General features: G+C 39.1%; 2 protein-coding genes across 2 annotated transcripts; one reads left to right on the top strand and one right to left on the bottom strand.

The window, feature by feature from the left end:
* Window positions 1-4,162: 4,162 nt before the first annotated feature.
* Window positions 4,163-5,009, bottom strand: LOC134378694 (microtubule-associated protein RP/EB family member 1-like). The gene has a single exon (XM_063098002.1). It carries the CDS (start codon window positions 5,007-5,009, stop codon window positions 4,194-4,196), a length of 816 nt encoding a protein of 271 aa, XP_062954072.1. The 3' UTR covers window positions 4,163-4,193.
* A 30,566-nt stretch (window positions 5,010-35,575) lies between these two features.
* Window positions 35,576-101,431, top strand: SEC63 (SEC63 homolog, protein translocation regulator). The gene is made up of 21 exons (XM_063097690.1): window positions 35,576-35,819; window positions 57,638-57,737; window positions 61,802-61,916; window positions 64,197-64,309; window positions 70,700-70,761; window positions 71,322-71,380; window positions 73,089-73,139; window positions 74,494-74,602; window positions 76,638-76,732; window positions 76,833-76,965; window positions 78,660-78,752; window positions 79,399-79,553; window positions 80,821-80,968; window positions 83,838-83,920; window positions 86,333-86,392; window positions 86,597-86,770; window positions 90,115-90,273; window positions 91,943-92,044; window positions 94,349-94,447; window positions 97,525-97,629; window positions 98,584-101,431. The coding sequence occupies exons 1-21, from the start codon at window positions 35,696-35,698 to the stop codon at window positions 98,725-98,727; spliced, it is 2,283 nt and encodes a 760-aa protein (XP_062953760.1). The 5' UTR covers window positions 35,576-35,695; the 3' UTR covers window positions 98,728-101,431.
* The last annotated feature ends 42,748 nt before the right edge of the window (window positions 101,432-144,179 follow it).

Raw genomic sequence — 144,179 nt, 5'->3', positions numbered from 1 at the left:
CAAGCTCTGCAAGCCGGCATGACTGTCAGCCTTTATGGAGGAATCCTGCTTACCCAAGGATCTTAACTTGCCTGTAAAACAGTATTACTCTGGCAGAAAATTGTTCTCCCAGGTCGAAGTCCAAGAGTCAGCAGAGTTATTTGCTTGGAGGATTTTTGTTGTTGTTCCCTTTGTGACACATCTGAACAAGGAAGTGATTTTGGCTGTGTTTTCTCAAAATCTTATTGGCATGGTTCACTTGTTCTGGACAAAATTATTCAGGTGGTGGATTATCCTATCTTTTCCTTTCTGCTTTTCTGTGTCCCTCACCTTCTTTTTAAAATTTTGTCTTATTTTACGGGGTATAGAAAGAACTAGTTCTCATATCATTAGCAACTCTCTCAAAAGTTATGTAGGTGATGGTAGAGATGGTGAAATTCAAAATCTGTCACACATCACACACTACTCTTTCCAGTCTTCGTCTTTGAAATTCTACCCATTTTTCAAGACCCAGCTTAGGTACTCTCTCCCCCATGACTTCCCTAATTTCCCCCACTGATGGAAATCAAGTCTTTTCCTCTCCCACTGTCCCAGCACTTGTACCAAACTTCTCTTGCACGCTCACTACTTACCTGATTGTCACCCCCTTGGGGCACAATCTATACTTTAATCCCTTTCTCTTATGATTCCTTGCCTATAGCAAATGCTCACTACGTATTTGCTGGGTAAATTGAATTTTATTTACTCTTTATTGCTAGCTCTAATCTGTCAATCAGTCTGTAAACATTCTTTTGATCTCTGTTCTGTTTATAAATATCTCTAGAATCTAGTTCTTCTCTGCAGCAGGATTTTATTACCTGTTGCCCAACTACCTGCTTCGGTCTCAGCTTTCTTGAGGGGGACCTTTCCAAGATATAAATATGATCACCAGACTCCTCTGCTTACAACACTTCTACTGTCCTCCCTCCCTCCTTCCCTCCCTCCCTCCCTTCCTTCCTTCCTCCTCCAGATATTTACAGAGCACTTACTGTGTGCCATGTACTGTGTTGGGTGCTGGAAATTCAGCAATGAACAAACATCCAAACATCCCTGGGCTGTGGAGCTGACATTCTAGTGGGGGAGACAAACGATACCTAAGTGTGTAGTGCGTCAGGTGGTGAGAAGTACTACAGGGAAAAGGAAAGCAAGTGAGGGCAGGGAAGACCAGTGCTACTTTAAGTAGGTTGGTTAAGAAAGATTTCTGTGAGGAGGCACACTGAGCAGGTGCTGGGGAAGTGGGGGATTGAACCAAGTGGAGACTTGGGGGAAGAGCTCACCAGGCAGAGGGAATGACAGGGTGAAGAAAGGTCCTGTGGTTAGGAGGGAGCATGCCAGTGTGGTTGGAATGGAGCGAGGACGAGAGGCAGGACGTGGAGGTGGAGGAGAGAATGTCCAACTTTGTGGGCATTGTAAGGACTTCAGATTTTACTCTGCGTGAGATGAGGAGCTTTGAAGGGTTTTCAGCAGAGGAGAGTTTTGATCTAAGTTCAGTTTTTAAAAGATCACTCCAGCTACTGGGTTGAGTAGAATGCTGGGGAGGAGTGGATAGGACAGAAGTGGGGAGAGATGTTCAGAGGCAATTGCAGAAATCCAATGGGAGATGACAGTCACCTGGACCAAAGTGGATCCTGCAGGTTGTGAGAAGTGGCTGGATTCTTTAAAGGTATTCTTTGAAGGTGGAGCATATTCTATGAAGGCCGAGCAAACAGGACATGCTACAGGAATGGATGGAGAGAGAAAGAGGAATCAAGGGTGACTGCAAGCTCTAATATACTGTTATTTATTTATGTTGAGCAACTGGAAGGATGGCTTAGGATGAAGCCTATGTAATTTTCATCCTGGGACTCTATTTGGCCCACCTTTCCAGCGTGGTCACCTGCCTCTCCCTCTCCATACCCGTGCTCCATTCACACCATGCTCCTCCATGTTCCACACTCACATTCTTTCGCACACCTGGGGCTTTGCTTGCAATCAGCCCTCCTTAATGGATTACCAAAGTGTGGTTGTTTGTCCATCAGGCAAACTCCTACTCCTCCTTGAAGACTTCTAAAATGACACTTTCTCTGTGAGGTCTTCATTTTTCTTATATATACACACACCCCTTAGCACATGCTTCCACACCCATGTTTCTTTCCCATGACCCTTTATAAATGCCTCTCACTTAGCTCACTTATTTGTCTGGGTGTCATGCATCTGGGGCCTCCTGAAGAAAGAAATTTCCCTGATGGTAGGACTCTAGCTTATTCAACACTCTAACTCTACCACAATAAGTGGAACATGGTGGGGATTCATTTGTTTATTGAATCAATGAGTGAATGGGAATCATGAGGCGATGTGCCTCTCTCTTAATCCCTTTCCCTTTCTCACATAAAGTTTTGTTTTTTCCCCTTTTCTCTGTAACCACATAAACAATCATGCTACCTGGAAGGGGCTTGACTAGACAAACTGACTTGGTTTGGAAACTCAAGAAGAAAATTTTACTTCCAAAGACTTCTGATCAAGATAGATCAGACAGTCCCCAGCATCAACCTCTCCTACAATCAACCAATTTACGAGTATTAAAAATCAATGACTGCCAAGCTGGGGCTGATGGAGATCAGGAGAAGAGAAGGAGAGACCTATGGAGCTCACGAAGGTGAGAGAAGCCATGATGAGACAAAGAAGAGACTGCTCCAACGAGTTTGAGCCTTGGCAATTTCAAGGCTGGCCCTGGTGAGCACACGGAGCAAGAGCTCGTAAAAGCCACAGCTGTGCCCTTCATATGATGGTGCTTGAAGGCAGCAGGGGAGAAGAGGGCCCTGGTGGCCCCCAGTCCAGCAAGACCACCAACAGGAGTGAGGGGCCGTGGGCAACTGAAAAATGGAGCCCCTCAGAGGCCAGTGAGTCATCACGAGGGACCAGCGCATGGCCCGTCCCATGGGAAGTGTTTGGAGTGCAGTGGGTGGGGGACATGGGCCTCTTGGAGGAACAATGGGGCCCAGAATGGACAGCTGATCTGCTCTCCACAGCACAACTCAGTAGAGACTGGTCAAGAATATAGAACTGCAGGGGGAGCAGTTTGCTGAAAAGACTCAAGCCTAGATAAGAGTTTCCATACAACCCAGGTGTACTGGACCTCACAAGACCCAGAAGTGCTTACAAGGTCAACAATTAAAACCTGAGCTGCACAAAAAGCCTTCCCCAGAGAATCAACAGCAAAACAGCAATTTAGCTCAACAACAGGACTCAAGCACTGGTCCCCACAGGAAGTTCCCCCATTTTAGAAGTAGGCACAGGACAACAATTCCACTGCAGAGTTTAGGTGGTGGAAACAGTGAATAATCTAACATAGAACTGAAAGAAAAAACAAAAAACCCACAGAGCAGAGGCTAAGTTTTGATATTAACCAGTAAAGTTCTAACACCATCAAAGAACACCTATAAAACCTAGAAGGACCAGAAGCCCCCCAGGCTCCCAAGCTGGGGTGGGGGGAAGGCCAAGGGCCTCAGCTATGTCCCCCCAACGTCTGCATCCAGCCCAGCAACAACCACCAGGCCACTGCTGCAAGCACCCTGGGGTCTCAAGTCAGGGTGGGGGGTGGGGCCAAGGGCCTTAACCACAATCGTCTGCATTCCATATCTACCCCAGCCACGACCAAACTGCCGCCGAAAGCCCACTGGACTCCCTTGCCAGAATGAGGGGGGTGCCATGGGCCTCGATCATGTCCCCTCATCTTCCTCCTCCCACCCTATTCCCTTCCCCTTTCCCCCTCCCCCAACTGCTCCACAACATCTTAGAATGTAAAATAATAATTAATAAATAAAAATTTTTAAAAATTTTACTTCCACCTTAAATATGTTTAGAATTATCAAATGGATTTTAGGCTGCTTTAACTATCCCCCAAATCAGGCTACGTGTGTTGTGAGGAATGGCAGACTCCAAGTTCACTACCAGGAAAGTTTTCTCAGAGGTCAAGGAATAGAAAGGCTTATGAACCGGATTTGATTCCTCGAAGCCTATAACTTATTGAATTTATTTAAAACACACAAGGGGACATAGATGGGTGCACTTTAAGAAGAGGTACTTCTTGCTTTTGAAAAGAAACCAGTGAGTCCTCTAAGAGTAATAAAAGGGAGAATTTTACAGCACGTGGTTTGAAGTGAAGAATTCGGATGTTGCTCTGCTGCTCCAGGCTGTTAATACTCTTCTTGTTCCTCCTGTGGGCCCCCTTCATCAGGTATCACAAAGCCTTCGTCTGTGGCATAAAGAACGTCTACAATGCCCTGCAATACAGGGTCATTATCCCCCTCGTTCTCCTGGCAAATCAGTTCAATGTTCCTTAGCTTTCCGCAGTAGAAATCTCTCTCTTTCTCCAAGTCTTGGACGGTGAGTTTCAATACGTTGACCTGTTGCAACAATTCGGCGGCTTCGTCCTCCCTGTTGCCCACACCAGGGTTCTGCTGCACCACCCCGGGGCCAGACTTAGAAACCTTAGACACTGCAGTAGTTCTCTGTGTCGAAATAGGTCTCTGTGGAGCTGCAGTGCCATTGCTGAGAGTTTTCTTTGGTTTACTCAGAGCTGGAGCAACAAGGGAGGGAGCCACTGCAGTTTCCTGACCTTGTCTGGCAGCCACGGGCTCGTAGTCTTTTCCATCATGGTTTGCATTAAAAAACTTCTTGAACCACTGAACGAATTCAAAATTGTCCTGAAACTTTCCCTTTACCAATTTATCTACAGGAATTATTTTGTCAACACCCATCTTATTAAAAGCTGCTTGTAGTATTTTGAAGTTCTGGATGTATTCGTGTTCCAGCTTGGCTTGGAATTTCACTTTCTTCAAGGCAGTGGAGCCAGGGAACAGCGTGTCCATCAGCTGACAGTAGGCAGCCCCTGAGCACAGCTGCTCGATCTTTGTCAGATTCAGCTGCAGAGACTCGTTGACCCAGGCCAGCATGTCATGTCGACTTAGGTTATCGCTGGTGACTGACGTCGAGTGTACGTTCACTGCCATCCTCGGCTCTCGGGGCGGTGGGGGGAACCGAGTCCACCGCCGGCGCCCGGCTCGGCTTCCGTGTTGTGTGGTTCAAACCGCCCGAGCCTCCCGGCCGCCCGCGCGATGACCTCACACGCCCCGCCCTTACGCACTGACGTAAAATCAGAATCCGTTTGTGCAATCGTTACCTGTGCTTACCTAGCATGTCCTGTACACTTCGTCTCTCACAAGACTCTGCTTTGTCTTTATCTACGCTGAACACTCCTTGCGAGTGGTATGGACTGACTGTTTCTCCCTGCCTCGCTCCCCAAATTTCTGTGCTGAAACCCTGACCTCCAGTGTGACGGTGTTTGGGGGTGCGGCCTTTGTGAGGTAATGAGATTTAGATGAGGCTATGAGGGTGGGGCTCCCACAATGAGATTAGTGTCCTGCTAAGAAGAGGAAAAGACACTTGAGCTCTTTCTCTCCGCCATGTGAGGACACAGCAAGAAGGTGGTTGTTTGCAAGCCAGGAAGACGGGACCCTTACCAGGAACCAAATCTGTCAGTACCTTGATCTGGTACTTTCCAGACCCAAGAACTGTGAGAAATAAATGACTGTTGTTTAAGCCACTAATCTGTGATATTGTATTACCATAGCCTAAGTTAAGACAGTGTGTTTTATCCATCTAATGTGTTTTTCTTTCTTCTATAGCCAAATGGCGTATTCTTAAGTAACGTAGCAAACAATACATTATAGCCTGAAAAAAGAGAGGTTCCATAATTCCAGTTTAAGTGTATCTGTGCTCTAATGCAATGTCTAGGGAGGTAATTGTACCCAGCAATTTATGTCTCCTACCATTTACAGTACATTCCCATGGCTGGCTTATTGAAGAATACGTTTACAGGCAAAAGAAGAATGAAAGTCATAAAACCCCCTGGAATCATTAATTGTGTAAATCCATGCTGGCTGCTTAGTAATCATGACAGTTAATTGGAAAATTTTCTTTCCAGTCACTTTAGTAAATCAGAATCCTTCTCCAGCTTACTTATTAAAAGTCTTAAACTATTTCTAAAATGGTATTAAATGGTATTGCTCAGCTGCAGGAAAGGAGGTCCAGGGGCAGTTGTTATTTTTTTTAGATTCATTCTGATATTTTTTATTCCTTTGTTAAAATAAACTTTTCCGAGGTACAATTTGCATACAATAAAATGCATCCATTTTAAGTGTGCAGTTGAATGGATTTTAACAAATGTTTGCATCCATATAAACACCACCACAGTCATGACATAGAGCATTGCCATCGTCACCCAAATTTCTTCATTCCTCATCAGCAATTTGATACAAAAAGGAAAAGTCTCCAAAGTGTCCATTTTTAGAAGATCTTGCTTTCCTTAAAGCCCAACCCTTGCCTCTGTGGGCGAATTGAGACAACTTTGTAGAACATTACTTAACAGATTCTTTCCAATAGGCCCTGTACAATACATATTAGACATATCATTTCAATTATTGCTGTCCATTAGGAGCTTCAGCTTGCCTTCTGCCCTTGTGTTGAGAGCTGACCCAACCACCTTTCTGATGTTATGTCTTCCCACTTCTGAACGCTCAACTATGGCCAGGCAGGGCATGACTACCCTTTAAATGCACCACATTCAATACTCAATACAATGCAACCTCTGTGTATTTGCTCATGTGAAGTCCCAGCCTGGAAGGTCCCTTCTCCAGGGACCAGCCCAAGCCCTGTCTGTCTGAAAAGCCTTTTTCAACCAACCCATACTTTTGGAGGTCCCCTTCTGTCCAGAATGTCTGCTTTATGCACTGCCCCTCATACGTTGTTAGCATTGCTAGTTTAGTGTCTCATGTGTCTGTCTCCTCCACAACTGGACTGTGAACTCAAGGGCTGGGATCTCCCGTCACCCCAGCAGTGTCCAGTGCCCAATGAATAGTCACTGACTGGCTGAGCGTGTGAGACTTTCCCTGGAAGAGTATGTTATATTTGAATAGGGCCCAAACCACTTCTTGACTCACAACAGGTAACTAGATATTTATCCCAATTCTGCTTACAAAATTAAGATCTTCAGAACAAAGACTAAGTTCTTCTGTCCACTCTGTATTTCTTCTCTCCCCATTTCTTAGGAGGCAAACTCTGTTGTTAGATTGATGTATATGCGTCAAGATCTTTATCTATGTAAGATATGTGTGTGTATATGCATATTTATATATATACGTACATGTACTTATAGCAAAAATATGGTATAGAGATGGGATCAAACTATTTACATTGATTTGCACTTGCTTTTTTCACCCAGCAATATTTTCCAGAGACAATAGTTCCTGTCTGCAGGCTCCATTCCCAGCCCAATCCATCCTTGAAGTGGAAAACAGATTTCTCCAAAACACAAACCTGGTCACGGCACTCACCTACTTGAAATCTACAATGGCTGCCCACATGGCACACAGGATGACTTATAAGCCATAGCTACCTTTCTAGCTTCATCTCCTTCTATTGCCTTCTACCTACCTACCTACCCCTAGCCACAGTAGCCATTAAGCATGATGTTCTGCCTTCATGGAATATCCCACCTCCCCTTGCAAGCTCTTGTCTTTCAAGACACAGTTCATAAAAGTTACTGCATCTGCAAGCTTTTTTTGAAAACATTACTCTCTCCTCTGTGCTTCTATGTACTTTGGCACCTGATACACACTATTGCAGCACTTGGCATGTTGCATTGTAATTATTTTTTCTCCTCATCATTTTCCCTACTAGGACTGTCAGCTCCTTGAGGACAGGGGCTATGGTTTATTCATCTTCTTGTACCCCATGCCTAGTAGTCTCTGACTTCATTAGACGGTCAGTTATTGAATGAGTACACTCCTACAGCGAATTTGAAATATTTAACTCTAGTTTCAGCTGACTCCTCTCACCAGCTCTATCCCTGCGTGTTGTCTCAGTGTGTGTCCTGTGTACTCCATCTCAATGCAGATATCAGAATTCCTTTGAGGCCCCCCCCCCAAATTTACTCACACCAAAGCACTAATGAGCAATGCAGATTTAACCCCCAGACCAAAAAAAAGAAAAGAAAAAAAAGGGGGGGGGCACATTCTTCATCCAGTGAAAACACTTTTCCTAGAACTGAATTCTAGGAGAAATTTACTACAAGAAGCTTTATGTGGGGACACTAGTTAACATTACAATGTTTTCAATCTCAGTTCTGAAAATATAGAGAAGCATTATTTAGATAGACATTCCTTATATCACTCTTACATAAAAGCCATGGGAACAATATTTCATTTTAATTCAATGAAGGCTTTCCTGAGGGGAACCAAGGTAATATAGTCTGGATACATTCTTTTCTGATTTATCTAATGAGCCAGATTAATAAGTACATTGCATATATGCTGATACTCTGAGCTGTCATTCCTATGGCAGTCATTACTAGTCAAGCATAGTAGAATTTCCCGCTGAGCCTGGACAAAGACTCCCAGATCTCAACACAGCAAACACCACCCATGATTGAAGTTGGCATATAAGATGAAAAAATAAACCCTCTGCCATCTTGGAACATATTTATAGTTTATTTAATGTCTGAGAGGCTTTTGTTCATGGAGAGAAATGCTCACTACTCTTTGTGCTTTGTTTGATGCCAAATTTATTAATCTTATAAATTTGTTAATAACATTTCCTTATATGATCAACACTCCTTTAAATATTTGTACACTACTTATAAAATTAACCAACTCACACTTAATGAATTTAAATAAGTCAAATTTCCCCAAACATTTAAACATTGACTCAAAATTTCTTTACCAAACTCTTCTAAACATTTAATGAAAATCCCAAGTCTAATCTATCAGAATCTCTTAAATGCTTCGAACACTTTGAAGAGCAGACAAAGCACACATAGAGTATCACAGTAATTACAAAACTGCTTATTTACACTAAAACTGATTAGAAAAGGCTAGAACTCAGGATTTAAATATGTTTCTTTGTGCTTCTCAATCTCCTTTTCGTATCTCCCTAAAGTTACATTTTTGAGTGGGTTTAGTGAACGCTGTGGTGTGCCACCAGATCTTTCTGCGGGACCAAGGCACTCATTCCCTCAGCCACCAAGAGAGTTAGCAGCTAACAGCTCATAGCTGAGTCCCTCCCCGAGTTTCTCTGCCAATGGGAGCTCCAAGATTATGCCTTCTCCCAGGGGACATCCTACATCCAATGACAGGCCCATATGAGGGAACAAAGGCCTGGCCCCTTGGCATCATGTTGAGACATCTCTGAAGGGTCACCCCAGCAATAGCAATCTGAAAGACTGGCTGAGACCTTGTTGTGATTGCATTGCAGTTCAGCTTCCTCCACTGCCTAATCCTGCTTCCCTCCCTGCCTAATCCTGCTTCTCTCACCCCTCATAGATGTTGTTAGCAAGAGCACAACCCAATAAATCTGTATACAGTCTCAGAATCTTAGAGGCTATCTCTTGGGGAACCTGAACTATGACAGTGAGGTCACAGAAATACTACTTAATATTATATTCACACTTTCTTAGGGTTGCACTAATTTTACAAGGACTAAAAGGAATAAAAAACAAAAAGCAAAACAAAAACATTCAGAACAGTTACAACCAGTTACAGATTTCTTTGTTCCTTCTCCACTCCCACTGCTTCACTTGACTTAAAATTTATTTATTTATTTTTTAAATTAAAAAAAGAGCCAAGAGCAGAATTTGGGTTGTTGACTGATTGATTATTGGTTGGGACCTGGGACTTGGTTGTACAGTTCAAAGACGTACACATCAGGCCATGTGAAGTTCGTTAGGCTGGGTTCCTCTTATAATCTGGTCTCCTTTATTTAGTCATGGGACGCTTAAGTTCCTGCCTTTCAAATAGATTCTAATCTTTTGACACTTGGTGTCTCTCTCACAAGACTGACATATTCTTTCAGTTTTGCATTCAAGTCTGGCTGTACCTCACCCGTTGTGCTGGGTCTTTGAACATATTAGAAATTTATGTTTGCCTTATCCATGTCTCATGATAATTAGGAGGGTTACCAGTATCCTCTTCCCTGCGACATTTGGGTAATGTGCTACCTTTGTGCATAGAGTTGACTCCTCTTTTTTGCTAGATACTGCCAGTGACTCCCAGTGCTGATCAGCTCCCAGAGAACGTTTGTCCTGCTTCTACCAGGGCTAATAAGGCCTTTTGTTTCCTGGTTGAACACCTACTTCTTCAGGGATAGATTTACTCATCACTTTCTGCGTTCATTATTTTCTACTTAGTTTTTTTTTTTTAATTAAATCTGTGCTTTCCATACACAATAACTCTTAACCAAAATCAATAAAAGTTAAACCTATCCTATCATACTCACCCTTCTTATTTATTATAACTATTTTTTGCTTCTTTTTAAGAATGCTTCTCCTTTGATTATGATTATAAACTCATGGCTGTACAGGCTCAAAGAGTTCAAAATAACCATCATATTGCTACTAACTACTACTACTACTACCACCAATACCTAAAATTGATATTGCTGTTTTCTGATGCTCACATTGTCACAGACTGGCCAGTAGAAGCCCCTTTTAATTGGCTTCCTTTCCTTTCAGTATTGCCTTTGACATCCTTGCTTTCTGCATAGAACAGTACATACCAGACAAACATGGAGTTCTTTTATAGAATTGGCCACCCTCTAATACATCCTGGTTCCATTTAGGGAGAACACTTCTGGGGAACAAAATTTGAATGCAGGAGCATACAAAAACGTTGGTGGGAAGGCAGGAGGAGTGTTGTAGTATTACTTTTAATGACAGAGTTGGGAAGCTATTTCCTTTTTATGTTATGAGTTCACATTAGTTTTTTGCAATTTAATAATTTATATCCATAGCTTACTATTTTTATTATTATTGGTGTTTTCATTGACCCAGGACACTTATGTAAATCTGAGGGATGCTATTTACATAGTAGATTTGACCATTTATTATGAAAAATTTCTGGCAGATGGAAATAAAGTTCTTATTTCAACAAAATCAGAATTTTATGACAATTTCCCAATAAACATTAAAAAGGTATCTTAAGGAGCACTTTTTCTTATTTGCCCATAGGCAGCCCTATATCACCTACCATAGCTTTCTATTACACTAACAGGAAATAGAGAAAGAGCTTAGAGAACTGAAAGGAATAATGGTTAATAAGTCCCTACAAAGTAACTCTTAAACAACATATATCTCAATAAGTTTTTGGAAAATGCTGAATTTTACCCAGTTTATAGCTGAATTCTCTGATGATTGTTATTGATTTAAAAGTGTGACCTTGTATTATGTTGCAGAAATTCTGAAGCTGGATTAGTTTTCATGTTTAATCTAGTTCTGCATAGATATGAGTCACATGGGGTCTTCAGGTAAAAACATTTTTTTCTCAAGTTTCCTATATAATCTAGACTAAAGTTGTATTTTATTTGGTGGGGATTGGATCTCAAAGATAGTGAGCAGAGTGAAAATTGGAAGAGTCAAAATTAACCTGGAAGATTTTTGCTTCTGTTCATGAAGAATTAAATACTATAGGAATTGTTCTTCTATCATAAATAACTAGGAAACCAGATGAGATATTTGAAACAACAGTGTTTAGACATTGGGCAACAGGAAGTGCAGTACAGTTATCTCTGACCAAAGGGACAGAAACAAGGGAAGATTTATCAGAGCTCCAGCTCATTGTCTGGAGGTACTTTCTAGGCCCTAGAGCAGGAACTAGGAACCAGAACAGAGCCTGAAGATCTCACTGGGTTGAAAGACAGAGATGTGTCTTTCATGACAATTAGGAGGGTCTACTAGAAATCCTCTTCCTTGAGACATTTGGGTAATGTGTTCTCTTGTAGCACAGAATTGTCTCCTCTTTTTCACTGGTAACTTCCAGTGACTCCCAGTGCTGATCAGAGTTTGGGAAATACGAAGTGTAGTGTATCAGAGTTGAGATAGGTACACCAAGAAGTCCAGAGAGCTTCAGAGGAGTATTTTTGAGTCTTTGCTGAGTGCTGAGCTGAGCATATGAGAGAGGAAACCACCCAGGGCCTGGGAATAAACTACTGGAAAATGGGAGGATGACCAATTCCCAAAACTCACACAAGGCTGGGAATAGTTTGTGTTGCCCCAGCCTGAACAGAGAGACCTCATATTAGATAGAGTTCTGAGAAGAGTCTTTCCCTACTAGTGGGGCTAAATTAACTCTAAAATAGTGGCTCCTCTTTAGTGCAGGTCTGCTAACAATTAATTCTTTCAGCTTTTGTCTGTCTGAAAAGTTTTATTTTGCCTTTGTTTTCAGAAAGATGTTTTGCTGCATATAGAATTCTAAGCTGACAGGTTTTTTTCTTTCAGTACTTTGAAGTGTTGCTCCACTGTCTTACTGCTTGCATTGTTTCCAATGAAAAGTCTGCTGTCCACCTTATCTTTGCTCCTTTGTACATGCTGTGGATTGATTGAATTGTGTCCCCCAAAGTTCATATATTAGAAGCTTAATACCCACTGTAACTGTTAAGTGTGGAAAATCCTATTAAGGTAATTGAAAGATGAGGCCTTGAAGAGGTGATTAGATTAGGACCATGCCATAGCGAATGGATTAACAATGATGGTCAGGGGCGTGGTTCTGAGGGCTTTAAAAGGAGAGCACATGAGAGTCTCTCTCTCTCTGCTCCACCATTTTCTGCCATGTGGGACTCCTGTGTTGCTGTAAAGTCATGACCAAAACACTAGATGTGTTCCCCGGACTTTGGACTTCACAGCCTCTGAAACTGTAAGCAACAAATTACCCAGTTCCAAGTATTTTGTTATATGCAACAGAAATGGACTAATAGAGTATATACTGTGTATTGTTTCCTGCCCTGCTTTTAAAATTTTCTCTTTATCACTGATTTTTAGCAATTTGATTATAATGTGCCTTGAAGTAGTTTTCTTCAGGTTTCTTGAGCTTGGGACTTTTTGAGTTCTCTGGACCCATTGGTTTATAGTTTTCATCAAATTTTAAAAAAGTTTTAGCCATTATTTCTCCAAATATTTTTCTTTTTTTTAAATTATTTTTTTTATTTTTTATTTTTTTTAAAAGATGACCGGTAAGGGGATCTTAACCCTTGACTTGGTGTTGTCAGCACCACGCTCACCCACTCAGTGAGCCAACCGGCCATCCCTATATGGGATCCGAACCTGGGGCCTTGGTGTCATCAGCACCACACTCTCCCGAGTGAGCCACAGGCCGGCCCTCTCCAAATATTTTTCTATCTCCCTTCCCCTTTTGGGAAGACTCCAGTTAGGTGTATATTAGGCTGCTTGAAGTTTCTCACATATCACTGATGCTCTGTTCATTTTTTAAATTTAGTTTTTCTCTGTATTTCATCTTAGTTTCTTCAAGTTCACTAATCTGCAATGTCTAATCTCATCCAGTATATTAATTACTCTATTAATCTCATCCCGTGTATATTTTATCTCAGATATTGTAGCTTTAATCTCTAAATTTGGATCTTTTTTTTATATCTTCCATGTCTCTACTTAACCTTGTGAACACATGGCAAATGCAGTTTTAATAACTGCTTTATGTGGTGTTGTAACACCAAGATCAAGAGTTCAGAACCCTGTACTGGCCAGCCACCAAAAAAAAAAAAAAAAGCCTTAATATCCTTGTCTGCTAACTCTAATATCTGTACCAGTTCTGGGTTGGTTTCAACTGACTGATTTTTCTCCTCATAGTGAGGCTTATGTTCCTGCTTCTTTGTACACCTGTAATATTTGATTGGATGACAGACATTGTAAGTTTTACCTTGTTGGGTGATGGATATTTATGAATTTCTATAAATATTCTTCAGCATTATTCTGAGTTGGAATTAAGTAACTTGGAAATGATTTGGTCGTTTGGGGCTTGGCTTTTAAGATATTTTAGAATAAAGTAGAACAATGTTTAAATTAGGGCAAATAATTATTCCCTACTATTGAGGCAAGACCCTTACAAGAATCCAAGAGGACTCTTCCAATGCTTGTTGAATTTTGAAGTTTTCTCTGGCTGATGGGAACAGACCCTATTCTTAGCCCTATGCAAATGCTGAGTACTATTCTCTCATCTTTTCAGATAGTTCTTTCTCCAGATTTGGGTCATTTTTTCACATGCTTGCACTGATAAGCACTCTGTTGAATATTTGAAGGTGATCTCCTCTGCAGATCTTTGGGTTTCTCTCCCTGTGCAGCTCTCTTTTCTCTGGCACTCTGTCCTGTGAACTCTGGCTGCCTTGTCTCCCCAGACTCTCAGTTCTGTCTCCTGAACTCAGGAAGTCCAACAGGGTCCACCTGGGTTCGACATTTCTTTGCTGTTGCCTGGAAACTCTCTCAAGGCAGGAAGCTGGGGCAATAATAAAATTTACCTCATTTGTTACCCATGTCTCAGGGATCATTGTCCTTCATTGACTAATATCCAGTGTCTTGAAAACCATTTTTTTATACATTTACTCTGGTTCTGTTGTTGCCGTTATTGTTTCAGGTAGGAGGGTAAATCCTGTCCCTATTACTCTCTCATGGCTATAAGCAGAAGTCCTAAAGTCTCCTCTAGATTTACCCTGACAAAGCTTAAAAGAAAACATTGAAAGGATCAAAATGACCTTCAAAAAACTTAACAGCATGTCAGAACAAAGTCCAAAACTCTTCAAGAATACAACAAAATCTAGCATCCAACAACATAAAATTCGCAATGTCTGGCATCTAATAAAAATAACCAGGTAGGCAAAGAAGCAGAAAATAATACAGTGCTCTAACCAAGTGAGCTAACCTGCTAGCCTAGAAGCAGAAAATATAACCCACACCTAGGAGAAAAATCAACCAATAGAAACAGATCTGGAAATGACAGAGGTAATGGAATCAGTAGACAAGGAACTTAAAACAGATGTTATAATCTTATAAATATTTGCAAGGATATAAAGGAAAACATGAGCACGCTGAGGAGAGAAATGAGTGATATATAGTTCAGAAAGATCTAGAGACTCGGATTCTAGCATTGATGCTCCCACAGCCTGGCTGCATGACCCTAGGCAACACTACCTCTCCCCTCCCTGGGCTGATGACATCCCCTCTGCTACTCTCTCCTTCCCTTTTCTCAGTCTCTTTCTTATCCCATAAGTTCCACATCCTAAATATCTCTTGAATCCATCCACATGTCTCCATCTCCACGTCCCAATCATCTCTACCCTAGACTATGGCAACAAGTCTCCCAGAGCCATCCCCAACCCTCCCCACCATTTCCCCACAACATAGTCAGAGAGATTTTTCTAAAATGAAAAATGAGTCATACCTCTCTTATGGCTTTTCACTGCCTCCAGGATAAAGTCCACAGTCCATACTGTAGACTAAAGGCCCTTCCTCGTCTGGTCTCGCCCTGCTGCCCCCTTGACCCTCTCCTGGAACCTTTCTTCCCTTCACTCATGGCTCCACTCCTGCCCTTTCACCTTGAAGGTTCCTGCCAAACATTTCCCCCAATGACTTTTCACTCAGTTAATATAAGGTTCTTCATTTAGTTCCCAGCTTAAACGTCACTTCCTCAGGGAAGACTTCCCTGAACACCTGTGTCCCTCCCCATGAATCAGGTGCTGTTCCTGCCATGTGCTCTCATATTTCTCTGACTCAATTGTCACAGCACTTATCTCACAATATTGTATACTTGTTTGTCTCTCCCATCCCAACCTCTATGTTTGTTCCCCTTGGTATCTTGGCACCTAACCTAGTGCCTGGTTCTAAAGGGAAAGAATGAGTATTTATCCTCCATAATTTATTCCAGCTCTGCTCCTTCCATGCCATCCCCAGAGTCTTATAACTGGATTTGTGAACAGCTTCAGATCAGCCTCTCTGCCTGAGGATCTCCTTCCTCTAATCCACCCTGCTCATAGCAGCAAAAACCATTGTCCTCAAGCATCATTTTGATCATATCACTCCCCTTCTTAGAAGTCTACAATTGCTCCAATTGCCTCTTGAATTAAATTAAAACTCCTAATCATGGGCTTCAAGTGTCTCTGCCAATTAGCTGCCTCCCTTCCCCCACACCTAACTGCTGTCATCTTTTCACAGGCCCTTCAGCATGGCTTCCCTGCTGCCCTGCAAATCGGCTCCATGTCCACCTCCCTCCTAAGCCTGCCCCTATGGCACTCTCTCCTCCTTTTTCAGCTTTCTCTCCTCTTCTTTCTTTCTGCCAAATCATATCCTTTCCCCCACTTTAAAAGTATTGCTCAGTAATCATTTCCTTTATGAGTACTTGTGGTTTTGCCCTTTCTATCATAACCTGTTTTCAAGTGTGTAGAATATTTGTGCTTATATGTGTGTTGTTAGTGTCTCAGGCCCTGTGGCTTCTGCTAACTTATTTTTGCTACTGTCTGCCCTACTAGGGTCCAACAACTCTTAGGACAAGGATGTTGTCTTTTCATTGCTTGTCGCTCACTGTGATTCTCAGGCATGCTCTGTGCTTAAGGCCCTTGCTTACCTTTGCAACAGAGATGGAGGGGAGACCTGAAAATGGAAATTCCTAAAGGAAACCTGTTTTCCTTCAGGTTTCCCAGACTGGACTTAGGCTCAATCTGACCAGGTGCAGCCCATCTAAGCAATAGTTTGTCCTCAGCATCCCTGTCATAGGAGAATCTTAGTGTGGAGGTGAAGAAGAGAAATGAAAACAAACACTGTGTCCACCCTGTGCCTGACGGTGTTTGAGGAGCTTTGCATGTGTTATTTCATTGTTGCCTCCCAACAATCTGATGAGTTAGGAATTATCACTCCTGATTTACACAGACACTAGGAATCCAAGAGAATTTGTATAATCTGCCCTTCTCACTGACACAGATCTTTCTTGTTCCAGAAAACATGCTTCTGTTCTCATATTAGGGAAGACATGTTTCTGAACCTGCGAACCCTCTGGCAGAATGCCCCAAGTCTAAACCCAGATAAGAACACATGCTCTCACAATGGTGTATACACCACTTTGGGTCTGAAGACAGTGGTGACCATGCCCATACCACAGGCTCTACGGAGCCTATTCGATTGTCTAACCCTTGTGTGATAAGACTCTTCCTATAAACGATTACTTTTACAATTTTATTTGAAGGTTCCTTTAAGAATTTGATGAAAGCCATGGAATCTCTCCCTAGAAAAATACATAAACACATGAAATTTACATACAACATCAGGGTGTTTCTAGACACTCTTCCCCTTACTTCTATCCATAGGCTTCTCTTGACCCCAGGTCGGGAGCCCCCGGTTTACAGAGAGAACATGTTCTCCTTGAGCCTTCCCCGTTTTACAGAATCCAGGACCTATTACAAGTAAATTTTTGAGAACTCTGTGTCAATATTATTTACTCACATGTTTCACATGATGGGCTGTGTAAATTTTGAGTTATTTAGATATACAAGACCTAGCTTCAAAATGGAGACCGAAGAGAAAACCCAGGGATTGAAAAGAGAGGTTAGAGAAGGCTCTTTGAGAAAATAAATGTAGTGATCCTTCTTTCTGGCTATGCCCCATAATAATCTTTGGTCCCTGCTCTTGGTTTTAATCACAACACCTTTACTTCCATATCTGCTTTCATCATGATTGCAGATAATACTATTATTCTGTTTCAGCTTAATCTTTTGATGCACTGCAACAGAGTCTGCTCTGTTTACAAGGTGAAGTTCCTTTTCAAGCAGTAAACTCATTTTCCTGGAAAACTCTTCCCGTTGTAGTTGAGGAGGAAGGAAAAAAGAAAAAAACTTGCCTTTTGGGAGGCTGTTTGAGACCAAAGAGTGACATCTCTTGGTGAAGAGGTGGAAGGGGCTCCTTATTTGGCCAGTTTTAATAGGGACAGGAAAGAAACCAAGCATCCCTAGGTTAGGAGTGTTCGTGAACCCCTTAAAGTTGTGTGCATGGGGTTGTAAAATGTGCATTTTTTTCCTGAGAAAATGGTCTTGACCTTTCATCATGTTCTCAAAGGGTTCTTTGTTCATGAAAGATTAAGGTCCACTGGATTGGGCCTGTATTTTGTCAAAGTATCTGCAGCAGAATCACTGGGGAACTTATTAAAAACTCAGATTTCTGGGTCCGCACAAGATTTTCTGAACTAAAATCTCTAGGAGTATGGCCTGGGACTCTCAAATTTCCTAGGTGATTTGGTTAAATTTTTTTTTTTTTTTTTTTTGTAATGGAAATGATTAGACAGTTAGACAGCTTCTCCTCACTGGAGCACATGGTTAAATTTTTGAATTAGCCAAAAGGTTCCAAATGTTTAACATCACCTGTTAGAATAAGAGCAACAATTATAGTGCAGGTAAATTACATTTACCCTAATAGGCCTGGGTCCAAATCTTAGCTCAGCTATTTACCACCTTAGCAAATTATGAATCTTACTGATCCTTAATTCCCTCATCTTTAATATGGGGCTAAATAATTTATCTATCTTGAGATAATATTGCCTGATACATAGTAGGAGTCCAAGAAATATCATTTACTGTTCATAACTTCTCTTAAACACCAAATATTCCCCAAACTCTTCAGGTTCTATGTTTGCTTATTTTTTAAAATGCTTTATGAGGCCTTTGTTCCACAAAGGTATTGTTGAACAAAACCAAACAAAACCAAACAGGTTAATCATTTTCTGCAATGACTCACAGCCATGTATAAAGGGGTTTTGTTATGCCATCAAATATGCCTGAACTGTAAGCTATAAACTAAAATTCTTTTGTCTCAACCTAACAGAAAAATTAGCAATATTAGCATTCTGTAGACTGTACCACACTGCAACTCTCTCTGTGAACTCAGCAATTTTAGCAAATGGAAAGCATAAATACCAGTACTTACCAACAAGAATAAAATCTTCCATTACCCTATATGCTTAAGAGTCACATTTTGAGTGAGTTTGAGTGATTGAGAATCTACTCACTAGTATATCTCCAGAAGCAAACAGCAAAAAAGAAGAAATTTCTATTCTTGTAAAACCAGTTGTAAAATCCTGTGTTTGTTATGAACTCCCTCCAGATACCTCCCCCTCCACCACTAGACTGTTTTGAGCAAATTCCTTCCCTCTGGTGATTTTGCAGCTCTATTCTTTTTTTCTTTTTTCTTTTATTTATTGAATCAGAATTGATTATACATATTTTGGGGTTGAACATTGAGATATGTTGATCAAATCAATATTACTTGCATATATATCGTTACAAATCATAATTATACTTTATGCCCCTTGTCCAATCTCTCCCCTTCCCCCATTTCCTCTCCCTCCCCCCCCTCTAATTACCCTAGATTTCTTCTCTCCTTCTGAAAGAATAATGGTTACTCTGTTAATTTGTTGCCTAGATGATCTGTCCAATGCTGAGAGATGTGATCTGGTCCCCCAATATTATCATAGAGCAGATGCTACTTCTGTCACTCTGAAATGGGCTTTGTGGAAAGAGACATCCTCTTCTTTTCTTTGTCTTTGCTGGTGACTCTCCTTGTGTGAATGTACTTCAGTGGTTGGCGGACCATCTGCGTGGTGGTTGTGGCGTCTAGTTGCTTTCGCAGCAGCCGTAGTTATTGTTGAGGCTGCGATGGGCCACCCACATGGAGGTGATGTTTTTGGTATGCTCCTTGGCACTGGTGGTATGCCTGGTTGTGAGGTGTGTCTGGTCCCCTTCTCCATGCCTCTGGTCCCTGGGCAGGCCCCAATGCGCTGGCGCCATGTGCCTGGTTGTGGGAGGAGGGTCCGGTCCCCTTCTCCATGCCTCGCTCTATTCTGCCATGACTACATGTTTCCTATTGTTGGAAAAGCATTTACACAAGGGTTCATTTGTATATACCAAATAACATTTACCTTGGCTCATGATGTTAGCAGAAATTCTAAAGGAAATATAATGTCTAAAAAACAAGCTCTACTAATTCACTTTTACATACAGTAACCAAAGTTTCCATTTGATTACTTAAAGAATCTAAGAATTTGTCTCTGGTGACTTTTTTGAAGTTAGACATTCATTTCAGTTACTGGTGGAAGAAGATGTGTTTGTCTGGAGCATAAGGAATTGTGGCTCTGTGAAGAACTGATATTCAAGAGGTGGAATACAATGGTCTGCTTACCCTAAATTTATCATCTTATCATTCTTAAATCTATTTGCCAAATCTTGAGTAGGATAAGCTCAGGTTTTATATTCCTTGATTGCCATCTGCTGGTGGTCCTCCATACTAGAAAATAAAAATTTCCAGGAAGACAGCATCAACCTGATTATTGCTTGATTTAAGTAGTTCTTGTGGCCCCAGAGAGAATTTTATATATATATATATATATATATATATTTGGTAGGTGGCTGGTATGAGAATGATATTTTTAATGCCCATAATGATACAAGAGACTCAAAAGCAAAGTGAGGGGGGAACTTTAGGTAATGACAATAGCAATGATAGCAGCTAATTTCGTTCACTCAAATATTTAATGAGCATCTACTATGGCCTAGATGACAGGCACACAGAGATGAATGGGGCAGAAAAAAATCTCTGTTTTCATGGAGATTCTTCTATTCTAACGGGGGAGACAGACAGTAGGCAAATTAAGTCAATATGATATTGGGTAGTGGTAAGTGTTATTCAGAAAAATAAAGCAGGGTAGAGGACTAGAAAGTGATGGCAGAAGGAGGGCACTATTTTAGACTGGCCTGAAGAGGCCTTTAGGAGGTGACATTTGCATACAGACCTGAACAAAGTGAGTTTTATTGAGTATATTTCTCTATGCAGGCATTGAGCAAACAACTTCATGCGCAGCACATTATGTAATGTTTTCAGCAACCTATGAGGTAGATACAACTATTATTCCTGTTTTACTGATGAGCAAATTGAAGTAGAGAGAGATGGAGCTGATATTCAAACCAAGGTGTTGTCCTTTCATAGCACTTTATAACTTTTCAAAGCTCTTTCATGCAAATGGAATAATACATGCAGAAATGCTTTGTGGATGATAAAGTACTATGCAGATGTAAGGTACAACTATTTTAGTATAATCTGATTTGACCTTCTTGGCATCCCTGGAAGGGAGATAATGTGTGTAATATTAAATCATTCTGTGGACAAAAACACACACAATTGTGAAGTGCAAAGTAAAGTGACTGCTCCAAGGTTACAAAGTTAGTTAATATTCAGAACTAGAACCTATGTTTTTAGGGAGCATTATTTTAAAGCTTTGTACTATTATCTCTTGAGATGGTAAATTATACCAAGTATTTTTCTTGCAAAGCTTATTTATAACTACACTGATAGAGTTAAAAGTTTAGCATTCATAAATAAGTCTTTATCTCTTCTTCTGGATATTCTATTCCACTCACTCCCTAGGCCTCTTCCTTCTCCTCCCACTTTCCCTCTAACTTTCACAGACACGGACACACCCTCCCATACACACGCCTGGAATTAGGGAGGAGCTGTCCAGACTTCACATTCCTCTTAGTTAACCCAGGGAAACAGGCATTTGTTCTTCTAACAGAATGAGACAGGTCATTAGCTCTCAGGATAGAGCCAGAGTGCAGTTACTGGAAGAAACACACATTTCTTAAGGTGACCAGACAGGTTTTGAAAACCACTCTTTCTGGTGATTAAATGTGCTTAATTTTAAAGGCTGTAGGTCAGAGGGAACTAGCAACATCCTCAAATGTAAGCCCCATTAAGAACAAATGGTACCATTTATTCTTCTCTCCATTCATGGGACCAGAGCTTGGCCCCTCACTGGCCATTGAGGGCCAATGTCAGAGGCTGTGAGACTGTAAGATTTCAGAAACCTCCACAGTGGGGACTAGGTTTGTGAATGGTGCCCTTCACTATGGGCATGGGAATCTCATAGTTGACCAGCAGGGGCCCAGCTCCAGAGTGGAGCAACAGGATGATTTCTATAATGTTCTACCCAGGAGAGCAGGTAGAAGCATCCCATGAGGGACAAAAAACAGAGGGGCCAAGAGCATGTTATATAAACATGGCAAAGTCATCCATATTTAAAAAGAAAAAACCCAGCAATTAGCATCCCCTCTCCAAGGCCCCTCCACCAGCTCTCATTCCTATTCCTTCCCTTCCTGATGGTGCAGTCCGGATGCTGAGCACCTTCACTTCTCCCTGTCTTTCCTTCCCCTTCTAACTCCTACATGCTGGCTTCTCCCCATCCCAACTACCCATTAAAACTACTTTTGATAGGGCCGGCCCGTGGCTCACTTGGGAGAGCGTGGTGCTGATGACACCAAGTCAGGGGTTAAGATCCCCTTATTGGTCATCTTTAAAAAAAAAAACAAAAAACTACTCTTGATAAAGTCATCCATCAGTGGCATTCATTTTCCAAAAAAACTACTAGACCCAAAATACATCTTTGCACAACACTGGATCCTTGTTACGCCCATTTTTTAGAAAGGGGGCAGTGGTCAGATAATTTGGGAAACCTTACTTCCTATAGCTCATCTTAAAGACTTACATGCTTATTAACACATTATGGATTTGGGGGTGTGCTTTAACCCCTTCTCTTTTCCTTATTTTCTCTCCCTGTCTGATTCCAGTTCAGGACTCCTTCATCTGACACCTACAGATGAGGGATGGGCCATAGCAGCTGTAACACTGTATATATGACAGTCACACAATTCTCTTGCTCACTTATTTCTCATGTTCAGTCATTGGAGTTGGGACTCTATACCCAAAGCACCTTGGGCTGCCCTTACCGCTAGTGTTGGAACTCATATTCTCCGCAGGCACTGATGGCCTGAGCAAGTGAACCTGAAATTAAATTTATTTTTGTCTTCCTTACCCCCATCCATTATAATAATGATACAGTCACAGAGTTTTCCAGTAGATTAAAGTACAGATAACTTAGTCTGCTCTTCCAAGCCCTTTATAAAACTGGCTCCATCATTATCATCTTAATCCTATGACTGGGAGACTTTGTTGGGCTGAAACTGAGACTCAGATACTCCTGGAGAGTGGAGCCTGGCCTTGTCTTCACTTTGTAGCTATTTGTCTTCACTGATTTGCATCAGAATTGAGGAGCCCTCTGGATAAAATGCTTGAACCCTGTCCACAATTGGGGTTAAGACATATACAGATGTGTCTGATTGACTGGAGGCCCCAGGTGGAAGCCAGGTTTCCAGGGGAGTGCAGTGGTAGGTAAGAGGAATCCGGTGCAGGGAGCACCAGTGAACACAAAGAATCTAGTGAGTGGACATGAAGATGAGCATCTCTGTCCTGGAGTCAGACTACCTGGATTCAAAACCCACCTCTACTTCTCACCGCTTTTGTGATCCTGGGCATATTTATTAATCTCTCTAAACCTTCTTTCCCTCATGTGGAAAATGGGGGCAGTTACAGTCTCTACTTCATAGGGCTGTTTGAGGGTGAAATGAGCTGAGCTGATGTATGTAAAGTATTCAGCAAATATTCATGTTATCAGCAACAAGCCTTTAGCATCAAAGAGTGGGTAGTGAGCAGTTCTGGATAGAGTGGAGATCTACCCTGGTATCTCCAGTTCACTTGTGTGCTCAGGGATAAAATACCTTTGTGTGTGAGCTGAGGGTTTTGTGACCTTCGAGAATCCTTTCTGCAGACTGACTCCTCTACTGGCTCTTCCATTTCTTCAGAGAACACACTATTGCCATCACCAAATTCTAGACAAGCAACATAGGTAATACTAGGGTATATTCTTTTTGCAAGAGCAGTGACATGGTTTTCAACAATCAAGATGCAAAGGCTCTGGCATTTAGGCAGGGGCAACAGAGGTGGCAAGGGCAAGGCCAATGGCCTCTCTGGATTGTTGTAGTCTGAGCCTGCAGGATTGTAACCTAATCAGCCATGGCAGAGAGCAATGAGAAATTCCAATATGGGCACACAAGGGTGCCCACTCTCCCACTCCCATTATTTGCACAACTTCTGCAAGAAGTTGGATGTCCTACAGCCTGACAAGCAGGGATGGAAAGCCATCAAGACTGGAAGAATAAAAAAATAAAAGAAGAAATAAAAAGATTGTATGAATGAACCTACATCTGGTGAAGCCCTTGACATCTGGGCTGCATTTATACAGTAGTAGCAATCATTTATTGAGGACCTACTGTTGCCAGTCTCCAGGCTGGGTGCCTTTCATTCACTCATTTACTAAGGTACAAAACTTTATAAAGTAGGAAAACTTATTCCCATTTTCCAGATGAAATTAAGTCATTTGCATAGGTCACATAGGTAGTAAGCAGTAGAGCCACATTCTGAAATTTAATCTAATTTGGAAGCCCATGCTCTTACCCTCTGTGCTACCTGGTTTTCCCTCTATCTAGCCATACCTTTCAGTGTTATTGAACACACGCTTTAGTTTGACTTTCTCAGATCTATCTCATCAGCTTGGTCTACAGTTCTCTCACTTGTTTTCTCAAATACTGTTTTGTTTTGGGGTTTTTTTTGGCAGCTAGCTGGTACAGGGATCTGAACCCTTGACCTTGGTGTTATGAACACTGTGCTCCAACCAACTGAGCTAACCAGTCAGCTCTCACATGCTGTCTTTTATGCTGTTCAATAGGCTTTGTAGCATCCTTCCTACCTGACATCACCATCCCCTTTATCTTAGCACGTTTCCCATAGCCACATACTCTTGCTGCTTTTATCTATTGACACTAGATTTGGGGGAGGATCCGCAGTTTTGCTAATCAAAGTGTATTTCATGGTCCAGTAGCATAAGTATCACTGGGAGCTTGTTAGAAATGCAAAAATCACAGATCCCACCTGTAAGGCTACATGACTACCCAATTGTATCATTAGGGGTAGGGCTCCGACTCTTCAAACCCATTGTACAGACTGGGTCACCAGACCCCTTACACACAGATCCACTCTAGGTAATTGGGAAGGATCACGGGAGCCATTGGCAGATGTCACGAGCTCAGTCCTCAGCAGTAGCCGTGGCAGCTTACAGCAGAAGCTTGCAGCAGCACTGGCGGCAACAGCTGGCAGCAACAGCCTGCAGCAGCAGTAGTGGCCTCCCTGTGGCCCCCCGGGGATATCCCAGGGGTGAGGGGCACTGTGGATCAGACCCACTCATCCTTTATGCCTAAGTCCATAACCCAGGACACCTGGGTGCACATGGGCAACTACATCAGACCATAACCAAGGAACACATGGGTGCACGTGCATATTTACATCAAATGCTCAGCAAGATTCAGAACACCTGAGGGGCCCTGGCCATTTTCCTATATTTTCCCTACTCCACCCTAGATCTGAATCAGAACGTTCATTTTAATAATATCCCCAGGGGATTCTTATACATAGGAAAGTTTGAGAAGCACTGTTTTATAGCTTTGAGTGGAACCCTTGAAGCCACCAAATTTTGGGGTAGTTTCTGATCCCTTGTAGAGCTTTCAAAAGCTGATAGGCTGCTGGCCTCAGTAGGACAACAGTGCTCAAGGTCACCTGACGAGAACTCCCCTGCCTCTCCAACATGTAAGCCCCCAGCACTTAAGCAGGATATAGGTTGTCATGGTGATAGGAGGCAGTTACAGTGGAACAAGTGAAAGATGCTTCAACATTAAGAGGGGCTTAACTTATATAAATGATTGCACTGGTTCTAAATTCAGCTGCCAACTGGAATCACCTGGATGAGACTCTGATATAATTGGTATAGAGAATGACCTAGTTATTGGAAATTTTTTAAGTTCCCCGTGTGATTCTTATATCCAGTAAAGTTTGAGGGCCATTGAAGTATTGTGAACACCTTCTTATTTCGGTTAATACAATTCTGGGAGCTATGTTGTATTCAAAGATAGCTTAAAACAGTGTTTCCCATACTCCTTTGATTTTTAAGACTCACCTGGGGTATTCGCTAAAAGTACAACTACCAAGCTTCATCCCCCAACTCACTGCCTGGGAAACAGCAAGGGCCCGGGAGTTGTCATTTCAACCAGAACCCAGGTGCTCTCCTCCTCTTTGTAGGGGAGGTTTGGGAAATACTGCTTTTAAAGACCAGTGGATTAGTAGCTCCAAAACCTGCAGTGGTTTTCTGCTTTGGTCATCTTCCTGTTTCCGGAAGGGCACCTGATCCTCACTCATCAGGAACTAAATGGTTTTAAAAGGACAGAAAAATGGTCTCAGCTTTCTGAAGGGAAATGTTATCTTATCAAATGTTCGGGCTGGCTGTAATCTAGAGCCTCACTGAGCTCTTGGCACATGGTCTCAATGTTTAAGTTTATGAATAATGGTTAATTCACTGAAAAGGAGCACTGGGGTGGCTAGAAGAAGGAAGCAGCAAGCAGGCTGTCTCCCTGAAGTCCTTACTTTTGACCTCCTGCACATACACAAATTACATTTATGCAACCAGTACAATATACTTTGTTTCAGTGAACTTGACATATGACAGATTAACTAGGAAGTAATTATTCACTGTGCAAAAGGATTATTGATTTACAAAATGATTTACTAGAGCAATTGGAATCCCACACCAACAGCATCAGCATCACCTAGGAACTTATAAGAAATGCAGATTTTGACCTGGAGGGCCTAAATCGAGAACTCTGGGGGTTGGACCCAGCAATCTGCGTTTTAACAAGCCTTCCAGGTGATTTTGCTGCAACTAAAGTTTGAGAACTACTGCATTAGAGGAGTTCTTTAAGTGAGAAGCTTCCCAACTGATAATACAAGGAATGTTCAAGAACGCACATTATCTAAGGTAGTCTTAACTGTATTTTATGATTGAGCACCCATATGCACCTTCAGACAGCTTCCAGACTATAGTTGAGCATTTCTTTAATAAAGCATTTCATATATTAATATGTATAATTTATTTATATTTAATATAAATAGATATATAGAATGAGATATAAAAATATGACAGTATATTGCACATGGTGAGGGTATTCTTTTATGCCACTTTTTTCAGTAATATACTGAGCCATAACGTAAAATACATTTCTTGTTACGAATAATGGTCAAAAAAAGTTTGAAAAGTACAGCTGTATATGGTACTGGGTTTGGTTGCATCTTCTCATCCACCAGAACAGGGAATGACATGTAAATAGGCATCCAGAAAGGCTAATTATAAGGGTAAAATCAGTAGTCCTTGCTAAGGAAGAACATTCCTTAGGTTCTAAAAAGACTTACTTCTGTGATCCTGACTCAGAGTCAGGCAGTGAACGTGAGTCCCAGGTTGGTTGTTGTCTGCTTTTTTCCCTAGAGTGTCTGGTTTTGGTGAGAGGAGATGCAGGCACTTGGCACACCAATGAGACATCCATGCCCATGAATATGGGTAATACTATGCTTAACAACAGATAAGAGTCATTCATTCAGCATTTACCTACCAAAGAAATGAGCAAGCACCACCCAAGTGAGAACGAATAGATGCTATATTCAGAGCCTGCTAAAGCAAGGGATTCTGCCACCATCATTTGTGGTTTGGCAGAGACTCAAAGCCAGGCAGGGAAAGTGGGGAAACTGTAGAGAGGAAAAAGGAAGGCTTTTGGTGTGCTCTGATTGGAGGTCGCTGGTATGGAGAAACTAGAGGCAGGCTAACTAGAAGTGGGGCATCCTTCGTGATTGGTCCTGTGAGCGTATTTGGCTGGTTGACTCTGATCTGGAAGTGGGGGCAAAAAATTGGGAAGCTGGTAACCACTAACCAAGTCTTGATGTTCTAGGCCCATTGCTACAGAGGTCATGATCTGATTTCCTGGACTGACTGCTATAAGGGTCGTGGGTCAGAGTTCTATTGTCATATAGGTCTGGCCATTGTTTCACTACCTACCAAAGCAAGGTGACTTAACCTATAGGATAGGGCAAGTCTATTCATTTATTTAACACTTATGATCTCTTGCCAACTTGTCCAGTGAATCAGAAATTCAAATGAGGGCTGAGACTAGTCAATTTGTAGGTCAAAGTGTCCCTCCTCTCCCTATCTGATTTGTTAGTGTTAGCAGGCATGTGCTTACTACATTAGTGTTATCAATGTGCTTTTGGTGGACTGGGAATTCTTGTTGAGCTGAAACTTCTTGGCTGGTTATCGAACAGATCTGTGGGGGATGCTTTGAGTCTGTGCTAATCTGAGGTTAGTCATGACAGTTGGAAACCCTGTAGTGATTACAGCTACTCACTCCCCTGGAGTTAGGGGGATGTATTTATGTTGTTTACAGTTACTTCTGCATATAGTTGTTGCCACTTTCAACTCACCCAGCCTTGATTCATGATGTCAATGTATCCCATGGGGCCTGGCACCTGAAATATTTAGGCAGTGGAGGAGAAACATCATTTGAAATGTACCAATCAGGCTGGCTGGTTAGCTCAGTTGGTTAGAGTGCCCCTTGTAACACCAAGGTCAAGAGTTCAGATCCCCATACCAGCCAGCTGCCAAAAAGAAAACAAACAAGAAATGTACGAATCAGAAACTACTCTGTGAAAATTCTCCCACTTTCATACTAAAATTGTAAGTAGAGGTTTTGGTTCTCTTGGTTGAACTTTGTCAAAAAGGAAAATCTCTCTTTGTACAAATGTACTCAATATGTAGGTACACAATAATAAATGTCCCCTATTAACAAAAATTTTCTGATAGAAATCATGCAAAATAGAATTTTCAGAATTCTTCTGTTTGTAGAGTACAAACATGTGGCACTTACAATATATTATAAATAAAGATGAATGTTTATACCTAGTTTTGTAATTTTATATTCTTTTTCTTAATGAGGTCTCCCAATTTTATACACTTCAGGATCCACAAATATGTACTTTTTAACAAGATGTTTGATGTTTTTTCTAAGTTTAAGTTTTAATGTCTATTAAGAATTTTTTTTCTTGAAATTGCCTATAGCAAACTCTTCCGTTATTTATGACCACTCCCCCAAGTTATATTTTGATCTGGGTGGAAAATTTTATTAAGTGCTTGTTGAGCTAGGGCTGGGTCTGGAGCTCACAGACCCCTCAAACCCATTCACAGACTGGGTCACAAACCCTTCACACACCAGACTGGGTCCCCAGACCCCTCACATTCCAGGCTGGGTCACCAGACCCCTCACATGCAGGTCTCTGAGGTAGGTAACCGGCAAAAAGTTCCTTGGAGCCATAGGTTTGAGAGCATGGCCACACAGGGCAGATGCCCGAGGAGGCAGTCAACACCAGCAAAGTGGCGGTGCCACACAGGCTCACTAACTCCACCCATGCACAACTTATTTACAAAGAATGTGCTGCACCACCCCCAACCAGACCTAAGGTGATGGGTCCTGATTCAACTATTCTATTTTCCCAATGATCCACCCTTTCAGGGTCTCTCGCCATACAATCTATGCATTCAGAATCTTCCGTGATGTTCCCTTAGCAAGGATAGACGACCCTTACATTCACATATTACACATTCCATCCCAGTCCCAGAAGTCTTTAGCTTGTTGCAGCACCAACTCAAAAGTCCAAAATCTCATGAGACTAAAGGCAAAACTCTTTTCAGCCGTGAACCTGTAAAGAGTCAAAAACAAGTTTATCTACTTCCAAGATACAGTGGGACAGACATTGGGTATATATTCCCATTCCAGAAGGGAGGAATAGAAAGGAACAACAGGCCCCAAACAAATCCAAAACCCAAACAGGGCAAACATTAAGTACACTGGGGCATCTGGACCCCTAAAGTGTTAGGCAACCTCGCTCCTACAGCTCCACCAAGTGCAGCCCATTGAGCGCCCTGGTGCCTGCAGCTTTTCCAGGCTGGCACTGCACATTGCCATCAGCCCCACAGTTCTGGGTTCCTGGTGGCAGTCCCACCACTTTGGCTCCACTAGACATTTCCTCAGTGGGGGGTTCTCTCTGGAGGCTCTGACCCCACTTTTCTGCTCCACATTGCTCCGTAGATGACCTCCGTAGCAGCTCCACCCCTGCAGCAGGTCTCCGCCTGAGTCCCCCGGCTTTTTCATACATCTTCCGAAATCTAGGTGGAGTCTGCCTGCAAACTTAACACAATGTGAATGCCACCAAGGTTTTTGGCTTTTGCTCTTTGGAGGTGCTGAGGCAGGATTGCTCCATCCAGAGTGGCTGGGATGCAGGGAGCAGTTTGCCACGGGCAGCAGTGCCCGGGGTCTGTCCTCCAGAGAAACTCATTTCTCCTAGGCCTCTGTGATGGGAGGGGCACTCTCACAAACTTCTGAAATGCCCTCAGGGCCTTTTCATTGTCTTGGCTATTAGCATCTAGCTGCCCCATCCCTGGCTCCTGAATTACTTGAATCAGCTCGGCTTACACCAGCTATTCACTCACAGTCTTGGGCAGTTTTGCAGTGTTCACCCACAGTTTGAACAACTGCATTCACTCAGTCACTCTTTTCTCAGGTTTATATGGCACCCGTTTGAGCCATCTCCTTTCTCGGGTTTATACGGCACCTGGCCAGCCATTGGGTTTAAGTGGCACCCAGTGAGCCATCTGCCTTTGGACAAACGTGACCTGCATTTACTACATTGTCTCCAGAGCAGGTTACACCATCCACCCCTAGGTCCCATAGCTGCAGCAGCCGGGGACTCTCCCTGTTTCTGCTGCTTTACTGTCTCCCCAAGTCAACCAGTTATGCCTGGATATACGGGACCTAGGTGGTGAACTGGGTCACCTGTAGATCGCCCACTGGTTGTCCGTCTGGTCCCACAGGCTGCTTGTGCTTCATTTTCTGATGCACAACAGGTCATGCTTGGAGATGCACGGTTTCCCCAACTCACCACTGGGTTCGTCATCTTCCCTGGTGTGAGAGGCAGGAGTGGCCAGTCACTGCACATCATCCTCCAGGACAATCATCCTTGCTTCCAACAACTCTGCTTTCTTCTTCAAATCTTGATCAGTTTGCAGCATAGTGAGCAGGAGCCAGGCTCTGGTCAGCAAAAAAGTGGCCACTGGGCACCACATGCTCAAGGATAGCCATATTTCATCCTTCTTCCAAGGGCTTTCGGCTCCTGTATCTGTTCAGAATCCTGTTGCAGACTACACCAATTGTCAAGCTCTTTTACCTGCTTGTAATCCTGCTGACTGGGCCAATTGTTGAGCTAGGGCTGGGTCTGGAGCTCACAGACCCTTCAAACCCGTTCATGGACTGGGTCACAAACCCTTCACACACCAGACTGGGTCACCAGATGCCTCACATGCAGGTCTCTGAGCCAGGTAACCAGCAAAAAGATCCTTGGAGCCGTAGGTTCAAGAGCATGGCCATGTGGGGTGGACGCCCAGGGCAGTCAATGCCAGCAAAGGGGTGGTGCTATGCAGGCACACTAACTCCACCCACACACAACTAATTTACAAAGAATGTGCTACACCACCCCCAAGCAGATCTAAGGTGATGGAGCCTGATTAAATTATTCTATTTTCCCAACAGTTCTATTTTATGGCTTAATGTACAACATCAATCTTTATATTTTCATTAAGCAATTTACATGCATTGGTGTCTTAGCCCATCTGTGTTGCTATACTAAAATATCTGAGACTCTGTAATTCATAAAAAATAGAAATTTATTTCTCACAGTACTGGAGGTTGGGAAGTCGAAGATCAAGGTGTTAGCAGGTTCAGTGTCCGGTGAGGGGCACAGTCTCCGCTTCCAAGATGGCACCTTGTTGCTGCATGCTCCAGAAGGGAGGAACATTGTGTCCTCACATGGTGGAAGGCAGAATGGCAAGACAAACAAACACTGAATGCTGCATAAAGCCTCTTTTATAAGGGCTTTAATCCCATTCATGAGGGAGGAGCCCTCCTGGCCTAATCACCTCTTTTTTTTTTTTTTTTTGGTGGCTGGCCAGGATGGGGATCCAAACTCATGACTTTGGTGTTACAATACCATGCTCTAAGCAACTGAGCTAACTGGCCATCCTTTCAGAACTGTTTACCTCTTAAAGGCCCACCTCCTTTTTTTTTTTTTGTCTTTTTCGTGACCGGTACTCAGCCAGTGAGCCCACTGGCCATTCCATAGGATCTGAACCCGCAGCGGGAGCGTCGCTGCACTCCCAGCGCCGCACTCACCCGAGTGCGCCATGGGGTCCGCCCAAAGGCCCACCTCTTAATACTATGGCATTGGCAGTTCAGTTTTAGCACCTGAATTTTGGAGGGGATGCATTCAAACCACAGCAATTGGTAATAAAATTAATTCATAAAAGAATGACCTGAGTTTGTTGACACATTGTTGACAACTGGCTTTAGGACAATAAATTCTCAGCTTTGTAATCCCAAAAGTAGGGACAGAAAAAAACAAAATCAACAAGTCCAACATACTCATGAAAAGAGAGAAAAACTATAAGCCTATTCCCAATATTAGAGGACAACCACAGTCCTCAATTCCTCTTTTAGAACTGTTGAGCATAAACTAGTCTTTCTGTCTTTCCAACTCATACTTCCCTTCACATTCTCTCCAAATATGAGATTGTGGTTTCCTTGGGTTCTAGGGGCATTACAGGTTAGGAAGTGAAAGGATTGCAATGATTTAGTACCTTTTAGCTAGTCAAAATTCCAACATGTAGGTCATGATTTAGAATTTCAACTGAAATAATGTTGTGGAAGATTTTTGTAAATCATAAGTATTGTACAAACATTGCTTTGTTGATGTTACTGTTGTCATTATGATAGGGGACAACTTTTCATCCCTATTAAGGACAAATAAAATAGAATTGGTTAATCTGTATGAGAAGAAATTTAGTCTCGTAACGGAAGAAAATCTTCCCTCCAAAACAGCTTAAGGGGTTTAACGTTAGGGATGATTTGCTCGGCTTTTGTAGTTAAGGTTATGATCTATTATAGTGTAGGGGACAGGAAAGAAGACTGGAAATAATTGCATGTACCTACTTAATAATTTGGTTCCTTCCAGTCTCTGCAGCTAACTGTATTAAGCAGAAAATTGAATAATGTTGATAGCTACACAAGTGAACTTTGGTATGTATAAATGGAAGTCAATACCAGTACAAGGATGACTTACAATGAAGATCCACTCAAAGGAAAAAGCAAATTATTAAAAGGAACCTAAAAATAGTCATGCTTTCTACACTTGACAGCAAATATCTACCTAGCAACAAAAATGAAATTGATTAGAAATATCTACCTGACAACACAAATGAAATTAATTAAGATATTCATTCATAGACATATAGAGACAATACTAAAATGCCCTTTAACTTGTGCTGTTAGACTAAAGACAAGATGTGTTTGTAACTCTGTTTCTTCCATATTCATTTACTATATTAAATATGTCACTAAAATGATCTCTTAATAGAAACAACGTGTTAGGTTAACATCACTATGAATTAGAAATGGTGATGAAATTAATTAAAGATATGATTTAGATTTGGTTTGGAGAATATCTGTGTTCAGTAATGTCAAGTTTTAGGATAAAATGTATACTTCGGAAAATAGAGGATATATTGTCAAATCTTCATTATGCTTTGGTAAAATATTACTCATATTTTAGATTGGTCTGAGTTTAGCAAACTAATGAAATTTGTTCAAATTGTTATTTCGTGGTAAAGTTTGGTTCAAGCCACTCTTATGCATGACTCCACAGCTGCAGTGAAAAGATTACTCCTGCAAAAAGAAAGTCAGAAGGGGAGTATTTATCATCAATAATTTATATTGCCACAAGGTTATAAAACTGATGTATTATCTTCACACAAATGTTGAGTAAAACATAATTGGAGTAATAAAAAAACCCAGTTCAACATTATTAAAACCTGGGAAGACTTAATAACAAAGTCAACATAACCAAAGGAACTTCAGGATCCTTACCCACTTCAGATGAGCTAAGTTTGTGACTGATTTGTTTCTGCAGGAGAGCAAATTGTTCGTTCTGGGAATAATAGCCTTGGGTGATCACAATGCTGTGTTGACTTCATAGTCCAATCTTCCCTTTACTTTCCTGTTTTATTTTTCCCCCCTTTAATATAGTCTGTGGAAACTTTACACAGAAAAAGGTGAGGGGGGAAATGCAGAGAAAGTGATTCTCAGAAATTTCCTTTCAAAGTGGGTAGGTAGGAAATTTGAAAGGGAAGGGAGAATACATGTGAACATAATCTATCATGAAGGAAAGCATTACTGATTATGATAAATACTAGTTTTGAAAACATGACATAAAAGAGGACGTGCTACCAGATTTCTCCTCCGACAATGGAAGGCAGATTGAAAAGCACTTAGTTAATAGAATATAAAGTCTTAAAATGAGTCTCTAAAAATATAGTGTTATATTTGTTTTTTTCTTTTTATTAAGTTTATTTATTTATTAATATTACTTTTTTTTTTTTTTTTTACATTCTATGATGTCGTGCAGCAGTTGGGGAGGAGGGGGAGAGGGGAAAGGGGAAGGAATTAGAGTGGGAGAAGGAGGAACGAGTAGGGGTGGGGTTGAGGCCTGTGGCACCCCCCTTTTAGTGTTATATTTGGTATTTGCATATTACATATTTGTTCCTTTGAAAAGCCCTCTCACAATTATTCCCTTTAATCTTCACAACCACCCTGTGAGGTGGCTCAGGGTGGGCTATTCTTTTGACCCACAGAGGGGTGATGGAGACGCCGGGACAGGACCCAGCCAAGCTGCCGCCGGGCCGTGGGGTCAGTCTGAGATCAGGGCACAAGCCCTGCTCCCAGCTCAGCCGACAGCAGCCACTGGGATCCCACAGCCAGGGAAGGCAGAGGCTCCCGAGAGCAAGAGCTCCCCCCGCCGTCTCTGAAGCGCAGATTCCTGCCCACAGCCTGCGGGGACAGTCCCAGCTGCTCTCAGGGAAATGCTGAGGTCCACGGCAATGTGGTTGGTGGTCACGGGCACCGCTCTGTGGCGTCACAGTGATCTGGGTTTCAACTCCCAGACCTTCCCTTACTGTGCGTGACCTTGGGCAATCGCTCTGAGCCTCAGTTTCTCTGTAGAGCGGCCATGCTTTGCTTTATGGAATCCTCGGGTTACCCGAGGATTAAACGATACAAAGCAATAAAGGTCTTAGTTTACCGCCTGAGTCGTAGAAAGCGCTATTGAACTGGTGGCTGTAAATATTAGGATGGGTAGGGCACCCTCTGTACGGGCTTGGGTGATCCCCATCTGCAAAATGGGCGCAGCATGAATCGCAGTCTTCTAGTAGCAAACACTACTGTACAAACAAAACTATGACAAACCCTCCCATCCCCTCCCCCCCATTCTGAATGACACGTTTCCAAAATGTGTGCTGGAGGAGCGGATCCAGAACTTCAGGGAACATCACCAACCAGGGCAATTAAAAAGCGAGAGGGCAGGACCGGGTAGCACGAGGTGAGGCAAGGAAGCCTCAACTCTGCTCGGAATACTTCGCACCCCACTTGCAGCCAGGTAAACCGCCCACACCCACTGCTCTGCCCCGAAGCCTTCGGTGGGATCCCACAGGCGGAGTCCGGCGAGCCGGCGTGGGACGCTGGCCAAGGCAGCGGAGAGGGGAACAGGGGAAGGACTGTGGGGTTAGGGGCGGGGCCCTGGGGGAGGACCTGCGGGCGCTCGGGGCGGGGCTGTGGCTTAGTGGGTGGGGCTAAGGGCGGGACCCCGCAGAGTTCTACCGCTGCGCGCGCCACGTCTCTCTTAGCAAGCGTGTGGGGGACAGGTCCGGGTAGGGGAAAACTGAGCGGGGAGGGATCTGACTCTTCTCGCGAGAGCTGGCGGCGGCCGCGCGTCCGTGAAAGTAGCGTGGGGGCGGGGAGGAGAGGCGGCGGCGGCGTCCGAGATACGCCACACGGCCAGGGGCGTTGGGAGCCCGGGAGCGGAGCGGGGTCGTGGCGGCGGCGGTGAGCAGAGCGAGGAGGAGGAGAGGGTGCCATGGCAGGGCAGCAGTTCCAGTACGATGACAGTGGGAACACCTTCTTCTACTTCCTCACCTCCTTCGTGGCGCTCATCGTGATCCCGGCCACATACTACCTTTGGCCCCGAGACCAGAATGCCGGTGAGTCCCGCTGGCAGCTGCCCGCGGACCCGCGCAGGCCCCGTCAGCCCCTCCGGGCCCTGCCGCTCCCCTCGGCCCGCCCCAGCCCGCCGCGTTCGGGGTGACAGCGCCCGCGCCGCGGAGCCTCGCGTCCAGGCGTCCGCCGCTGGCGGGGCCCGGTCTCGGCGGCTTTTCCCTCAGTGCTTCTCCTCCCCCTTCATTGTCCTCCTCGTGAGTCCCGCTTCGTACCCTCTCCCCCATTGTTCTGGGCGCTCCTTTGCAGCCTCCTGCCTCTTTGTCTTCTCTGCCTCGGCTTTTATTGGGTATTTTTCTGTACGGAGGGAGCAGGGTGGGAATTGGGAGGTGAGAGAGGAGTTGGCAAAGGAGGAAACAACGTGGACGCGCACTCTGAGGCCCCCCGCCACCCGCCAGGCCACGGATTTACCCCCTCCCCCCGCCGCATTTCCTTGTTGCAGCTGTTAGAGATGTTTTGGGTACCCTTTGAGCTGGGTGGCATGTTTAGGACTCCAGTTGAGCTCACCGACCGCCTATCCCCGTCACTTCCTCCCGTTGCTTTTTTATTTGTGCACTTACACTGTGGGGGTTGGAAGCAATGCCTTAGCAAAAATTCGCTTTTCTCTATTTTCATTTCATTGGAGTTTCCTGTTTCTGATGGAAAAAGTGTACGTATGGAGGATAACTCTTATTTAATCTTGTAGGTAGTTGTGAGGTAGCTGGTCCATTTGCTTTTAGTTCTAAGTCTTTTCACGTTAAGTAACATGGGATTAGACAGAATAATATAGATTCTTTTCATAAATTGTTTGGGTAATGTTTGGATTCCATTTGCTGCTCTCTACTAATACATATGGCAGGTGATATTATGAAAACTGATAGAACTGCTAGGGCCTAATGGGTTATTTACGGTAGCGTTAACAGTTAAGTAGTTTTTGAGTATTAGCAACACTTAAGGAAAGCTTTCTATTTCACAAGAGACATGCTAATTTGCATAAATATCTTCTCTTAAGTTGGACTTGGTGGAGATCTAGTTGTCCAGGTTATGTACTGTACTTTGGGGAGATTACCAACAATGAAGCATTGAATCAGCTCAGAACTTGTTATGCTTTTACACCCATTCAGTGACCTGTAAAATTCTTGAGTTGGAATGGAACTAAACAAATTGAATTTAGAATTAGTAGCAAAGGATTCCATATTTTTGTGCATTTAACAATAAGTTTAAATATCCATTAGATGCAAAATCTTCCCAAAATTTCGTCTTAATAGTTTTCTCAGTCAGTGGGTGGTTTTATGAAAGTTGGATTTTGGATTGTTGTCTTTTCCTAAATGCACTTAAAACTGTGGGTTCTTTGGACAGTGTTTTGTGTATAAGTGATGAAGTCTTAGAACTGTAATGATTTGTTTTATCTGCAAAACCTAGGCTTCTTCTGGTCCACTTTTCAGTATAGTAGTTTATTTTCACTTATCCCCCATTTGTGTATGTGGTTGGTTGTGTAGAAAACAAAAGGGTATTGGGAGAGTGGGTAGGCTTGGTTAGAATGTGTTTTGAGAAGCTGCCCTGATTTCAAAAATTAGCCATCATTTTAATGTACACTGAATTTTTGAAGTTTGGAAGTCATATTTTTATGGAAGTCATATTATAAAATTTGCCTGACAACTTATAGGCAAGTCATATTTGAGCCCCTCCAGCATATAGATAGTCTTTGGAAAAGTAGTAGTAGTTTAGGTGGAGGGAATTAAATACAGATAGTCCCTGACTTACAATGGTTTGATGAATGAGAGTTTTCAATTTTTAGGATGGTGTGAAAGCAGTTTGCATTCAGTGGAAACTGCACTTTGAGTATCCATTCAGCATTTTGTTTTTCACTTTCACTGCAAGTATTCAATAAATTACATGAGATATTCAATTTTATCATAAAATAATTACATGAGATGTTCAACTTTATCATGTAAAACAGGCTTTATTAGATGATTTTGCCTAACTGTAGGCTAATGTAAGTGTTCTGAACATCTTTAAGGTAGGTTGGGCTAAGCTATGGTAAGTTTGATAGGTAGGTTAAATGTATGAAATACATTTTTGACTTAACAGTATTTTCAACTTATGATGGGTTTTTTGTGACCTAACCCCATCATAAGTTGAGCATCTGTATTGGCTATTTGTAAGTAATGGACTTCAAATGTTACTTTATTTAATCCCCTTCAAAATATAGTGAGGTAGGTGGTATTCTTATCCCCATTTTACAGGTGAAGAAACTGGAGGTTAGAGTGCATTAGTAACTTTCCTTTGTGGTTGAGCCTAGCTGAGAACATCAGTCTGCTTAGCTTCAAAGACCTGTGTTGTTGCCATACTGCTAGATAGAAAGTTAGGTGAACTATGTGTGTTGATTTGCCCCTTTTTTACGTCTGGCTGTCTGCTTCAGACTTTAGTCAGCAAACATGCAAATGTTCATGCAAATGTTGGTCTTGCCCAAAATTGTGTTAAGAAAATTAAGTGGGACACTTAACATGCTATTCTAATCATGAAAAGTGTTGGGCACCACTTTTTCATGGGTTTATCATAATAAACTTGAGTTGTTTCTTTTAGAATTACAGTGGTATTCAAAGGATATTTCCATCATAGTGACTTTTTTTCCTGCAGACCAGTTGCAGTTTATTTTTTATTTATTTATTTATTTTTAAAAAGATGACCGGTAAGGGGATCTTAACCCTTGACTTGGTGTTGTCAGCACCACACCTCTCCCAGGTGAGCGAACTGGCCATCCCTATATGGAATCCGAACCCATGGCCTTGGTGTTATCAGCACCGCACTCTCCCGAGTGAGCCACAAGCCGGCCCAGTTGCAGTTTATTAAAAATCAAAGAGAAATCTTGAGTTACGGCTTCACCCAAAGCTCTGAAAAAGAAAGTTTTTTTTCCCAGATGTTTGCAGCAAAATAATTGCTGGCTTTTACCGATAGGGGGCTACTTAATAGTCTTTATCCACTTCACTTGGAAAATAGTCATGTTTTGCAGTTGGAATATTAGTTTGATTATTGGTGCGGTTTTAGACCTTCATGTTAGGGAATAAACACCATAGCATCTTTTTAAAATCTGAAAAATTCTGAATCACATTTGTCCTCAAGGATTTTGAATAAAGGATGTGGACCTGTAGGAGTATTTTTGAATAATACAACAGCATACTTTAATACTTTCTTTTGAAACTTATTTTATTTAGTTTTCCTGTGAAACTGTTAAATAGCCAAATACAGAAATGTAGGCAGGGTTCTGACAATCTTGACTTTTCAGGGATATCCTCTGCATGAAAGCATGAAAAGATTTGCTTTGCTGGCAATTATACAACTGTAAACATCACTTTAAGTACTCTTTAGTTTTCTTTTTTTGCAGCTGGTGGGTAGGGGGATTTTTTGTTTTTTGTTTTGTTTTTATTTTGTTTATTTTTTTGGCGGCTGAAATCCTTTGACCTTGGTGTTGCAACACCATGCTCAGGCCAGGAGTGTGTTTTCTTTTTTAATGATACATTTGGGGCTTTCAATTTCAAGGTTGACAGTTGTTTCAGTGTGGCTGTTTTGGAATTATTGGACACTTGAGTGCATCAGGAAGTGTGGCGCCATTTCATGGATTGTAAAATCTAGGTTTTGAAAAAATAGAAATAGCTTGGTCATTGTCATATTTGATATATTAATTGAACTTATCCTGTTATCCATAACGTTAATGGGATCCTTTTGCCTTGATTTTTGTCTAATATGTTGGGCTAAGTGTACTTACATTAATTCCCCATTTAATAGTGGAGGGGTCTTATTTGTTTTACTCTCTTGGTTGTTGACAAATTGGCTGAATAAAATGACTGAATACTTTTTCAGACAATTAAGGACAAAAGCTCTATGAAGTGATAACATGGAGAGTTTAGATATTCTTACAACAGTGGTTCTCAACCCTGGCTACACATTAGAATCACTTGGGGAAGTTTTAAAACACTTGTACCATCCCCAGATATTCTGATTTAATTGGTCTGGAGTTGGTGCTATGTATTAGTGTTTTAAAAGGTCCTTATATGATTCTAAATTATAGCTGTGTTTGAGAAGTGCTGCTTAGAGGAGAAATTCCTTAGTAATGGTCTCTTGCAGGAGTCGTCATTTTGGGAGGTGGTGGGTGTATTCCTTTTGTTATGTGCTCTTTGCTAAAAAACAAACCCAAAAAACTAATGCCTTAGCTTTTTTGTTTTACAAAGCTAAGAAGCACTTACTATAGAACAGTGCTGTGAATTTCTCGTAGTTGAAATCCAAATATTTTTATCAAAACAACTTTAATAGTATGGGTTTACAACCAATTTATCATAGTCATCTATTAATGGCTTTCAAAGTATTTAACATTGTGCTGTGATTGGAGCCTTACATATTTTGGATATCCTTAACATTTTGAAATAATTGCACATAGTTACCTTATCACCCAACTTAGGTATTGCCAACAATACTGTCCTGCGACCTTTTGTGTGTGCTGTCCACTTTGTTCTTTCTTGGTGACTGTTAATGTTTGTCTTGCCTGGCGCTTTTAACATAACAAGTATTCTTAATGTTTATATGGAATTTCAATCTGACCCTTATTCTTAAATGCATAATTTTGTTTACTACTCCTTTGGTTTACAATGGAAAAGTCATTATTTTAAACATTGTTCATTACTAGGTTCTCATTAGTATATTAGACAAGAGAAAATAACTGATCACTTGTAATTATTAGAATTTCAAATAATCAAAAGCATGCTTTTATTCTTTCCATCAGTTAAAGATTATAGATATCTTGAATTGAGATAAAATATACCATTACTTATTACAAGTTTTTGTTTGTTTTTTGACTCCTTGACCTTACTTTTGGGTCTTGACCTTCCTTTTCCAAAACGTACTTGACCTTACTGCTTGGCCTTACTTTTTCAAAACTGCCTGATTTTGAAATCTGGCTCTGCAGCTTACTAACTGATTATTTAACTTCTGTGCAAGTTATTTAACTTCTTTTTGTTTCAGTATATATACTTGTAAGATAGAGACAGTAATCTCTTCCATAAAATTAAAGTTAGGATTAAATAATGAGCTATATGTAAAGTGTTTAGAACAGTGTCTGGCACATAGAGATGCTGTTAGCTCCTACTGGTTTACTGGTTACAAGGACTTTATGGAACAATTTGATTTGGTATTTAAGTACTCATATTTTTTTTTTCATTGTTTGAAAGGATTAATGAAACTTGAAGAAAAAAATTACATTTCTTTATTTTTCTTTGCTTGCTTCCTGTCAAACAGTATAAGTGAATCAGCTCTCTGACTTGGGACTACGAGTAGGAATCTACTTTTGGGGCTTAGTAGTACAGTAAGAAAACCCTGAATTTGAAAACTTAGAAGTTTTGGTTGTAAGTTACAGCCTAGTCCGTATTTAGTTATCTCTGAACTCTCAGCCTTATTTTCTAGGGGTAATAATAATAACCTGCCCTATCTACCCAAGACGTGATTGTGATAAGCAAAGAAAGAAATGCATATAAGCCTGCTTGCAAAACTAAACACGTGACAGAAATTTCTTCATTTAGCAAATGTTTATAGAGCATTAACTTTGTGCTAGATGCTGCTTCTAGGTGATGGATCAGATTTTTAAGCGTGTGTAACTTTTTTCTTATTAACTTGGATATACCAAATGCCAGAAAGCACAAAGGAACAGAAAAAAAATTGCTTGTAATTCCATCACCCAAATCACACAAAGGTGATTAAACATTTTGGTGTATGCACCCCTTTTTTTTCCCCTGTGGAGATGATTTTTTTTCTCCCCGTGGGGGTGATTTTAATATGTGTTCATAGCTATAAATTTCCCCTGAAAACTGCTTTTTCTGCATTCCGTAAGTTTTGATATGTTGTGTTTTTGTTTTTATTTGTCTCTATTTTTCAGTTTCTCTTGTGTGTTGTTTAGTTTCCACAATTTTGTCAATTTTACTTTTGTTATAACAGGTTTACTTTTGTTATTGATTTTTAGTGTCATTCCATGTGGTCAAAGATACTTTGTATGACATCTATCTTTTAAAATCTATTAAAACTTAATTTGTGGCCTAGCATATGGTCTATTCTAGAAAATGTCCAAAATGTCCCAAATGTCCCATGTGCACTTGAGAAGAATGTGTATTCTGCTGTTGTTTGGTAGAGTTGTTCTGTACGTGTCTGTTAGATGTAGTTGGTTTATTGTGTTAAGTCCTCTGTACCTTACTTATCTCCTGTTTGGAGAAGGGTATTGGCAGCCTTTAATTGTTATTGTAGGATTGTCTATTTTTCCCTTTAATTCTGTTTGGTTTTTTGTCATATATTTTGATGGTCATTAGGTACATAAATGTAAATAATCTTTTACTTATATGTAACATCCTTCATTATTTCTTATAACCTTTTTAAATTTAAAGTCTGTTTGGTCTGATATTAATATAGCTCTACCCCACTCTCTTTTGGTTACTGTTTCCATGGAATATCTTTTTCCATCCTTTCAGTTTTTTTTTTTAATTGGATTTGAGTGTTCATCATGTGATACAAAGCTGATTGTCACCCCTCGTGCCCATGATGTGAGGGCCAGATTCGCGCTGGCAGCATACCCATTACCATAAATTGCGTTTGTGCCCCGTGTCCCTCACCCAGTTACCCCCAACGTCCCGCTCCCTTCCCCTTTCCCTCATCCTTTCACTTTTAATCTGTTTGTGTCTTTTTTTTTTTTTTTTTTTTTTTGTGGCTGGCTGGTATGGGGAGAACCCTTGACTTGGTGTTACCCAAATACCACACTCTAACCAACTGAGTAACTGGCTACGCTGTTTGTGTCTTTGGATCTAAAATGAGTTTCTTAGAGACAAGATATAGTTGGATCATGTGTTTTTATTCATTCTGCCAGTCTCGGTCTTTTGACTGGACCATTTAGTCCATTTACATTTAAAGTAATTACTGATAAGGTGGCTGGCTGGTTAGCTCAGTTGGTTAGAGTGGGATGCTGACAGCACCAGTGTCCAGGGTTAGATCCCTATACCCATCCCTGTACCAGCCAGCAGCCAAAAAACCCCCAAAACAAATAAATAAATAAAGTAATTATTGATAGGGAGAGATTTCTATCATTTTAATATTTGTTTTCTGCTGTGTCCAGACTTCCTTCTGCACTGCTTGCAGTCCTTTTAACCTGGCATATAAGTCACTGTTACTGTGGCAAACGGGTTCAAAGGCATCCCTCAGTAAAGTCAAGGGGGCAGGGGTACCGTACCATAGATGTATAGGTGGAATCTATTTTTAAGGGAGTAATTTATTGAACATTGTTTAGCAGTGAGGGCCTTTTAATATAAGAATACCTCAAGGCTGAGTTCTTTGCTTTTCCATCTACACTTATTCCTTTGGTGATCTCATCCAGACTAATGGCTTTAAATATTGTCTGTATAATTAGGACTCCTGAATTTTTATTTCCAGTCTAGACCTCCTTCCTCAAACTCCAGACTTATGTATATATAAGTGCCCAATCCACATTGCTATTTGGATATTTAATAGACATCTTAATATAAATATGTGCAAAACTGATATGACTTCTGTCTCCCTTCCCCCTGACTTTCTTGACCCAGTCATCATCTCAGTTAATCACAGCTACCTTCAGCTGTTAAGGCAAGAGGTCTTGGAGTTATTTTTTACTTATGTCTTTGTCTCATACTTCACTTCCATACTGTTAGCATGTCCTGATGGCTCTACATTCATAATATATCCCATCTCATCACCATTTCTCATCACTCTACTACTGCCACCACTCTGGTTTATTGCCTGGATTATCACTAGCCTCCTATCTAGTCTCCTTGTTTCTACCCTTGCTTAGTGCAGTATCTTCTTAAAATATTAGCAGTGATCCTTTTAGAACAGAAGTCAGCTCATGTTACTCTTATGCTCAGAACTCTTTAAGGCTACCTCAATTCGAATGGAAACTCTAAGTCTTAGAGTATCCTGTAAAGTCCTTCATGATCTCTTTGGTCACCTTGCTTTTTCCATTTCAGCCATAATAACCTCTTTGCTGTTCTTAGAGCACAACGAGACACACTCCTTCCTTGAGACCTTCACTGTTGCTGCTCCCTTTGCTTTGGAATTCTTTTTCTCTACATACCCCCATTACTTCCTCCCTTATGTATGTTTTTGCTCAGATGTCATCTTCTCAGTGATGACTTCCTTGAGCACCCTATTGAAAATTGTGATTATTTTTTTACCCCCACCCCATGCTCTCCCTTTGCTTTATTTCTCTCTATAACACTTACTGTCTTCTAACATATTATATAATTTATTTTGTTTATTGCTATCTCCTCCACTAGAATGTATGAGAGCGGGGGGTTTTGTTTTGTTTCCTGCTGTATCCTTATTGTCCAGAAAATTCCTGATACGTAGCAGATTCTCACCAGAGATTTGCTAAATAAAGGAGTTCATCATTCTTAACAAATGTTTATGTAGTGTCTACTCTATTCCAGACAACTGGAAAGAGGAGGAGTGATCATTTATGGATGAGATATAATCTCTCCCCTCAAGAACTTGAGTACAGAGGAGTCAAAATCGACTTTCATATTGACTATTGAAGACTGGTGATGCTGTACATGCAAACTGCTGTAAAGAATGTATAGTCCTACTACATTTTAAAATTTTTATTTTTTATTATAAATATTTTAACTAGAAGGTGCAATCTCAGGGATTTCATAGTTTAAAAAGCGATAATCACATCATGTCATAACTACATAAAAAAAACAGTGCTGTAAATGGAGTTGCTTGGCTTTGATCATATACATTTCTGCACAGCCCTTAGGAAATCTACACAAAGAAATATCTTCTCCCTTTGCTCCAATTAATTGTTCTTGTATGTAAATTGCCTTCTATTCCATTATATCCTGAGTGGTAATATAACAAGGCCAGCCATGTAGCCGAAGATCCCTCCAAGTGTACAGGAGATGGCCACACCTATCATGGTCTTTCTCAGTCCAATGGAATAGGAAATGCTCCAAGCCATGCTCCTATAAAACTAGAAGTTTTCATGATCTGGAGACTTATTTTCCCAAGTGGATGTAACTTTTGTCTGATAAGGAACTTCTTTGAGAGGATGCATTTGGTTTTACTACTAAATATAATAATTAGATTCATAGCAATTACTGAAACAGAACAGATGTGTAACCATGTCAAGTGTGTTTTCAATATTGGAAAGTTCTTCAAGAAGAATGATGGGATGAAGATGGTTAGGATAACTGAAAATCCTTTAAAAAGATGGGTATACAGATCAGTATCTTTCATGGTATGGCTATCTAAGTCTCCTGCCCATGGAAAGGAAGGGGAGGGTACTGCATCGCACCATCAGGTATGATGGGCTGCCTCCCTGCTATATGTTTAAAGAAAGGAGCTAAAAAAATGCTAACATTCTTAAACTTTGTAATTCCACTTCTGGGACTGCATTCTAAAGATACAGTGTACTAAATACTTATAAGAGCAAAGATATCCATGATACCAAAAAATTAGAAACAATTTATATGTCTAATTATAGGATGGTAGGCATATTACAGTGTCTTTACTTATTTGGTTATTAGTAGTCATTAAGTAATTTACAATGAATTTCTAACCATGGAGAAATGTTCAGAAATTAAAAATTACAGCTAATGTGACCTTCATACATACTTCAGTCTTATATGCTTGTCTCAATTTGGACAGTGGTACATTATATATTCTCTTAAAGAGGACTAAAAAAGAAGTATACTAAAATGGTATTAATGATTATTTGCATGTTGAAACAGTGGATTTTTTTCTTTCTTCTTTTCTAATATATATGCTGAATTTTCTTTATGAATTTTTATTAACATCCAAAAACTTATTAAAACAATCTCTGGCTAGCTTTCTGATCTTGAGCAAGATGATCTCTGTACCTCTAGAGGCCTTTTAGGCTCAGTGAATTGTTTTTATTTTGGGGTATGTGGTGTTTATGGTTCAAGTGGGACATTCATCCTTGTCTTTTAAGTTGCCTTCGCTTCTTAGCTAGCATTTCCTTACATTGACAGTACTTGAGTTTCTCTATTTTTCTCTTGTTTTGCCTGTTTTAGAAATAGTTAACCGTTGGCTTGGGCTATGGATTATCACTAAAAGATTAGAGTTAAAAGAAAACAGGAGAGAGGTAATGCCAGAAGATTGGATGAGGAGTGAACTAGGTAACGGGGTGGATATGCTGTTGGGGGATGAGATGCAGAATAGAGAGGACTCTTTGATAGGACTTTGACTCACATGAAGAGAGTATGCTAAGGAGACTCCTGGCATCCTTCTCAGAGACCCATTTGGAGCTCATTGTAATTGTTTAGAATTCTTCACTATCCCGTTTCTCCAATTCAGTTTGAGAAGTGCAGCTTGAATTATTACTACAGTTGAGTCTCCCCTTCTTTCCTCACTATTTATCTTCTGGCTTAGAGATAAGATGGTTCATAAAAATCCTTGTGTCCTGCAGATATGAAGGATGATGTTTACTTTTCTTTTGAACATTGACACTTCTATAGCAAGCAAATTGAGCTAAAACAAACAAAAAAGAGCTGGTTTGCCATTTCCCCCCCAAATTTATTTGCTATGTTGCCTTCTCCCATACTCTCCAGCACTGAAATCTTTGCAGCAATTTTATTTATAATATCTTTTTTTTGGTCTGTAAACTTCTATTCCACTAGACTTTTTTTTTATTAGAGGTAACATTTAATCAGTTGTTTTTAGGTACCCCTTGTTCTTAAGTTTCTTGACTTGGGTTTCTTCATATTACATTGCCTCCTTTGGAGATGTGGTTAGATTAATGAGAACAGGGACACAGTATATTTTAGCTCCTTTTGAGAATTGTGTAGGTAATCTAGTCATTATTGGGGGAGACATTTACAATAAAAGTATTAAGTGCACAGGCCTATGAATCTAAACCTGGGCACACGTCTCATCTCCAGTCCATCATGGTTATTTGCTGTTCCTTAGGTACCAGCTATAACTTTGGGTAAGTTATTTGTGGTCTGTGAACCTCGTTTTTTTAATTTTTAAAAATATTTATTTATTTATTTATTTATTTTGGTGGCTGGCTGGTACAGGTATCTGACTCATTATTATTATTATTTTTTAAAGGTATATATGCATGTATGTATGTATTACACCTCTAGGGTGGTTGGGAGGTCTAAATGAAACGATTCATACATTCAACAAATATCTATCGAGTACTTAATATTTTCCAGGCATTGTGTTAGGCAGTGGAATATGGGCGTGAACAATATAAACAGGATTCCTGTTGTGAAACAATAAAAAATACCACATACTGATACGCTATGTAGACAAGTAGAGTGTTTGTAGAAGGTCTTCCTGAAAAGGTGACTTCAGGTTGAGAGCTGAGTTACAAAAGGGAGCCAGCCATTTAAAGTTCTTTTAAAAAAAAAAAAAAAAATGGTGTCGGTAAGGGGATCTTACCCCTTGATTTGGTGTAGTCAACACCACGCTCTCCCAAGTGAATTAACCAGCCATCCCCATATAGGGATCTGAACCTGTGGCCTTGGTGTTATCAGCACCACACTCTCCCAGTGAGCCACAGGCCAGCCCAGCCATTTCAAGTTCTGAATTGGGTATTGGAAAAGTCTATTTCAGGCTGGGGGAACAGTTGTGTTCAAAAGCCTTTAAGGCTGGAAAGAGTTTGGCGTGTTCCAGAAACAGAGAAGACCAATGTGGCAGGTGAGGAAAATAGTCTGGGATAAAGTCAGAGAGAAAGGGGTGGGGCCCCAGATTCTGTCAGTGAGCCAGGTAAGAAGCTTGGATTTCATTGTATGTGTGATGGGAAACTATTTGGCGGGCCTTAAAAACTAACGCCACCTTAAATGACATTACAAGCGGTGCCATTATGGGCCCACAAGGGCGTATTAACGTGGCAGCCTAAGATGGCGCCAGGAGGAAGTAGGGTGGGAGTGTCTGCGGGAACCTTGCCTTAGCCCTTATTGGCCAAATACCGCTTCTGCACTCGTGAACACTGCGTGATTGCAATAGCTAGATATTGAGACAGGATGCATGCTCTCGTAACCTTTAAGCTGATAGGAGGATGTGAAAAACCTCCCTTCCCCATTTGCCTTTAAAAGCAAGTGCTTGTGTGATAATAAACAGAACTGCTCGACAGAACCCCCGCTGTGTCTGAGTGTCCTTTAACGGGCTGGTTGGGGCCAGCAGCTGTGCTCACCTCTCTTCACAGCTCTCTTCCCTGTCTCCTTCCAAGGGTATCGCAGGGAAAGATGAATCTGGGCAATTCCTTTGCCCACCAAGGGAGAGACTGATAATGAGACTAGGGCTGTTCGGTCGGCCAGCGGCAGACCCAACAACTATTGAAGGGTTTTAAGCTGGAAATGAGTAGATCTGACTTACTATTTTCCCATTTCTTAATGAAATGAAAAAAGTTTTTTGGTCAGCTTGAGCGTGTATCCTTCTAGGGATGAAGTCATATCTTTTTAAATAATTTATAAATTTAGTGGAATATTTAAAAAACACACTATAAAGTATGTTATTTTTGAAATATAGTTTTATCCTTTTATATTTCAGGAAACAATTATTTTCAGATTCTTTATGTGTTCAACCTCTGTCTTTTTCGTCACCAGAGCTGTTTTTGAGTCATCTAACAGTTTTTCTTATATATTTCATTTGCATTTATTTGGGATATACTGCTTTTGGGTTCTGAGTATGAAACTATCACTGGAAATTTTCTTACCAAGCTACAAGTGTATTATTATATAATGTTAGGTATTTTGATCATCCTGTAGGTATATATTTTTGATTTCTATAATGTAGCCACTTACTGTATTTTTTAAGAGGTCTTTACAAAGTTTGCTTACAATTACAGCTAACACTTATGATTGCGATAAACCCCAGGGATAACTTACGTAATATCTGTTAGGTTTTTTGTTTTGTTTTTGCCTTCAGATGACTCTCAAGCTTGCCAAGCTAGCATTAATTGGGATGTTTTGTAGTGTTTTCCCAAAACTTTTTTTGTGTGTGTATGTGGTTTTTTGGGGTTTTTTTTCTTTATTTCTTTGTGTGTGTGTGTGTGTGGCTTTTTTAGTCCTTTAAAATAAATAATGAAGTCCCCTAGCCCCTTCTCTCCCCTCCCTGTAGGTACTTAAATAAACGGTGATTCTCTTTTTTCTGAAGGATACTTTTAAGGGAATGGAAAAAGAACATTGTTGCCTTTTCACCTGTTTATTCTTCCAACATTTTCTATCTTCCTTTTCCCTGTGTCCATGATCTACAGGTCATATAATTGAACTTGCTTTTGATGAACCCTCTATGGGTGGGTGGGTGGGTGGGTGGGTGGGTGGGTGTGTGTGTGTGTGTGTGTGTGTGTGTGTGTGTGTGTGTGTGTGTGTGTGTCCATTTTTATTGTCTCCACTGGGGATGTGCTTCTGGCTTCTAGTGGGTAGAGACCATGAAACTGCTAAACATCCTCTGTTGCACAGGACAGCCCTCTGCAACAGAATCATGTAGTCCAAAATGTCAGTAGTGCTGAGGTTGGAAAACCCTGCTTTATAATACGTTTCAGTACCATAAAAGGAAAAGAAAATTGAGATAGATGAGCATATGATATAATTGTATGCTGCTGTTCAGTCAAATATCAGCTTTAGGAAGACTGAACAGCTCTTGATCTAATTGAACCACTTGGTTTGTATTGCTTTGTACTTAGATTGTCCAGGCATTCTTGAGCATTGCGAATTTCAGTGGTGGGGGGGTGGTTTTGTTCTGACCAATTTTTTGTTTTTTTTAGTTCAAGAACATTTTCAGTTGCCTTCTGGGTTCCTTCGCCATTGCCAGAATGTGCATACTGGATAGGTGGCAGATGAACCCAAGTTTCTATAATCCTTCCAATTTAGGTAATCTGTGATTGTGTGCACTGGGTGGTGGTGATGGTGAATAATGTTTAGTATAAAACCTCTGTCTCTCCCAGATCCATATGGTTCTGAACTGGCCTTCAGCATGACACGACATGGCTAACTGTTCTGATTCAAGTTAAGAGCATAACAAAACCTTAAGTGTCTCTTACTCTATTTTGTGATTAGGATGACTGTGAGTTATATTTTTGGTAGTCTAGAGAGGTGATTCTCAATTTTTTACTTCCAAATTATCATTCTCATGCCTTTCCTATTTTGAAACGTTTTGGGAAACTACTACTACAGTAAGTTGTCAAAACATTGAGTGAACCAGTACTGCGGTAGTAAAGTAACATGTTCTTATCTAGATGCAGAGTACTACCATAGTAAAATAATGCATTCTTATTTAGATGATGTGTGATATCTTTTGGACTTTTTGGAATATTGAATATAATCTTTTGATTCTTGTTACTATTTCTTGGACCCCTTAGGGATTTAGGAATAGTTTTAGGAATCACTGAATTTTATGAAGAGAAGTGGTACATTTTTTTCTTTTAAATATTTATAATAAAATAAATCGTGTTATCTTTATATTATTTGGCTTTCTTAGTTTTAGTAATCTCTGATACAGGTATGTTCTAAAGTTTATTTTTCAGTGGTTTTTATAATCCTCAAAATAGCAAAATATGTGTTACACAGTTGATTCTTGGTGTTATTTCTTGGTATCCATGGGGGATTGTTTGCAGCCCTCCTTCCCCCAAGATACTGAAATTCACAGATGCTCCCTGATATAAAATGGTGTAGTATTTGCATAAAACCTATGCACATCCTCTGGTATACTTTAAGTCAGTTCTAGATTGCTTATTATACCTAATACAGTGTAAATGGTATGTAAATAGTTACAATACTGTATTGTTTTTTTATTTGTTTTATTTTTTATTGTTGTATTGTTATTTTTTGTTTTTTCTTACTTTCCATCCACAATTAGTTGAATCAGCAGATGTGGAACCTGTGGATACGGAGAGCTGACTATATTTAACTAAAAAAGGAAGTCAGACTTTTTTTGTACAGTTTCGTTTGACTGACTGATTTAACAGTGGGGAATTGCCTTTGCCAATTAGGTTACACAGCATATATTTTCTATAAATTGAATGAGTTAATCAGCAACTTCAGGTTTCAACCAAGTATAATTGAGATAGAAGATAAAGCTGTTTTATCAAACATTGTTTCGTATCTGCAGAACTGTACCTTTTATTTTTATTTTTATTTATTTTTGTTTTTATTTTTTAGAAGGGTTGGACCCAGGGCTGGCCCGTGGCTCACTCGGGAGAGTGCGGTATTAATAACACCAAGGCCATGGGTTCGGATCCTATATAGGGATGGCCGGTTGGCTCACTGGCTGAGCGTGGTGCTGACAACACCAAGCCAAGGGTTGAGATCTCCTACCGGTCATCTTTAAAAAAAATTAAAAAAAAAAAAAAAGAAGGGTTGGCCTCAGAGGCTTCTGCAGTGCCAGCAGGGCCTTTCCCCCCTTCTCTCTTTTTAAAAATTAATTGATTGATTAATTATTGATTCAAAACTGACTATACGTATTTTTGGGGTTCAACATTGAGATATGTTTATCAAATCGTTATTACTAGCATATATATTGTTACAAATTCTAATTATTCTTTATGCCCCTTGTCCAATCTTGCCCCATCCCGCTCTTCCTCCCCCATCCCACCTCTAATTACCCTAGATTTCTTCTCTCCTTCTGAAAGAAAAATGGTTACTCTGTTGATTTGTTGCCTAGATGATATGTCCAGTGCTGAGAGGTATGATCAGGTCCCCCAATATTATCATAGAGCAGATGCTTCTTCTGTCACTCTGCAATGGGCTTTGTGGAAAGAGACATCCTCTTCTTTATCTCTGCTGCTGACTCTCCTTGTGTCAACGCACTCCAGTGGCTGGTGGACCATCTGCATGGTGGTTGTGGCATCTAGTTGCTTTTGTGGCAGGCATGGGTATTGTGGTGGCTGTGGTGGGCCATCCACATGGAGGTGATGTTTTTGGCATGCTCCTTGGTGCTGGCGGTGTGCCAGGTTGTGGGAGGGGTTCTGGTCTCTGGCTCCATGCCTTAGATCCTGGGATGGGCCCCCAGGTGCTGGTGCAGTGTGCCTGATTGTGGGAGTGGGGTCCGGTCTTCTTCTCCATGTCTTGAGTCCCTGGATGGGCCCCCAGGTGCTGGTGCGGTGCCTGGTTGTGGGAGGGGAGTCCAGTATTTATAGAGTTTTTAACCCTTTTTGAACATTTGGAATGTTTACAGGTTGCTTATAAGGGAAAACAACAGGTATTTTACTATTTATTTTAATAGTTTATTAATCTGTAATATTTATGTTGCCTTGATAACACCAAAAAATGTACAGTGTGAGAACATTAAACATGTAAAACCTTATGGACGTTAAACTTGAGTCTGATATTTTTACTGGTATTCTTTGCCAATATATGCCAGAACATTCTTGATGTGTGCAACTTATTCTAAAATAGTTCGGAGAAAAAGGAAATATAGTCTAGAATTACGAAATTTTAACAATGGGTGAGTTTAGATGAAGGATATTGTTCATTGTAATATTCTTCCAACTTTTCTGATGGCCTGAACATTTTCAAAACAAAAAGTTGGGAAAAACTTCATAGTCACAGGGAATTAAAAAAATTTAAGAAGTATGTTTCAGTGTTATAAGAAATGACTTACTGGGATAAAAATATGTTCCATTAGGATAAAATTATGTAGGGGAAGTAGAATGAAGGGCTTGTTTATGAAGTTTTGTAAATGGATGATGATGGGTATGAAATTGCTGTGGCTTTTAGATTTCATTAGATGCGTTATTTTATTTTCACGTCAGTTTTATGTCAGAAATGACATCCTTTGCAGCTGTTCAAACTTATGATAAAAAATTTCAGATGCCAAATTAGAAATCTACGAGAGGGAACATGATTTTTCTTTTGTGGTAAGCAGGCAAACGGATTTGAAGTCTAAAGATCTGGCTAATAGTCTTTCAAGTCTCTGAGTTCTGTGAATATGGTGCTAAGAGTTCACTCAGATCATCCTAGCATAGGCAGATGTGAGCGCTTTAGCAGAGACACTGTATAGCTTACAAAGACAACCATAATAACTTCCCCCTAAACATGGACTATCCCCACAGCTTTACTAAGTTCAGGTGCTGACAGAGATCATGTTATGGTTGTGTTGGTCGTTTTAAGTCATAGAATTGTTTTATGACCTTGGAATTTCCCTTTTTTATAAATGTGGGTAGGTTGTATGTTAATGGTATTCCTAACATATAAATCTTAGTAGTCATGAAACTAGTAATTCTATAAACTAGAAGTTTATAAAAGAAAAAAATTTTTTTTTATTCTTCTAAGTGTCTTATTAAAAAACTATCTAGAAGGACTTGTGATAATTACTTTGACTTGAGGTCATGCATATAGAAATTTGAAATATGTCCTATGAATATTTAGTTGTGCTGGAAATCTGAGTGCCACTATGTTAATATGTAAGCCATACCCTGTAGTACTTGCTGATTGACTTAAATATTCTCCTGAAAGGTTAAGATTTAATTTTTAGGTTGGAAGAGTGTGGCATACAAGGTGAACGCACACATTGTGCAGGACAATAGGGGCAGAAAACCATGGGTACTTTCTCTTGGCCAGTGCATTAAGAGAGCATCATTCTCTTGAGTAGATTAGATTGTGGTTCATAAGGAGGCTTCAGCACTGTTCTGTTTTTTTTTTTTTTTTGTCTATTTGTTTTGTTCTCTGGCTTTTCAACATTCAGTATTGTTCTTATAAGACCTTTTGAAACATTTTCTTGATTATGTACTTGAAAATGGGAGACTGTAGAGGCTTAATTTAATGAAATACAGGTCAAAAAATTACCAGTGATATTTTCAAAAGTGTTCATAATTTAACCATGAAAATCAGAAAATTAACATTACTACTGTCCTATTGTCAGACCCTATTCAAGTTTCATCACTTCTCTCAATGATCTTTTGCAGAAAAAGATCCAGTTCAGAATCACATATCTTTTTAGTCTCCTTCAGTCAAGAGTAGTTCTTTGGTCTTTACCGTAAAGATTACAGGCCAGTTATTTAGTAGAATGGACTTAGGTTGTCTGGTGTTTTCTCATGATCAGATTCAAGTTATATATCTTAGACAGGAATTTCACAAAACTGATTCTGTGTTTTTCTCATTGTGCTTTGTCAAGTGCTATGTGGTTTCAGTGTGTTCTTTTATTAGCAGTGTTCAGTGGGAGCTTCATTCAGGTGGTGTCTGCCAGATTTTCTGTATTAGTTTCCTAGTGCTGCTGTAACAAATTACCCCAAAATTAGTGGCATTAAACAGCACAAATTTATTCTCTTACAGTTCTGGAGCCCAAAAGTCCAAAATCAGTTTCATTGGGCTAAAAGTCGTGTTTTCAGGGTTGGTATCTTCTGGAAACTCTAGGGTAGAATCTGTTTCCTTGCCTTTTTAGGCTTCTAGAGACAACCTTTGTCCCTTAGCTTGTGGCCTCTCCCTCATCCTCAAAAAGGACATCACTCCAACATCTGCTTCACCATTATATCACCTTCTCTGTCTTTGGCTCTCCTTCCTCCCTCTTATCAGTACCCCTGTAATTATATTGGTCCCAGTAGGATAATCTCCCCATTTCAAGATTCTTAATTTAGTCACATATGTAAAGTCCCTCCTGCCATTTAAAATAACATATGAGGGTACTTCAAAAAGTTCATGGAAAAATAGAATGTGGACATTTTGGGGAATGATTATTCAGCCTACCATATTTCCCCACTGTAAAGTCATTCTTTTCCCCTTTGTAATTAGTATTTTGTGGGAAGATACTTTGAATCCCTGGTTCCTTCTGTTAGTGGAGAATGGTATATAGAAGCCAAGATCTGGGTGCTAGATGTGCTCACTGCTTTTGGGATTTTGCTATTTCTAGTCTCACTTTGTAGACAGAGCTAGGGAATATGTGTGTATGTATATAAAGCTGCACCTGTATTTCCATATTAAAAGACATTACATATTTTGTTACACTTCTCTCTGTGTAATTGAGATGCAAAGATTACTCAAAGCAACATGAATGCAATGAGAAGCCCGAAGGGACTGCACCTCAGCATCTCCTGTTAGAAGGAGATACTGGGTACAGCCCCGATTTAAAGTTAGCTTCTGTTTTTATTGTAAAGACAAGGAAGTTTCACAAGAAAAGTCAGTTGATTCAGTCATTTCAAAAGGACACAAAGACATGGGCAGTGTGACAAAAGTTATCTACGGCTAAGTATAGCTTAAACAATAGAAACTAGTAACATCAGTTAAATTAACAATGTGACATTCTAAAGGGCAATTTGTGAAAAACTAAGTTGATCAAACTGATCCTCTAATCTAAAATATAACCTCTCCTTAAATGATTTAAGCAAAAGTTACATTCTTTTGATTAAATCTAAGTATAATTGTCTCTAAAGTTTCTACCAACAAACAGCGTGCCCTTAGCAAACATTTTTTCACATTTTTCCCTACAGCAATTCTTTCAACATCTTTTAAGAAAATCAATACATTAACAACCAGTTAACAATCAGTGTATACAGTCCCTCACCTAAACAGTGATTAGGGTTGATTAGATTGGCTCTTGCCCACTAGCTGTAGGTTTTTGCCTCCTAGCCGAGGACTTTTGTCCCATACATGCATTACCTTAAAAAATCCTATCTAAAAATCAACTGAGAATCAACATATATTTGATTAGAATTGATTAGGTGGGCTTTTGCCCCACTAGCAGTGGGCTCTTGCCCCCTACCTAGCTAAGGACTTTTGTCCCATAAGTTTTTTAGCTAAAGAGCCCTAAAGAGAATCAAGATTTCTAACCCTCCACAGTATTTCATACTGATTCCTTCAATTTCAATCCAATGTAACAGGGTTCAGTCTTGTTTCCCATATTTTCATTTTTGTCACTCCCTTCCCTGACAGTGAAAAACTGACTTCAGGTATCCATAATATATTATTTGATCAGTTCCCCTGCATATGACCAGTTCTACCACCACCTCCTCCCCTGCATGGATCCCTCTTCAGTACACTTGTTCTGATACCTCCACCTGGGTAGCTTTCTCATGTGGATACTTTCCTCAAAGTATGGTGGTAAGAGAATGATTGAACTTCTTAAACAGTGACTTTGGAGCATTCTATTATATGCCAGGTTCTTTTACTTATCTGACATATTACTTAAGGACTGCAGTTTTGTAGGTTTTTTAAAAATAAAATTAAAGGGCTGGCTGGCCCCGTGGCTTGCTCAAGAGAGTGAGGCTCTGATAGTGCCGAGGCTGTGGGTTCAGATCCTATATAGGGATGGCCGGTGCGCTCACTGGCTGAGCGTGGTATGGACACACTGTGGAGGGTTGCGATCCCCTTACCGGTCAAAAAAAAAAAAAAAAAAAAAAGTTAAAAACATTTATATTTAGAATTAGGTGGCTGGACTCAGTTTAGATGATCCCAGTTTTGTTGGCAACATTCAAAACAGGAGCCAATTGAAGATATGCCACCTTCTCTCCATTAGGCCTCATCAGTGTGTTGACTGTGGACATGCCAGTGTCATAGAGCTTCTTCAAAACCTTTTTGATCTGGTGCTTGTTGGCCTTGGTGTCCACAATGAACACAAATGTGTTGTTTTCTTCCTTATGGCTAACTGAGTGCTCAGGGGGAACTTGATCGCATAATGACCAAGCTTGTTTCTTGTGGGGGTAGCTTTTCTGAAGATATTTGAGCTGCCTTTGGGACTGTATTGTGTTGGGCCACTGGAAGGTGGTTGACATGTGGATCTTGTGTGTGTGTGTGTGTGTGTGTGTGTGTGGATGCCTTTCAGCACTTCAGTACTATTTGAGCTGCCTTTGGGACTGTATTGTGTTGGGCCACTGGAAGGTGGTTGACATGTGGATCGTGTGTGTGTGTGTGTGTGTGTGTGTGTGTGCGCGCGCGCGCGCGCGCGCGCGCCTTTCAGCACTTCAGTACTACTGCTGGGCTTTCCAGAGCCTTTGCTTTGCCTTCATCTTCGGGGTGGCAGGGGCTTTCTTCTTTGCTTTTGGTGCTAGCTTCTTGAAAAGGTAGATTTTTATTTTAAAATTTACTTCAAAAAATTTTTTTTAACTTGGGAGAGGTATTCAGACCAAGTGATTGTGGTGAGTGTAGTAAAACAATACATGATATTTTGGCTTTGGTTTAATTCCTTTTTAATTGAATTGCAGATTTTTCCTGGGATCTAAAATAATAGCTTTTGTCACAACTCTTACATATGCCTACCTTAAGTTCTTATGAATTTGGATAACATTTTCAATTTAGCATAAAATAATTAGAATTTGTAATTTGAATTATACTCTCCACCTTTGTTTTAACTAAAAGTTGATTTTATGTTAAACCTCCAAATTTAATTTTTTTTTTTGTCTTAAACCGATGAGATCTAAACTTCGCTGATTAGAATATATTGGTTGCAATTATTTTCATGTTTGAAAAGTGTCATTTCTGCTTAGTTTCCTTAATAAACCATGTTTTAACTATTTTATGCTTTTGTTCCTTCATAGCAGAAGGGAAAAAGGGAGAGAATTTCTTAAAAATTACTAATTATATGTGAGTGAATTGTTTGGATTCGAGTTAATTTTTACATTTTCAATGAGAAGCTGTTTAAGTCTCACATGAAAAATGGTTGTCTGGTTAATTGAATAAAGTTTTCCAGATAGGTTGTTATTCTAAATGGCAGAATTTTATAAGTTTTTTAAAAAGGTTATTTGAATAGGTAATACTTTCATATTTAAATAAAATGTTATCATGGTAGTGAAAGTTAGTATGGTATTAACTTTGGTTTTGCCTTCACTGTGAAAAATAGTTTAACTGATCTTTTTTTTTTTCCTTGACAGAGCAAATTCGATTAAAGAATATCAGAAAAGTATATGGAAGATGTATGTGGTATCGTTTACGGTTATTAAAACCCCAGCCAAATATTATTCCTACAGTAAAGTAAGTAATGGATTTCGCTTAAAAAATATACATGTGCTTATTCTTTGCTAGATATCATACAAAATACGGGAATAATGATTAATAAGACATCGTGTCTGTCAGCAAATTGTAGCCTGTAGTAGGGGTAAGATTTCATAAATTTAAGAGCTGTCTGAACACAGTGTTTTAGAAGTTCAGAGGAGGGAGAGTGTTCTTCTTACTTGGGGGAGGAGTAGAGAGATGTCAAATCTTGGAGGAAGACTTGTGCACCATGTGTCAAGATTTGAATTTTATCTTTAAAGACTGGGAGAATCTTTAGAAGATTTCAAAAGCAGAGAGGTGACATGGTCATGTTTGCATTTCATGGTGATAACTGAAGTTCATTGAGCACATGCTGTCTGCCAGATGCTGTGTTAGGGCTTTATATGTTATCTCATTTCATTCTGTATTAACTTCAAGGTTGATGTTTTTGCTTTTTCTCAGTTGAAACTGAGGCTACAAAAGGTGACGTAACTTGACCAAGGTCATGCAGCTAGAAGTGGTAGAGCAGGGACATAATCACCCTTTATTTTGGCAGGCCCATCTGCTTAAACAGGCCATTTGCACGTTTAATTAGAGCAGGGCTATTTGATTCTGTGAATCAATGGGGCGTGCTTGTTAAGAGTCTAGGCTTTAGACCTTTACCTGAAGTCATCAAGTTAGAGGTTATTGATGAAACTGACAGGAGGTGAAAGAGTTGCCATTATTGGAGGAATGTATCTTGTAAATTACCTACATCTATCTACCCAGTAGATAGGAAGAGACGACCTAACAGAAGAAAGAATAGATCCACTTATTTTTTTATTCTTAATTTAAATGATGAGAGTTTTCAGCATACCTGTGTAACTTCAGGGTGTTTAAATAGTTTTTCTTTGTAAGGTTTAACTTTGCCTAGTTTAGTTTCTTTGTAGGGGGAGGGTATTCTTAGCTTTGGTGTTAAGAGTTCTTTAATGATGTGAGACTAAAGATACAGTTAGTCTTGACAAGAGTAGTTTTCTATTCACTGTTTATGCTTTGCTGTCAGTTCTCATTTTAAATTAAACTTTCATGAAGCAAAGGGCAAATATTTTTGGCCTCCCAGTCTCTTCTTTTTTCTGGCTTTGTTCAACACTTTGTGGGTATCTGAATCTCAGTTTTCAAGGAAAAAAAAAAATTCTGTGAAGTTATTTTCACTGATTAATAAACTGATTTACTTAAATCAAAGTACAGATTAAGGGATGTTTAATAAAGAAGAATTAATTAGGTACTGATAACAATTTAGATAAGATCAGAAACCAGTAAAACTTTTTTTGCTACTTAATCCTGAAGCATTCAAAATTAAGCAGTGGTGTGTAATGCTTCTCTACCGACAGCATCTCTGAAACTAAGGTAAGTAATTTCTGGAAGTTGCTTTCAAAATGACATATGTTTATAGAAAAAATTCGAGGAACCAAATATGCTTTTAAAAAATGGGGCACAGAGTATGATGTAATCTATTGTATTTCCACTATTGCTTTGGCTCTCAGGAAATTAGAACATGATTTTACTGGTTGTGGTAGTTTTCATGGGCCTGGGGTTCAGTCGTGAGTTTCTCTCCTCTCTCATTTCTTGGCTCAGAGAGCTAGATGCTATATATAAAGCATAGAGTCTAGCGTATCCTAGGTGTTTTATTCCCTTTCCCTTGTTTGGTTTTAAATCTTATTTTTGTGGTTTTCAGTTTCATTTTTAGTTCTGTGAGCTTTATTAGCCTTTTGGGGGAGTTGGCAGAACAAAATACGGAATTATTAATTTGTATGGAAAATAAACTATATTTTCAAGTATTCTTTAGTATATTTAGGGTATTAGCAAACTTTGGGTTTGAGTTAAAAGTTTACTGTTTTAAATTATCTTCATTATTCATTCAGCAAATATTGTTGCCTGCTGTGTGTCATATGTTATACTAGGTGTTGGGTATAATGTGACTGATCAAATAGATGAGGTTCAACAATTTACAGTTTTATTGGCAAGTAAACAGGTAATGATAATATAGTAAGTAAGGGCTGTGAGAAGGCTCCTGGCCCATGACTGAGAAGGCTTCCCTGAGTAAGTGAGGTCTGAGCTGAGACCTGAGATTCTGAGTAGTTCTCTCTCTAGATAGCCAGGTAAAAGTGGGGGAGAGTTCCATGTAGAGTTCCCTCTCCTCTTTTGGCATAGATGGGCATATAGATGGTATGGAAAAAAAAAATACAAAAAAAAAAAATAGATGGTATGGAAAGCAGCTTTTACACTCTCAATGTATAGAATATTATTTTGGCCAAATAGAAAGAAATTTGTCTCAGTTCCAACTGAGTTTAAGCTACTTTGGGGTTAGTAAAAACTGAATGAGATCCTGTCCATGTGTTCACGAAACTTGTAGAGGGTCAGAGGTAGGAAAGTCATGATTTGTGCTTCTTTGTGGCTGTAACCCCCATCTCCCATTGATCATCTTGGCTAAGGGTTATGGATTGCTTCTTGGAGGATGGGTCATTTGAGTTGTCTCGAAGGACAAATAGAGTTTGGATAGGCAGAGATGGGAAATGGGAATTCTAGGTAGAAAGATCTATGAGAGCAAAAGCATGATGGTGGGAAAAGCTAAGGGAGCACTGGGAGAAGGGGATTTGTTTTCTTTGAAAAATCACGGTGATAAAGGTAAGCAGGTAGGTTGGAACTGGATCCTAGAGGCTTGTTCCAAAGGAACACACTTAAGCTAGGTTCCTACCAAAAGAGCTTAGCCATATGGAAAGTTTTCTTTCTATTTTTAAAAGCAGGTCACTCTAATATTGTTTGATTTGTCCTCCTATGATTCACTTTATGTTTTTGTCTAACAATTCCTGCTCAGTGTGGCTAATTGTCATATGGAGGGCATAAAAAAATAAAAACCATTTAATTTCATCACCTAAAGATAGCCATTATTAAGATGATTATATAATTTATATTATACTTTTTTATATACAAAAATTGGATTATATTATACATATAGCATTGAAAGCTATTTATCTTTTTAAAATTTAACAGTGGAGAAGGTACTGTTAAATAGTCATCCATACCAAATATTATTTTTAATGGCTAAAAAGTATTTTGCTGTGTGGATGTACTGTTAATTTATTTGTCCAGTAATCTGTTGATAGATATTTAAGATTTTTGATTTGTTTTGTTTTTTGCTTATTTACATCTGTAGCCACCCTTTTATACTTTATATACTTAATTCTCATTTGTTTTCTTCTAAATTTCTTGAAATGGAATGTATTGATAGATAAAAGGGTATGTGCCTCTTTAAGGCTTTTAATACCTTATTGCCAGATCTTCCTTTAGAGTGTGTAGTGTATAAGTGTTCCTTTTTCTTTAGCCTCTCCAATGCTGGTAAGATCAATCTTTTAAATATTTTTACTGAACAGAACATGTTGGAGTGAGAAGAAATTATTTTTTTTTCCTTCCAATTGTATGTTCTTTTATATCTTTTTTAACCTGTTATGCACATCTTCTATATCTGTATTGACTACAATATGTTCCATTGTGTGGCTGTATCATGGTTTATTTAATTAGTTCCCTATAAATGGTTTTTTAATTAGTTACCTAAAATGACCGTTTAGATTGTTTCTACAGTTTTACTACTGTAAACAAGACTATTTATGTTCACACAATTGACCAATTATTTTTCTTAGTTTATCTTATTAAAGGTGTAATTGTTAGGTCAACAGTAATTCTTTTTTACATTGAATGGTTAACTAAATACTTAATACTTACATATTTTGATCTAATTTAATGGGTCCAGTAAGTTAATAAGTTGGATTCACTTCCGTATTTAAAATTTTGCAAGTAGTAACTGAGAAAATCTATTCCATGTGAGGCACTGTACTAGATTCTAGAGAATTCAAAGGCGCAAAAGACACTGTCTTTACTGTAAAAGGAATTTTACAATCCAGTGATTATAGAATTTGAGTCAATAACATAGTGATATGGAATGCTTTAGATTGTTTTATGCCTTGACTTATTTATTTATTTACAGATGTATTTATTTATACTTTGTTTGTCTTTTTTTTCCTGAACAGGAAAATAGTTCTGCTTGCAGGATGGGCATTGTTTTTATTCCTTGCTTACAAAGTTTCCAAAACAGACCGAGAATATCAAGAATACAATCCTTATGAAGTGTTAAATTTGGATCCTGTAAGTAGTATTTTTATATAATGCACATTAGTTTAATTATCCCATGAAAATATTGTAGGTCTCCATCCTATAAGAAATTGTGCCATGCCTAAAGAAATCTGTTAAATTTTTTATTAAAATAAGATACCAAATCCATTGTCATTCTATGTTTTTAAAGCTACAGCTGTTGATTGCTGTATTATTTAGAATTGGTTTGTAATTGCTAAAATGTAAGACTATAAGATGAGATGAGCGGTTAGGTTAGCATATTTTTAAAAGATGTCTGTAAGATTGTTAATAAAAGTTAAAAATAAAACTGGGTTTATTCATGTTAGATACAATGAGTTGAACGATACAAATCTCATGATCTTGTGTTGTGTCTGGGGTGGGGGTCTTACAGAGAACTGGTGTCGTCATATAAATTCAGGTTAACCTTGGGTGTGCCGCTTAGGTGATCTCTTGATTGAATTTGATTGTTGGGTCCCAATAGAAAATAAGTCTTTTGGGTAAATCAGTAGAATGTTAGCCTTTTTTTTTTCTTGCCTTTTTTTTTTAATTTAAAAAGAGAAAATGAGGTCTGAAAATTTGTGACTTATTTGGAGTCCAAGGGCTTCTTAGTAGCCAAGGTGAATCTAGCACTCTATTCATTTTTCCCTCCAAACCATTTTTGCTCCTAGTCTCTGCTCAGCAGATGGCTTCATCTAGAGATTCATATAATACAAAATAAGGAACGTGTTTATCTTTTTATGTCATTTGATTTTTCTTATTGTGATGATTATGGTCATTAAGAGAGATTTTCTAAGGACAATGAAAAACAGTATGAGAAAATTATTAATAGAAATTGAGACTAATTAGGAAATGGTTAATTGTCACCTCTCCCCCAGGGTGACAGAGATGCAAAGGATTACTCAAAGCCCATTTCTTCTGAGCATTGAGAAGCCCCAAATGGGTTAGTTTTCCAGGAATCCTCAAGAGAGAGGCATTCCTCCTTGGAAAAATAACACTGGACTGGGGTATTCTCCCAGTATTTATTTTCCAGGGCAGAAAGTTACAGAAAAGGAACATAGGTGGTTACAAAAAGAGCAGTAAGATAATTGTCATGGCAACACTCATTAATTTGTAAAAAGTTAAATTGATCCACCAACAAAAGTTTGTTCTTAGCAAACACTTTCTTTTCCTACAGCAATTTCCTCAGTATATTTATATAACAATCAAGTAATTTCTCAACATATCAATCAGTAGGTTAACCTGTACTAAGGACATCTGTCCTTTGAGCCAGCAATTTTGCTGTGTTACAATTCTTTATCTACAACAGAGACTTTAGCCTGGGGAAAGTTTTCTGTCTTTTGCAAACTTAACATTTCTATGTGTAATTTTAAAAAGTTAGGTCCTGTGAAATACATTTATTAATGTTAGCACTTTCCACAGTTAATGTTATGTATACTTTGCATTAAAATATTGACAAGCACTGAAACTATGTATGTCTCAGTTATTCCTTAGAAAGGAAGTTAACCTTATATTCGAATGTCTCTTTGAGCCAGACTTAATTTACTGTGATTATTTTTTGATATTTAAATGTCAGTATACTTTTATTTAAGTGTGGCACTATGTGGTTTTACTTTCAAATCATCAGTGCCTAGTGTATTGCACAGCACATTGTAGGTGTTCAATAAATAAATGTATTGGACAAAATAAGTGTATTTTTATTTAAAAATATATGGGATGAAATTTACGAGACAAAATATATAGGACCAAAACATTTGTTTTCTCTTTTTCAAAATATTGAGTAATTCATGTTTGTATTAGTCCATTTTTGTTGCTTATCGCAAAGTATACTGAACTGGGTGATTTATAAAGAAAATGAAGTTCACTGCTTACAGTTTCTGAGGCTAGGGTGTACAAAGACATCTGGTGGTGGCAACAGTGACCCAGGGGTCTCACATTGCAAGATGGTGGAAGCAGAGAGAGCGAGCAGACAGACTCTCCTCTTCTTTTAAAGCCCTCAGAACCACACCCCTGACCACCATTTTTAATCCATTCACTACTGCATGGTCCTACATTCCAATCATCTCTTCAAGGCTCCACCTTTCAATTACCATAATAGGATTTCCCACCCTCTTAATGGTCACAGTGAGGGCCAAGTTTCTAATACGTAAAACTTGGGGGACACACTTGAAGCTTCAGGGAGTTTTGGGGGGGACATAATTCAATCCGCTACAATGTTTTAAGTTCAAAATTGGATTGATTATTTCTTTAACAGAATTGTGCCTATTTTTACTAAACAAAAGCTTTTCCTTTTAGGGGGCAACAGTAGCAGAAATTAAGAAACAGTATCGTTTGCTGTCACTTAAATATCATCCAGATAAAGGAGGTGATGAAGTTATGTTCATGAGGATAGCAAAAGCTTATGCAGCGTAAGTATCATAGGATTTATTACACATTTTTAAGAGTGGTAAAGATAGTTTTCTATTTTAATAAAATAGTAAGTAAAATAGTTGTCATACCCTTTTATTAAATGCTGACCTAATATGTTGAGTCTATCATTTATGGAACTACTCAGCAGCTGTAAAATGGTAATTTATTTTATTTTTTTTAGGTTTCAACATACAAATTTTTTTTTTTTTTTTTTTTGGCCAAAAACCAAGTCTTAATACATTTAAAAAGACTAAGATCATAAATGATATGTTCTCTGACCACAATAACAGAAGGCAATTTAGAAAATTCACAAATGTGTGGAAATTAAATAACACTCTCCTAAATAAACAATGGGTAAAAAGAAAAATCATGGGGAAATTAGAGTGTTCTTTGAGATAAAAATCAAAGTGCAACATATCAAAATTTATAGGATGCAGGGCTCATGCAGTGCTTAGAGGAAAATTTATACTTGTAAACACCTATATAAAATAAGAAAAATAAGAAAAATCTCAAAACAGTAATGAAAACTTCTACCTTATGAAAATAGAAAAGGAAGGGCAAATGAAATCAAAAGCAAATGTAAGTAGGAAATAAAATATTACAACAAATATATGAAATAGGGAATTATAAAACAATAGAGAAAATCAGCAAAACCAAAAGTTGATTCTTTAAAAAGATGAAAAAAATTTGCAAACCTTTATCTAGACTGACCAAGAAAAAAAGAGAGAAGATTGAAAGTACTAAAATTAGAAATAAAGCAGGGGCATTATTACATTGTCATGATTTTTTGCAGTGGTAAGATTTAGTTTCTTTCTCTTTTTTGTTTACATTTCTGTTCTGCCAGTGGGTTCTGGTAGTGATTATCGTTTTTTGGATTCCAGATGCAGGACTTCCTTGAGGATTTCTTGTAGGGCTGGTTGTGTGGTGGTGAATTCCCAGTTTTTGTTTGTCTGGGAAATACACTATTTTCCCCTCATTTCTGAAGGATAGCCTTGCTGGTATATTCTTGGCTGGCAGTTTTTTTTCTTTTAGTATTTTGAATATATCATCTCATTTTCTTCTTACCTGTAAGAGTTTCTGTTGAGAAGTCTGTTAGTCTGATAGGGCTGCCTTTATAGGTGACTTGACACTTTTCTTTTTCTTTTAAGATTCTCTCTTTGTCTTTGAGCTTTGCCAGTTTAACTGTAATGTGTCTTGGAGAGGATCTTTTTGGGTTGAATCTGTTTGGGGATCTTTGAGCCTCCTGAGTCTGAATGTCCATGTCTCTCCCATGTACTTGGGAAGTTTTCTGTTATTTCCTTCAATAGGTTTTCATGACTTTTCCTTTCTCCTCCCCTCTTGAAACACACCCATGATTCGAATGATTGTGTGCTTAAGGTTGTCTTCTAGCTCTCTTAGATTTTCTTTATTTTTTAAAATTGTTTTTTCTTTTTTTGGTTTGCCTGGGTTATTTCAAAAAGGCTATCTTCAAGATCAGAAATTCTTTCTTCTCCTTGTTCTAGCTTGCTGCTTCAGCTATCGGTTGTGTTTTTTATTTTGTCGAGTGAATCTTTCAGTTCCATGAGTTCTGCTACATTCTTTCTTAAGGTATTAATCTCTCTGTAAATTTCTTCCTTCATGTCTTAGATTTTTTTTTTTTCTCTCACTTCATTTTTTTGTCTGAGTCTTCTCATATCAGTGAATTTCCTTAAATTGTTGCTTGTAATTACTTTTCAGTCATTTCAAGGGTTTCCTGCTCTGTAGGGTCTTGTATTTGAGAATTACTGTATTCTTTTGGTGGTGTCATATTTTCTTGGGTTTTCTTATTTCTAGCATATCTATGCTGATGTCTGGTCATCTGGTAGGGCAGTTGACTCTTCTGTTACTCTGGAGTGGGCTTTGAGGACAGGGACGTCTTTTTCCAGTTTCCGCTGGAGACTCTCCTTGTATCAGTGCAGTTGAGTGTCTGGCAGGCTGCCTGCATGATGTTTTGTGGCCACTGCTGTGGCGTTGAGCTGCTTTTGTAGCAGCCGTGGCTGTAGCGGTGGCTGTGTTGGGCCATCTGCACAGAAGTGATGTTTTCAGTGTGCTCTCTTGCCTGCTTCTGGATGGAGGGGGGCTGCTCTTGGCTCTTGTCTAGGACACCAGGCATTGCTCTCTTGCCTTCTTCTGGATAGAGGGGGCTGTCCTCGGCTCCTTCCTAGGATTTTAATGCTGCTCTTTTGTAAAATGGTAATTTAATTAAACCTTAACTTTAAGTAACTTAGAGTTGGCACTTATGGTAGTGCTTTTGCCATATGAACTTGGTTAAATTAAAATAGTAAGTGGTAAGTGAATTGAGCTATTTTATATTTCTAGGTTTTTATTAGGCTTGATGTATTTTGTTTTGGCAATGTAGCTTATCTCATTTAAACTATTTAAAGACAGGTTTAATTTTTATTTTTAAGTACTTCATTTCTGGCATTTTTTTCTTTTTCTTTTATTTTGGCAGCTGACTGGTATGGGGATCTGAACCATTGACCTTGGTGTTACAAGGCTGTGCTCTAACCAATTGAGCTAACTGGCCAGTCCTTCTTTTTCTTTTTAGAATTTCTTTATACTAGATTATTCCCAATGACTTTATTGTTAATTACTATACTTATTGAGATGTGGAATTTTAAGTTCTCCTTTTTTAATGGTCAGAAACTTTTTCTTCAAGAATCTTTACAGAACTTGCAAATCATATTTTTCTTGTTGGCTTAGATGCAGACATAGGTGAGGTGTACTGTTATTGTTGAGATACATATATACATGCATTAAAGTTACAAACACTTATCTGTGCACTTATAAACTTTGAGGAACATTTTGTTTACTATTTTTGGGAAACATTATATTTAATTAGTAGTTATCCCTTGGATATTAATATTATAAGATAAAAGCTGAATTTTGGGGGACTCATGATAAGTACTTCTCCACACAGCTCTTATTTTGAATTCAAGAGTAAAATATATGAGGTTGTCTATTTTTTGAGGACTAAGTGATGTATAATTTTGTAAACTTATTTTAAAAATATGTGAATACTAATAGGATACTAAGATTTAATAGCAAACTGTGAAAATGGCATGTGAATGACAGAAGTTTGGGAAATACTATCTTTTTTCTAATTTTTATTGAAACATAATTGATTATACTATTTGTGGGGTACAGAGTTCAGTATCAATACCCAGATAGAATATGTGATGATCAAGGGAAATATTATTGTACTCATTTTTGTGCTTAATAAAATATATTGACTGTGTCCTTGCTTTCTTTTTTTGTGGCTTGCTGGTTGTCTTTGTGGATTACTATGTGATTCTGTAATAAAGCAATGCCATCAGGAGCTTCCATTTTCTGCATAGTGTGTGCCCTCGAGGTTGCTCTTTCAGTTGGTGTCTGGTTTTTCCCATTTTTCAGTGTGTCCCCTTGAAGCATTTACTCTCTTTGCACAAATATTGTTATTCCTTAATTGCTCAGAGGAAATCTGAGAGCCAAGATTATTTAATTTGCATTAATTTAGTGCTTTTGGTGAATATTTTGCCCCTTCATTCTTTAGTGTTGTAACAGTTTAAGTTTATTATTTTGTTCTCAGGTTGCTGGCAATCTCATTCTTTTATGATGTGTAGTCACATTTCTAAAAAGTGCAGAATAATAATCTGAGGCCTTCAGTTTTAACTCAGTTACATAATGAAGCTATAGAATATTTTATACTACATAAAATCTCTTAAATAGTTGATGGTCTGTCAGACCAATGAAGAAGTAAAATGATTGTGGGACCCAAAACTTTGAGATCTTATATCTTGCACAAGTATAATTAAACTAAACAAAGGTATATATTTTACTAAATATAAGTTCTGAGTGATTGAATTGAAGCTCCTATTTTATGAATAACTCTAGCAGCCTCAATATAACTAAAGCAACCTTTGGGATGCTGTTATGTAGGTGTTGATCTGCAAAATTTTTTAGAATTTGTTTTGTTTATTCAGGATATTTTATCTTTCCTTACTTGCCCATTATAATAAACCAGATGGGTTATTCCTATTTTTTCATACCAGATTCTAACTTAAAGGAAAGAAAGCCTGGTTGTTTTTGAGGAGTTAGACGATTGAATTTTCTGGTTCATTCATCAGGATACAGTTGAGATTTGGCTTTCAGGTGTAAAACCTATCTTTAAGCCGTTTTATAGCATGTGGGAAGCATATGTGTTACTTTAAAGGTATTTTAATTTTTTAAAAAGCATCTGTTTTCATGTGCTCCTACACACAAGTATGTAACAGCTTTACCCAGCCAACTCATGGTCACTCACATACAATTTAGTAAAAGCATTCTCTAGATCAGGATTTATAATCTGAAGTCCCTGAGATTGTATACGGATATGCATTTTTCGCAGAGTAAAGAGTGTAGATTTGATTAGATTATTTTGAGGGGGGAGCAGCTGGCTGGTAAGGGGATCCAAACCCGTGCCCTTGGTGTTACCAGCAACACGCTCTCCTAAGTGAGCTAACCAGCCAGCCCTTAGATTCTTAATAAGATTTATAATCCTTACCCTCTTCTTCCCCCAGAAAAGTTAAGGGATATAATTATGTTTAGGAATCTACACTCACTGAATTTTTAAATATTATGTTAGCATCATTGGTCTTGTTTAAGGTTGTTATATATAATTATGCTAAAATCACATAGCTTTTAAGTACTTTAGCTCTTAGAAATGGTATTACAATGAAACACTGATAAGTAGCAAAAAATCATTTTTTCTTAAACTGACTTTTAAAAAAGTTGCTGACATCTTTAATTTGGTTGAGTATCCAACATGGTGCCTGACACATAGCAGTTGTAGCAGTCAGTTTAACGAGTCTGTTAATGTAATCATAATCAGGTGTGTGTGTGCAGGTTGCAACATCAAGTATTTCCATGATATGAGCTGCACTTTATTTTGCAAAGTTTTGGGACATCCTCTGGAGAACAGAGCAGTTTGTTGTGCTTGCCGTAATTGGAAAGGCAGAACAGGACAGAGATAATTATTTTGGGGAAAAAGGATCTGATTAGCAGACAGAATATTGAGAGAAACTATAGTTAAAGCTCTGGGTTTGGTGGAGAGTTGTTCAGGAAAAACAGGGCAAAATTGAGAAACATCCTACCCTTAGCAGAAAGGAAATCTTAGCACCACTCCTGTTAACTTGCAACCTCTCTAGTAATGCTTTTCACTGGCTCCTGTATTTTACTGTCGCCTTAGGTCAAATCAGGTGAGTGGGGTTACAGGTAAATAAGGACTGAAGATGTCAAAGTACTTGTTTTCATAAATGAGCAAATTGATGAGTTCAAAAATATTTTCAAATCATTGAAAACTAATGAATGTACTTTTTGCTAATTTGTAAAGATATTTCTAAGCATCCCCCATCTCAGCTTAGAGTTTTGTTGAATAGACGCTATGTTGCCTCTTAAATTCTGGGAAGCAGAAATCTGGCTGACATTAGGTTTTGACATAAATGGAATCTTTTGCCAATTGGTCTGCAATATAATATAATTATATTCTTAATATAATATTAATATATTCTTAATATAATATTCTTCTTAATATAATATTGGTCATTTTTTTGTGTGTGGGTCTGCCTTGTCTTCCTTAACTACACTGTAAAGTTTTTAAAGGAATTGAGAACTTCTTCTAAGGCTTTTTAAAAACATTTACACTGGGACATAGAATAAGACCACTCTGACTCTGTGCTTTGAGCCATTGTTCAGGTCAGGGGCTACATTTATAAATAGGTGTTTAAAAATCACCGTGTCACTTTTGTAATACTTGTGATAGGAGATATTTTCTTAATCCTGCTGGCAGTTAGGAAAAAATTATGATCTCAGCATAATGAAAATGATCTTTTCCACAACAGTGGAGTTTTACAGGTGGTGCTTATTTGTTTCTTTGAGAATGTGGTGCCATTGTTTTGTTGTGAGCTACCATTATGATTTAAATTTATATTTAAAAATGTTGTTAATCATTATTTAAATATAAATTTGCTTATTGAAGACGTCTTGGAAAATATATGAGAGTATAAGGAAAACAGTTAAAATCACCTGTAATCCTCGCTGCCTTCTCAGAAAATGTAGTGGCTTTTAAAGTTTTATCTGGCTTGAACTGGTTAAACTAGAAAACCGATGGGCCAACCAGAAATTTGTATCAAGGCCCAATAGTTAGCATTTTCTGTTACTACATCATTCCTTGCTCCCTCCCCCCCTTATTTATTTATTTTTTGGCTGTTTTCAGCGAGACTTTTCTTGATTCCCTTAATTACTACCTTTTAAGAAATGAGTTTGTTGGTTTATGGAGTTGTCTGTATTTGTATGAGTACTTAATTTTTTAGGTATGGCTTTCTAATTGTGCACCTTTGTTCTTTTGATGCTAGTTTAACTGATGAAGAGTCCCGGAAAAATTGGGAAGAATTTGGAAATCCAGATGGGCCTCAAGGTGTGGTAAATGATGATTAAAAAATATTGGTGCTGTGGTATATATTTTGACAGTGTTAACTAGATTAGGAAAATTACAATCACAGGGAGTTAAACATAGGTAAATTAAGCTATTGTTAATTAATTTTTACTTTAGTTTTTCTTTTCTAAAGAGTAGTTTGAAAGATAGAGCTTATTAGATTGATTCAGAGAGAAGAGTAATAATCACTATCACTAATCATTTCCAGTTAGTAGTTGATAAAAATTTGTTGAAAGAAAATCTATTTTTCTTTACTTCACACATTTTCTCATATGTTCATAGTGTTTATAAACTCAGGACATACCCGATGTATATATCTCGTAAAGGAATTTAGGTTTTCTCAGAAGAAGGAAATTGAGTACTTAGATGGGTTTTTTTTTTTTTTCCTTCTTGAGAAATTTGAAGTTCCTTAACTTTTGTGGAATGGGAGTCCACAAAATAGGTTATTTTAAAAGTTTTTTTTGGGGGGGGATGCAAAATTTTGGGATATAAATAAATTGGAAGTAAAGACTTCAGAAACTGTGATATTCTTCCTTTTTTAGCTACAAGCTTTGGAATTGCCCTGCCAGCTTGGATAGTTGACCAGAAAAATTCAATTTTGGTGAGGACATTTAAATAAGGCACATTATGATGTATTTGACATACTTTTTGTTATATACTGTATATCTTGGCACTATAAAGAGAGCTGTTAGAAAGAACGTACTTGTGTGCTATTTTTAATTTATGTATTGTGAAAACTTTTTACATAATGGAGAAAATAATTGTTTCCATTATTAGGCTGTTGGTTTGGGGCAGTGTGTTCCAATTGTAGTTTTAAAACCTTAAAGTTGTGATTTTTTTTCTTTTGTAAGTAGTTTCAGATTGGGTATTACCTTTGATTTGGGGAACTACTGGTTTTTATGGTATCTGCATTTATCCTAAGGAGTACTCAAACATTTAAATTATCCTTCCTTTCACCTTAACCTAGGCTAAACCAATTTTAATGTATGATAAATTAAATGGTATGTATTCTCTATGGTACTTCAGCAGGCAGTAGGATATTAGACTTCAATCATTGGTAGGTGCTGCAACCCTAAAACATCAGGAATTATATTAATCTATTATTTGGGAGTAGGTGATTCCCATTTTAACATTCTTGAAAGTAATTGTCTAGGAGCTATCTTTGAAGCAATAAAAAGAAAATCCACACACAAAAAAGAAAATCCACACAGTTTGACTGTAATTTGTTTTGAAAATGGCTATTAAGTATTATTTTGTGGTAGATTAAAATTGGTTATCTTCAGGGGTATATAAATGTGTTTATCATGCTTAGGGTTACTAAGATAGAGAAGGGATTGTTAGCTACCAGATTTAGGATCAAGCAGTAGGAGAAAAATCAATAGAAATTACTAGCAAACAACATCACGAAGTGGCCCCTTGATATTTAAGCAAAGGAACTAGGCAGGGAAATTCCCGAGAGGGATTGCCCCAAATCATCCAGAGATGGGGCTGGTTGGGATTCCAAAGAAAGAAGTACTAAATGCCAGGGTGTTCGGTCCAAAGCATTGATTTGGAGTACAAGTGCTGCAGTGTATCCTTGAAATAGACAGTGAGAGAGAAGGGATGTTCTACCTAGGTATGTCTGCAGCAAGTGTGCTGGGTATGAAGTTTATATGAGAGTTTAAGGAATTCAGCTTGGGGCCGAGGCCAGTTTCTTTCAGTACTTTGGGCAACAAGCTAGATATTTTTATCAGTGCCTGAGAATGTTCAATGCCTGGGTTTTGTTTAAAGCCTGCTGGGAAGAACCTGCAGCTGGCTAGATCACAGAGGAATCAACACACTCTGATTTTCAGTCACAACACAGAAAGAAAGCAGGGGGCACTAGGTAACTTCTTATATCATTTATTTCCAAGGCGCTAGCTACTTGCAAGGTGTGGTCATATAAGTTCTTGACTAGAAGAGAAACATTTATAAACTGTTTTGCTGGCATTAGCTATACTGTATCAGTAAATAGCAAATTAAAAGGTAATTTATTATAGTGGATATGAGTGTAGTCTCTAGAGCTGACCTGCCTGGATTCAAATCCTGGCTCCAACACTTATTAGGTAATCTAGGACAAACTGTAACCTATACATGCTACAGATTGCCTATCTACAAAAGAAAAATAATAATGGTACCTTCCTTCTGGAGTTTGAGAATAAGGATTAAACAACGTAATACATGAGAGTTGCTTTTAATAGTGCCTCCCCATTGTAAGCCTCAAAATAAATGTTCCTGGATGTTATAATTTACCTAATGAAGGCCATAATTCTTTTTCTTTTAAATTCTAGGTTTTACTTGTGTATGGGTTGGCATTTATGGTTATCCTTCCAGTTGTTGTGGTAAGTTCCATATCTTTTTATTGACTTTTTTTGGAAAGGGAATTGACATGTTTTGGAATCTCCCTGTAAGGTTTTTTGTTTTGTTTTGTTTTGTTTTTTGGCAACTGGCTGGTACAGAGATCGAACCCTGGACCTTGGTGTTATCAGCACCATGCTCACCACGCCAGCCCACCTATAAGATTTTAATTTATATTAGAATATAATCCATTGATCCTTGAATTTAAGAGTCTTATATTCAGGTATACTTTTTAAGGTCTACCAAAGGTGCCATCACTTGAGAATGTTAATCTCCTCCCAATCCAAAAGTTACACACAGATGAGGTAATACAGATATATTTAGAGTTTAAAATGAAAGTCTTCCTGCACCACCTCCCTCAACTCCATTTCTCTTGGAGAGAGTCACTGCTGAGTGGTGTTTTCTCTTTCAAATCTTTTTCTATGCCTTTATGTGTACATACACTCATACTGTTTTTTAAAACCTCAGTGTGATTTTACTGTATGTATTATTCTGTGACTTTTTTTGCTTAATATTTAATATTAGGTACACAACATACAGAGCAACCTCATTTTTATTTATTTATTTATTTATTATTATTTTTATTTTTTAAAGATGACTGGTAAGGGGATCTCAACCCTTGGCTTGGTGTTGTCAGCACCACGCTCAGCCAGTGAGCCAACCAGCTGTCTCTGTATAGGATCTGAACCCGTGACCTTGGTGTGTTATCAGCACCACACTCTCCAAGGGCTGGCCCCATGAGCAATCTCATTTTTAAAAACAGCTGTATAGCACCATAATATGGAGATACCATAAAGTTTATGATTTTTACCATTTATTATTTTTGTGACTTGGATTTTTTTTTATCCTGGGGTTTCTCTCAATTCCCCTAGTGAGGCTAATAATTAACTTGTTTTACCTTCTTCATGGTATTGTTGTGTGAGGATCCAATCATATGAAATAATGTGAATGAAAGTATCATGTCAGCTGTAAAATTGCTTCTGTATTTATTTATTAAATATTTATTGAAGACATGCTGTGTGTCAGGAACCAACTTGCTGCTTATAACAATGGGTGGTTTTATTCCAATTTTGTCTTGAAACAATTTTTACATGAAATTTAAATGTTTTAATCCTATATATGTAATGACTTAGGTTGGTATTTATGATCCAGGACATATAAATATTTGCTCAATAAAGCATTTGAAATATGTAACAGAGGCATTTGTTCTAAAGCTTAGATATTTTTATTGTTTTGCAAATATATGGAAAATTTGACCATAAACATATTCTGCATCAAACTTAACATTTATTGCAGTTTTCATGCTTTATTTCTTGTTTAATTTTATTTGTGTTTTAGGGCTCTTGGTGGTATCGCTCAATACGCTATAGTGGAGACCAGATTCTAATACGCACAACGCAGATATATACATATTTTGTTTATAAAACCCGAAATATGGATATGAAACGTAAGTGAAATTAAGTAACTGTGATATTAGCCACATTACTTTCTGAGTCATTTATGTGGAGCTGGTATATATGTTCTTTAACTTTGTACTGAAGAAATTCCATTTTACAGTTTTGTGGGTATCAATTCATGTAACTAAAGCTGGAAGAAAATGCTGACACCTTTTATGACATTTCTTACCTGTATTTCCATTGTTCCAAGGAATTTTGTGGTAAAGCTTCATGTGTGCAAATTTTGTAATAATACTAGCTAACATTTTTTGTTGTGTGCCAGGCACTGCTAGGAACTATACATGTATTAACTCATTTAATCTTTGGTATGCCCCCATATATTAAGTGGTGTTTTTAAGTACATTTTATATAGATGAGGAGACTGAGGCACAGAAAAGTTAAGTAATATGTTCAAGGATACGCAGTAGTGACTGATCCAGGATCGAACTTAGGCAATCGGGTTACTGAGACCTAAACCACTATGTTATACTGATTAATCATAGTAGAAATAGAGGTCTTGCATGTGTTGAAAGAAAACTGCCAGAATATTTCATTCCCTGAGTCTTATTTAAAAATTTTTTAAGAAAAAAAAGGTACCATCCTAAAAACTTTTTTGGTCCCATAAAGCTAACTTTGTAAAGTTTATCCCTGGAATATATAGTGTTGCCTTTAGAATGACTGCTCTGTGGAAATCATAAATATTCCTCCATACCTCCTTTAAAAAAAAAAATTATGTTTTAAATTGTCTCATTGGAGAATGCATTTTTGTTTCGAAACTGAAATGGACTTTTATGTATTTTGGATTTGCCAATTTTACTAATTTTCTTGGTAATGAGAAAGAGACTCCCCAGATCATACACACACTCTGTATGAGTAGATCTTATATTTCTGAGTGAGTGAATATTACTTTCCCTTATGCAGACATAGTGTTAATAGAGAACCTTATTCTTTTATAAAAATGTTGTATATTCATAACATTTTAATGAGTCTTTTTCACCTCAGTGGTCTTGATTTCTGTTTCATTTCTGAGGTTGGTATTTAGCCTTATACAATTAAGTCTGTCAGAAAAGCATTGTTTAGCTGGTGGATTTGTTTACATATCCTTGGTTAGTTTAGCTGTCTTAGGAACAGTTGTTTTCATGGAAGCATTTGAGGGTATCAGTAGTAGTACCCTCAGGTACTCAAATATATACTGTGCTCTCTCTGTGTCAGGCACATGTGGAGAAACTGAGGTGCAGAGGGTGAGGTGAAGAATATTGCCATAGGTCTTTTATCTAGGAAGTGACAAAACTCCAGGGTCTATGCACTTAACCTCTATACTGTTCTGCCTTTTGTGATTACATTTTTTGTAATGTAATACATTCCATTTTTTTTTGTAACTTAATACGTTACATTGTAATGTAATACATTATTTGTATATTCTGTTATAAGGTAAGATTGATGACTGTAGTGCCAGTCTTTAAAGAGCTTGTATAGGCTAACAAGAGTAATGTTAATATATGTGGCTATGAATCATGTGTATTTCAACAAATGCTCCAGGGTTTCATAATAAAAATTTCTGGAAATTACAGTGTATTTTAGTTTACTCAAGGCTCTGAGAAGTCATGCAGTGAAGAAACCTTTAACTCTTGTTTAAATCATTATTTCCAACCTTATTTAACCACAGAGCCCCCTTTTCTCACATAACAGTTATTAACATCAGTGGGAGTACTAATGCTGTATAGAAAGTTTCTGTGGAGTACATGCTTAGGTCTAGAAACAGATGCTATTTAAAGTAATTTTAATGCTTCCAGTTTCTTTGGTGCCCTTATTTGGTACACATTTCTATTCACTTGTGATAGGTAATATTGTGCATGTTTTAAAAAGTGAGACATTTCTCTTTTTTGTGTGGGAGAAATTAATGCTTGTCAGTTATGAAGTTCAGATGATTTTTAGCATTATGCTTGATTAGAAAAGTGTCCACTTTAGGATTAATGAAGTATCTCAGGAGAGGAAATTAATTTGTGAGCAAATTTATTTACCTTTGTATTTCTTTTGTTTTCTTAGGTCTCATCATGGTTTTGGCTGGAGCTTCTGAATTTGATCCTCAGTATAATAAAGATGCCACAAGCAGACCAACGGATAATATTCTAATACCGCAGGTTAGGTCAGATTCCCAAATTCCTTGATGAGCAGTTAAGTATTAAAGTTGAATGTTTTTTTTGAGTTTATGTTTTTGAGTAATTATTTTATTTACTCTAGTTAATCAGAGAAATTGGCAGCATTAATTTAAAGAAGAATGAGCCTCCACTTACCTGCCCATATAGCCTGAAGGCCAGAGTTCTTTTACTGTCTCATCTTGCTAGAATGAAAATTCCTGAGACCCTTGAAGAAGGTATTTGTGATTCTGATATCTACAGGGTTTTAATGGGACCAAAACAGCAGATTTAATTAGACCTCATGGTGCAGAGTTTTTGTTGCTGTTCTTTTTTGCTCAATCAAATAATTAATTGCTCAAAGACCTTTTTAAAAGAAATCTGTATGCTACATTATTACTTCACGGATAGTTCGAAGGTCTAAGTCAGATGTTTTGGCAAATGTTAAAATTTAGTATTTCAGGGTGAGAGAGTGCTCTGTATGACAAATGTTTAGTTAATTGCAAATTATGCAAAAGTTCCTAATGACTGTTTTTTGAAGGACTTTGTAAGCTTTTGAGGGGAGAAAAATGGACTTCACAACAGATATCTCAACCACCAACCCCCCACTCCCATCGTCTACCACCCCTCTGCAACAGTGCTTACCAGTAGTGTCTGTTTTATCTTGAAGCCATGGATTGGGACAACAGTGTTTCCACGGATGTCATTAATTTCAGTGTCATCTCTTCTTCACCTGAGTTACTTCAATTGAAGTTTGAAAAGAAGGTTATTATCCTTAGGAAATAGATGTTCTTTCTGAGTAAACTCTTACCATCTCCTTCCCACACACCTCCTTTAAGCCAATGATGCAATTAAATGCTTCTGAAAACAAGGCTACTTGATGCTCAGTAATTGGATTTGTGCTTATGATTGAATGAAGGAGCACTGTTTAGCCATTGTCATTAGAGTTGCTTTGAAATATTAAGTTAACCAGTAATTCTCTTGCTAATATTCTGTACAGATATATAACCATCTCCATTTTTACCAGTAAGAAACAGGGAACAAATTTTTTTAGGTTGAGTACCAAACACGGTGGGTGGTCTTAGTAGTTAAATATGATACGCCGTATAAAAGAGTCTGTCTCTGTCTCTCTGTCACTCTTATTGTCCTCCTTTTCCTCCTCTTTCTCTCATCTCTTTACCCGTTTTTAGTTGACAATTACTCTCTTAGTCTTTGTATTTATCCATAATTATACCTATAGAAACTTAAGTGCACAAGAAGAAAAATTTTAAAGTTCCTAAATATAGCAAGATTAAAATTTAAGATTAAGACTGTTTCACACACACACGCACGCACGCACGCACGCACGCACGCACAAAAGAGGGAGTTGATTTATTAAGCCTAATACCATAATATGAAAAATTTGCCTTTGAATCATCTAATCTAAGCTGGGTTTTTTGGGTTTTTTTTTGTCGATATACATTGTGGCTGATTATTGTTGCCCATCACCAAAACCTCTTTCCCTCCTCCCTCCCCCCTACCCCCACCCCCCACCGATGTCCCTTCTGTTTGCTTGTGTATCAACTTCAAGTAATTGTGGTTGTTATATCTTCTCCCCCCTCCCCCCGGTTTTTTTTTTTGTGTGTGTGTGTTGTGTGTGTGTGAATTTATATATTAATTTTTAACTCCCACCAATAAGTGAGAACATGTGGTATTTCTCTTTCTGTGCCTGACTTGTTTCACTTAATATAATTCTCTAAGCTGGGTTTTTTGGACTGATTTTTGACATAGTGATGCTGAGGAGAAACTCTTATGTTTAGCTTATAAAATTGTGAGGTCATGTGAAATATTTGTCAGACAACTTAAATTTAATATTAGTCTTTGACTACAGGTGATAAAGATGCTTTAACTATAAATTAGAATGATTTGTTTCAGGTTTTTGATTGTTTTGCAGATCAGCAATTTATGTTGAAAAAATGCCCTGCCCTGCTTCAAGAAATGGTTAATGTAATCTGCCAACTAATAATAATGGCCCGGAGCCGTGAAGGTGAGGAGGAAATGTAATTAATTTTGTTGTACTTTTTCTTGCAAGCATATGCAGATTACACTTCGTAGCTTTAAGATTTATGGATACTTACTGTAATTTTGTCTGCCAGTTCAATCAGCTTTCTCAGTTCTGCTCATGGTTTTTCTCATTTCTTTCCTGTATTTTCTATTACATAAGTCTTTATCACAACTCACTGTGTTCTTGAATTTAATTTTTTTCATTGTTTTATTGTTAGATTTTCAAAGATTTAAAATTTTCTTTATTAATATTTTTGGAGATGGTTTATTCTGCATTTTAACAGTGAGTTTGAAATAATTTTTTAACTGATGTAATTATGATTCACCTGACATGTAATGTTTTTTCTTGACATGTTGTCAGTATGTTTGCAATATTGGTAATGTCTGATAATTTACTTGTTATTGGAGGTGCTGCAAAGAATTTTTTTATTAAATAAATGTACATTTGACCAACATTGTATATTTTTAGTGTCTTATCCAGTAACTTCTAAAGGAAAGCCAACACCATGACCTTAAGAATTGAGGCATTAAGGATGTTAGTGTGAATTTTGTTTTTGTGATGAATTGTATTCTCCTGAATATGTAGAAAGTCCAGCCCTGTTGTTTCTTTTTTTCCTATTCTTTCTAAGAAAGGGAGTTTCGTGCTCCAACTTTGGCATCCTTAGAAAACTGCATGAAGCTTTCCCAGATGGCTGTTCAAGGCCTTCAGCAGTTCAAGTCTCCCCTTTTGCAGCTCCCTCACATTGAAGAGGACAATCTTAGAAGGGTTTCTAATCATAAAAAGGTAATTATTTGCTACTTTAAACTCAGTTTCAGCAGCTTGTCATTTCACTTAACAGTAACATGAATAAAAAGTTTTCTAGAAATGATTACTATGAATTTCTCAGATTTAGAATGTCTTAAACATTCTAAAACTCTCAAGTGGTTTGGTGGACATTTTCTTAATTAGTCAGCTGTTTTATAATATTCTACTACTGTAAGTAATTTTGCTACCTTCTTGGGAGTCAGTGCATTTTAGCAGTTAACACTTTTTTCCCTATGTTACCAAAAATGAATGTACCAAGTGATTATGCACTGTGTACTTCCAGTCATTTTATTCTTGGCTTAAAAGTTGGGCAATGGTTTATTGGTTGAACAAGAAAAAAAGCATTAAAAAAAAATCAAATAAAGACAATTCTTATTAAGAAAATGTAATTATAGTAAAGACATGTTAATGAATCTTGAGGTATAGCAAAAATATGTATAAATGAAAAACTTGAGGAAATATAAGAAACTGAATGAAATTGTAATTCTTGTAGGAGATTTTAAACATTATTTTGTAAACAACTGAAGTGAGCAGAAGATAGATGTTGGATTTCATAGTGTATTAAGGTAGAATTAATAAATGTATATTAGAAATTTGAGTTCTCTGTCCTTTCAAGCAATTGTGTTACCCTTATAAATTTGATCATAAGTTGTTATAATTAAAAATCACAGGATCTAAAAGCAAGAATTTCACATGCCTTATAATCTGATCCCTGTCTGTGAAAGTAAAAATTAAATAATAGCATCAAACACTTGGAAATTAACACTCTCCTAATAACCATTTAGCCAAGGTGGATATTACTGCAGTAATGGCTATATTTAGAAAACAAAGAGAACATTGCATAGTAAACCTTGAGGGGGCCGCTGTACTTGGAGGTTTATTTCAGGTTTATTATTAAAGATTTTTATTTAATTGAAAGTACGCTGAGGACACCAATTGACATTAGTTCTTACTTGGGTCAAGATTCTGTATGAATGTTATTATATTCTTTTCCTATAACTGTATTTTTTCTAATTTTTAAAAATAAGTCTATTAAACTTTATAATTTAAAAAAATAGTTAATATAAATTTTCTTGGAGAAAAAGCCATGAAATGTTATATAGTTTTATTTTCTTCTTTGAAATGCATATAATCATAACATTTTTCTAAAAGTTGCTGGATTTTGTTTTAGTCAACATGCTAATAATAATTTTCTTTTTATGACAAGTTTTGAGTTAGGGTGTTTTTTTTTTTTCTAAAAATTCAGTACAAAATTAAAACTATCCAGGATTTGGTGAGTTTAAAAGAATCAGATCGACATAGTCTATTGCACTTCCTTGAAGATGAAAAATATGAAGAGGTTATGGCTGTCCTTGGAAGTTTTCCATATGTAACCATGGATATAAAATCACAGGGTAAGTGGAAGATTTCCCTGTTGAACATTGCTTCCCGTTTTGATACATTGGTTCTTAATTATTTGACTCATGATTCCCAAAACACTATATTTAGTGATATAATTTGTAATTAGACTTTGTAGAACAGTAGTTTACCTGTCAGATTTACTATGATGAAAATTATGTATACTTGATAGTTTTGAAGACACTGATAGAGTCCTACTTTTATTATCCTCATAATGGGATTAAGTCTTGAAGAGACTCTGTTCTGTAGTTCAGATTTCAGGAATTTTTTTTAACTTTTCAAAGAATTAAAGAGATTTTCTAGGAGTAATGAAACGAGAGATACTTGAAATATATTACTAGTGTAAAAGAAATAGCTGCCTGGTCCAAAAATTATTTTTAACACCCCAACTTATTTGTGTTAATTAAGCCTAGAAAATTACTGTGTTTTCTTCCACATTTCATGTTATTTTCTTACCTTATCTCTGTTTTTATATCCGCTTTGAGGGAAAAAATATAAATTATTTTTCTACCTACATAGTTGCCCTGTGAGTTCCCGTTTTAATAGCTGAATAATAATATCTTAGAATACTGTTGGAATTAGACATCATCTGTTCTACTCCTTCATTGTGGCAGTCTAAGCTTTAACATTCATGAAGTTATTGGTGTAAGAACATTCTTGTAGATACCAAGAATAGGGAGATATGTTAGGAATGGTTTCTGTCTTCAAAGAGTTTATCCTTTAGTTGGGGAAATAGGATTAAAAATTAGAACATATGCTAAATGTTAAATTAATGACACGAATATTATTCATGCAACAAATACTGAACACTATACACTCTTCTAGGTGCTGGGGGAGTGGTGGTAAGATAAAGCCTCTGCCTTATTGAGTTTGTATTCTAATAGGATTTGAGGAACGGTAAATGGCACCCAAAGATTGGGGTGTTTGGGAAAGAAAGGCAAACAGTGCAACATGGTTTCAATTTGGCTGGAGGGTAAGATAGATGTAGTGAAAGCTTGGATTGTTTTGTTAGAGAGTTAGGATTTTCTTGTGGGTCCATGAGTTTCAGACTTTAAAAACACTAATCTAAAAGCTGTATTTAACATTGTATATCGACAAAATAAAATTAAGAAAAAAATTAAAAAATAAAAGCTGTATTTAGGACTATACTGATTTAAACACAAACTGTTCATATAAAAATCTAGTTTGGGACTTACAGATACTCTTTTATATAATCAAGGTTTGTAAAAAGTACATGCTTCTTAGAAAAATGAATGTTAGAAGAGATTTCCTTTCAAGAAGTAAGGTAAAAATATTGTCTCACTGGGAAACATTAATGTGCTCTACTCCATAACGTTTTGTATGGGCAGTTTATTATTTTATATTTTTACAGTGCTGTCTAAATAGGAAACGTGCGTGGTATAGTTAATGAAGGAAGAGTATAAGAATTATAGAAGCAGGAAAGGAGCATCTACACGATGTCTGCTGGAGATGGTGGATCCTCCTTCTCCACATTACTAGAGTAGGCTGTGTAGAATCTCCTGCAGGCTTTTTCTTCACTTTCAAGCATCAAACAGCAGGTAGACATTGATATAGCTATTATTTCACATACAATCAGTGAAATTAGTGCCCATACAATTTTGCAAAATGAAAAATATAGATGAATATGTGGCCCAGATTTGATTTTTGATACAGAGACTTTTAGGGGGAAGAAAGGTTGTCAACTTTGTTGATGTCCAGCTGCTGCACTCACAGCCAGTAATGGAGGTAGCAGTTATAGGCTATTGGAGGCCATTCTTTTCCAGCTGGTGGTGTGGTAATAGTGGTTAGAACAGCATGTGCTCATCGAAATCCGTGTAAAATAAACATGACAAACTTAGAAAAAAACTATATGCAAAAATTAGTGAGGGCTTTTACAGATAAAATCTGTAGAAAAAAATGAATTAATGCCCACATGAATAGAAGGTATGTTTGATGAGTTACACTAATTGTATTTTTAAATTTTATTTATTTATTTTACTAATTATTATTATTTTTTTTGGTGGCTGACTGTAATGGGGATTTGAACTCTTGACCTTGCTGTTATCAACACCGTGCTCTAGCCAACTCAGCTAACCAGCTAGCTCCAATTTTCCTAATTTTATTAGTAGATTTTTTGGGGGATGTGTGTGGCAAATGTGGTTTTAGAAAATTAGATAATTGCAAAGTGTTTATTCTATTTAGTACCATTTATTTCAAAATATTTTTAAAAGTGCTTTTTGAAGTAAAGAGAATATATTGAAGTTCTTACCTTTGAGAAAATATCTCTTTAATGTGGTTTAAAATACTGGTTTTCATTATCTTGTTATGACAGGCATTCGTCATACAGGTATAATCTTGTGAATATAAGCTTTGCACAATTCAGTAAAGTGACAGAATCCTATTTTTATATTACTGTGAGAAAGAGCTGTTATTGTAGTCCTCACATTGTACTGTGTTTTCAAAGATGTGGGTTTGAAGCAATGCTCATACAGCTTTTGTGTGACTTAGAGCATTTTACTTTATTTCTGAACCTCAGTTTTTTTGTTTTGTTTTGTTTTTGGTGGCTGGCTGGTGTGGGGATCCAAACCCCTGACCTTGGTGTTACTTATTTTCTTCTTTAATGTGGAAATAATAACAACACCTTTCAGGGCCGTTTTAAGGATTAAATGAATCAGTTGTTGAAGGCATCTACTGGAAAGTCTTATACAGTGTAGTCAATATGTTATTTTTTGGTGAGTTTAAATATCATATGCTTGAAATACTGAGGTCTGAAATTGATTTAAGTAGGTTAAGTTTTTGCTATTTGCATTGACACAGAGCTTGATTTTTATTTTTTTGCTCTGTTTTTTTCCTTCTGTCTTACAGTATTGGATGATGAAGATAGTAACAACATCACAGTAGGATCCCTAGTTACAGTGTTGGTTAAATTGACAAGACAAACAATGGCAGTAAGTAGTCTATTTGTATTTTTATGGTTTAAGAGTTATAAGTCAAGGTTTTTATATTTATTTTTCTCATTTTAAGTAGTACGTTCTCAAAAGTCAAAACTGCTGTGACAAGATCTAGTTTTGCAAGTTCTGTTAGCTGTTTTGAAATTTCGTATTTTCATGAGATATAGATTTCACATACACCAAGAAAACTTGGAAAATAGATTATTCCTTCACATTATGGTTTGTTAATTCTCTGTAAAACATTATAATAATAACAGTAATGTGGGTATAGTTCTCAGACTGCAAAGTATTATCACAGAGGTTAATTATTGATCATTGAGAATTTCATCACCTACTCCTTTTTAATCCTTTAGATAATTTACTCCCTTTTATTTTTTTAAATTTAAAAATTACAATGAAGACTTTTTTTTCCGATAATGTGAAAAATTATTGCTATCTGGAAAAAAACTCAAGCAATGCATAAAGGTATAGGAAGAAGTTAAAATCACCTAAAATCCCACTGCTTTCAGGTGATTAATTTTGAAGCTCAGTCCTTTATATATCCTAATGCATGTATACCTGTAGAGTTAAATGTCATTTTTATCATAGATCCCTCCTCTCACTCATCTCCCTGAAGAAAATCCCTTGTCAGCCCCAGATGACAAGAATTTAGTCTTGTGTGTATCCTTTCATATCTTCCTCTGTGTTCATATTTATTACCTGGACCTTTACAGTGCATTCCAAAAAGCTCGTGGAAAAATAGAATTAAAAGATAATTGAATCTTTCTATGAACTTTTAAAAGTACCCTTGTACATGTATATTGGTACTTTTGTCATTCTTTTTCATTAAATCTGATCAAATTATAAATATTTCCTACATCTTGTTTTTCTCAGTTTCTACTACATATTTATATTACCTCCCAAGTCAGCTAGTATAGTTGTAATTCATTGTTTTTTGTTGTTTGCTGGTTTGTTTTTGGCAACTGACCCATCAGAACCCTTGACTTTGGTATTGTAACAACTAACCAACTGAGCTAACTGGCTAGCCTCATTGTTTTTAATAGACTGTAATATTTCAACCCAGTTTATTCAACTAGTGGTAGATTTTAGCCTATTCTGCTCTGAGGTCTCTGAGGATCTGTATGAAATATATGTCACATTTAAACCCCATGTCTAAAATCACCGGTAGGAAAAGGTTGTTTTGTAATAGGATATATCATATCAAAGATGTTGGTTTTATGGTTGCAAGTGGTAAGGAAGTATTTGTGTCATGGACTCTAGATGAGATGCTTCTTGGAAGAAGAGGAAAATTGGGTTTAGATTCCAAAGTTACACTACCCACATGCTTCAGAATTCTCAGCCTGAAAAATGAGCAAAAAATTAGTCTTGTGCTGTTGACATTTCTAGAGTAATTGGTAGAAGAAAAAGCAAAACCACCACGGGGTAGGGAAAAGAATAGAGTATTTATACTCCCATTCTCGTATGAACTGTACCTCAGAGTAATCAAGTATTTGAACCCAGCTAATAAATGAAGTGAGAAAGTGATGCTACAATTAGATTAAGGAATGGCAACCTTTTTCTGTAAAGGTCCAGATAGTAGATATTTTAGGTTTTACAGGCCATACAGTCTTTGTAGCAACTACTGAACTCATCAGTGGGCATAGTTGTGTTCTATAAAACTTTATGTAAAAGGCAGGTGGTGGGCCATAGTTTGCTGACACCTGAATTAGACTTCCTGTTGTATAGAGCCTGATAATGAAGCCTAGATTTTACATGCTAGCTTTAATAATTCCAGAGAATTTATTAAACACAGCCCATGTCATTTGTTGTCATCTTCTAGTACAGATTCTTACTGGGTTCTTACTGGGATTTAAATCCTAAACTCATATCTTCCATACTGACTCTAAATGGATTATATGGTTGGTGGCTATGACTTTAGGATATGTGGATTTTCTTGGTGATCCACTTCTTAGTCACAGATCCAATGAGTAACATCACTGACAATAATGAATAAATTAATATTGGTCTCCTGAAGATTTTAATGTTAGAAAATAATATGACATATTCAAATTTTCATAACATTAAAATATTAATATTTGATTACCATTAGAATAAAAGTTGAAATTTTAAACTATGAAATATTTTTTACTTTATAGTGAATTTACATATCTTAAGTCATTGGATTTGTAAAATTTAAGTAGACTGTATTTTTCAAAATATATTCAAGACAGACGTGAGATACTTCAGAAGGTAACTACCTACATAATGCATGTATTCTTGAGCTAATATTTGCTGAAAGTCTTCTTTCTCTCTCTCAATTGTAGCTGGCTAAAAAAACTTACTGGTAATACATTTTGGAAGATTGCTTTGTTTATCTGAAATATAAATATAGATTTGCAGATTTTATATTTTTGTTCTTGCTACTCCTAGGAAGTATTTGAAAAGGAACAGTCTATCTGTGCTGCAGAGGAACAGCCAGCAGAAGATGGGGTAAAAACTTGAGTTTTCTTAACCTATCTTGCCTGGTGAAAGAAATGTTTTATTTTTTTCTGTGGTTGACTTATATAGCTGTGGGAGAATAACTCGGCTTATGAAAACATTCCTTTTAGCCGTTTTTACGTAAAAATTGGCTATGACTTCCAAATGAACCTATTGCTGTAATTTACTGAGTGTGATGTGTGTTGTGATTTACAGCAGAGTGATACTAACAAGAACAGGATGAAAGGTGGATGGCAACAGAAGAGTAAAGGACCCAAGAAGACGGCTAAATCAAAAAAAAAGAAACCTTTAAAAAAAAAACCTACACCTGTGCCATTATCACAGTCAAAACAACAGAAACAGAAGCAGGCAAATGGAGTTGTTGGGAGTGTAAGTTTATTATTATCATTGTTATAAATATTGAGGTGTACATTAAAATGTCCAAGTCTTATATATGCACAGCTCTTTAAGTTTTACACCTGTAGGTACCCATGATACCCAGGTATGATAAAAAGCCTTACTAGTGCCCTAGAAGGCTCCCTTGTGCTCCTTCTCAGTCAGTGACCCCTCCATCCTCCTTCTGACCCCTTATCCCCCATTGTTCTGACTGTAATCACCATGGATTAGTTTAGCCTGTTCGTAAACTTCATGTAAGTGGAATTATTTTATGTCTGGTGGCTTTTGTTCAACATTATATCCATGACATTCATTTATATTATTTGTAGCAGTAGTCCATCCTCTGTGTGTGTGTGTGTGTGTGTGTGTAGTATATCATTGAGTGAATATACCACAATTTATATATCTGTTCTTTGGTTCTTGGACATTTGGGTTGTTTGTAGCTTTTATCTAATACAAATAAAGGTGCTGTATTTATTTTTGTACATGGCATTTTGTAGACATTCATTTTCCAACCTAGCAGTGGAATTGCTGGGTCACAAAATAGGTATATGTTTAACTCATCAAAAGAGCCTCTTTTCCAAAGTTGTATCATTTTATGCTCCTACCAGCAAAGTATGAGAGTACAGTTCTTCATTCTCACCAATATTTAGTTTTACCAGTCTTTTATTTTAGCCATTTGGTAGATCTATAGTAGTATCTCTTTGTGTGATTTTTATTTGTATTTACCCGATAACTAATGATGTCAAGTACCTTTTCATATGCTTACTGTCCATTGTTTATCCTCTTTTTCTGTTGGGTTGTTTGTCTTCTTACTGGTTTGTAGGGGGCCTTTATATATTATGAATACGAGTCCTTACTTTTTTACTGTCTTAATGGTAACTTTTGATGGTTTTTAATTTTAATGAAGTCCATTTCATCAGTCTTTTCCTTTATGGTTGGTGCTTTTGTGTCCTGTTTAAGACATCTCTGCCTACCCCAGGGACATGGAGGTATTTTTCTGGTTTTTTTTCTAGAAATGTTATTTTACTTGTTATATTTAGCTCCAAGATCTATCTCGAGTTAATTTTCATGAATGGTGCAAGGTAGGAGATATGGACCACTCATTTCAGTACCATTTATTGAAAAGGTCACCCTTTTTTCACTGAATTGTAAATGGTAATTTATCGTAAAACAGGTGACTATACTGTATATCATGTGTAGGTCTGTTTATGGACTCCCTAGTCCATTCCATTGATTATTGTCTATTGTTGTGCCAATACTGTACTGTGTTGTTAAAGCTTTATGTTAAGTCTTGAAATATGGTAGTGTAAGTCCTCCAACTTTTATTTTACTAATTTAGAATTGTCTTAACTATTTTAGGTCCTTTGCATTTCCAGCTAAATTTTTAGAATAAGCTTGACAATTTTCACCAAAAAAAGGTGCTGGAATTTAGATTGGTATTGCATTGAATCTGTGGTTCCATATGGGGAGAATTGACTTGCTAGCAAGTCTTTTTATTCATGATCATGGTTTACCTATAATAATTTGGACCTTCCTTGATTTTTCTTGGCAGAGTTTTATAATTTTAAGTGGCAGAGGTATGGCACATGTTTCATGAGATTTACTGTTATGTATTTGATTTCTGGTGTTATTGAAAATGACATTTTAAAATATAATTTTTTAATGTTTGTTGCTGGTATGTACATAGTTGCTTTCTAAATATTGACCCTGTATCAAGGAATCTTAATGAATTGACAATAATTCTAGACATTTGTAGATATTTAAATAAAGATTTTTCAGTATATGCAATAATGCCACGTGTGAATAAAAAGTTTTTTTTTCTTTTTACTCTTTATGCCCTTTCTTTCTTTTATCCTTCCTCACTGTCTTACTGTGCTGGCTAGAATTTCCAGTGTAATATTGATTAGAAGTCATGATGGTGAAAACTCTTCTCTTCTTTTTGATCTTAGGAAGAAAGCAAACAATATTTCACGACTATGATGTTAGCTGTAGGGTTTTTTAGATATTCTTTATCAGGCTCAGGAAGTGTTCCCTTCTATTCCCAGTTTGCTGAGAATTTTTATCATGAGCTGATCATGAATTTTATTAAATGCTTTTTCTGTATCTGTTCAGGTAATCATTTTATTTTTCTTCTTTCATAATGTGGTGAATTATATTGATGGACTTAAAAATTTGAAACCATTCCTGCATTCCTAGAACAAATCTCATTTGGTCATAACATAATATCCTTTTTTATATTTATCTGGATTTGATAATATTTTACTTAGATTCCTGTATCTATTTTTATGATAGAATATTGGTTTGTCATTCTCCTGTCTTGTAATATTCTTGTCAGATTTTGTATCAGGTTTTTCCTGGCCTCATTAACCAAGTTAGGAAGTGTTTTCTCTTTCTTTTTCCTGAAAGACTTTGTTTCTTGAGTAAGCTTGGGATTCTTTCTTATGTGGAAGAATCCTCTAGAGAAGCCATCTGGTCCTGGAGTTTTTAAAAGGGGTTTAGTTGTGGAGTCTGTCACTTTAACATATATTCTGCATTTTTTCTTATAGTGGTTTTACTAGTGCATTGTGTTTTTCAGGGTATTTGTCCAATTCCTCTAAGTTATTACATTTATTGGCATAAAGTTATTCATAATATCCTTTTAATATCTATTGGATTTAGTTATGTCTCTTTTTTCCCTAATATTGATAATTTTATTTTCTTTTTTCTTGAACTTTCTTGCCTAGAGGTTTAATTTTATTAATCTTTTCAAACAACCAACTTTTGGTTTTTAGTGATCTCTTTTGTATATCTGATTTCTCTTTTCTTGATTTCTAGTCTATTATTTACTTTCTTCCCATTTAATTTGCTGTTCTTTTGCTTACTTCTTGAAATGGACTAGTAAATATTTTGTCTGGGATATTGGCTTTCCTTACTCCATCATACCCTGTCAGTTATAGAAAATGATCCTAAAACTCCCAAAGCAGTACTTTTCTATAAACTGTCCGTTTTCCTTCCTCAAATAAAACATATTGTATAATTGATGCTTTTGAAAGCTGAACCACCTTAGTCATTGTGATAGTGTATTTTGTAAGTAGAAATAAAATATTTTTGTTTTATAAATTATGAAGAACGAATAAAATAACTAGCAAAACACATAAAAGCCAAATGTGAGTCTTCAGTCTGACTCCCACATCTTTATAAATAAGAGTGTTTATAATTTTCTAAAATTCTGTATGAATAGTGAGATTGTAATCTTGAGCCGGTTTAGTTATGCTGACAATAAGTTAGCTTCAGGGACTCAATGATAGATATTCATTGGGATATTCAGAACTTTTGTGCTTGCTTTTTCCTTTTAGGAAGCTGTAATAAAGGAAGATGAAGAAGAAATTTCTGACAAAGGCAGTGATTCTGAAGAAGAAGAAACCAATAGAGATTCCCAAAGTGAAAAAGATGATGGTAGTGACAGAGAATCTGATAGAGAGCAAGACGAAAAACAAAACAAAGATGATGAAGCAGTAAGACTAATAGTTTTAAATAATTGGAATTATACCTTTGATGATTGTTTTGGGTTTTGTTGTTCATTTGTTTGCTTGCCTTAAACCCATATATTTTATAATTTTATTATTTCGTAAGAATATTTTTGAGGAATGGGTCAGGGTTATTAAAAAAAATTGTTTCTAACAAAGACTGGAAACCCTAATTTTCTTAAATCTTAAATTGCTACGTAGAGTAGGAGCTAGGTCTATGGTAAAGTCAGTTTGGTCTCTGGAAATACAAGTAAGGAAAGGTGGGCTGTGAAACAGGTAGCAGTAACTTGGAAGGCTCTCTCACAGGCTCGAGGTAATGTTTAAAGAAAGGTTACTGTGGACCCTGCTGTCAAGAGGCTGATTAGGGAAAAGCTAATGTTTATAGAATGCCACCTTGTTTCATAGGATCTATAAGATGTTAAGAACAGGGGGAGTCTTTAAGTAATTTATTAAGATGATAAGGATATAGAGATTAAAGAAAAAATAATCCCATGGAATTAAGATGCACGTGATGTATGGGAGGACCATAGAGAAGAATGTGTTTGGTGGACAAATAATGGTCCTTAGAGGCTCACTGCAAATGAACTGTAAGCTGATCAGCCGTTCCTTTATGTTGTTGTTTTTTGACTGGGCCATGGATCTAAAGGTAACCTTTGTGGTTTGAGAGAGAAAAGAGGATCCCAGCCTCAGCCTCTGAGGCAAAAGGAGAGGCCAAAGAGGAAGAGATAAGAGGGCAAAGGTTAAAAGTATAAGGAAATAATACACTTGTCCTTCAGAATGGTGGAAAACAAATAAGGATGACTGTTTTTAGCTATTGCTGGGCCTAGACTGTTTTTGTACTTTGAGAATTAAATTGATTGCCAGGAAATTAAAATCTATCACGGAAGTTATTTCTCTAGCCTCACTTTGAAAAAGGGTTGACATATTCCTTTTTGAGTATATTAGGGTTAATAGAGGTGACTCTTAGGGTTTTCACAGACTAGTTTCTTCATATGACCAAAAATACATTCATTCAATCAGCAAGAAATTATTCATTATTTGTCACATTTCAAGCACTATCTTAGATGATAGGAGTACAAAGCTAAATGTGAAACAGTATTTGCCTTTAATATGTAGTGTAGTGGGGCAAGCAGATTTATAAATAAACATCACAGTACCTGTGAGATTCTGTACATTTTGTGCAAAGTGCAGTGATGGCACAAAGGAGAGAGTGGTCGACTTAGTCCAGAGCTAGAGGGAAATTTGTGGCAGTCTTTACTCAGGAGTTCATACTTTAGGCTCTCACTGGTAATAATGGGTAGGCAGAGAAAGTGTAATAAAAAATCCAAACAGGGTTTTAAGAGGAAAGAAATAGTTTGGTGAGTTCAGAGAATTATAGGTAGTTTGAAATGACCAAAATAAAAAGCATAAGAAGGAAAGTAGTGACAGGAGACTGGAGACGTAGGCCAGAGTCAGATTACAAATGGCTGTACAGTTCATGCTAAAGGAGTTTAGATGTGATTTATAAAAAGAGGCATCGTAAATTTGAGCAGGGAGATGATCAGATATGTGGTACTGAACTTTTCTAACCCTAAGTAGTTAATTAGCATTGCTGGACACTCCTCAAAGTGATCAGAAATGTACTAGATTTCAAATATTTTAACTTTTTCTTTACTAGGAATGGCAAGAATTACAACAAAGTATACAGCGAAAGGAGAGAGCTCTATTGGAAACCAAATCAAAGATAACACATCCCGTGTATAGTCTTTACTTTCCTGAGGTGAGTTATACACAGCTTAGTGTTTTCTGTATTCCATTCACTTTGTTCTCAGATATTTCTCGGGTGACTTTTATCCCTCTGTGCTGTTTACTAGCTCAAATATGCTCAATGTGGTCTATTCTTGATAGGCCACATTTTCAAAAGATATGTTACAATATGAATTACATCTTGTGGATGTGTTGTTTAAAAGGGGGATTGTTAACTTTTTAAGTATTTCTGTGGTTTTCTGTTTCTATCTTTTCTGTGCTCAGATTACTGAGCATTGTGTTTAATGGTAATTTCTCTTTAGCAGTTCAGACAAATGCACGTTTCGCCTTTGACTGCTTGACTAATTGTGAATCTCTCACCCCTGCCAAGTTTTAAATAGGATGAAAAAATTCTTAGATTTTTCCTGTGAAGGTCATATACTGGCCACCTGGAGCCACTAACTTTCTTTGGCCCCAATAATTGCCCCAGTCTTTGGGAATGGGTGAGCTCATGGCTGTGGAAACAGCTGTGTTCTTGGCCTTAAACAAAGTTCAGTAAGAGCTGAGCATGACTGAGCCCCCAGCTCAGGACAGATCATCATATGATATCTGCCCCCTTGTCATTCTTTACTTTGTGGTTGTGACCTGCTCAGCTTTTGATCTCCTTGATAGCTGATGTTGTTTGTCTTTGAAATCACTTTGGGATTCTCTTGACATTTTGCTTTTGAGGATGATTCTGTGGAGTAGAGGTGAAGAACTGGTTCCCCCCAGTTTAGGGAATCTGTTCCACAGACTGCCTTACAACTTTGCCACAGAACCTTGTGCTCACCACTCATGTTTGGCAGGTGGTTTCATTTGTAAATCTGCTTTCTGCTTGAGAACGTCAATCCAGAGTTGCTAGGGACTGCTTAAGGCAAATTCCTAAGTAATTTGACTCTCCTAGTAATAAATGAGTGGCTTTGCACAGATTGTTGTTGTTTCTTAGAAGTTTTTGTCCAGGGTTTCATCTTAATGCATATACCAATCTTCTGACATGTCCTGTCCATCTGTTAGGGGCATTTTGCCTATTGCAGAGGTAATCTGCCAATACCAAGTATCCTGAAATCAGGTGTATAAACTCCACTTACTGTTTGGTTTAAAAAGTGCCATGGGATGCTGTAAGCTGCATTATTTGTATGCATGTCAGTTTCATCTTAGACCATGCTTAGTTAATAAGCGAAACATTCATTTACTTTCTTAGAACATTGCAATCCTTTGTAGCATAAGGTATTTAAAGAGAAGTATTTTTTTTTTTAGTTGAACTTAGTGTAGCATTGTTAGAAAGATATAATAAACCAAATTTTAATCTTATCTGGTTAAAAAATAGAAAGTACAGCAATTTTGGTTTAAAAACACAAACTTTTTTAACATAAAGTTATTTTTAGCCATAACAAAGTTATTTTTGTAGCCATTTTTGATTGTTGAGAGTTTACAATAGTCTAGTGCTGTTTTGATTAAATGAATATTTAGAACATCCTAGATTTTATTTTATTTTTACCTCTAAAACACTTTCCTTTAAACCATTTTGGAAAGATCTTCCCTACCCAATTCTTGAACAGGTTACACTAAGCAGATGACTAAACAGTTACTGATGTATGCTGTAATACAGTGATGGTTGCTAAACACACTGAGGTTTGGTGCTTCAAGACTTCTTAGCCTTCTAAATTTTTTTGAAAATAGTTTTCTGTCTCTTGTTCTGTCATTTCTCCCTGCTGTCATTGTACCCAGTGCTTTTTCTGTTCCTAATCTTTTTGGAGTTCAACTAGAAATGCCAAACTTATTAAACTCACGTGTAGTGAAAGGTGTAAATAGGCTCTTAGAATTTGAGATGTTCTTGTGCTTATAAGGGTGTAATGTATTTTAATGTGTTGATTTTTTTATTTGGCCGCCCAAGTCCTTTCCACTCCTTCTTTGTGGCTTTTGCTTATTACTAGGTAAGGTTCCTAAGATTATTTGTAACATGATATTGTAATAGTTTATATTGTTTTCTTTTTAGAATCTCTTCTCATTTAAGGTAAATCAGGGGTTTTTAATATGGAGGCCCATCATTAGGTTTTAAGAAGCCATTGAAAACCCCAAAATTGCATACACATTCTTTTGGGGAGCTGATCTACAAATGGCTTAGAACAATTTATTCATTAAGTACTTATTGAACACCTGTTTTGTATCAGGCTCTTGGTCAGTGCTGGGGATATAGCAGTGAACAAAACAAGGATAGTATCTCTAAAATAAAATAGGCCCAAACTGTGTTTTTCTAGTTTTTTTCTGATTGTTTATACTTTTTTTTTTTTCTTTCCAGGAAAAACAAGAATGGTGGTGGCTTTATATAGCAGATAGGAAGGAACAGACCTTAATATCTATGCCATATCATGTGTGTACACTGAAAGATATAGAAGAGGTAATTATCCTGCAACATTATTTGAGTTTTTAACAATGTATAGCATCTCATCATTGTGCTGCTTCATAAAAATCTTATTTAAGAAGCAGTTTATCATATTGGTCTTTCTCTTTTTATGACATTTTATAACTGTTTTCTGATGTTTTTGGTGGTGAGCACATTGGAAATTTATAAAGAATTGCTAAACGTAGGCAGTGTGGTCAGTCTTAAGAACTTGTTCTCAATGTATCCTTGGGGCTTTTCACGATTACTATCTAAGAACATATGCCTTTTCTCCTCCTCTACAGAATTTAATGATATTTTATAAAAATTTATGATTTTTGTCCTTATTGGATTAGTGCTATTTATTATACCTTTTGTCTTTAAAAAAAAAAATCTTAAAAATTGGTGATTTAGATTTTTAGAATGGAAGTTTTGTCCACTATTAATGACATGACTAAAGTAGCATGGTGATGGATATATTTTACCCTTGGAAACTGCCTTCTGTTTTCTTGTTTTCCTTCTTGATTTTTTAATGTGTTACCTTTTCTAGGAAGAAGGTTCTGTCTACCAGGACTTGGTGGACAAGAGTAAGGCTTTTGAATTTCAAGATAGTTTTATGATTTTTAGTATGAAATTTTTTTAACTTACATAATCAAGTGGTAAATGTATGAAATAGTTTAGTGATAAATCCATAGAGATAGAATTGATGAGTCAGGGGCTCTGTACATTTCTAATTTCAATAGATGTTGCTAGATACTTATTTCTACAGAGGAAGGATGAATGCCTAAGTATGCCCATTGCGCCTGAGCATATCAGACATTTTGAATGTCATTGCTTATCAGGAAGGTGAAAAATTGCATCTCAGTGTTATTTTTTCTTCTGATCTTTTATCTTAGTAAGTTTATTTTTTTTATTTTTTTATTTTTTAAAAGATGACCGGCAAGGGGATCTTAACCCTTGACTTGGTGTTGTGAGCACCACGCTCAGCCAGTGAGCGAACCGGCCATCCCCACATGGGATCCGAACCCGGGGCCTTGGTGTTATCAGCACCGCACTCTCCCGAGTGAGCCACGGGCCGGCCCTATCTTAGTAAGTTTAAAACCTATAGAAAAGTTGCAAGCACAGCATCATGAGACCTCCATAGACTCTTCATTTACATTTACCAGTTGTTTACATTTTGCTGTATTTGTTTAATCTTTATCTCAAAATACATTGTGTGTGTATTTTTTTCCCTCTGAACATTTGAGATACTTGCACATATCATGATATTGCACTCCTAAGTACGTAACATATATCACCTAAGAACAAGGTCCTTCTCCTTCATAAGCACATTCAAATTATTATATTTAGGAAATTTAACATAGATATCGTATATTTATCTACTATGTAGTCCATATCCAAATTTCTTCAAATATTCCACTAATGTCCATTATAGATTTTTGTTCTGTTTTTAAATTTAGGATCTATTCAAGGATCACACACTGCATTTGGTCGTCATGACTCTTAAGAACACTACCTTGTCCTTTTTCTTTTAATCTTTCATGCTATTGACATTTTTCAAGAGTCCAGGCAAGGTTTTTTATAGACTGTTGCTTGGAATGAATTTGTCTCATTGGTTATTCATTATTATATTCATCTTAAATATTTTTCGCAAGGCTGTGTACTACCTTGGTGATGTACTTCTATGTGTATCACATCAGGGACACATTATATCAGTTTACTCCACATTGGTGATACTGTTTGCTCATTTAGTTAAGACTTTTCTCTTTTGTAAAGATATCCCCCCTCCCACCACACCCCCCAATCTGTGGGGTATTTGGGCCCTTTGTTAATATATCCTATTCTTCAACAGTGTTTTACCCATTTTAGCATATATTCGTGATTCTTGTCTGAATCATTTTTTACTCTGCTCATTGTATTCAGCGTAGTTTTAATTTTTTATTTATCTTAAGAGTGAAACTGAACAGCTCCATTATGTCTGAGTCATATTTCTGTTTTGTGTCCGTGACCATTGTTCATTTTTGTTAGGTCTTTAAATTGGCTTGGGAATTTTTCTTTTAATGTTAAGAAAGAGTTCATGGAAAAATTTGTATTATCTTTTGATTCTCTTTTTCCATGGACTTTTGGAAGTGCCTTTGTATATGTGGCAAATATTTCTTCCCAGTTTGTTTTACTATTATGGTTACTTTTACCAATCAGAAGTATATCTATTGCTTGTCCATTTTCTTTGTTATATTTTTGTAATGTGATTTAGAAATTTTTCTTTTATGGCTTTTAGGTTCATGTTATAGTTAGAACGGCTAAACTTAATTTAAAGAAAAAAAAGATTTTTTTCAAGTTTTTTTTTTATGGCCTGTTTTAATATATTATCTGTTCAAAATCTGGATTTTGGAGATTGAAGGCAGATAGATCACAAGAGTGCTCAAATGTCATTTTAAAAAATTGATTCTTCATTCATCCAAGTGGAATTGAAACTTCTAAGAGGTTGTTACTTCTTATATTTGAAGTTTATGATTTGATGGGAAATAAAATATCTTCTTGAACTTTTAAGGCATTGGGCATTTATCCTACAAATAAGAAAATTTGGCAAGAATTATTTCTTGTCTAGAGAAATCTATCTTATTAATTACAACATTTTGGTTATTTATACTTTTATAACCTACTTAATTTCTTCATGTTACCAAGAGGATGGTCAACATAGGATTTAGCTGCTTTAAATAAGCTTTCTAGAGCTGGCTGGTTAGCTCAGTTGGTTGGTGCAGGGTGTTATAACACCAAGGTCAAGAGTTCAGATCTCCATACCGACCAGCTGCCAGAAAAAAAAAAAACTTTCTTGAATTTTGGAGATACAAATTAACCCCATCAATTCTGCCTTATTTGGTTTCCTTTTTGTGTAGTACAGTGTACCTAATACATATATTTCACATACATATGTTTTTTGTTGCTGTGGTTTGGACTCTTGTAACATTTGTTGGACTTCATGTATCATCTGAGTAAACACCTGGCAATTACATACTCTAGTCTAGAAATTTGAGGAGTGAGCTGTTGTTTCTTCCTCAAAATGTAAGTATTTAAATGCCAATTTTATCTTCTAGGTAGAACTGAAATTTCCTGCACCAGGCAAGCCTGGAAATTACCAGTATACAGTATTCCTGAGATCAGACTCCTATATGGGATTGGATCAGATTAAACCATTGAAGGTAAGAATAGTGAATCTTCAATAAATACACTTTTCTATTTGAGTAGGTGCTTAATATACTAGGCAACCATTTCTAGTTTTGAAATGTAGACTGCTGGAAGGAAAAAGAGGTCATTTCATACTTTATATATGATGCACTTGTTGGACTACTATTTCAATAATAAATTTAAGTTGTTGAGCTAGATTTTAAGGAGTATAATAATTTAGAACCTTGAATATAAATTAGTGATACATTTTAATGTGTTGTAGTATGCTATAACTTTATAGGGCTTCAGCAAATGGGTCCTGTTTTCTTAAGAAAAGCACATGTATTTTTTACCACAGATTCTATTGGAATGTTTATTAATGTTTGCAACTATTTTATTCTGTTTATCATCTTAGAGCATACACTTTCTATAAGTATCATTTAAAGCACATTCCCATTGGTATTTACCATTTCACTTGAGCTTTTTATAAAAGCCATTCTGTTATATTAGAGAGATCATGCTAAAGTAGTCTTGCACTATAAATATTAAAGGGAGCCTCTCTTTTCAGTGATCATTCCATATTTCTTTCATTGGCTGTAGAATGTTACTTTACAGGTCTGGAGGCCACAAAGTATGTCTTAGAAAGTCACACTTGAGTTTTTCTTCCTTCAGTGGAAGGCTTCTATTAAGATATCACTCAGTGTTCTTGCTCAAGAATTACAATTATTCATCTTCTGTGCCACAGAAATACATTCATAAATAGTATAACTTCTATAAAATCAAAATATCAAATTGTATTAGAAATTTAACTACATTTATATGTTAATAGATTTACTTGTTTTACTTCTGGGATGGTGCCTGTTCTAAATGAATGATAAATTTAGGTTTCCATCCATAAAAATTCATTTCTTTATAATTGAAGTGGTCAAAGAAAACCTTCTCTTTACCAGATGTTTCTTCTATTATTCCTTCCAAAATTTCCTTTATAGTTGGAAGTTCATGAGGCTAAGCCTGTGCCAGAAAATCACCCACAGTGGGACACAGCAATAGAAGGGGATGAAGACCAGGAGGATAGTGAGGGCTTTGAAGACAGCTTTGAGGAAGAAGAGGAGGAAGAAGAAGACGACGACTAAGCAGTACCATGAATGGACCGCAGTGCTGGGAACGTTTGCTGTTTTGGAATGTGTAATAAACCAGGAACAGTACAGAACTGATGATGGGGGAGGCGTTAGTTTCTTTACTAGAAATGGGTGCATATTAACTAGGCAGTGGTGGTGCCTTGGTACAATCTGAAAAATACTTCAGGCTTATTAATGCCTTTCAAGTAAGGGATGGTGCATTTATTTCATCTGCAAGTGATAATAAATCCTTTGTTATTATAACTGTCCAGAAGTGTGGGCTATGTATTATCTGATCAGTTTATGGTCCCATAAAAGTAAAGGTACATGAAAAACAGTCTATAAGTGAGCAATTTTCTTTGTTCAGCTTTAGTTTTAGTAAATATTAAAGTATGATAAACACCACAAATGTTTTAAGTAACATCTGCTCAAGTTTTTAATGTTGCAGTAAGCTCTATTATTCATTTATTGACATTTTGCAGTGATATAAGATTATTTATAACAGCTCCATTCAAAGCTTTAAACCTTTTATTTTTACCTTTATTGGTCATAATTTGGTATTCTCTCACATTCCACATAAGTTAGAGGGCTACGTTTTGGGATTTTCCTTTTCATAATTGCCCAGACTTTTCAAACAGATTATAAAAATGGCTTTTAATGACTTAAAACAATTTTAAGCCTTTATTTTATCAGACCAATGCAGGATAATTCTTTTGATAAACTATAGGTCTAAAAGGGATCGTGGGACCATACGTTGTCTGATGTTGATGGTTTATGTAATTAAACCTTTTTAAAAAGGTTCACTGTAAAAGCTGAACTATATCTTAGCTTTTAATCTACCTGACTCTATCAGAATCCTTTTAAGGGAAATATAACATGCAGAGGAGGCATTTTTTGTATTCGTTTTGGACTTCTGTTAATAAAATAGAAGTTTGACTTGTTTTACGTTTGTAATGGTGTGTGTCTTTTTACTCCCAGAGAAAGGACATTAATAGGGTAATCCATTATTTTATTTTTCAACTAAAAATTTAATATTGTATATTACTGCTGAAGTGACTGCTGTTTTTGTACACTATTGAAAAACCTATGAGTGAGAGGGGTTTCTCCTCATAGTACAACTGGAAGGATAGTGCTTATAAAGAGTAGAAATGTGTACATGATGAATCATTGAGGTAAGGTGTATATTTTTATTACTAGATAAGGAAGAAGCATAAGTCTGTAATATTATAAGACTGATTGTAATAATCCTCTTCTATCAAAATCTCCATAGGCCAAAGTACTGTTGGAATACTATTTGTAACCTTGTTTACTTTACAAAAAAGGTTGCCACTTTCCATGCAGAATTACCACTGGTATTTTGTTACTGCAGTAGTTGGAAATAAAATTTGAAAGTTACCAAAAACATGAATGGTTTTTTGGCTTTAAATTTAGGATTTAATATTTCCTATCAAATGGTCAAAGCATTGTTTTCATTGGAACTTGATGACCAGTTTAGTGAGATCTTTCCTTGACAGGCAGGGGTGGTGCCACTGAGGGTTTGTTTTGTTTCATGTTACATGTAAGAGGGTAGGTTTAATTTTAAAATCAGGCCTTGCTGTGAAGCTCCAGTGTTGGTTGAGGCAGCTGCTGGTCACCTAAGTGTGGTGGCAGGGAGTGATCTGGCTTGTGTCAAGTAAAAGGAGAGGTGAGAGAAAACACTTGTGTGGCATAAAGTCAAGGAAACTGAGCAAACAAAACAACGATGTGTAATATGCGCATTTCCTAGTTTTCTTGAAAGGTATTTTAAAAGACAAGTATTTATTTTTCAGTGGTTATTTTGCCTTAAAAAGGCTTTACAAAAAACAACTGGCTTCTTTCTGGTTTTGAGACTCTGGAGAGGATGATTTCACAATCTAATAACTCACCACAGTGCTTAAAAAAAACAGCATCAGTTCAACTTTAGAAAATTTCACCAATCTGTTTTCCTTTGCTCTTTGTGTGATGTGTATCTGCTTCCCAACCAAATAAAATAAACTTTTCTGTAATAAGTGTTTTAGGCAACCTCTTTCAATATTGCAGTAGTGAAAGGATTGAGCCTTCAGTTTATGGTTCTCATCTCGCCAGCAAGTCGCTGAGCTCCACATCCCGTCTTTCTCCAGAATAAGATTGATAATTTACCCTTGTTTACATTTAATCTAATGGAAATTCATCAACTGAAGTTTGTTTTCTTCCTATCAAGAAAGTGACATTTTGTCAACAGGATAGATGAAAACATATGGTTTTTGTGCATATAAAGTGAAATTGGTTATTTATGAAATAAGTTTATTTAAATTGTGTAATATTTTTTGTCTTTAAATTGGTGTAAGGTACTATTAAAACAAAATACAGCCTTCCGTGAGGAGACTTAGTTACCATAATTGCAAGTTAGCAATTGTGAGTTTTAGCATTATAAAGCTTAATTGAGGCCCCAAGGTGTTTTCTGTGTGGATATTTCAATCACAAAGTCAGTCAGGTGTTCATGTCCTTTTTAACTTTTTAAAAATTTGCGTGAATGTTTTTTAAAGATTAAGGAGCACATCGAATTAGGTTCTCTGTATAGAACAATAACCTGTGCCCTGCTCTACTTCTCCCAGCTTGCACTGAGGGGGTAGAGAAAGAAGGGCCTTCCTGCGTGGCAGGAAGCTCAGGCCCTGGGTGGAAGCAGAGGGGTGTGGATGCCCAGCAGCTGATGTGGCAGTGGGAAGGGAGGTGGTGGGGAATGTAGTGACGCTCTCTGAGCACGTTATTCTTGATCGCAACGTTTATTTAGTTATTTGTGTCAGTCAATCAAAACCATGTGCTGGAATGTTCTTTAGTAACAATTCTTCAAATGTAATTCAGCATCTTACATATTTTTTGAAGGGTTGTCACTCATCACATTTTTACTGAGTTTCTGTGTACCTGGCTCTGTGATTGGGTACTGGGGCTATAAAAATCAAGAACTTGCTGGTATTAGGTCAGACAGTTGTGTGGCAGTCTATCTGCATCCACTTGCCTTGGCTAATGGCCATTGTTGGGAATGCCTTTTTTTAAAAAAGTCTTTCCACTGCAGGCGAAGGAGTTATTTTGAGGGGGGGGGGGGCTATTTAATTTGTTGGCTTTTTTTTTCTTCAGGGTTTATTTTTTCCCTAATATTCTGACTCAACTCCAGGAAATCATCTGTGTAGTCTTCCTTAGAGTGAAACAACTATCAGTCAACCAAATAACATGACATATTACCAGCCGTGTAGTGATTAGTACATATATGTTTAAAGAAGTTAGCACCAAGCATCTTCACACATTTAAACTTGATGTTAGGGTTATTTTGCAAAACTTAAAAAAAAAAATGTGATCTTAAACACTTTTCTGTAATTTGAGCTAAAAACTCAAATAACAGCAATCACTGGCATGCTTTAGGGCTGTGGTTTCAGGTGGGGGTGTGTACATCCCAGGGGTATGCAGATGAAAAATCCATTGGGAAAATATTGAAATGATTATTTGTATTTAATCTCATCCTTTTAAATTTCTATTTTTGTGTGTTTTATAATGTACATAATACACTGTACAATTGTACACTTATATAATTTATAAATAAATAATACATTTATCGGTGCATTATATTTTTTTCTGATTTGGGTGCATTATCAAATCATTTGGATACCACTACTTTGCGGTATTGATTGGGTGACATTTAAGTTAAACTGCAGGTTCGGCCTTTGGCACGCACCATCTGAGGTCACAAAGTGGTCTACTTTGTTGGAATGGAAGGGTTGGCATTCACTGTGTCCAGCCCTACTGTAGCCTCCAAGAGTAGTTGATACTTTTTGAGATGGAGCAGAGTAGGTTTGGTGGGGAGATGAATGGAGAGGGGGAAGGTTTTAGGAAGCTGTTGTCTGGAATGGAGGTGGGACAGAAGTGCTAGAGGTGATTGCTGGGGCTTTGAGTAAAGGCCACAGTTATTAGTGGTCCCGGCAATCAGTGGTTAAAAGTGAGTGTGGGAAGGACTGTGGACTCTGTTTTCAACACCAGGTTGTTCAGCATTAACCTGTCAGCCTGGGTACACAGAGGGAGCTGTGTTCCTCTTACCTTTCTTTCTTTTTTTCTTTTTTTTTTTTTTTTTTTAACGCACATATAACTCTTTATTTACAATATTTGGAATTTCTTCTTTTTTATTTTTAATTGAAATGCATTGACTGTACATATTTACGGAGTTATATTTCAATGCATGTATAATGTGCAGCAATTGAATCAGGGTAGTTAGCAAATTCATCATCTGAAAACTTTATCATTCCTTTGTAATGAGAACATTTGAGCTCCTCTCTTCTAGCTATTTGAGAACATACAATAAATTATTGTTAATTATAGATGCTTAGCACTACTGTACACTGCTATCTAGCTGTAATTTTTGTAATTTTTTGTCCATTAATCAAACTCTCACTATTTCTCCTCTCCCAGCCTCTAGTAAGCACAGTTCTACTATCCAGTTCTGAAACTTCAACCTCCTCTTCTCCTAATCGTCTTCTCCTCCTCCTCCTCCTCCTTTTTATTGTTATTATTTAGCTACTAGATACGAAACCTTTCTGAACACCCGAAGTTTATGCTTTAAAATCTCAATAATGGCAGCAATTGACACCACTTAGGTGTGAGCAGATTCCCTAAAGAGTAACTTCTAACTATTTCCCTGTATCTTGCAGCCTGGTTCCAGTAGAGGGCGATAGGGCTATAATTTTCTTAAACAAAGAATGGTTTGGTTTGTGGGATGGGAACCAAGATTAAAGAAATGCTTTGTAATTTATTTCTGTGTGCAGCTTCTAGCAGTACCTCCTTTCCCTTTAATCTTTTGTATTCCTCCCTAACCTTGGTCTTTCGTACAAATGTTCTTTAATTCATTAAATTTACTTCTAGGTTTTCTGGCTGAAAACATTAAGTCCCTTTGCAACAAACTTTAGAAGGCTGTCCATATTAATTCATTGTGCTGGAATTGTATTAGATTGCTTGAGGGAGGTGAGCAGTCAGGTAGGACACAAATTTCTTTACAAAATTTAGTTTTTTCGCATGGTTGATGTCAACTATGATGGGTCAGTGTCATGGATGCTGGCAGAAGACAGGAGGCTTCCAGATCAGAGGCACCCCAGGTTCTTCACGTTCCCCAGCTGCTCCTCTTGTCCTCTGAGGGGTGATGTGGAGTGGCTGGGTGGATGCTGCACACGCAGTGGGTTTGTGTCACAGCTAAGAAACTCAGAGCTTGAGAAACCTAATCTTTTAGAGGGTCTACAGACAAACCTGTTCAATCTTCATTATCCTGAACAGCAAACAAACTTGCACTCTTCCTGGGAGGGAGACATTCTGTCTTCCAAGTCCACTCACTATACAAATATCTTTGGAAAGATAGTCGAGAACAAAAGCTTGTGTGCCTTTGCTCACAGACATGTGAGTAACCCATGGAAAATTGTCTCCAAGCAGTTGGAATTCAAGATATATACCTCTGTTTACAAAGAGGTATAGAGCACTTATTTTCAAAGGGATTGAGTTCTATTTAGTGAAAATTAGGACCAGTGAGGCCATCTTCCTTGAGAATAATGTACATTGCAAAACTTACGTGTCTACCAACTAAAAACTATCCAGAATGTTACAGGTGGTCCACTGTGATAACGGAAAAGGGGGTGTCTACAAAAAATACTATACCTATTGTATATTGTAACCCTAAAAGATTTTGATTCTTGTCCTCTGCATCCCTCTCCACCCCCCCCCCCCAAACAAACAAAATCCACACCCTTTCTGGACAAACTGAACATTTGCCTCCAAGTGAGTCTTGTTTCATGCAGAATGGTTTGCATTCTTTCAGTGATGTCCTTTTACCAAATATGCTGCCCAAGTCCAGGAAATAGACCTTCTTTGGTTGAAATAATTGAAGAACCTCTTAACAGTCTCACTGGTCCCCAATCATCCTTTGATGGAAGATTTGTTTCTATTTTTAACTGCAAAAAGACATTTAGAAATGATGCTGGTGAGTACGGAGGGTGATCAAATTTGCTGACAGGTATTTTCGTTAAAAATAAGGCCTGTGACTAAAATTCAGTGAGATACTTTAAAAATCCTAATCTTTAAACCACATCTGAGGATTCCCAAGGAGACATCCAGTAATGTTATTGGGATAATGATAGCCTCCCTCATTTATATGCTTTAGGCTATGTCTATATCTTTGTTAAATTAGTCTACTTTATAATAACATCCAAAGTTTCTCCAGTGTTTTATTTCTTGATTCTCTGCCACGTTCTTAGGAATCCAGTCACTGGCTATCTCCTCACTTTCTAAATTCCTCCAAAAGCTTACTGTTCCTCATCTTGACATGACACCACATATTAAACAAAGAGGGGGAGAGCCAGGAGAGGTGCCCCAAGACGAAAGGAGGCAAGGCACCCCTTTCAAGTATCTTAGACTTGCTGCTCCCCCACAGCCAGCTCTAAAGGTTCAGAACTCTGCAGTTACTCTTGTTCCCACGATCCCAAGGAGATCTTGCCCCACCTACCCACCCCTGCCCACAAAACCCTGATCTGGGTCTATTATCATGGAAATTATAAGGATTAATGTGATTATCAGCAAAGTGCTTTTGAGAACGGGGGATGAAACTGTAATGTTATGATCCACAGCATTATTTCTTCATACACTGAAAACTCCCATGTCTTTCAAGTCTGCTGACTTAATGACAGGGTATCTCGCTAAATGTCAGGAGTGACACTTCAGGAACAGCACATTTCAGATGGAGTTTACGTTTGGTAATACTAAAACTGAATTTTGAGTAGAGTTTTGAATGTTTCGGTGTGTCAAAAGAATAATTTTTAGAGAGAGAGAAAAAGTCTTTTAAAAAAAGCCTTGTTCCACCTCACTCAGCATGATTCTAAAGTTGTCTTTGCATTTGGTACCAGGGTACTTATAATCTGATTGAACCAGGTGTCTCCCCCCGGCCCCTTCCACAGCCTAATATAAGCAGAGCTGGAATGTAGGGATGGAAACAAACCCTGGGGATTTGAGTCTGGGGGCCGCCTCCACGGGGTGGCATTGTGGTGGGAGTTAGTGAGAGCATGGGTGCACGTGCTGAGTACCTGTGAGGCGCCCTCTCTGCAGCCCTGATTTGGAGTGACTTACACTCTCTGTTGCACCCAGGGTCAGACACTGATGTGAGGGAGGGATATAGAAAGGAAGACCCGGAGAAGAGAAGTGACTTGTCACAGCTGGTGATCTGGAGCTGGGAACCAGGCATCTTCCCTTACAGGGTGCTGCACCCCATTCCACACCCCTCATTCTCTGTCTTCCCATTTTGGGGGGAAGCCAGGAAGGAAAACCAACACACACACACAGAGCACTTCTTAAGATGGAAGCTGGCAGGATAGGGCCTAGTGTGACCACCTACTACATCAGAGCTTACCACAGCCACTAATGTTTACAGCCACATGGGCCTATGGTTTACTTGAGTCTCCTCTCCTCTGTCTCAGAGCTCCCATGCTTTGTTAAAATGAGATCCTATTGAGCCTAGATACGTGGGGTTCCAGATCAGGTGAAATCCTGGTTATTCAAAAGGATGAAGGGACTTTTGAGATCCTTCCCGATTTAAAGATTCGAAATTATTACAGTTCTAGGTAATTATCTTGAGAGAAGCAATACATTCTCCCCTAGTCTTGAACGTGACTGCCTTGGGAAGAGCAGGGCTTGAATCCCTGTGTGTCCAGCTCTTGATCTAAGGAGGCCAAGTCTTGTCGTAGACTGCCCGGCTGGCTTCATCGCTCTGTTCAGTCTTTTTGTACTGAGTGAAGCCAGGAGCTTTCTGTTCACCCTCCTAACAGAGCACGCTGAAGGATCTGCTTGAGCTTCTCCTTCTACACCTTAGCAGCCTTCTTCCTGGGCCAAGTATTTGTTTCTTGGAGAATTTCTTTGATTGCCATTAACTATTACTTTTTACATCAGGGCTGAGGTCTGAAGCTGAGGGAAAATGAGGATAACTTCTGTGGGGAACGGAGTTTTAGAAATGACTATTAGGCTGAAATTCAAGCACATTAAAATTTCTTCTTACAGATTCTTCTTGCCGCAATCCAGTTACTAAAATGCACCCCAGCAATCTATCAACATAAAATAAGATAAAAAAAAAAAAATGCTTTAGAGCCCTCTGGGCACTAGTTACAGGCTGCCTGAATTTCTTGCCTTTGTCTCTTTTTCCCACACATGTGGGATCTCTGAGAGTTGTTGAAGTCTAACTCACTGTGTGGTGCATATGTTATTGAATTGAAATTTGAGCAGTTATTCTGAACTAGCAGAAGAAATATTTGAAGGTTAGATTCTTCACGTTGCTGCCAGTATGCCTTTCCAATTCAGTCTGAGCGTCTAATATTTATTAACATGTGCATCTGTTGTGGAAGATTGGTGGACAAGGACCTGGTCACAATTACTTCTTCTGTTTCACCTCTGGAGAGAGAAACTTGCTGGGAAGTCTTCCTACCCTAGCAGCAGTGAGGGTTGTTGCTTCAGAGAGCAACTGGATAGTTGCCCAGTGGCCTGGTGACTTTCTGCATGGGCAAGGCAACATTGCCCAGTGACCCGCCTGACTTTTCTGTAGCCTACTGTGTGCAAGTCATCCAACACATCTGAAGCTGCAATCCCTGACCCCTGGGAGCCCAATCATTCCTGCTGCTGAGCAATTAAAGAGGACACAGGGTTGCGGGGCAGGGCTCAGGGAAGAGTCTGTGATGCAGGGGAACACCTGTGTCCACATTAGCATATAAATCACAGCAAACATCAGGGTTGTTGGTGAAGGAATTAATTGTCTTTCTCTGATTTCTCTAAACCTAGGGAACCATTCAGAGATATCATTTTTGCTTGTGAGGCCACAGAGCCACTCCAGCATAACCCTGGATGCCTGCTTATTGCAGAAAAATCAACCTGAAGTTAATATTCTTTGGCCTTCTTATTTGGCTCACCTTCAGACTCCAGCTTATCCAGTGCACACACTACATCCCAGTTTCTTCCTCTAGACTTTGCTTCTGAAGTCAGTTCTTAGGAATAAAGTCATTTCTGTAGTGCACAACGTGAACATAGAGTCCCCAAACCCAATATCCTGTCCTTGGAGGCCAAGAGAACAGCATAGGGAAGGAAGTGCCATATTAAAATGATAATAGCTTGTATTTGTTCCTCAATACTTTGCAGAAGATTTTCAAACACATCATCTCATTTGTGTTTGAAACAGAAGTTCCTTGAAGGAGGATGGATGAGAAGCTATTACCATTCCACAGATGAAGAAATGCAAACCTGAGAGGTCAAGAGACACAGACAGGGAGACACACTGTCCAGAGTTGGGGCTGGAACGTGGCTCTTCCAAATACTCAACCTATGTGTCGTTCCTTGTGCCACACTGTTTCCTGTAGCAGAGGGACAACAGGAAGCCCCGGTCATGAGCCTCCTCACAAGGCTCCAGGTCCAGGGGCTTAAGGATGTAGGAAGGGGCAGAGGAAAAGCCAAAGGCAGACTATTGTCTAATGTTCTAGGTGCCTGGGATACAGAGACCAAGACAGAGAAAGAGCAGATAAAGATCCTTGCCATACATTCTAGAAGGGGGTGGAGGATGGGGGTGGAAATGACCAATAAATATAATAGGTAAGTCATTTACATGTTATATTTGAGGGTGATAGGTGCTATTAAAAAAGAAAAAGTAGAGCAAGGTAATGAAGAGTGGGTGGGTTCCCAGTTTCATGGTCAGGATAGATCTCAGCTTGAAGCTGACATTTGCGCCAAGGCTTGAAGGAGTGAAGAAGGCATGAAGAATGGGCATATTTGGGGGAAGAGCATTCCAGACAGAGGGCAAAACTAATGCATAGGCCACAGGAGTGGCATGGCATGTGGAGAACAGGAGGGTGGCCAGTGGCAGGAGCAGAGGGAGAGAGGGCACAGCAGGAGGATATGAGCTCAGAGAGAGAATAGAAGTCACATCCACAGGGCCTTGTAGGTCATTGGAAGGACTTTGGCTTTTATTCTGAGTGAAGTGGGAGCCACTGTAGGGTTTTGAACAGAGGAATGACTGGATTTGGCTTATGTCTTAAAAGGATCCCTTTGGGTCTTTTGTATTTAAAAAAAAAAAAAAAAAAAGACCGTAAGGAGAGAGTGGTTGAAGCAGGAAGACCAGTTAGAAGGTTACTGCAGTGAGGCTGCAGAAGATATACAGCATCCATTTGTCAATGGGAAGGCTCTGACTGGTGGCAGCCACGGGGTTGGGGGGTAGATTTGGATTTGGGATGTGTATATTTTGAAAGTATATCCCACAGGATTTCCTAATGCATTGGATGTGCTGTTATGAAAGAAAGAGGTGGGTAGGGATGATTTTAAGGTTTTGGGCCTGAGCAACTAGAAGGATGAAGAGTCGCCATTAGCAGAGAAGGTAAAGGCAGGATGTGGAGCAGATTTGGGGGACAAGATTAGAAGTTCTGTCTTTGATGTGTTAGTTTGAGATTCTTCAAATGGAAGAGTTAGGTAGGTAGTTGGATGTATGATTCTGAACTTTGGGGACAAGGTCCTGTCAGAAATATACATTTGGGATTAAATGGCATTTACACTGAGATCAACACAGAAATGTTGACTGAGATCAACACAAAAATGAATGTAGCGAGGTCTGAGTTGGAAAGGAATAACTTGGGAAGGTTGGGGTAAGGAGGAGGAAATGGTGGAGGAGATTGAGGAGCAAACAGTGAGGAGGAGGAAAACCAAGAGAGTATGGTATCCCAGAAGCCAGGGGAAGAAATTGGGTGTCAAGGAGGAGGGGGTGTCCTTGGTGTCAATCATTGCTGAGAAATCAAGTAAAATGAGGACTGAGAGTTGACATTGGATTTAGCCAGAAGGAGGCATTGCTGATTTTCATAAGAGGAGTTTCAGTGGAGTAAGTGGGGACAAAAACTCCCACTCAATGTGGGATTTAAAAAGAATGGGAATTAATAAAAGCCATATATAAAAAACACACAGTGAACATAATACTCAATGGTGAAAGACTGAAAGCTTTTCCTCTAAGATCAGGAACAAAGCAAGAATGCCTACTTTAACCACTTCCGTTCTACATAGCACTGGTGATCTATCCAGAGTGATAAAAGGCATCCAATTTGGAAAGGAAGAGGTAAAATTATCTCTGTTCAAGAAATGATTTTATATGCAGAAAAACCTAAAGATTCCACCAAAAAAACCTGTTAGAAGTAATAAACAATTTCAGCAAAGTAGCAGGATACAAAGTCAACATAGAAAAATGTTATACAAAGTCAACATAGAAAATTATACACTAAAAATGAACAATATGAAAAGAAAATTACAAAAACAATTCCATTTACAATAGCATCAAAAAGAATAAAATACTTAGGAACTAACTTCACCAAGAAGATGAAAGACTTGTACAATGAAAACTATAAAAAAATTGTTGAAAGATATTAAAGACACAAATAAATGGAAACACATCCATGTTCATAGATTAAAAGACTTAAAATTGTTAAGATGCTAATACTACCCAAAGCGATCTACAAATTCGGTGCCATCCCTATCAAAATCCCAATGACTTTTCTTGCAGGAATAGAAAAACCCATCTTAAAATTCATATAAAATCTCAAAGGAGCCCAAATAGCCAAAACAATCTTGAAAAAAAAAGAACAAAGCTGGGAGACTTACAATTTTCTGATTTCAAAACTTACTACAAAGCTACAGTAATCAAAACAGTGTGGCACTGACATAAAGACCGACATATACCCCAATGCAGTAGAATAGGGAGCCCAGAAATAAACTTATACATATATGGTCAAAACATTTTGACAAGGCCACCAAGACAATTCAGTGGGGAAAGGACAGTCTTTTCAACAAATGGTGCTGGGAAAAGTGGATATTCACATGCAAAAGAATGAAGTTAGACCCTTATCTAACACCATATACAAAAATTAACTCAAAATGGATTGAAGAACTAAATGTGAGACCCAAAACTATAAAACTCTTAGAAGAAAATATAGAGCAAAGTCTTCATGACATTGGATTTGGCAATAATTCCTTGGATATGACACCAAAGGCACAGGCAACAAATGAAAAAAATAGACAAATTGGACTTCATGAAAATTAAAACATTTCATGCATCAAGAGACATTATTAACAGAGTAAAAAGGCAACCCACCATAATCCAATTCTGTTGCTTATAACAGAATACCTGAAACTGGGTAATTTATAAAGGAGTAAAACTTATTTCTTACAGTTTGGAGGCTGGGAATTCCAAGGTATAGGGAACACATCTGGTGAAGGCCTTCTTCCTGGTGGAGTAACTCTCTATAGGGTCCTGTGGTGACCAATGTCACATGGCAAGAATCAGCTGAGCAAGAAAGGGTTAAGTCCTTCACTTTGCTCTCCTTTTAAGCCATAAGAATCACATCCATTTCTCCATGAATGGATCAATCCATTCACGTTGGCACAGTCTTTACAATCTAATCACCTCTTAAAGGTCCCACCTTTCAATTACCATAATTGGATTTTTCACCCTCTTTAACACTGTTACAACGGAGATTAAGTTTCCAATAATTTTGGGGAACACGTTTGACCCATAGCACCACATAATGGGAGAAAATATTTGCAATATATTTGTTGTTGTTGTTGTTTATTTACTTATTTTTGGTGGCTGGCCAGTATGGGGATCTGAACCTTTGACCTTGGTTTTATCAGCACCATGCTCTAACCAAGTGAGCTAACCCTCCAGCTGCATATATTTGACATGGGATTAATATCCAGAATATGTAGAGAACTCCTAAAACTCAGCAACAAAAAATAAAATGCCTGATTCAAAGATCAGCAAAAGACTTGAAAAGACATTACTCCAAAGAAGATACAATCAGCACATGGAAAGATACTCAACATCACTAATAATTATGGAAATACAAATCAAAACTACAGTGAGATACCATCTCACACCCAATAGTATGGCTACTATTAAAAAAAAAAAAAACCCCAAATAACAAGTGTTGGCAAGGATATGGAGAAATTGACACCCTTGTGCACTGTTGGTGAGAATGTAAAATGGTGCAGCTACCATAAAAAATGCTACAGCAATTCCTCAAAAAATTAAAAACAGAATTACCACATGATTCAGCAATTCTACTTCTGGGTATATACCAGAAGGAACTGAAAGCAGAGTCTCAAAGAGATATTTGGATACCCATGTCCACTGCAGCATTATTTACAATACCTAAAATGTGGAAGCTATCCAAGTGCCCATCAATGGATAAATGGATAAAACAAAATGTGGTATATGACTACAATAGAATATTATTCAGCCTTGAAAAAGAAAGAAATTCTGACATATGCTCAAACATAGGTGAACCTTGAGGATATTATGATAAACATTATGCTAAGTGAAATTATCTAGGCACAAAAAGACAAATACTGTGTGATTCCACTTACAGGAGGTAGTTAGAGTAGTTGAAGTCATAGAGACAGTAGAATGGTGGTTGCTGGGGCTGGGAGGAGGGAGGAGCGAGGAGTTATTTTTTAATGTGTATAAAGTTTCAGTTTTACAAGATGTATTAGTCCATTTCTGTTGCTTATAACAGAAATACCTGAAACTGGGTAATTTGTAAAGAAACAATATTTATTACTCACAGTTTTGGAGGCTGGGGAGTCCAAAGTCCAGGGAACACAGCTGGTGAGGGCCTTGATGGCAACTCCACACAGTGATACAGGGTCTCATGTGGCAGATGGCAGAGCTACAGAGGTACTAACCCCCTCACTGGCTCTCCTTTTTGAAGTCCTCAGAATCACACCCATGACCACCATTAAACCATCAATGGATTAATCCACTCACCAGAGCACAGTCCTCACAATCTAATCACCTCTTCAAGGGCCCACCTTTCAATTACCATAATAGGACTTCCCATCCTCTTAACACTGTCAATGGGAATTAAGTCTCAGTGAGCTTTTGGGAGGACATCCAATCCACAGCACAAGATGAAAAGAATTCTGGAAATGGATGATGGTGATAGTTATGTAACATTAGAAATATATTTAATACCACTGAATTGTACACTTAAAAATAGTTAAGATGGTGTCTTAGTCCATTTTCTGTTGCTATACCTGAGACTAGGTAATTTATAAAGAAAAGAAATTTATTTCTTACAGTTCAGGAGGCTGGGAAGTCCAAGGTTGAGGGGCCTGCATCTGGTGAGGGTCTTCTTGCTGCATCAAAACAAGGCAGAGGGCATCACATAGGGAGAGGGCAGGAGCATGCAGCTCAGGTCTCTCTTCCTCCTCTTATAAAACCACCAGTCACATCTTGGAGGCCTCACTCTGATGACCTTATCTAATCCTACTTACCTCCAAAAGGCCCCATCTCCAAAAGCCATCACCATATGAATTGGGGGATTAAATTTCCAACACATCATATTTTGAGACACATTCAAACAATAGTAGATGATGTTATGTTATATGTATTTTGCCACAATAGAAAAAATTGGGGGAAAAAAGGGAATGGGAATTAGTGTGGCACTAGGACAAGAGCAGAAAAATAGGCCAGTGATAAAAAATGGGAATCCAGGAGTAGACCCACATATGTGGACAGACTCACACACTTGTATATGTGACAAGTTGGCACTGCAGAACAGTGGGAGAAAGGAAGGCACTTCCAAAATATGATGCTGGGACAATAGGATACCCATTTGGGAAAATAAATGATACATGGACCCTGTCTCATGCCTTACACAACAATTTATTCCAGGTGGCTTATAAATTTAAATTTGAAAGGCGAAACAACAAAAGCCTTTAGAATTTAATATAGGAGAATATATTCATGACCTTAGGGTAGGAAAAGACTTCTTAAACAGTATATAAAGAGCATTTCTGAAAAGGAAAGAAATTGATAAATTCAATTACTCCAAATAAAGACCTTCTGTTCTTCAAAGACATAATAAAGAAATGGGCAAGCCACAGAGTGGGAGAAGATATTTGCCTCTCACATAATTGACAAAGGACTTGTATCCATACTAAAAAACTGCAAATTGGTAAGAAAAAAAAAGACAGATAACTCAATAGAAAATGGCCAATAGACCTAAGCAGACCTCTCCTCCCCCTTGCCCCAGAGGGAATTTGTGGTGCAAGATGTTTATTAGGAATCAAGATGTTTATTCTGAAGAAAAAGGGGAAGAAGCAGGATTGGGCAGAGAAAGGAACTGAACTGTGATGCTGGCCTAGCAAAGCCTGGGCCGGCCTCCAGGGAGCTCGGGCTGAAATGGTCGTGCTGTTAGTCACCCCTTGCTCAATCAAAGCATGGGCTCCCCCAAGAAGAGTGTGACCTTGGACATGGTGGTTTGTTGCAGTTGAGGCAGACCCCAAAGCAGCTCTGGCTGCCTGCTGACCACACTGCCTGCAGCTGGGCAGCAAGTCCTTCTTTGAAGGGGGATCTGAGTGCCAAAGCTCCACATCTACTGAACACTTCACAAAACAGGATAAATACATGAAAAGCTGTTCAAGTTCTTTATCCCTCAGGGAAATGCAGATTAAATCTACCATATCAGGTGGTGTTGAGGAAATGTAACAAATAGAAATCTCACATGCTCCTGGTGGGAGTGTAAATTTATAGATCACTTTGTAAAACAGTTTGCCATTAGTTCCTACAGTTGAAGTTGTACATAGGTAGAGACCTAGCAATTACACTTCTAGGTATTCGCCCTACAAAAATGCAAGCACATGCTCACTGATAGACATGTACAAGAATGTTCACAGAAGCTCTATTCGTAACAGCCCCCAAATGAGAAACAACCCAAACATTCAGCAAGAATAGAATTGATAAATACATTTTTCTATGTTCATACAAACATTTTGGTAGGCAGTCTCGAGGATGATGTCCCACCATCCCTGCCTCCTGCTGCTCACATCCTTGTGTCATCCTCTCCCAACGGACCAGAGCTGGTCTGTGTGATCAGTAGTGTGTGGGCATCAGGGGGGGTGTGCCACTTCCGAGACAGGTGAAGGACGTTGAAGCTTCCGTCTTAGGAGCTCTCTCACTCACTCCCTGTCACTTGGCTGGTTTGCTCTGTGGAGAGGCCCATGTGGTGAGGAACCAAAGCCTTTCGTCAAAGCCATTGGAGTGAGTTTGGAAGTGGATCGTCCAGCCCTAGTTAAGTCTTCAGAGATTATAGCCTCAGGGGCAGCTTTCCTGGAACTACAGAACAGACCGCTAAGCCACTCTTGGGTTCCTGACTCTCAGAACATGTGTGATGTAATAAATGCTCACTTTTGGAGTAATTTGTTATGCAGCAATGGATAAGAAATGCGATGGGATTCTATAACACAATAAAAATAAATGAAATGCTGTTACGCATGTCAACATGGGTGAATTTTATCAACAAATATTGAGTGAAAGAAGCCAGCCACAGAAGACTATTCTATTATTTCATTATTAAAGTTCAAAAAACAGTTAAAACTTAAGTACAGTGTTGGGGGCTGTGTGCCTAGATGGTAAAACAAAATAAATCAAGTAAGCGATTACCCAAAAGACAGGATGGTGGTTAAACGCTTTGGGGACAGATGGGGGTGAGAATTAGGAGAGGTCATGAGGAAGGCTTCTGAGCTCTTGCCAATGTGCTATTTCTTGATCTGGTTAGGGTAGCAAGGATATTTGTTCTGGAGAAATCATTAAGCTGTATGTTTCTGTTTTTACCCTTTTTCTTTATGTGTGATGTATTTCACAATAAAAAGGCAAAGAGAACGGCAGGAGGGAACTTGGGAACAGGGAATATATACAACTGTTTAGAGGAATTTTGTTGCAAAAAAGGACCAAAAAAACAGAATAGTAGATGGAAGAGAAGTGGGATCAAGGTTTTTTTTTTTTTTTAAGATGAGAGAAACAACAGTATGTTTTCTGCAGAAGAAAATCATCCACTGGAGAAGAAATACAGGAGAGTAAAGGGGTGTATCAGTCTGTTTCTGTTGCTTAAAAATACCTGGAACTTGATAATTCATAAGAAAATGAAATTTATTGCTTACAGTTTCAGAGGCTAGGCAGTCCAAAGTGCAGGGAACACATCTGCTGATAGCCTTGGTGGTGAAAGTGACGCACGGGTCTCACATGGCAGAAATGGCAAAGCAGAGAGGGAGAGAGACTCTGACATGCTCTCCATGACCAGTGATGGAGGTTGGATGTGTTGTCCCCTCCAAAACTCATGTGAAAATTTGGTCTTCAATGTGGCAGTGTTGGAAACTGAGTCATGGGGGCGGATCCCTCATGAATGGATTAATGCTCTCCCTGGGGGAGGAGGGGTAGTGAGTGAGTTCTCGCTGTATTAGTTCCTGCGAGAGCTGATTGTTTGAAGGACCCTGGCACCTTCTCTCTCTCTCTCTCGCTTCCTCTCACCATGTGATCTGCTTGTCCCCGCAGGCTGCCTGCCACTTTTCCGCCATGAGTAGAAGCAGCCTGAGGCCTGTGCCAGATGCAGCTCTCCCAGAATCGTAAGCCAAATAAACCTCTTTTCCTTATAAATTACCCAGTCTCAGGTATTTCTGTTTAGAACACAAAACGGACTAAAACAACCACCATTACTAATCCATTCACTATGGCATTGTCCTACAATCTAATCACCTCTTCAAGGCTCCACCTTTTAATTACCATAATAAGATTTCCCACTCTCAACAGTTACAGTGGGGATTAAGCTTCAGTGACTTTGGGGGGCCATTCAATCCACTGCAATCACCCCTGACCCCGCCAAAACTCATGTCCTTTTCACATACAAATACCTTCATTCCATCCTTGAAGCCTTAACTTGTTTCAGCTCAAAAGTCCAAAGTCTCGGGTCGACCCGTGGCTCACTTGGGAGAGCGTGGTGCTAACAACACCAAGTCAAGGGTTAAGATCCCCTTACCGGTCATCTTTTAAAACAAAAACAAAAACAAAAAAAGTCTCAAGGGAGTATTTGTGAAATCAAAACAAGTTATCTACTGCCAAGATACAATGGTGGGACAAGCACAGCATATGTATTCCTGTTCCAAAAGGGAGAAATAGGCCAAAAGGAAGGGATAACAGGTACCAAACAAGTCCAAAGCCCAACAGGGCAGTCATTAAATCTCAAAGCTGGCAAATCATGTACCTTGACTTCGATGTCCTCTGCATGCTGGTGTGGGGGGTGGGTCCCCAAGTCCTTAGGCAGCTCTGCTCCTCTGGCTTTACTGCTATGCTTCAGCTCTCGCAGGCTGGCGTTGCAGGCTGGTAGCTTCACAATTCTGAGGTCTCCATGGCGGTCCCACTCTCACAGCTCTGCTAGGCATGGCGTTGATGGGGTTTCTCTGCTGCAGCTCCGACCCCACATTTCCACTTGGCATTGCTCTAGTGAAGGCTCTATGTGGTGAATCTGCCCCTGTCACAGATCTCTTCCTGGATCCCCAGGCTTTTCCATACATCCTTTGAAATCTGGATGGAGGCTTCCAAGCCTTCCCAGCTCTGGCATTCTGCGAGCCTGCAGACCAACATCACATGGACTCCGCCAAGGCTACTGGCTTGTATTTTCCAAAGCTGCAAGTCCAGCCACACCTGGGGCCAATTTAGCCATGGTTGGGGCAGCTGAAGCAGCTGGGGTGCTGGTGCTAGAAGCAGCTTTTGAGGTGGCCCTGAGCAGCAAGCCCATGGAGGGCACCTTGGGCCTATTCCCCAATACCATTCTGTCTCCTTAGGTCTCTGGGCCTGTGATGGAAAGGTTGGCCTGAGAGGCTTCTGCAATGCCTTCAGGGCCTTTTCCCCTTCTCTTGATAATCCCTTTCTTTTGTACTAATCTCCTTGGCACCATAGCATTTTTCTCCTGAAAATGCTCTCTGCTTCTCTACCACATGGCTACACCCTTGCTTTGATGACCAGGCAGAAAGTTTTCCAAATTTTTTCCCTCTGCTTTCTTTTGACTTATAAATTCTGGCTTTTCTGCCATAACATCATGCCTTTTCTGCTATAACTTAGCATAGGCCATGCAGCTTTCTGAATGCTTTCCTGCTTAGAAATTTCTTCTGCCAAATACTCTGGTTCATAACTTTGAAGTTCTGCATTCCATAAAGCTTTTGGGCATGAACAGAATGCAGCCAAATTCCTTGCCAGTTCACAGCAAGGTTGATCTTCGCTGCAGTTTCCAATAAGTCCCTTCTCGTTTACATCCTGAGATCTCCTTGGAATGGCTTTTATAGTTTGTATTTCCATAAGCATTCTGGTCATCACCATTTAACCAGTCTCTAAAATGTTCTAAACTTTCCTCACCAGCATATAGGCTTATCCTAGGCTGTTCCTCCAAATTCTTCTAGCCTCTCCTCAACACCAAGTTCCAAAGCCATTTCCACATTTTCAAGTATTTGTTATAAGTAACACCCCACTTCTCTGGTACCAATTTTCTGTCTTAGTCCATTTCTGTTGCTTATAACAAAATACCTAGAATTGAGTGACTGTAATAAAACGAAATTGATTGCTTACAGTATCAGAGGCTGGGAAGTCCCAAGTCCAGGGAACACATCTGGTGAGGGCCTTGGTAGTGACAATAATGCAGGGCTCTCATATGGCAGAATGGCAGAGCAGAGAGAGAGAGACTCTCACATGCTCTCCTTTTAAAGCCCTCAGAATCATACCCATGACCACCATTATTAATCTATTTACTATGGCCTGGTCTTCACAATGTAATCACCTCTTCAAGGCCCCACCTTTCAATTACCACAATAGTATTTCCCACTCTCAACAGTTACAGTGAGAATTAAGCTTCAGTGACTTTGGGGGGCCATTCAATCCACTTCAAGAGGGATTGCTGGAGACATGTTCTGGTGTAGGTAAGAGGGGATGGGTCTGAGCTGAGCTGAGGCCAAGCCACTGGGGACCTTTAGTCAGAGTTCTCCAGAAAAACAGCACCAACAGGAGATATATATGAGGGGTCTTTAGAAAGTTCATGGAAGGATTCGCATTATCTTTTAAATCAATTTTTACATGAACTTTTAAAAGTACACTTGTGCGTATGTGCATATATATATACATATATATCCTATTAGTAAATCTCTTGAATACGTATATGTAGAGAGAAAGAAAGAGACAGATATGGATAGAGAAAGATGGAGCTATCTCTCTCTATAGATAGAGATCTATGTATCTATCAACAGAGAGAGAGAGAGAGATTGATTTTAAGGCAATGGCTTACATGATTGTGGAGGCTGTCAAGACCATGATCTCCAGGGTAAGCAGGCAAGCTGGAGACACAGATCTGATTTTACAGTCTTGAGTCCAAAGGAGGCCTGGAGGCAGAATTCCCTCTTTCTCAGGAGAGGTCAGGTTTTTTGTTTTTTTTTTTTTTCCTTTTAGGGCCTTCAACGGATTGGATGAGGCTCACCCACATAGTCATAGACTCTGAGTAAAGCATTACTCAGAGTCAGAGTCTGTGATTAAATCAGACTATTGATTTAAATTTTATTTTCATCTAAAAAATTCCTGCACAGAAACATCCAGACCAGTGTTTGACCAAATACCTGGGTACCCTGCCTGGCCTGCCTAAATTGACAGATAACATTAACCATCATGAATACAGTGCTGGCTTTGCCAGTGTCTCTTCCTCACTTGTTTAGGGTGTGGAAGGAGGGGAGAGCCACATGGGGTGTCAGGACAGCTCTTGCCCTGGGTTTCTTTCAGAACACTGCGTCTTGATTCTTTCCGGTCTTAGAGAATGTTCCCACAGCATGGTGGGAAGGGGAAAGAGAATGAAATCATTGTGTGAGTAATGTAAACCAAGACCTAAGACCTTGATCTTTTTGTTTCGAGTTAGCTGCAGGAGCCTGAGAATGTTAGCATTGCTGAGTGGGGAAGATGTTTACATGTATTTTTCTTACAGCTTTACAAGTCTTATATTTGGAAAGACGGGATTTCCCTGTCACGCAAGGTGGCGAACTGGTAGGGCCATTAAAGCATTAAGTTCCCAAATGCCTGCAGAAGAGAGTCTGCAAAAATGCTCTCAGGAGGGGTGGGGTTCTCCCCTAGGGACATTCAACCAGAGGCTGAGTTCTGCCACCAGGATTGGGTGACCAGGTAAATGCTTTGGAAGACTCACAACTGTGATTACCCTGTCCCTGGAGACACTAAAAATGGTGTCTTTGGTGGAAGCAGTCACTTTCTTCTTCCCCGCCTTCGGAAGCACTAGCTCCCCCAGGGACCCTGTCGCCCGCCCCACCCTTCCCCAGTCCGGGCGCTCAGTCCGGTGTCCAGAGTCAAACCGCAGCGGGAGAAATGAGTGAGCGGCTTCTCCAGCTGCAGCCACCAGGGGGCGCGAGGTGGCCGAGGAGGGCCGGGCCCCGTGTGGCAGGGACCGGAGTAGCCAAGTCCCCCAGCCTCCCTGGCCCCGTCACAGTCACGTCCCAGGGCCCAGCCACTCCGGAGCTCGGGTCCAGAGTCCCGACCATCTCCCCTTAGCCCACCCCCAGGACCCAGTTGCTTCTTCTTGGACCCCTAGACGTAAAAGCGGTCCCTGCTGTCTCTCTTTTTGCGGTCCTGGCGCCCTGCCTCCTAACGCGGCGCCCCCTGTCTCCAGGTCTTAGCCCCGACCCCTCACCCTGGGGGACGGGGACGGCTATATTCATTGCTTCGAAGAGGTCAAGTTAAAGGGATTGGGTTAACTTTCAGGGCCTCTCATTAGGGCAAGGAGCAAACACAACCTACCACTGCAGTCAACCTAATCATTATCAGGACACTCCAACACGCATCCCTCCCATCTGAGCTCAGTCGGGGACTTGCTTTGGGGCCAGGGAGAAGGCTGCCAGATTTAGCACACACAAAAAAGGATGCCCAGTTAAATTCGAATTTCAGACAAACCACAAATTATTTTGGTATACGCATGTCCCATAATATATTTGGGATATACTTTGAAAACTATTCCTTATTTTTCTGAAATTCACCTATGACTAGGTGTCCTGTATTTCCTCTGGCAATCCCAGCCAGGAGTGGGTTCAGGTGGAAAGGGGGTGGGGGAAAAGGTTATAGGGAAAATAAAAGGATGTAGGAAGTCCTCACTATGAAAGATATTTATTTCTGTTTGGTCTTTTGAATATTTATCTATCTACCTACCTATCTATTTAATTCCATCATAAAAACCGAGCTAGTTCTTTAAAAATTCTACTTCTCTTTTATGCTTCAGGTAAAGTCAAGTACAACCTTATCTGTGACTTTTTTCTTAATTCATTACCTTTCTTAGAGGATTTTTAAAAGAAGCAACTAATCATTTTAATAAATTAAATTTAATCATTTAAATTCTGTTAAAGCTGCTGCCCTTTATGGATATGAAACTTTTCTTTCTGAGGAGGTTAATATTTTTAATATTTAATTTAATGGGCAAATCCATACTTGCTATTTTAGCAGAGCAATTTACTTTTTGACTAGGGTCCAAACTGAATAGGAACCCGTTCTGTTGGACAGAAATCTGGAAGTCATGATACCTCCTGCACACCACCCTGAGCAAGGCCTGGCAGAGCCTCCCTGGGACCTCGCTTCTGTGTAACCATTTCATGTCTACTGTCCTATGGGACACACACACACACATGTGTGCACACACACACACAATGTTTCCATTACGTTTAGATTTGGGGCCAAGGGACTCAATCCCTTATAAGGGACCAAATCCCTTATAATATTTCTAATAACACTGCTTGGCCCTCATTGCGCTCATGTCCCTCACTCCACTATGGCATCCCATCAAAGATAGGACTGGCTCAGACCCCAACATACTCTTCCTCAGCTCTGACCTGCCTGGGTCTTGGACGAGAGGAGGTCAAGAGGAGGTTGTTGGCTAGGGCTGCCACAACCAAGTACCACAAACTGCGGCATAAGCAACAGAAATGCACTGGCTCACAGCTCTGAGGGTAGAAGTCTGAGATCCCGGTGTCAGCAGCTGGTTCCTTCTGAGGGCTGTGAGGGGACGATCTGCCCAGGCCTCTCTCCTTGGCTTGTATCTTCTTCTTCCTCTGTCTCTTCACAGCATCTTCCCTTCATGTGTGTCTGTGTCTGTGTCTAAATTTTGTTTATTTTTTTTTTTTAATAAGGACACCTGTCATATTGGATTAGAGCCCAAGCTAGCTACCTCACTTGAACTTGATTACTTCTGTAAAGACCCTATTTCCAAATAAAGTCACATTCTGAAGTACTGGGGGTTAGGATTCCAACATATCTTTTCTGGGGTGAATTCAACCTGTAACACCAAGGAAAACCTCGTGAATGGAGGAGCAATTCATTGGTGCCTGAGACACAGCTCTTTGGAGGAATCCCATCAGCTCCTCAATAGACAGGGCCTTGACTGCCAGGCTAGGACTGTGGTCAGGAAGCTGCTAGAACCTACAAAGTGCTGGCTTTATGGGAGACCTGGGTCTGAGGCCAGCCCTTGGCTGCCAGGGAGGCTGAGCTCCTTGCAGGAGAGGGGCTTTTGCCTCCACGGTGGGCTTTTCCATGGTGGAGATATTCACCTCAGGGAGGCTGTTCTTCTCCTCAGCAGAGGCCACTTGTTTCCCTTCTCTGCAGGTGGGGCACAAGGACCTCGAGTAGAACATTCTCCACAGATTTGCCCAATGTGTATGGCACCTGAGTTCAATGGGAGAGCCAGGCATTGGTCCAGGAAAAAAAATAAGGGCCAAGCATTTGGAAGATTTGAGGTAAAAATTTAATAATATGTGTAATAAATATTCATAGTAATTTGGGTTTCATAAAACCCTTGCCTCCCCACACTGTATCCTGTTACTTGGATGATAAAACTCTAATGCAACTCTGTGTTCTGTCACACACAATTGAAATCTGAGGATTCAAAAGAATACGCTTGCCTATTTCTTTTGTTTCTTGTTTTTTGGGGGGGGCAGCTGGCTGGTATGGGGATCTGAACCCTTGACCCTGGCGTTATAACACCATGCTCTAACCAGCTGAGCTAACCAGCCAGCTTCTCCCCTGCCTATTTATTTCTAAAGGAGTGTAGTCACTAAAGAGTTTCAAATTCAGACTTAGGTCACCTTATCATTTTTGTAAGATTTTAATATTCTAATTAGTAACAGGGAATCACACAAGCAAGTGAGAAAATCCCTGTTACTTCAATGGTTCACGGAGAAAAAAGAATCCCGTCAACCATTCTGTAATTTCCAGAGAACCATCATGTTCCCATTGGTTGCTAAGACCTGGATGAAAACAGGCTCATAACACGTGCCATCTACTCCCGTTGCCATCTGGGGAGCGTTTCCAGGCTCCAGCGTTGCTAACTTGGTAGTCAGGGCCACCATGTCCTGTTGCATTAAGACAGCTTTTTTTGACCTCTCCCTAAGCCTAATTTCAGGTGGTCCTTTTTGCCTAAATGAGATCCTTTGTGTTATTATGTCAGGGATATGAGTTTCAGTCTCCCCAAAATATATAGTGAGTACTGCAGGTGCAAAATTTGGCATGTGGACAAATGGGGTGGAAAACTGACTGTAGTGAGGGACCCCCTGCTGTGACTGCCAGTGCAGTTTGGGGCTCTGGAGGTAGTTGTTTGGGAAAGGAATTGGATCCTGTCCTTAAAAATAAAGACATCTGGCCAAGTGAGGAAGCCTTGATCCGGCGGAGAGCCGCAGGAGTGCCTGGGGGCTTAGCACTCTCTGCACGGCACACCTTTAAGTGAGTTTCAAGCTTCTAGCTGCTGGTCAGCACCTGCAAATCACTTTCATCCTTAGCTTCTTGATACATTGTGGGCACATTTGTAAATTTTTTCTCAGTCCATTTAAGGTAAAAAGATTGCAGATAAAAGACTATTTTATTTAATTACTCTGCACATGGGCACCAGCACCCTTTTCCCTGCCTTCCGTCCTTGCACCCTCCTTCTACGGCACGTAGCCCATCACGCGTTCTTTCTGCCAGTCTCCTCATCTCCTTCTCTGCTCCTCACACACGTTCAAGTCTGTTCCCAGCATTTAATTGCTTTGTGTCATGGTTTACACTTTATTTTTAATTCTCCTCTGTCTGTCATCTTATACATAGCTTTTCTTTAGCAAACACATACTCATTCATTCTGATACTGTGTGCTTGACAATTTCCCCTACTCAGTTTCTTATCATTGTTTTTTTCTTTGTCTCTTAAGATTTTTTCCCTATTGTTTCCTCTTTCTCTTTCTCTCTCTCTCTCTCTCTCAGAAACCAGGGTGCAGGTGCTGCAGCTGGCCAACAGGACATCTCCAGCAGCCCAGGTGATGGGCCTTCCAGTCTCTTTGTTAGTGGTCTCCGTGATTGTTACGAACATCAGTGTGTAGTGACGCCTTCTCTCCGCCTCCCTCCCTCCCCCAGCCAGTTTCTGAGGGTTTGGGTGGGTTATCCCCACCTGGAAACACGCTCGATCTCCTTCTCCCCCAAAGTGGGACGTGCTTGTGGGTGTGCTGCTTTCTGCAGTCCCCCCTCTGTAGGGCCTGTGGGTGACCAAGAGCGCAGGAGTCACCAGCAGGACCAGCAGGCAGAGCAGGTGGATGAAGACTTTGCTGCGTGACCGAAGTGTACTTGTCGGGGGGAGCTGCTTTCCCAGGTTATTTTCTATAAGGCCCTTCCCTGTACTTTGGAATATCTGGTGATCAAAGGGCACTTACCGAAAGTTTTACGATCACTGCAAAATGGGTTTCTCTGAGTTTGGTGAAGCCAATTCGAGATTTGTTTTGAAATTTTGTGTTGATTCCCTTCTAAAGAGGAAGGATGGAATGATATTTCTCACCACTCTGGGAGTCTCCTGCCTTCCCCAGGGAATGTAATGTGACTTTTCCCCTCTGGCAGCCTTCAGGATTTCCTCTTTGTCTTTTATTTTCAGCAGTTTGAAAATGATAGACCTTGGTGTGATATTTCTGTTTGTTTATTTGTTTTTGTTTTTTGCTTGATGTTTCTGAGTTTCTTGGGTCTGTGATTTGGTATCCGTCATGGATTTTGGAACATTCTTGGCCATTAGTTCTTCCAATATTTCTTCTGCTTATTCTTTCTTCCTCTTCTGGTATTCCAATTGCATACATATTAGATCATTTGATATTGTTCCACTTTAAATATAAAAACATAGGTACATTAGGAGTAGAAGGATGAAAAATAAACACCATGCAAATACTAGCCAAAAGAAAGCTGGAATAGCTTTATTGTATTCATAGCAGACATAGTAGACTTCAGAATAAGAAATATCATCAGGAATAAACAGTGATGTTACATAATGATAAAGGGGTCAGTTCTCCAAGAGGACATAACAATTGTAACTGTGTACATACCTAACATAAGTACTTAAAAAAGACATGAAGCAAAAACTGCTAGAATGGAAGGAGAAAGAGACAAATTCACATTTACAGATGGAGACTTCAACTTTCCTCTCTCAATGACTGAAAGCAAAAAGGGACAGAAATCAATAAAGACCTGGAAGAACTGAATAATATCATCAACCAACTTGACCTAATTTATATTTATAAAACACTCTAACAAAAACAGAATACACATTCTTTTCAATTGCACATAGAATATTCACAAAGAGAGACCATATTCTGGGCCATAAAAAAACCTTGTCACTTTTAAAAATGAAAATCTCACATAGTATGTTCTTGGAACATAATGGAAATAAACTAGAAGTAAAGTAAGATATCAGGAAAAATCCTCAAATACTTGGAAACTAAACAAAACATTTCCATATAACCCACAGGCTGAAAGAAGCCTCAAGGCAAATGAGAAAATACTTTGAATGAAATAAAAATACATTACACCTAATTTGTGGGGTGCAATTAAAGCAGTGCTTAGAGGAAAATTTACAGTATTAAATGCTTGTATTAGAAAAGAAGAAAAGTCTCCAATCAATAATCTAAGCATCTATCATTAAGAAACTAGAAAAAGAAGAGTGATTAAACCCAAAGCAAGCAGAAGGATAGAAATAATAAAAAGCCTAAATCAATAAAATTGAAACAAGAACTTTGTTACCACCTTCTAGCGGAATGCTGAGTCTCTAAGTAGATCAGTAGGTGCAAATAGAGATGTGTGGAGGAGGAATATGTCTCATCATACAGGTGAGGCTTGCGGGTGTTAGCTCTCTCCTAGCCAGGACCTCAGTGAAAGCTAGATGCACTAAATGTCTTTAACAGTGTTATATACTAGTTGTATCGTTTTTCATGCTGACACTTATCGAGTGCTTATGACATGGCAGGTTTTGTTCTAAGCACTTTGAATGTATTCATTCATGTAATCCACACAACCAATCTATTTTTACCCCCATTTTACCAATACGGGAGCTGAAGCACACAGAAATTACATAATCTGCTGCAAGTTACTCACTTAATAAGTGTCAGAGAAGGATTTGAATCCAGGACATCTGGCCCCAGAGCTCAGATGGAAAGAAGTGTCTTTGCTGATACCTGCAACGTGAGTTCCCTGATGGCAGAGGCTGTACTTGTTTCCCCCGTGCCAGCACGGGAAACGACAGCTCTGGAGAAGGGGTGGTTGGCTGATTTACAACATGAGACCATTTTAAAATAAAGAGGGAAAGAGTCTTGACCTATCAGAAAGGTGGACTACAACTCTACAGTTTAAGCTATTTATAAATTACGGAGATCGGTCAATACAGTGACACTTCGTTTTAAAATTGTGTGATGCAATATAATGGTGACAGGAGGGAGATGGCATTTTGGGATTGTGCAGCTAGATGGGGAGTGATGTTTCTTTGGTGACATCATGAAAGTCATAGAGGAGAGCAAGGAATTCAGTCTCTCACATCTTCAGATCTGTTCTATGAGTCAGCATTACTCCCATTCTCAGGCCAAGAGAGAGGTTAGGTGACTTGCCCAGGTCACTCGCCACCACGTGGTGAATAAGGATCCCCCAGAGCAGGCTGAGGCCAGGCTCACCCTTGTCCACTCTGCACTGCAGCCAAGCCACTGAGGCTGAGATGCTCCCTCCCTCGCTGCCTTCAGGTCTAATGGACCTGCACCTCCGGGAGACTTTCCTGCTGACTCTGACTTTAATTACAGCCCCCTGCTCCCTCGTCACATTTCTGACACTCCCAGTCCCCCTTTCCTACTTAACTTTTCTCCGTAGCACTCATCACCATTTAACATATATGTATTTTACTTATTCATTTTGCTTATTGTCTGTCTCCCTGGAGCAGAAAGTAAACTCCCTGAGGGCAGAAATTTCAGTCTGTTTGGTAAACTAAGCCTAGAACAGTGCCTGGCACTCAGAGGCTGTTCTGCTGAATAAATGAAGGAAGATTCCCTGTTGTTTCAGCCATCATAAATTAGAAGGGCACTCAGTACTCAGCAATCGGTGAGATCTAATATGTTAGATAGCCCCAAAAGGACCATGTGTGCTGGGTCACATTATTTATCCCAGTCCAGGACCCAATAATAAATACGGCACAGTCTCTGCTTTCAAGGAACTCTTGCCCACTGCATCCAGAGTTCACTGAACTCAATCTAGCATCGTAGATGTTCTCAAGTGTTTAATGAATTAGTATGTCTTATTTGTTCATATCATTTCACAAACATTTACTGAGTGCCTACATAGTAGTGGCAGGCACCGTTCTAGGCACTACACTGTTCATTGGATCTCTATTTATGACAGAAACACTCCAAGAAAACTAGTTTCAATAACCAACTAGAGAGCAATGGGTAAGTATTTTTATAAAGAATGTGTAATAACAGAAATTTCTTGTTACGGGTATAAAAGCAGTCAAATTAGGTTTAATTTTTTTATAATTATGTTTACAATTTTAATTTTAATTTATGATTGAATTTTATTATGTTTTTAAAAATTACTTTTTTTAGGTTAAAAAAAAAAAGTCACATTCATAATATTTGTCAGTTCCTGTACTCTCAGGGGTAGACGATCAATGGCTTTCTTTTTTTCTACTTTTCTGTATCTATCTTCCAAATTTTTTAATGAGCATGCTTAAATTTTTGATTCAATATTTTTTAAAAACCAGTTATCACCCATCTATCATCTATCAAGAAAGATCAAAAAGGCAAATAATTCTATAAGATTTATATCAGAAATAGTTGTTCCCTGTTGCCCCGTTCCCATGTTCTAATGGCAATCACGTGTTTAGCTGCTTCATGTGGAATTTGCCTCTAAATTTCTAATTAATCCGCATATACTCCTATTTCTTGATTGTTTTTTGTTTTAGGCATAGTCTATAAACTTCTTACTTTGGAAGATGAGAGTTTAGTTCTTGAATACCTCATTCCACCTTTCCTCCCTCCATGCTCCCAATAAAAGTTATATCATGTTTTAGTGAAATCAGTATTTAGTGGTTATATTATTGTGAAAAATGTATGTATTATTTAGAATTGAGCTGTGAACTGTGCTATGGTTATATTTATTTATTTATTTATTTATTTATTGGCGGTAATAATTGTCTCTCTCTCTCTCTCTCTCTTTCATTTGCTCGCTTGGTCTTCCAAGTTATCTCTCTCAAATTTTCCCCCAAACTATCCACAAGAGTTGTAACCTTTCATTATGTTCAAGTATTACCTTATTTCTTAGTTGTATTTTTTCCTTTGGGGACATCCCTCCAGATGGACAACTTCTTGGTCCATTGCATATCTGCCATTCTGGGATTTTTCTGGAATGAGCCACTTCCACCAACAACCCTGTGATGGCGATGATTTATTGGACTGTCTTCAGACACTCCTGAACCAAACCTTAGACGGCACTGAAGACAGACTGAAGACTGGGGCTGACGACACACCTGGCAATGCAGGCTGAGGTTCCTGTAGTTGTCCTTGGTGAAAGCCACATCCAGAACCTGGCGTCATTTTTCCTTTACCACCCCTGGTGTCTGCTGCCTGGGGAGAAAGAGAGAATGAGTGGTCACCTCTGGGACTTGGAAGGCCACACACTCTGACCAGGTAGGGTTAGCCAGCTCTAAACCTGCCCAGTTCCTTATGGGGAGAAACTTAAGGAGGCCCCGGCTCCCCTCATAATGATGGTGAGGTTATTCCGGATCATGTTGGGCTATGATACCAACTGGGATAAGATTTAAGCCAATCAGCTTGCTCTATGTGGAGGGCCAGCTGCAACTTGAGGGATTAAGCTATCACAGAACTAGTAGGCAGGGGTTATGGCACTCCCAGGGCAGTCAGAGTGCCTGGTAGAGAGGTAGTGTGTGCAAAATAATGCTGAGGGAAAATGCCCTTCCATACAGAATCCCTGACGGATGGGCTGTCATGGTGTCTGCTGTCAAACTGGGCAAGACCCGCGGGCTGCCAGTTAGGCTTCTGGGTGACCTGTCCCCAGTGGCAAACCTGATAAATATCATAAATGAAAAGAAAAAGGCAGGAAAGGAACTTGCCATTGTGGGCGTGGGGGAGTAACCACAACGCTGAACTCGTGGGGTGTGGGTGGGAGCAAACTAAGCCTACTAACTTCCAGACATCTGCGGTTTAGGGACCGAAATGCACGGAAACTGAGCATTCAGAACTTGTGATTGGCTCCCCAGACCTCCCCAAGACACACACCCATCTAAGGCTACTCCCTTGTTCAGGGTATACACATTTCATAAGCCCAGGCAGGAATGGAAGAGCTCCGTTCTTGGAACAGCATGATAATTCCTCATGGTTTCATACCATTATCTCTTAATGTAGATCCCACAAAGTGGACTCTGATAATGGGTAGAGAGTGGTGGTCTGTTCCCAATTCTACCTACTGGATATGTGAGTCATGACGGACATTTGATATCTTCCCGAGAGATGGTGGTAAGGGGAGGAGGGAGATCAAGACTGGGAGTCCAGAACTCAGGATAAGCTCCAGAACAGTATGGATATGCAATTCCCAGTATTCAGAGAGGTGAAGGCCACAGGAGAGACTGGAACCACATCACTGGAAGAGTAATGGCTTTAAGAAATGTAGTTCTCCAAAACTTCATGACTTTAGATCATATTCCAGCTGAAAAAAGAAGAGTGTGTGACATTGTCGGGAAGAGTGTGACGTTTATAGCCCAGACTACTTCCCAAGTACATTGGATTTAGCAAGACACATACCTAATGAAATGGCTAAATTTAGGCAGATTCTAAGTGAGCCCTGGGATACGTGGTCCTGATTTGCTAATGTTTTTGAGAAAGTGGGAGATTATGTAATACAATGTATATTATGCTTTATTTTGTATGGATTGGTTGTATTAAAATATTGATTAACAGATGTCATCACCAGTTTGAGGAGTTACACAGCTGCCTGGGAAATCAAAAGAAGGAGGTAGATGATTCTGTATGCTGAGGCCAGGGTGTGGCTGGGGATGCCCAGAGACGGTGAGGATGCCCCGTGTTGTTGGGCAGCCCTGGGTGCTGCTGGGGAAGCCCAGAGACGGTGAGGATGCCCTGTGTCATTAGGAAGCCCTGGACTAGAAAGTCCTTAGGTCTTGTGATGTGATAGAGATTCAGTATCTGGAAATTGGACTTTAGGTCTAGATGACGTGGTACCTAAAGTGTAGTTTTATCAGTGAAGATGTTAATGATGTGGCCTGTGGGTGGATGAGGGACAAAGCTCCGAGGGTAAGGACACTTGGTGCCCCTCCACCCCTGTGCCGACTCCTATGCCCATCTGTACCTCTTTAGAGCGCTTCCCCTACTCAGGTATCTTTAGAGGAGAGAGCAACAGTATTCCAATTAGCATACTTTTTCAAAACAGCCTGCTTTCTTAACAGGATGTAGAAATTTATTTTAAAAAATTTATTCTGTGCCCTAAAATGCATCTCAAAGCATGGGACCAAAAACTGCTGCAATCAAAATTTATTTTATATTATTCATGTCAGCAAAATAGCAGACTGGAATATTCCAAGTCCTTGTTCCCCTAAGGAAATGTCAAAATATAACGAAAGACTGGGTAGAATAAACTTGTAGGAGGATGAAGTCCAGGAAGGACATATGTCTTACTTCTGTGGACCCCTGAGGGGATCCTGGCCTGCCATATGTCTCTTGCACTGATCCTCTAATTTCTTCTATTTTCCTTTTTTAAAAGCTTTTTTCTCTATTAACTTGCAAGTTTCCTTGACATCATCTTCTGATCCTTCCATTAAATTTTCCATTTCTGCTCTCATATTTTTAATTCCAAGGACTGTCTGTTATCTTTTAACGTCCTTTTTAAATATAGCAACCCATTCTTATGTTATTGATACAATGTGTTATATTTTGTCTTCCAGATTTTTTCATAATTTTTTTTTTTTAAGATGACCGGTAAGGGGATCTTAACCCTTGACTTGGTGTTGTCAGCACCACACTCACCCTGTGAGCCAATGGGCCATCCCTATATGGGATCCGAACCCGTGTCTTTGGTGTTACCAGCACTGCACTATCCTGAGTGAGCCACAGGCCGGCCCTTTTTTCATAATTTTTTAAATGTTTTCTTTTCCTCCCTGAATTTTGCCTGTTTTCTCCAAATTCCTTTTCTTCCTGTTTGTTGGTTTTGGTCTCTGTCTTTCATGCCACAGGCTCAAACTTAGGTCTTTAACATATGATTGGAAGCTTTTCGCATCTTGTCACTGGTGGGTTTCACTGGAGGGGCATGATGCTGGGCCACCCCACATAAACCCCAGCTATCAGTGTGGGTAGCTCTTTTCTCATGGGCTAGTCAGTTTCCCCAGAGGAATCCTCCAATGGCTCACCTGGGGGTGTGCATAAGCCTGGCTGCAAACAGTCTGGCAGCTGAGTGGGGCGGGGGCTGAGTGTTGCTTTGCCTCCCATGGATTTGTCACCCCTTTTCACCTGGGTGACGGAGCTGCCAAAGATTACTCAAAAGTCCATCTCTTCTGAGCAGTGAGAAGCCCCCAAAAGGGGTTAATCTCCTGGAACCCTCAAGAGAGAGGCATTCCTTCCATTTGGGAAATTAACTACGAATTGGGGTTTTCTTCCCGCATTTATTCTCCAGACCAGGAAGTTCCAGGAGGAGAACATAGGTAGGGTTTTTGCTAAGTATAATTTAACAAGTTTAATAATAGAAGCTGCTAACATTCAGTAAGACAAGCATGGTGACCTTCCATAATGCAATTTTCAAGAAGTTAAGTCAATCCACCAACAAAAGCTTGATCTTTGCAAACATTCCTTCTCCCCACAGAGCTTCCCAGTATCCTTACATATCAATCAGTAAACTGTCTGTCCTTTGAGCCAGCAACCTTGCTGTGTTACAGTTCTTTATCTTACAACAGAGACTAGCCTGGGGAAAGTGTCCTGTCCTTTGCAAGGTCAACATTTTATATGTACTTTTAAGAAGTTAAGCTAAACCTGAAATTACAAGAAACTAGGCCCTGTAAAATATGTTTCCTTTATAAATATTGGTATACTCCACATCGAGGGCCTCACGGCTAAGGATGTGAACTTTCTCTGAATTCTGTTTTTGGTACAGCATCTCTATTCTCAGCTGTGTTGTGTCTTGAGATCAGAGTAAGGCTTCCTTCTGTTGGGGTTGAGGGGCTGTCACCAGCAGCACAGGGTTGGGGAGAAGATCCAGCCTTGCGCTTAGTCCTCCTCACTTCCACTTTTGGAGATTCCTGGGGCCTCCAGTTTCAGAGCCTTTCTTGTCCCCATAGTGTGAACTGGGTGCTTCCTGGCATCCCCTACTTCAGAGTAAAGGGTCAGGTTTCTTGGCTCCACCAGGTCAGTTACCTCTTGTCCATGTGCCTCCCCGATTCTACAATTTTGTTGCTTTTATTCCCTTTTCCTCCTGTTTGTCCATGTATGTATGAGGTTTAAATTCACTTTCTTTGTCACAGCTCCTAGTATATTTGTGCTAGGCACTAATCCAACAGCTTTCCACTGTATCTACACTAACTCTTAATCCTCACAATAGCCTTAGGATCACTGTTTTACACGTGAGAAGCTAAATCACACAGGGCTTGAGCTTTTTGACCAAGGCCCAGGCGTGGTCAAGCCAGAATCCCTGCAGTGAGCTAGCGAGCCTCCCACGAAACTTAAAACATCTGCAGAGTACTAATATCTAGCCAAGTCTTCCTTTCCAGATCACTCCCCCTTTATTGAAGGAAGCAATTCAGCTAAATATACGCCCAATCTACCTGGCGGTGCCGCATAGCGGCCGATTTTCCCCATGTTTAGTTTCATAATCCCTTTGGGCTCGGCTTCTTATGTGCTATCTTGGTTTCACCGCATCGACCCAGGATGCAAAACTCAGCCTCTTCACCGGATTCTGCAAGAAATTCAACCACATCAATCGTTTCAGAATTTCTGCGGTCTTTCCTGAAGATCTGAGAGGGCGGTGGGGCGGGGTCGCCTGCGGCGCGCCCCACCTTCTGCTAGTCAGTCTCTCTGCGCAGCTTTCGGCCCTTTAGAGCCCCGCAGGTCTCATGCGGGCGCCCATCCCTCCCGGGCGGCTCCAGGGCGGGGGGAAAGCGGAGCACCCCCGCCAGTTTCAAAGGGGGATTTAAGCCAATCAACATCCCGTGACAGTCATTGGTTCAGGGACGGGGCGTGGCCCAACTCCAGCCAATGAGATGAGAGGGATGTTGGCAGGAGGCTCTAGGAAAGGAGCTTTCTGGCTCCTCTGTGGAAGCTGCCTGGAGAGCCGGGCTGGGTGGGGACGGGAAGCATGTGGCCTGGAGGCAGCTGGCGGCCATGTGTGACCATGGGGGAAGCCAGGCACAAGATGACTCAGACCAGGTCTTTGGTGACATGTTGAGCTGTTGGGTCAGCCTCACCTGAAGCTCACTGGACTCCCTGCCAATGAATGCTTGTTATGTTTACAGCCAGTTTGAGCTGTTTTTACTGTTACTTGCAAGTTTACTTTCCTCTTATTTTTCCCAGACCCAGTCTCTGGATTCAGCTTCTACCTCATGTGGGCTTATCAAAGTTACACTAGAAGCTGGCTGTCCTTAAGAGAACTTTATCAACCAGTTGCTTTTTATTCACCAACCAGTTGCTTTTTTATTAAAGAGAATGAAACATTTCGGACTGCATCATCTGCTTCAGATTCAAGTTTTGTTCCCCCCCAAAATGGTTGTATTCTTGCTTTTTGGTAACTAAGGGAGTCTGTCCCTGATTTTGTATTGGCTGTGCTGAGAGCCCTCCATGGGCTCCAGAAATATTTGGGCTGGTGAAGCCCAGAGTGGAGGCCAGCAGGATGACTTGAGTGAGCTGGGAGCAGTTTTCAAACTTGGAGCACTGGCTAAGGCAGTGGCTGAACTGTAACCTACAATCACTGGGCAGATAAAGGTTTTATTTTTATTTCAATGATGAAATTTGAGACTTAAAGATTTATGAGAATTATCAGCAAATATGTGTGCCGATAGAAAGAGGAAAATTCCATTACTATTCAATCCATTAACTCCCATGACTTTTTATTGTCACAAGAGAAGTGGGTGTTTCTTTGTAGAAAATACAAAAAGAAAGATTAAAAAGATAAAAATCACTCATAATCCTATCACCAAAAAATCATTACTATTAACATATCTCCCGTATTTTGCAAATCATTATTTTTTCAAATAAAGATCCTATTCTGCATATTATTTTATAACCTGCAAATTTTTTTTTTAGCGACTATATATTGAGAATATTTCTTTTATGTCATTCGATGTTCTTCTATGACATCCTTTTTGGTGGTGGCACTGTATATTCTATGCTGTGGACACATGATACATTTATTTAAGTAATCTCTTTATTGAACACTTAGGCTGTTTTTCACTTATCTTCACAACAAAGAACAGTTTTGCCTTTAATTTAGAAAGATCCTTGTTTGGGCAGTTTAAGCTAAGGTCTGTTTCCGCGGAAGTCAGGACTTTGGGGTGAAGAAGAGAGATTGGGGAGCCGATAGATCTGACATCTACTCTTGTCCTATCTGACTAACCTGGTTAACCATTTGCTGCCTCAAATTCCCCTTTGGCAAAATGGTAATCATAAGCCTCATACCTTCTATAATGCTGTTGGTTCTTAAACTTCCCAAAACATGTAAGGAAAAGTGTGTTGAATGATGTGGAAGCAAGGTGCAGGGCTGCTGGGGTGTAGAAGGCTGGGCTCCCTTCCCTACTCCAGGAATGGAATCTGGGCTTTTCTTCCTGTTCTTTCTTCATGCTCTCTACTCCCTACATTCTCTCCAAATTGACAGGCCAAAGTGCTAGTTTATTAGGTCTTATCCTACTGAAAGACAGAGTGCTTTTGCCCCTCAGCAGTCATGGCCATAGCCACAACCACAACTGAGTACTCCTCCGGCCAAAGCATTGGTCTGTTCTAGTCCAGCAGATAAAACAATTGGTAGGTTTGTAGGATGTCAGAACCATAAGGGACCACAGACTATTCCCATTCCCCATGTTATAAAGGCAGTGATTTGACCAATGTCACTGGGTCAGTGGCAGAGCTGGAACAAGAGGCCATGTAGTGGAATAATTAATTACAGTGTCTTTGGGGACAGACTGCCTGGGTCAATCCCGTATCCACCACTTCTGACATGTGTGACCTTGGGCAAGTTATTTAACATCCCTAAGTCTCAATGTCTTTATTTGTAAAATGGGAATGGTATCATAATACCTACTCCATACAATTATTGTAAATGGGGTTTTATATGAAAAGGGCTTCATACATGGTAAATCCTCAGTATATGTTAGCTATTATTGTGACAAAGGTTGTTTTTGCAGTTAGCACTGACTCCCAGTCCAGGACAGAGTCTTCCCAACCTGATGCTTATGTTGGAAAACATGACTCTCTGGGTCAAAGGCTGTTTACAATGTGAATGGTGGTATTACCAGAAGCTGACAGAGGGATTACTCTTCAAATGGAGACTGCTCCAAGTAGACTTGCATTTGGGGCACTCCCAAATTAACCTGCTTCCTCTGGTTGACTCTTGCTAACCACCAACTCAATAGCATTTGTGTGGAAAGAGTAGACCATGCTCTGCTGTCTGTGGTGTGAGACAGAAACGTAACCGTAGAGCCAAAGAAAATGAACAACGTGGCACAATCTAAGTATCTTGATTGTAGGCCAAGGATGTAAAAGACGTTGCAAGACATTAGTTGAGAGAGGGCCCCTTTCCTTCTTAACAGATCCCTTAGCTAATACTAGTCATCCCTCCAAATTTCTTTTTCCTTACATGTTTAACTTACAGTTTTCTGGGAAATTAAAAACATTAGGATTTTTAAAAACATTGATTTAATTTCTTAAGGCCTATAGTCTTAGTTGCATGAAAGAAGAAGTCCCAGTAAATTACACATATGCGTTTAAGCAAGCCAGCAATAGTTAATTTCAATTTTAGGTGTCATTGCCAAACTGACCTGTTAGATGACAATGTCTGCATGCCAGACACACCTGACTTAAGGACGAACCACAACAACAGCCCATCTGGGAGGAGGCAAGGAAGAATGGAGCCCAAGGATCAGAATCAGACACCCTCACAGAGCTGGGTAGAAAAACCGAAGACTCCATTCGTTTGGGTAGATTCTGCCAAGGCTTTTTCTTCTTTGGCAGGGTTTGGGAATAGTTTTGATTACTTAAGAAAGATTTATTTTTTATATCTGAAGAAACATTTTAAAGTGAAGACTGGACTAGTATCTCAGCCCATTCAAGGTGCCTCACAGCAGAATGTAGTGTGGGATTGGGTGCGAGGCCACAGGCGTGGGTGCAGCACTGTGGCTGGGACAGAGATGCTGGCCAAATTTAAATCCTCCATTGGGTCCTATTTTCTTTCCTTTTCCTCTTCCTCCTCCTCCTCCCTCCTCTTCTTCTTCCTTAATGAAATCAACTTATATGAAATGAACAAAATGAAAAACTACCAAACCTGCCTTTTCCCACATAAAACAACAAAATTCAATTATTAAATGAGCTAAAGTAGTGAATTATTTCTTGCTCAATAAGTACAATGCTTTGACTTTTAAAAATTGATTTTTTTTTTTTTCTATCTTTGTAATTTGGGGAGAGAGATTTCTTTTTTTTTTTTTTGGTGGCTGGACAAAATAGGGATTGAACCCTGGACCTTGATGTTATCAACATCATGCTCTAACCAATTGAGCTAACTGGTCAGCCCTCTTATTTTTTTCTAATGTGACTCTGCACATATATTCAGAAAAACCTCTAGTTGTAATTGCATGATTTTACCCTCAGTAACTGGCCAAGTTGCCACCTAAGCCTTAATGAGTGTGAGTTGTTGTATAGTCCTGGCTAAATTTGCTTGCCATGCATCCCTGGGAATAAGCCTGTAGGCAGCCAGATGTCTGTAGAATGGATGTTTCATCTTGTAGGAAATACTTGGGAATACCACCATAACCTAAAGTGAATAAAACGGCAACGAGGAGCCTTGATCCACTTTACAAAAAGAAAGGAAAAGAAAAGGTTTCTTCACCAGTATAAATTGATTTACCACATAGAATGCAATGGGGTGCAGAGGATGAATAGTAGCCCTTTTCCTGTGTGAGGACCATTCCACCCCCATGCAGGCCCCATACATTTTCAGGAGTGTAGAAACACTTACACATTTACACACACAGATCTGCAGCCAAAGTCGGGGACCATTGTAATGAACTGTACACATGTGTTTGCAATGGCAGAGTTCATGTGTACAACCATGGCATGCTCACCTGGGTAGACATATGCCTCTGGCAAACAAACAGGCTCTCCTGAACAATGACAATGTTGGAATATTCTTTTTTTTTGTATTATTTGTCCAGAGTCGAACATTTCCTCTGTCAGATCACCAATATCTTATAAGCCCGACGCTGGCCCACACCGCTGTGGGACTGGGACAAAGAGATGATGTTACAGTCTGGTTTCTATGGCAACAGAGGAGGGGTAATGAAAACTGAAATGTTAGAAACAACCATTCTGACAATTGTGACATAATTCAGGTTATTAGAAGAACGTAACTACCAAAGAAGCAGAAGTGTCATTACCTTGCAGCTCATGTCGACAAAAAGCTACACTGCACATTTCTCTTAGTTGGGCTGCTAAGAGGAAGGAAACATGAAACACACACACACACACACACACACACACACACACACACGCACGCACACACACACAGGCTTCATTTTCTGCATGTCAAATGTGTGTGTTCTTTAAAAGCCAGTGGTTGGCTGGTTTTCCGGACATGATGTGGTTGAAGCTGTCATCGTAATGGAAATTCATTGCTGTAGCTATGGTAAATCGAGTTTTCTGCCTGTGCTGAATGCATTAGTCTAATGAGATGTTTGCAGCCGGAGAGCAGGGCTGCTGGAGACTAACTGTGAGCTACTAACACACTGTGGAAGATAGCTTTTGCAATACTCGGTTTGCATGTGCCGAAAGTCATCTGTCTTCTGAGTCAACACTCCCGACGTGGTAAACAACCTGATCAGGGCTCTGGTGAACAAGCTGTAGGTAAGGGAGATGCACAATTGGAGGGTGTGCTGTTGACAGGGGATCCTTCTCTTTTAACTGTCAGCATGACAGGTTACTGTTTTAGTTTTTCTGGATTGCATGCCTACCTTTATGGCAATGCACGAGTGTCCTGCACTAAAACCACTGAGCCCAGCAGGTAAACTTTGGTTCCTCCTATGCAAATACAACGTTTGATTTCTTAATCAGATCTCAGAGGGGAAGATGTAGTATAGAATCATGTAGTTTATAAATTTGGGGTATATTCACGTTCATTACTCTAACTCTTCATTTAAATGTGTAGAAAGTTATTTTTCTCCCCAAATCTTAACTCAAATAACTGGTTAGCTCTTTTTATTCCCCACAAGAATTTTGCTTTGCTTTGCTTTTTTAATTTAAAAAATTGTACTATGTCTTGGGATAAAAATATTTGCCTAAAATTTGATTAATATTGGTGTGCTATGAACGTACAAAAGTGTTTTCTTTTCCTAAATTCAATTTTATTTTGAATATCCCAGATAGAATATTTCATGTGTCTTTGTGCTAGTTTTTCCTAATTTACTGGGCACAGATGAGAATAGTATTTATTGCAAGTTGCTGGTTTTAGTTAGTTTTGGGGAAAATACAGGTGACTATGGAGTTGTAGGAGTAGTGTTCCCAAGTTCAAACACAAAGTCACCTTCTTCCCAGGTGGAGCACTGTGTGACTTGAACCAGCTTCCCCATGTCCCTCCTATGGCACAAGGTGTCCTCTCCAGGCTGCCTGCTGGCCAGACAGGACTGGTGGATGAGGGTGAGGTGCAGCTGCTCCGTAAATCATTGTCTGTCCAGTCGGTGTGCTTCAGTCAAAGGTCTTTCCACGATATGTGAGAGTAAATTAGAGGTGGCTCATTGTGTTGTCTCGAAATTCTATGACGGTACTCAAGAGGGTTAGAAAATCAGTAGCTTTCGGAGAAAGTGGCTTCTTAGTTGGTCTCAGACATTGTGGTACTTGAGAAAGTAATCCAGGCTCTTTAGAACTGAGACATATGTTGTGTCCTCTGTGTATTTCTTCCTTTTCAACCAGAGGAAACACTTTCGAAGAGTTACAGGACATAGTTGCTTCTTTTCTCAAGACCTTTAAAAAAAACACAAAACACAAAATAGGCTATCCAAGGTGAAAGCAAAAAAATATGAAAATAACTATAAAGGAATTCTTAGCGTGGTCAAGTAAGCCACCGGGGGGGTACAATATTCGTGTGGAGTATTTTTTTGTGTTGCTTGATGGAACTAGCCCGAGGAAATGAGCAATAGCAGCGGGTAAAGATTAAGCAGAAAAGCAGTACTGAGTGAGTGTCTAAACCCAGGCAAGACGTGGAGGCAGAGCCTTCAGTTTCAGAGAAGTTGTTTGGTGGCTTCAAAATCCTTATCTTTTAAACATATTTGTGACAGATTAAAAAAAAAAAACATGAATGTCTATAGCTCTTTAAATTGTGAACGTGGAAGAGCTCGGTAATATTTTGGCAAATTTATCAGTCTGCTTGATTTGTGGAATTATAAGAAAAATGCAAATCCCACAAAAACCCAGTTCTTTTATGTTCAACATATTTAACTTTCTTTCCCATGCCACCAAAATTACTTTTGTTTTGCTGCAAAAAAAGAAAAAAAGAAAAAGTAGGTGAACAGTAAGAGAAAGACAAGAAGCAATAAGAGAAACAAGAGTAAATTGCTTCCCGTCATTTCTTTGCTTTTGGTGGTGTGTTTTCGAGGCAAGTGAAACCAGCAGAGGCAGTTTCACTTTCTGGTTCTCGGTGGCTCCTGGAGGTGAGGGGCGAAGGGCTCTTCTATATCAGCAGGTAAGCCGAGTAGATCAGCAGCTAGAGAACAAGCCCAACCCAAGTACTGTCCCCCTGCTGTGAGAACTTTAATAACGGAAACTCAAAAAAAGCAATGATTTAAAAAAATGTTAAGTAATATTTGCCTATTATAAAAAATTAAGGCAATACTGCCTAAAGTACAAAGATAGAGTTTTTAATATTTTAAACTTTTTTTTTTTTTTTTTTTAAAGACGACCGGTAAGGGGATCTTAACCCTTGACTTGGTGTTGTCAGCACCACGCTCACCCAGTGAGCGAACCGGCCATCCCTATATGGGATCCGAACCCGTGGCCTTGGTGTTATCAGCACCGCACTCTCCCTAGTGAGCCACAGGCCGGCCCAATATTTTAAACTTTAAATGATGGAAAATCATAACCAGATGGCCTTCACCCTCTCATAATCTAGTGACTTTTATTTATTCATTTTTAATCTCTAGTTTGGATCTCAAATACTTAATTTCAACAAGTGGAAGGAAACATAACTGAAGTTCCCTAAAATCATAATGAGGAACGCTCAGTCTGGGGAGTTAAAGTTCAGAGAGTTTTTGAGGTCTGCTTACAATTTTGTGTGGCCTGAGGGCACATCACAGTCACATACACTTGTCTCTAATGCTGTGCACCTTGGAGCAACATTTGGTCCTGGCAGAGGTGTCAGCTGAAGCTCCTGGGGCCCTGTCAGAGTGCCGCAGGATGTTGTTCCTCTCCAAGTCTGCGCCCCTGGAAGCCTCAGATTGCAGGGACACCAGGCAGCCGGGGGTGCTCACTGCACTCCACATGTCCCAAAGAAAGCAGGAGGGGACTCTGCCCCTTGCTGGGCTGGGGGCTCTAGAATTCCAAGCACCTCCAATTTCATTCTTCCACTGACCCTTCGGATTTTATTGGGGGATGGAGTGGGAAAGAAGGGAAAAGAGATGAGGAAAGACCCTCTTCCAATCTAATTATCAAGGAGCATAAAATCTGGTCTAACATTTTGGAGATAAAGTTTTTGAAAGCAATCCCCTTTGGTGTGAGCACACAAGCTTCTTTCTTTTGGTGGGCAACTTTAACCTTTCTAAGAGGGAGCTTTTTAAAAATGCCTCCGTGGACATCTTATTTCTTAGTCCTGAGATCTCCCAAAAGCCTAGTTAGAGATTTATAATTTTTTTTTAAATGTTTTTTGCTGCCTTCAAAGGCAGAATGGTGAGGAGAGATGAGGGGATTAAAAACAGCCCCTGGGAGAAAAATCAAATGGTTTGGTACAGATGTAATGTAACAGAAGCCATCACGGTGTCTAGTAAATTACTCTAAATTTTAATTAATGAGTCACAAAAGCCACACTATGAGCTTTAAAAATTACTCCTTTATCAATAAGGTGATAATTAACTTTCTCTGGAATTAGCAATTCTCTCATCCCCGGGCAGTATGCAGCCTTGTGAGTTCTCTGGAATGCTGCCAATTTTTAACAATTGGTCTTTTGGCAAACCTACTGGATTTTAATTCAAACATCTATTGTGACATTTTCCAACGAAGTTCAAAGACCATTAAGATCACCCAAATCATGGTATAATTTCTGATAGCTGAAGAGCGGCTCGGAATGTGTGGATTGCATTTGAATCTCTCGCTTTCTCTTTCTTCATGTTTCCTTTCCCACCTTTCCCCCACCCCCAAAGCCTCTGCATTTGCGAGAGCGCAGTCCTCTCAGTCTCTGCTGTAAACCTCTTGGGGATCTCTGCTGTAAATCGCGGTGGTGAGTCCTGCATTTGTTGGTACGCCCATACCAAGTCCGAGCGCCCTGGCTGCCAGCCCATGGGGCTCTGTACGTTTTTCATTGTTGCATTCATCTCAGTTTCAGTTCTGGCAAGAGGTTTCTTCATATTTCTGCAAACTCTCACCCATGGTTTGTCAGATGGCGAGATTTAGATGGAGGCTTGAAGAAGAGGAGCTTCAGGCAGGAAGGCCATTTTGGACATGTTTACAGGGGATTGGAATTTAGCTTATTCTGATCTACGCATATTAACGTCTGACAAAGTGCAGGAGCATTCAACGTTTCAGAGCAGCCTGCCCCACAACGACCCCTCTCAGACACACAGACACACACACACACATACCGCCCCCCATCCCCGGCCAAGTGCTGCTGGTCACTGATGGGCAGGATCCCGACGCTGCTATTTGGCCACAGTGGCTGGAGGTGAGAGGTGATGGATATAAATCACCCCTTCAGCAGCCAGACCTCTCTCACTTCCCTCTGGATTCTCCAAACATTAGCATTGTGGGGCTCCCACTTCTCTCAGCCAAGAGACTTGGCCAGGACGGGATACTGGTGACAAGGCTTCCTGCTGGGTTAAGCCGTAGATTCTGACACAGACAAGAACATCCCTGCCTTAGGCGAGTGAGGTAGAGACTGGCAGCAAGCAGCATCTGTGCATTCTGGAATAAGTGAGCACTTTGCAATTAAGAGAGGCCCTTTGCTACCACCGAAGAGCTAGAACACCTCTTGCTTTGGGGGATGATTACATCTTGGGCTACAATTGCAGGACAGAAAGGAATTTATTACCCAATGTGGCAGATCTCACTTTGTATTAAGCTGAAAAGTCACTCCACTGAGTCCATTTGACACCCTGAAGTCGTGGGAACGTATTCTGAGATCCACACTGCAGGTGTCCCTGGGATTAGAGTTACTGTTATTGTCTGTGCCAGTTGTTCCAGTGGTGTTTTACAGAGACTTTGGCAATGTGAAACCAATAAACTCTTTATTCCCGCACCATTTCAGACACATTCTACCTACCTATTTGTTGTGGATAGGCAGATGTGCATTTTTTTTTGGCAGCTGCATTTATTAATCAGATAAGTGGAACTTGATTCACCACTGCTGATTTTCAAGAATGTCACACATTCCTGCAGCCGGGCTGTATTAGTGTTTAGAGGAAGGGGCTGGCCTGATGAGTGGTCTTACTTTCTCCATAAGACACAATACAGAAACAGAGGAATGGCACTGGCTGTCATGAGAAAATTAATGAGTCAGGGAAAAGTAGTGTCAACACTGTGCTTTGAAAGGTGGTGGTGGTGTTTGCTCAGCTCTGTGATGGTGATTCAACTTTTGGGAGCTGAATATTTGGTAACAAAAGCATTTGCCCTTGTTCTCTCCCTGTGCCGATCATTACAGAGCAAAGCAGAAATACATGGCTGGAAAGTAATCCTAAAGAAATGTGCAGCCTTTCAGGAAGATGAATAGTAAACTTGAGGACAAATGCCACGCTGGGCAAAGCAAATAATTCCCCAGGTTGGGTCTAACTCCAGCCAGGGGAAAGTGGCACTGAACAAAGAGATACTGGGATAAATCCAGAGGAGGGGGCCTATTTCATGTCCCTTCCAGTGAGGACTTGACCAACACTTTCCCTCTGTGTCCCCTGCTACAGTTCAGAAAGGATTCAGTGATAGCGCACAGAAGCATATGGCCATTGGCTTATAGGCCTATGGGTTCTTTTCTTTTGGGTTGAAGGAAAAATTTTCTCTTTTCCCTTCCTCTTTTGTCCGCAGGTCATCCTGGGACATCATGGCTCTGATGAGAAAACCAGGGTAGAACACTGAGGAGTGTGTTTTTCCCTGGTGTCCAGAGCCAAGCCCTGAGCCGTCCCACTAGACCAGCGTAACTCTCAGAGTGGCCCTGTCTCAGGTTCTGCCCTGGATGCAGCCTTCCAGCCGGCCTGGGGCTGGCCTCAGGATTTTAATCCTGTTTTACAGGCAGCCTGTCCCTTGGTGAATGAGAAAAGGAAGAATTGAAGAGAAAAACACAAAGCAAAAGCCCACTCGGGGCATTCAGGCTTTTGGTTTTGGAGACAAGATTTGGAGGTCGCGTAATGTAAACAATTCCTTTAGGCCCACCTATTGCTGAGCTATTATAGGACTATAGGAATCACTCTCGTTCTTTGTGGCCTTCTGAAAAAGAGGCTGACCTCTTTCCTTTAGGATTTAATGCTCTGGTGGGCATAATAGGCAAATTATGGGGATGTCAAGTCTTTATCAAAAATTAGTTATCAAGACATGCTGTTTATTCCAAAGAGAATAACTCAAAAATGTTGTGTGAGGCATTGGGTTCATTGACCAGTAAAGAGCTCACTGTGGAGATAGATTTCTGTCATTTTTCAGTTGTGAAAAACCTGTGGTCATTGGTTAGATTTAAGCAAGTTTGGTTTCATGCTGTTGTCATTGCTGCCTGTGCCAGGGCAGTTTGCCTTGAGATTTAGGAGGCAGAAAGGTTTGTCTCACACACATTTCCCTTGAAGCAGCCTGAATCTCCGCTGAGGTCAGGTGCTAAGAATCTGAATTCTTACT

This window comes from Cynocephalus volans, chromosome 5 (genome assembly GCF_027409185.1).
Source record: "Cynocephalus volans isolate mCynVol1 chromosome 5, mCynVol1.pri, whole genome shotgun sequence".
Lineage (NCBI taxonomy): Eukaryota > Metazoa > Chordata > Mammalia > Dermoptera > Cynocephalidae > Cynocephalus > Cynocephalus volans.
This window is presented reverse-complemented; position numbering and strand designations above follow the sequence as displayed.

Coding starts and splice junctions, on each gene's coding strand:
- LOC134378694 (XM_063098002.1), bottom strand. CDS start 5,009: ATGGCAGTGAACGTACACTCGACGTCAGTCACCAGCGATAACCTAAGT.
- SEC63 (XM_063097690.1), top strand. CDS start 35,696: ATGGCAGGGCAGCAGTTCCAGTACGATGACAGTGGGAACACCTTCTTC. Junction 70,762..71,321: donor AAATCCAGATGGGCCTCAAG/GTGTGGTAAATG, acceptor TTCCTTTTTTAG/CTACAAGCTTTGGAATTGCC. Junction 94,448..97,524: donor CACTGAAAGATATAGAAGAG/GTAATTATCCTG, acceptor TTTATCTTCTAG/GTAGAACTGAAATTTCCTGC.